Genomic DNA, 144,179 nt, shown 5'->3' with positions numbered 1-144,179 from the left:
ATATGGTATCTATAGTGAAAACAAAAACAAAACAAAACAAACAAAAATATAACAAACAGAAACAAAAACCTACCTAATAATGAAATCTAGCCAAATAAGAAATAAAGTTAACAAGAACAAAACAAAACTGTGGAGAGAAGTAAAAAGGAAAAGAACTAGGGTAAACTATAAATACCCTTACACATAGAACTAAGATTAAACAATTAGGAATTATCATTATTCTGCAGAAAGTAAATGCTACAAACTCTTGTTGGGAGACAATTCTCTATGGATCGTTCATGTTTCTTACAAGCAGTGGCACTGACTGTCTTTGTCTTGGACTATCTTTTCAAAGACGTTTGTACAACAAATAGCCTTGGAAGATAGACATAGTGAATCCCTGTGCAGCAGAGGGCAGCCATGCTTACTGCTCATTAGAAGAAATTAGGGATTCCTAAGTTCATGGTTCCTCTCTTGTAATGCAACTCATTGCATGTACAGGTATCTATCTGGGTCCATCTGAATTGCCTTCATGGGACTTGAGGGCAAGAGGAATTGTTGCAAATATGCTGACTCATGCTGCTTGTTTCATGAGTAATAAAGTCCTTCGTTTCTGACCCGGGAGTCTTGTGTCTTCTCTCAGCAATGGCAGCCTAACTTGTTAGTTTGCAAGTAGTAAAACCTTCGAACATTTAGAGATTTTGACATCTGTCAAAATGAAAATAATACAGTGAGTAATGAAAACCGGAATGGTGGGGAAGAGAGGTAGATGGAAGTATGAGTGTGAATCTCATTTTTCTTGGCAGAGTGACAATGAATACTATCTAAAATGGAAATATGTAGTTTAGAAAGGGAATAACTGTATTTTATTGATATTTTCATAATCTTGTTTCTTACCTTTTTAGAAAGAAATATATATATTTTTTACTGTTAGGTTTTTTCCTTTCAGTTTTGTGGAGATGTAATTGACATACAGCACTGTATAAGTTTAGGGTGTACAGCATAATGATTTGACTCACATGCATCATAAAGTGATTCTCACAGTAAGTTTAGTGAACATTCATCGTCTCATACAGATACAGAATTAAAGAAACAGAAAAAAAATTTTTCCTTGTGTTGAGAACTCTTAGGATTTATGCTCTTAACAACTCTCATATGTAACAAACAGCAGTGTTAATTATATTTATCATGTTATACATTACATCCTTAGTGCTTATCTATCTTATAACTGGAGTTTGGATCTATTGACTGCCTTCATCCAATTCCCCCTCCCCTCACACACACACCCCCCCCTCACCTCTGGTAACCACAAATCTGATCTCTTTTTCTATGATTTTGATGGTTTGTTTGTTTTTGAAGTATAATTGACCTACAACACTATGTTAGTTCCTGTTACACAACATAGTGATTTGATATTTCTATACATTTCAAAATGATCACCACAATAAGTCCATGTCATTTCCCTACTGATAAGTATTAGGAAAAGAGCAAGTCAAAGTAAGTATGGAGAGACCACCTGCTGAGTTTGTTTTTTGGTTTTTTTTGAGAGACTGATCCAGAAGACTCGTCTTCCAAAGCCATGCAGCTCATGATAATATACAAGCCTGGTTCTGTAAACAGAGTGAGTAGCAGAGCCAGGGCCACACTGTGGTCATCAGTTTTACTGGCTTCTGAGAAAATATAAGCTTCCAATGGAAGATTTTCCCAATTTAGAAGGCCATGGGAATCATGCCTTCTTCCTCAGACTTTGAATAGCCTCTTTCCAAGCTCATCTCTGTAGAGGCTACATAAAGATGCCCACAAGAGAAATGGCAGCTGCGGCACGTTCTACAGGAGCGCGCAGCCAGGAAATAAGGTCAGTTTTAGGAGGAGTCTCTTAATAGATTTAGCATTAAACCAGTAAACTATTCATTTCATTTAAGGTTGTGGGTTCAAAGGTGAGAAAACAAGAAAAGACCACTAGCGATCAGGGAACATTTGTCCCATCCACCTGTGGACTCTGTGGACCTGGAGAAAGCCAGATGGACAGTGAGAAATCTGCACACATGCCTCCCCTTTTCAACAAATGACTTGTATATCCCTTCCAGGTGCCGATCCATATCCGTATCCACACCTGGACTGACGTCATAAAGCATCTGAGGCAATAGTCTCCAAAATGGGGCATCTACTCCCTGGGAAATGTGCATGACAGAACAAGGAGGGGCAAGAAGAAAATATTAGATAAGTCATTTGTATTTGCTTTTATCATTTCCATTTTTGTGATATTTGTAAATTTAAAAATAAAACTATACTTTCACATAGTGTTGGGTGCTCAAAGGCTCTTTACTTGATAAAGATGAGTGATAACAAAGATTAGAGCTATGGACTCTAAGGACATTCAAGTTAATAATATGCATTTGCAGTTTCAAAAACCTGACCACATTCAACTCATTTATGAAATTGGACTCCCCCACTCTGGGGGTCCCTGGGCTGTCTGTGCCCTCCGCACGAACCCCTAGGAGCCCCTTCTCCCACTGAGATGCATCCAGTGCACAGCAGATGAGGCCCCAAGGATCAGAAACTGCTCCGAAGCTCTGACACAGCTCCATGGTTTCCGGATCATTAAGAAATCATTAGAAAGGAGGGATTGCTGGTTTAAATTAGAATGACATTGACAGGCTTATAATTAATAGAAATGAAAATTGGTAATTAAAATTATATCTTATTTCCCCCTGGTGTGATCTCTATTTGCTACTTGGTTTAGTAAAAATAAAACCTTTTGATAGAATTTCTCAACCCCAAACAAATGTTAAGAAAGTAGAAAAACATTTTAAAAGCTTTACTTTCTAAGGATGACAAACTACCTCACTCAGAGCTCATGTTTAAATTAGATTGTGTCTTGATTTAAAAAATATGTTCTTTAACTATTTTGTTGTCAGTTGTTATGGGCTGAATTATGTCCACTCAAAATCCATATGTTGACATCCTAATACCTCAGAATGTGACTTTTTTTGGAGATGGGTCTTTAAAGAGGTAACTGAGGTTAAATACTGTCATTGGGGTGAACCCTAATCCAGTCTGAGTGGCGTCCTTACAAGAAGAGAAGGTTAGGGCGTAGATAAGTACAGAGAGAAGACCATAGGAAAACACAGAGGAAGATGACCATCTACAAGCCAAGGAGAGATGTCTGGCATAGATCCTTCCTTCATGGCCCTCAGAGGAAACCAACCCTGTTGACACCTTGATCTCAGACTTCTAGCCTCCAGAAATGTGAGAAAATAAATTTCTGTTGTTTAAGCCACCTAGTCAATTTAGGAATATCCAGTAAATTTTAGGGACACTAATTTCACCTCTTACTGAATTAACTTTCAGAACTATCAGAATTCAATGGTCCATAGATTAATTCTGTCTGTAAAAAGTTCATCTCTACTATCAGCAGTTAACATATGACTTAAGATAGACTATTGAACATGTTAATAAATATGGAACATCTTGTTTGTTGAAAATTTTTATTCATCAAATTATCATCTGTGGTTCCAATAGTGTACATCTTCTCATAAATTTCATCTTCCTCTTAAAAATGATTCAGAATAATCTCTTTTTGCTCCAGTGAAAAACGTTCAAATATGAAAGGAAATTGCACACTATATATGCTGTATACTCCAAAGTAAAGCATTCTTCAAGAGGTCTGAGGGCTTTCACATATACATTCAGCGCTTTAGATGTAAATTCACTGACGAAATGAACTTTAAATAGTTCCTCATGACTACAAATATAACTTTTGAAATATGAAGTTATTAATTGCCCTCCACCACCTCTTGGAATCATAGAAGCTTTCCAAAAGTAGGTACAGATCACAATGAATTGTTGATGACGTTCACCATGAATGCACTGAGGATGGTATCTTTATAAGGGGGAAACCCACAGTACATGTGTTTGAACCACACTAGTTGTCTCCTGTTGTGTGCTGCATACTGATGGCTGAGCCTACATAGATGTTTCACTGTGACTCATGCTGTCACAACCAAGAGAAAAACAAGCACAAGAGCACTTGTTACAGACTTCAGGAATGACAAGCCCATTGTGCATAAGTCATATTCTAAAACCATCAAGGGTCAACTTGATGCCTTGATGAAGACTGAAATTAATTGGGTCACATAATTAGACATCCAGGCCTGGTATATACCACAGAGGTTGAATTAACCCAGTGGTCCCAGCTCCAAGATGCCATGATTTCCTTGGCTTTCTTCAGCTCCATGTATTGACCTCATTCCAGAGCTGGGAGCCAGATGACAGCAGTATCTCCCGGGCTCACATCTATTCACAAGCACACCCAGGGGCTTCAATAGGCTCTCTCCAGAAGAGTGAGGAAGAACTGTCCTAGTCCTAGAAAATACTTCATCACATCTCATTGGGTCATGCCCATCCCTGACCTACACACAGTGATGGGGAACGGACCATCCTTAGACTAATTAGTTCCATCCCAAAGGATGGAGTCAGTCTTCCCTGAGGAAACTGAATGTATGAGATGTAGTGAAAAGTCCAAGACAATTGAGGCCCTGTTAAGGAGGAAGAAATAGGGAATTCCCTGTGGTCCTGTGGTTAGGACTTGGAGCTTTCACTGCTGGGGCCAGGGTTCAATCCCTGGTCAGGGAATTAAGGTCCCGCAAGCTGTGCAGTGCAGCCAAAAAAAAAGGAAAAAAAAGAAATAGAGGAGTGTTGTTGGATTGGCAAATACTCTACACTACATGAGATCCCTTCTTTATAGAGGCAGCCCAGATTGGTAGTTAAGAGCTCCACCTTTGGAGCTGTACTGACTGGGTTATATCTCAACTCCTCTACTTACTAGCTCTATGACCTTTGGCAAGTCACTTAAACTGTGTATAGCTCAGTTTCTCATTTGTAAAACAAAAAGTAACAATAATGATGCTTCTTATAGGATTATTGGAGGACTACATTAGTTAATATACATGAAGTACTTAGAATAGAACTCAGCGCATAATAAGCAATTGGTTTCCAAGATACAACGTTCAAAATAAAGTTCAAATGTAATTATGTTCTTTTAAAAAACCAAACACATGAAAACACTTATGTCATCCAGGGATCACCAAAAGAGTTACTATTCAACTAATATTCTTGAAGAAATACTTAAATCCAAGTAAACTCATTTTCCCATCCAGTCATCTTATGAGTTGCGATTAGAAAAGGACAATCACATGAACAGAGCTGTAAAGACACCATTATAAAAATGATACAATTACCAGGAACCCTATAATGACAGTCTCCCAAACAGAAGTATTGGGAAAAAGACAATAGTGTTACTCAGTTATGCCTTCTTGGGGACTGTCCCTGATTGCCTCTAGCTGCAATTCCTGCCAAACTAGGTAGTAAGAAGGGTAGGAGTTGTCAGAAAGATGCCAACTGTCTCCACTGCATCTAACAACAGCATCCTTAAATTGGGCAGTGACAATTTTTTAAAAGCAAGGGAACACTTTGTTTCTAATATAAGACCCTACATAGAATGCCCAACACATGAAACAAATATGAATGAGTTTTTTCTGGTAAAATGAGGAGTGGGGGATTGCAGAGTACTTCTAACCATGTAACCCTGCACAGGGCCAGAGAAGTGGATCTAAAACATTTAGATAAACACAAACAAACAAAAAAACCCACAGCATCTTAATCCAGATGAACAAATTATTTTAATTAAGGTTTGGAGTTGTGTCTTGTGTGTGGTATGCTGGTATAATTTTGCTACGTTAGCCTACTGCTTTCCTGCTGTGTGTTTGAAATGTGAATGCTACTAAAAGTTGGGTGAGGGTTCTTATGAAGGCCTAAACTGTTTTCAAGTTGCTTTGGGGGATGGTGAAGTCTGATGTCACAGGAGCTAGAGACTTCCTTGAAAGAGTCATAAAGGGTCAGGGACCAGGAGTGAAAGGACCACAGTTGGGATAGGGAAAAATTCAGTGATTGCATTTACCACACCAGGCAGAGTAAACTCACAATTCCAATCTGACCTATCATTAAAGTGACCCATAATTTATTGCAAAATTGAGCACGCTTCTGAGACTGAAAGGAGTTCAATTGCTAATTGCTCCAGGAAACAGGTGTAACTTGTGGATATCCTATCCATCACCACCCCCTGCCCAAGCACACCCTCATATGTACCCACATCTCTTCATGACTATCTTGATCTTTTCACTTGATCTGGACACCTTTGCATCCTCTTATGTCAATGCTGAAATTGGACTCTGTACCACTAGAATGCTTTTTTTTCTGTAGTTAATACTATGGTCAATTATCAAGAGTTGTCTGAATGAATCATGGACCAAAAGCCTTTCTCTCAATAATAAAAATGCTGGTCAAGCAATATATTCAATGATAGCTGTAAAAAGCTTCATGAAATGAAGACATTCTGAGGTCAAATAGAATTTGTGTTCTCCAGAATAAGCACTTGGAAATCTCTGCACTCAGATTCAGGCTTTCAGAGAAGGGAGACTAAGATGTTGGACCATCTATTAAACTCATTAAATTATACCCAAGCCTCTTTGGCTCAGCGGACCCTGAATGCATGGCTTTGCTTGATTGCTTTACAGAAACTCTTGACACTTATTTAGTTATATAATAAGTGTGATTTGGGGTGGGGGGATGCCTTTGATATCGCTTCCATGAGAAATTTTCTATTCTTTTCCCCAAACAACAACAAAAGTCCATTTCTTGAGAATTTTTATTTTATTTACTCTATTGTTCACTGCCTAAAATCTCAGGTTTACATGGTGGTGCAAAACCCCCATAGTTTCCAAAACTTTGGGTTTCAAGTTGCAGTGTTCTTTTTGCCATACTTATGAGAAAATATAATCTAATTATTTTAGCTGGAGTAAATTGCAAATTACTTCGTAAAATTAAGGATTCCCTAACTTGGATAAGACAAATTTTATAATGGATTTTTGCATGTGTTATTTCAATTTTTACAACAAGCTCATAATACGGGTCACTTTTATGTCATTTTAGGGCTGAGAAAAATGAAGCTCCAATGGACTGAGCAGCTTGCCCCAGATTACATCGTCTGCAAATGTCAGAGCTAGACTTGCACCCAATGGATTTGTATCCACTTCACTCTCACAACACCACCATGGCCTCCTAACACTCAAGATAAATGACAACACCTGAATTCTGAATGAGCGGATCCACTTAGACTCATACAATGGAAGTCCCCCCTAATCTCTGGATTAGGCTCAAACTACAAACTATTATCCTCTCTCTAATTCTTCTGTCTCTTCTTTCCTTTGAATTATATCATTTTCTCTGGCATTTTCTTGACTACTCCACAGCAGTATAAAGGAGTCCCATCTGGATGTCATCAATTTGGGAAATTTCAGCCTACGATGCATATCTTCTAGCTTGGGGAAGCCCTCATAGACAATTAAACAAGTTCAAAAAAAAAATCTCTTTAGAGAGAAAACTCCTTTCACTGTGTAACCCTTTCCTCTGCAACATTTTTTCTAAAGGAACTTAGCACATTCAAAGTTCCTTGCATAAAAGTTTCTTTTGATTGTCTGTTTTTCTCCAAAACAAAGGACACAGTGCAATGATGTAGTGGCTCTTCAGCAATACATTAATTCAGTCAGTCTGTGGTATTATTAATCTTGATAGTTTAGTGTATTTCAAACAGATCATCTGCAACAGAATAACCTGGAAAGATTGCTTCAAGTGCAATTCTTGGGCTCAATTCAAGATTAACAAATCAAAATATCTGGCAGAGGAGCTGTGGAATCTGCATTTTAAACATAGACCCAGGGAGTTCCCTGGTGGCATAGTGGTTAGGATTCTGGGCTTTCACTGCCATGGCCCAGGTTCAGTCTCTGGTTGGGGAAGCGAGATCCCGCAAGCCGTGCTGCATGGCCAAAAAACCCCCAAAAAGCAACAACAAAAAATAGACCTGAGTGATTCTCAGGTCAAAGTCTGAGAACTGCTGTCTAAGGAGCCAAGGCCGTGCAGGTGCAAGGTGTAGCCGCCACAGACTTCTCCTAGAGCTTGGAAATCATGGCACTGAGACTCAGACCTTCTGAGGAAGGTGGCTGGGATGCTGGACCATGCATTAAACTCATTACAGCTGGTGAGCCTCAATGGGATTATAGTTCAAATCTAATGGGCAGATGAGGAAACTGAAGCCCACAGAGGATAAGTAATTAAGTAAAAGTGTTTTGCAATATTATTCACGGTGCCAAACAAAACAACGATTCAAGTGCCTGCTGCTTTTAAATCTCTGTGGGTCCTCGGCACTCCTCCCAGGCAGTCTCCCGCCACATCTCATATTACATATACTTGTATCTTACAAGTGTTGAGTTTAGATGCAGATGATTAGTTGACATAATTTTGTATTCTATAGATATTTCGTCAAACATTTGTTAAAATTTATTAATTTGATTCAGCAGTTTTCCTTCAAGATATGAAATCTCTCTTTTTAAAATCACAAACATTTCATGGTACCATGAAAAGGATATAGGCCCCAGGCACTGTGCTTATGGTGTCCAATAGATTAAAGAGCCCTGGCATCCTGTATGACCTCGCAGACCAGCCCTTTACTACAGTGTAACTGACTGGCAGGCTGCGTCTTACAGACCAGTTCTCAAATTTTCAGTTTCAGAAATGGCTTAATCAGTTCACGTAGAAGTGATCAGGCAAATGATACTGACAAGAGATGGAGCGGCAAACCAGAAACATGATGGGATAATTTACAATGAAAAACACAATAATCAATCATTTCCAATGTTCCTGTCATCACTGTGGCATATAATCATCTCTGGAGGGAAAATGACTTAAGTAACTTAAGTATGGACGTCAGACTATGAGTCATTCCTATACATCTGGGACTGAAGCAGATTTGTCTCTCTGGTTACCTCTCTCTCCTAAGGAGCATCTGGCTGTATTGGTCGTCGAGGATAACACTTGCCAACATTTTACTGGGTAATCCTGGGTTGTATAATGAGTGTACGGTTAGCTGTGTACAAACCTAAAAAACTCTTTTCCAAAGTGGGTGGACAAAGTGGGTGCACAAAGTGGGTGCACAACTTTGCATTTCTCTCAGTGGTGTATGACAGTTTCAGTTATTCCAAATCCTTGTCAGCCCTTGGTATTGTCAGTTTTTTAAAAAAATTGTAGCCATTCTAGTAGGTGTATGACAGAATCTCATTTTTATTTTAATTTGCATGTCACTAATGAGATTATCTTTTCATGTGCTTATCTGCCATTTGTATCTCTCCTATTGTGAACTCAAATCTTTTGCTCATATTTGCCCAGTATTTTGTGGTGTTGAACAAGCACATTCTGTAGTTTTGCTGTATCTATTCCTAAATTTTTCTTTTTTGAGTTTTGGAGCTATTGTAAATGGTACTTTAAAAAAAGTTTTCAGTACATTTCAGCTATATAGAAAGATGATTCAGTTATGTGTGTGTTGACCTGGTATCTTATCCTGTGACTTTCCATATGAGTACTAGAAATGTTTTTGTACATTCCTTGAGATTTTTGTTGCAGACAATCATGCCTTGTGCAAATAGGGACAGTTTTATTTCTTACTTTTCAATTGGTATGCTACCTTCCTATATCTATCTGTCTGTCTATCTATCTATATCTAATCTGTCCTGCCTTACTGTACCAGCTAAGACTTCCAGTACTATGGTCAATAGGAATGGTAAGAGTGGCCATCCCTGCCTTGCTCCTGATTACTTTATTTTTTCAGTTTTAAAATTTCAACTTGGTCCTTCTTTATATCTTTTATTTCCTTGCTGAGGTTATTTTTCCATTTGTTTCCAGAATGTTCACAATAGCTGGTTGGGATATTTGTATAGTAGCTGCTTTCAAGTCTTCCTCAGATCCTTCCAACATCTGTGTCATGTTAGCATTGGCATCTGTTGATTTTCCTTCCCTGTGAAAGTTGAAATTGTCTTGCTTCCTCACATATTGAGAAATTTTAGGTTATGTCCTGGATATTTTTAATATTATGTTACAAGACTCTATGTCTCATTTAAATCCTGTGGAGAATGTTGACATTTTTGTGTCAGTAGGCAGTTGACCTGGTTACGTTCAGGCTGCAGGGTCCATCCAACCTGCTTTCTGTGGATGGGCTCTAATGTCAGCTCTATTTTCAAAGTCTTTACAGTTCTATTCACATTATCCCATTTGTATGCCACCTGATTGTTATTTGGAGACATGAGCGTGATTGAATGAAGTGAAGGAAAAGAAATGGGTATTTCTGTACTCCTTCTGCTCCTTGAGGCAGAAGTAGAAGTTTTCTTCTGAAGATGTTCCATCTGGTCCTCAGTTCCCAATTCTGGATTTCATGCTGCATTGCCTTCAGGCTGGAAGATACCAGAGGAAAAATGGTGAATTAACTGCTTTTTTGGTGGTATCTAGAATTCTGGTCTTCTTCTCCAGTTTGCCTAGTACTATTTAGTTTTCAGAGTCCTCAAATAGATTTTCCATGCATTTTCCCAGTTTTTATAGTTGCATTTAGCAGAGGAGAGAGAGTGGCATGTACTTACTCTATTTTGCCTGGAACTGGAATCCTCTTTGCCTTTCTACATCCATTGACTTTTTTAAACAGCTTTATTGATATATAAGTTGCATACCATAAAATTCACCAATTTAAAGTGTACAATTCAATGATTTTTTGTATATTCGCAGAGTTGTGTAACCACCACCACAATCAATTTTAGGATATTTTCATCATTCCCCAAAGAAATCCCATATCCATTAGCAGTTATTTCCCATGTCCTCAATCTTTCCAGGCCTAGTCCTAGGCAATCTACATTCTGCTTCTATAAATTTTCCTATTCTGAATATTTCATATAAATGTAATAATTCAATATAGTCTTTTGTTATTGGCTTCTTTCACTTTCATAACATTTTCAAGAGTCATCCATGTTGTAGCATATATTGGTACATCATTTTTTTTATTGCTGGGTAATTTTCTATTGTAGGGATATAAGCCCTTTTATTTATGCATTCATCACTTCATGGATATTTTTGTTGTTTCTACTTATTCGTTATTACATATAATACTGCTATGAGCATTCCTGTACAACTTTTCAGGTAAACATATATTTTAATTTCTCTTGGGTATATACCTATATATAGGTATACCTATATATGTATATAGAGTGGAACTGCTGGATCATATGGTAATCCTATGTTAATATTTTGAAAAACTCCCAAACTCATTTCCAAAGCAAGTGCATTATTTGACAATCTCATTAGCGTTATGTAAGTGTGCCAGTTTCTGCACGTCCTCACCAACACTTGTTAGCATCTACCTTTTAAAAAAATTGTAGCCATAATTTTGGGTATAAAGTTGTATATCATTGTTGTTTTTATTCTCATTTCCCTGATGGCCAGTGGTTTCTTTTGTTGAGGATATTTTCATGTCATCATACACCTTAAGAAATTTCTCTTCAAATCTTTTGCTCATTGTCACTTGTCATTTTATTATTGTGAGCATTCTTTATATATTCTATATACAAATCCTTTACAGATAAGTGATTAGCAAATTTTTTTCCCATTCTATAGGTTGTATTTTCATTTTTGTGGTGTCCTTTGAAGCACAAAAAAATTTTAGTTTTGATGAACTTACCTATTTTTTCTCCAGTTGCTTGTACTTTTAATGTCATATCGAAGAAAACATTACCTAACCTAAGGTCGTGAAGCACTTACATCTATGTTTCATTCTAAGACTATAAAATTTTAGCTCTTACATTGAGGTCTTTGAACCATTTTGAGTTAATTTTTGTATATGTTATAAAGTAGGAGTCCAATTTTATTCATTTGCATATGATATCCAGTTGTTGCAGCACTATTTGTTGAAAAGATTATTTTCCCCCCCATTGAATGGTCTTGGCATCCTTGCCAAAGATCAGTTGACTGTAAATGTGAGGATTTATTTCTGTACCCTCAATTCTATTCCATTGACCTATTCTATCCTTCTGTGTCTACCCTTATGCTAGTACCACCCTGTCTTTATTACTGTAACTTTGTAATAAGTTTTGAAATCAGGAAATGAGAGTTCTCCAATGTTGTTCTTTTTCAATACTTTTTGGTCTATTTTAGGTCCCTTGAATTTACACACAAATTTTAGGATCATCTTGTTAATTCTGCAAAAAAAGCCAGCTGTAATTTTGTTTGCATTGAATCCACAGATCAATTTAGGGCATATTGCCACTTTAACAGCATTAAGTCTTCTGAACAAAGAACTTGGGATGTCTTTCCACTTATTTAGGTCTTCTTTAATTTCGTTAAGCAATGTTTTATAGTTTTCAGAGTTTTATAGTTTTGCATTTCTTTTGTTAAATTTATTCCTAAGTATTTTTTTATGCTATTGTATATGGGACTTTTCTTCTTGCTTTCATTTTTGCATGGTTCCATTGAATTTCAACTTCAAGCACTATATTTTTAATTCTTGAACGTCCTGTTTATATATTTTTTTTCATATTAATCTAATCATTCATGCTTTAATATCTTTTTTTTAACATAATAAAAGATCAGATCTGGAACCATCAGATACAGAACTTATTCTGTATCTAATTATTTCAATATCTGAAGTCACTTCAAGTATGTTTTTCTCACTTGTTTTCTTCTATGTCTCTCTTGTGGAGATTTCTTTCCTCCTTTGATTAGTTCCTTGGAACTTTAATTGCAGGAATGATGTAAGGCTTGGTTTGAAAGTGTTCAGAGAGCATGTGGTTTGCTTTGCTATATCCTTGGGGACACTGCCAACCCTTGATCACTTGGAAATAAATTTTACCACACAGGAAGTATGTATTCTTATACCACACTTACCTGAATATTAGGAATCTTCTGGGGAAACCTGTGTTTCCTCTGACACTCAGAGTCAGATTTGAGATAAGTGTGCTAGCTCTCTCCCTTCAAATGGTGATGGTTTTCTATTTTACCCTATTACTGAGGTTAACATCCTTTATAAGTTCTAGCTTTATGTGACCAAAAAGTATTGAAAAAGACTTGCCCAAATCCCCACTCTGCTCAAAGCTCCAGATTTTGTATGTGGCTCTTTAAATCCCAAGTTCTTGGCCCCCAGGGATTGGCAAATACCATGGACAAACACCCGATTCCAGCACTTACATGCCACTCTAAATTCACACTTTCTCATCATTTTTGCCATTCTTAATATTTGTACTTTTCTGCCAGCTCAACCATGCATTATAAAATACTTGAAACAAAATTATACAGCAATTTTCCTTTCTTCTGAACATTTAGTCTGCAGTATTGCCTGCAATGGAATTTAATTAATGTCTTTTTAATTTCACTCCAGTGAAGGTAGGGAATTTGATTCTGGTTCTAGCCGCGTGACCTTTGGTTAGTCTTTCATTCTCTCTGTGCCTCCATCTATGAAAAATGAAGAGGTTGGGCTAAATTATCTTTACGGACCCTTTCAGCTGTAAATGTCCATGACTCTTTAGATGCAATAATTCCTACTTGTACAGGAACTTCTATAGTTATTAATCACATTCAAGGAGTTATTTTACATCAGCAGGGGTGAGATTGTTCTACTCAAAAGTATAGTTTTTCTCTGACCTGAGTGGCTCATTCCTTTTCTCTCCGATAGTGGGAGTTCTTATACTGGGGCCTGCACACCTCATTGATGACTATTGTAATTCCACTTTAAAATATTAGAAGAGTAAAACAAAATACACCAAAGTAAAAAATTGGTTTTTTTCTTCCCTTGGATTTTAATAGTACCCAGAAGAGGTAAAATAACAATGTTTTATCCTTGAAAGTAAGACATTCCATAACTACTGTTCATGCCGTTAAAATTTTTTTAAGATATGGTTTGGATTTCTGTAAAAGTGTTGGCCCTAGAAATTCTCCTAAAATTTCAGAAAACATTCAGAGATAACTATATATTTAGCAGCTTCAACATTTTCAAAGCCCTTCAGAAAAACAAACCATAAATCGGCAGCAGGCATGGAAAAGGAAAAATCTTGAAGCAAACTGTTTACTACTAAAAAACCATGAATCATAGAGAACAATATAAACCAAAAGTGTGTTTTCCTTCTGCCATTTGAAGTTGCAGGAGCACCTCTGCGGCCTTCAGGAGATGAAATGCACTGAGACAGTATAAAATACATTATTCAGTTGCTTGCTACATAATGTGATTTAAATTGTTTTTCCTTCCATTATCCTCGGTTCGTGGGCACTTAAGTTGAGGCAGATTTATGAGTATTTCATAATTAACAAGTGTTCTTCTCTGGCAAAGAAAGCAGCCTAATTTGGGGGGAGGGTGGAGTCTTTCTGTCCCCACTGAGCTTCTCCATCAACACCTTTGCTTCCCTCCAGCCTGTGACTCCGTTAACTTTAAAAGCAAATTAGAATCTAGTCTCTTTAACTGTACTTACTTCATTCAAATCAAAAGACACTTAATTAGTTTGCTTCTAGGATATATTAGTGCAATAACAGCATCTAGTATAAACAGTATAACAGGATTGTCTAAGACGACGTGGGTTCAGAAACAGACTTTGAACCTGAATTATGGTGAATGCCTAAAGGACATTCCGGGCAAAGTCTATGAGTCTAACCTACATTCGTAAGACTGTCACCCATTTATAAAGCCTTAAAAGACCCATTTGGCCATGTTTGGCGTGGTAATGGTTCAGTCCCGTGACAAAAGTAAAAGTTTGAAAGTTCTCCTTCTCCAACGTGGTTTTGACAGAGTCTGTTTATTTTCAACAAATATGAGGAGCTCCTGAAGGAAGTGATTTATCTGCTTTTCCTACCCTGCTTCCAATTTGCCCACGCCTGGTACTCCAGGCCCCGAGGTCCCCTCGTTGTGCTGCCAGGGACACACCTGCAAAATGTGAGACTGAGATGGAGAGGACTTCTGACTGTCGTGATGTTGCTGTGCTCTGTTCCCACACCTCGTGGTCACTTGGGAGGAAGCCCATGGGCATTTCTTAAATTCTGTCTCTCTTTGCCCAGCTTTAGAAAGCATGATATACATCCTGCTGTGTGTTTCACGGGATGGTTTAGTGATGCAGAAACCAAGAAAAGAAAGTATTTCCAGAGAAGGGAGTGGGTAACTACATTGAATGCTGCTGAGAGAACAGAGAAGAGCCCTTTGGATTTGACAACATGGATGAAGTCACTGGTGACCTTTCAAGAGAGTAGAGGGGAAAAACATTTGACCAGTAGGAGCTAAGGAAAGATGGAAAGTGGAGACCACGTGTAAAGATAACTCTGGTAATTCTTCTGTAAAGAATAACAGGAACGAGTGATGTATCCAGAGAGGATCGCGGGGGTCAAGGAAGTGCTCCTAAGAAGGGAAATATCAGAGAAGTTTGTGTGCAGGTGAGAATAATCCAGTGGACATTAACAATGTATTTCCTTTTCTGGGAACTTAACCTAAGAATATAATCAGAAATGTGAACAAAGAGGAATGTATAAAAATGTTCATTTTATGTCTATTTAAATTAGTGAAAAAAATTGTATAAGTACATATAAAAGTGGGAAAGAAATGTGACAAAATGTCAACAGCAGTTATCCATGGTTGATGAAATTATGAATAGGTACTATTTTCTCCTTCATCACCTATTTTCTAAATTTTCAATGTGAGTACATATTTCTCTTAAAATAAGTTTAAGAAAAACATTTTCTTTTTAAACATGTGAATGTGTCAAAAGGCCCATTAGATATGTGCAGATATTATTCCTCATGATAACATCTCCTAAACACAGTCTGATTAATGAAAAGGAAATTCTTATTTGTGGATGAAAGCACAGAATAGCTAGAAATAAGAATTGGAATTCTTGGAAATAAGAATTCCAAATGTTTTTATAGTCTCCATTTTAAGACGAGAATATTTATTTCCAAGCCTAACATATAATTTTAAAGATGGAAAAATAAAACTTGCAGGTAATATTTATTTTTACAAAAAGGGGACTGGTTACCTTCTACTAGACCTGCAAGCATTCCATATGAATACACAATTCAATCAAATGGATTTATGTGCATTTACAAAAATTGCATTAAGTGTATAAATTGTGATCAAATAAAATGCCTCTTGGTAAGTTAAGTGTGTAAACCAAATGTTTAAGAAATACTTCTGTTAATATCTTAAGTGTAATAATTCTACCATTGGCAGGTTGTCCAGCTTAAAACTCATAATTAGAATCTAGTCAAGCAGATGACGAAACAGATGCCTAGAATACCAATGTGTAATTTATCCTTGTATAAAATTAATTTATGATACACTCTGCTTTGAAAATTTTGAAATAAGCCCATATATATTTCAAAAAGTCATCTCTATTGTAAGTGGTTTCACAAACAACACAATTTTATATTTAATTTAATTTTCATTATTATCTTCTGGAACAAATGTTTTTTTCCCTGAAACATTAAAGAAGAAAGATGTTACATTAGGTATATAATTTACAACAAGAGCAGGATCTGCTACTTTATTTTTTATAAGGTATTACTTATTTTCTTGTATTTTAAAAAATTCACAAGACATTGAATTCATTAGTGAAATATTTTTCCCGTCTTCAAAGCACTGACTTTATTTTTGAAATTCTGGTTATGTCCAAATTTATAACATGTATCCTTTATTTTTATGAGCATCAATTTCAAGTATGATAGCTAAAAACCAAACAAATACCTTTATAATGTAAAAACAAAATCTGAAACATTTCAAAAGACTGCTCTAAGGAAATAACACAATAGACTGTGACCTTATTAATACTGCTTGACTACCAACCACCCGGAAGCTCTCACTGAACTTTAAGCTCCTTCTTATATCTTTAATAATAATCACAATCATTTTTTGAATGTTAGGAGGTTCACTGTGATGGTACACGGAGAGGCCATTTATCTCCACAGTTACTACATTTCTTTCTTTCTGCGATGTCTCTAGTTTTTACTTTATTTTGACATGTCTTTCGATTTTGACACTGTCCATTGGTTTGCTCTGTGCATCTCAACCTCTTTCTTCAATTATGGAAGACCTACCCTTGGCAAGGTTTTATGCCATTGCTTTTACACAGATGCCTTTGGAAAGTTTTTAAAAATCAGATTATTTCAGGTGCTTTGATAATTTTTGATCAAGGATCGATTATATGTTAATGAAATGCAGTGAAAAGAACCTAAAATTTGGAACTGTGAGACGTGGGGTTGATAATCCTTTGTCTATAGCTTAATAGTTATGTGACTAGAAATAACCCACAGCCTTTCTGAGCTCTGGTTCCCACATCTTAAAGCGATAAAAATAGTTATTTCAAGGCATATAGTGAATGAGGTGCACAAAAGATAAAGTGCTTTGTACAGTGAAATACTAACGCTATTGTTATTTTAAGACTGTAATCGTTCTGACTTTGTCTTCCTTTACTCCTAGTTGTCTCCAAGGCTTTCCACATCTATAATTGAATCTGCTATTTTCTCTTTGTTAAAATTAAAGTTTATGCTAAAACCTAAATGCAGCCATGCTCTGGAGCCCACAAATTAGCACCTTATTCTTTCCCAGTTTATCTATAGGGCACAGGCACGGTTCTAGGCAGAGGAGCGTGCAATGCGGCATGCTTAACTTTAAACAATGGAATGACGGAGATAAATTAGAAAACCGTTAGGAAGAGCTAGTAAGAATGAGACCAATTTTCATTTTATTTCAAAGTTCTTTGAGGCTGCTCTAATCATTCTGCTACAAATCTGTAAACACAATAGACAATGAATGTTTCCAAATAAAATAATCCAAAGGAATAGGCCAAGAGAGTCAGATAACTTAGAGGCTTTAAAAGTCCTAACAGCTAAGTGTCTTGGCATTCTACTATTGTATATGTTTCCAAATGATTGGAGTAATATACGTTACTCCATTATGGGCATATAATGAAAGTATTCTCTTTACCAAGAAATTGCAGAAATTATGCAAGCTCTTTAACATAAGCTTGCTAGGTCTGGAAGTGCCTTATGGATTTTTCCACCATATATGTCTTTACTGATCTTTCTAAGAACATCTACCACTGCCCATCATTTCTGCATTCGTTCCAAAAATATTCATTAAACACCTATCATATGCCAAGCAGTGTTCCAGGCAATGAGTATGAACACACAAAACAGCCACTACCCTACCCCTAACCTCTGCTGTCATTGAACCTACAGTAAATATTATGTTAGATAATAATAAGTTCCAGGGAGAAAAATAAAATCAGGGTGGAGAGTAAACTGTGCATGAGAGGGAGAATTTTTGTTTGTTTATTTGCTTGTTTGTTTGGTACTTTAATTAGGGTGGCCAGAAAAAGTACACTTGAGAAAAGATGAAGGAGGTAGTGAGGGAGTAGGCAGCAGATCAAGTGGGGAAGAGTCTTCTAGATGGACGGAGCAGCAAGTGTTAAAGTTCTGAGGTCAAGTGTGTGCGCCTGGCACACTGGAGCATCGGCAAGGAGATGAGTGTCCTGGAGTGGAGTAAGTAAGTGGGAAGGTTGCTGGAGCCGTACATGTATCTTGTAGGGCTTTACAGAACATCGTAAGGTCATTGGTTTCTCTTCTGAGAGAAAAGATGAACAAACATGGAGGGCACCAAGCAGAGGAGTGACATGGCCTGACTTAATCTGAACAGGATCACTCTGGCTGCTGTGTGGGAATAGACGGGAGGAGAGCAGGGGCCGAAGCAAGGAGAACATTTAGAAGGCTATTGCAAGAAGTGATGAAAAGCCTGGACCAGGCTAGCGATTCTGAGATTACCTGAAAGTGTCATCACAATCATCCAAGATGGTGGACAGAGAGGACAGTAGACATTCAATTCAGAAACGCCTATATTTATAACATGAGAAGAAGAAGAGGAATTCGTGGAGAAAACCAGACATAGTCTCAGCGTTCCAAGAGGTCTGAGTCTCTGCTAGGATTCTAAAGCAGGAAGAAGGACCAAGAAGTTATTATATCCTCATGAGGCAGCAAGGCAAGAATATCTGCTCACATCACTTATGTTCAGTATTGTACTAGATGCCCTACCCAGAGTAATAACACTAGAAAAAGAAACAAAAGACATACCATTTGGAAAAGAAAAATAAAACTTTTTTTATTCTCAGATAACATGACCATTTATGTAAAAAATCCAAGGGAACCTACCACACACACACACACACACACACACACACAGAGATTACTAGAACTAATATGTGAGTTTAGCAAGGTTACAGGATACAAGATCAATATAAAAAAGTCATATTTCTTTATAATATTAATGAATGATTAGAAACTGAGATTTTAAAAAACATCTACAATAACAATGCAAATATGAAATATTTAGATACAATTTTACAAAAATTTGCAAAAGACCTGTACATTGAGAACTACAAAGACAGTGATGATGAAGATTTTTTTTAAATAGAAATAAATGGAGAGATACACCCTGCTCGTAAATTTAGACTCAATATTTGTAGAATGTCGAATTTTCCCAAGTTAATCTATACATTCAAGGAAATACAGCTGGCTTTAGGAGGAGGAGGACTAGAAACTGATAAACTCATTCTAGAATTTCAACAGAACTACAAGGACCTAGAATAACCATAACAACTTTGAAAAAGAAGAACAAAATCGGGGGATTTATACTACCTGATTTCAAGACTTGCTGTAAAGCAACAGTAAAGGCAGTTTGGTATTGGCATAGATCTAGACATATAAGTCAATGGAATAGACTAGATAGTTCAGAAATAGATTCACACATAATTGACCAACTGGTTTTCTTTTTCTTTTTAATATAAACATATCTTTATTTGCCCTCAATATTATTTTTATTGAGTTATAACTGACGTACAATATTATATCAGTTTCAGATGTACAACATGATGATTCAATATTTGTACATATTATGAAATGATCACTACAATAAATCTAGTTAACATCCATCAGCATACATAGTTGCAGAACATTTTCTTGTGTTGAGAACGTTTAAGATGTACCCTCTTAGCAACTTGTAAATATGCAATACAGTATTATCAGCTATAGTTGTCATGCTATGCATTACATCCCCAAGATTTATTTACTTATTTTATAACTGGAAGTTTGTACCTTTTGACCCCCTTTGCCCACTCCCCTGCCTCTCATCTCTGACAACCACTAATCTGTTCTCTGTATGTATGAGCTTGTTGGTTTTTGTATTTGTTCTTAGTTTTCACATAAAAGTAAGATCATATGGTATTTGTCTTACTCTGTCTGACTTACTTTGCATAATGCCCTCTAGGTGCCCAACTGATTTTCAACAAAGATGCCATGGAGAAAGGATAATCTTTTCAATAAATGGTATTGGCAAAGCTGATTATTTATATGTAAAAATGATGAACTTTGACCTTTACTTCAGACCACATACAAAAATTAACTTGAAATGGATCATAGATCCAAGTGACAACTACAAAACTTCTAGAAGAAAACGGAGGAGAAAACCTTAATGATCTTACATTTTGCAAAAATTTCTTAAAGAAAACACAGAAAGTATGAACCCTGAAAGAACAAATTGATAAACTGGACATAATTTAAGGATTTTGTCCTTCAAAAAACAATGTGAAGAAAATGAAAAGGCAAGCCACATCCTGAGAGAAATTATTTGCAAAGCATATATCTGATAAAAAAAAATCTATGCAGATTTCATGAAGAACCCTTGCTACTCAATATTAAAACAACTTTGATAACATAAAACAGGCAAAAAGTTGACACTTCACCAAAGATAAAATTACCAGATATAAGTACAAGAAAAAATGGTCAATGTCATTAGTTGTTAGAGAAATGCAAATTAAAGCCACAGTGAGATACCACTGCATATAAAATTGAATCTCTAAAATGAAAGGAACTGACAATGACAAACATCGTAGAACATGAGTAGCAAATCAGGCTCTCCTCCATTACCAGTGGGATGTAAAGGTATATGGTCACTTTAGAAGGCAGTTCCTTATAGTCACTATATGACCCAGCAATTCCCTTCCAGGTATTTATCCAAAAGAAATGACAGCATAGCATCAATCCACACAGAGATTTGTGCTCAAATGTTCATGGCAGCAATATTCATAAAAACCAAGAACTGGAAAGAACCCAAAACGTCCATCAATCGTTAAATGGACAAATGACAGTACATTCTTAATGATAAATTACTACTCAATAATAAAGAGGCACTAATTACAGGTTCACACCACATGGTTGAATCTCAACACATTTTGCTAAGTGAAAGAAGTCACACACAGAAGACCACATATTTTGAATTCCATTCATAAGAAATTTTACAAAAGGCAGAATCCATGATACAAAGCACATCAGTGGTTGCCTGGAGCTGGGATAGGAGTAGGGATTGACTGCAAAGGGGAAAGAGGAACTTCTGGGGGTGAGAGAAATCTTAATTGGGTTCTGTATCTTAATTGTTGTGCTGGTTCAGGGTGGTCTGTGTATGACAAAATTCACAGAACCATACAATTCGAATGAGTGAATGTCACTGGATGTAAATTGTACCTAATTAAAGCTAATTTAAAATTTTAAACAGAAAGGAAATCCCACAAATGTATAAAAGAAGGTGGCAAAAGTTGGACTAAACGATATTACTTATCACAATAAATCATCCTATCTTTCCCCCCTACTATGGCAATACTAAAAGCAGAATCTTAGCTTGGGTGAAGAAATTTAAACTGATTAATGTTTCCTCTATTCATTAAACAATTATTTGTTACAAGGTTTATTGAAAATTAATTGCTGACCAAGAAGGCAAGCCAGGACTTTGAGTTTGGGGCTCTCTTGATCAAAGAGGGGATATGGCAAAGGAAATGGTGGGAAGAGGTAGGATGGGAAACATATTTGTTTGGTGGCAGATTCTCGCAGTGGTAAAGACTCGCCACCCTCTGGAATGCCAGGAAGTGGTGGGGAAACCCATTTGGAGATTTTGTATTCAGCTGGGGCCTGAGCACACCCGGGCTGAGCTTGGCATTACAGATGTCACCTTCAGATGGCTCCCAGGAGCCTGGACTAGGACACGCAGCCAGAGTGGACTGAAGGCTGTAGCTTTTCTCCAGTTTCTTGGCGTGCAGAAGCCTCAGTGTTCTTGCACCTGGACTTGGGAGATGAGAGCATCGCAAAAAATGTTTTATCCTTCCTGCTACCTCTGGCTCATGGGGGTGGCCAGATTTGATTTGATTTTGAGAAACAAAGGAATGGATATTTCACGCTCTTGGAAATTGTGGAGCAATTCCTACCTGTTGTACATTTACAGATACCTACTGCATCCCTGGGATGCTGGATAAAGACTAAAAATGGATAATAATAAATAGCCCCCCACCTCCATCCTCAAGAAACTCAAAGCTGATGGGGAATACAGCTGCATAAATAGATAATGTACAGCACGGTGATAGAGATTTCTGTGGGGTACTGTGGGAACACAAAATAACAGGGGTTCCCTTCTGTGGCTACACTTTTTTTGGGGGGAATTTTATTTTATTTATTTTTTTATACAGCAGGTTCTTATTAGTTATCTATTTTATACATATTAGTGTATATATGTCAATCCCAATCTCCCAATTCATCCCCCCGACTTTCCCCCCTTTGTGTCCTTACATTTGTTCTCTACATCTGTGTCTCTATTTCTGCCCTGCAAACCAGTTCATCTGTACCATTTTTCTAGGTTCCACATATATGTGTTAATATACGATATTTGTTTTTCTCTTTCTGACTTACTTCAGTCTGTATGACAGTCTCTAGATCCATCCACATCTCTACAAATGACCCAATTTCGTTCCTTTTTATGGCTCAGTAATATTCCATTGTATATATGTACCACATCTTCTTTATCCATTCATCTGTTGATGGGCATTTAGGTTGCTTCCATGACCTGGCTATTGTAAATAGTGCTGCAGTGAACATTGGGGTACATGTGTCTTTTTGAATTATGGTTTTCTCTGGGTATATATGCCCAGTAGTGGGTGTGGCTACACTTTTAAAAAAATTACGCTTTGCTTTTAAAATTTGTATTTATTATTATTATTATCATTTTTGGCCCTGCGGCATGTGGGATCTCAGTTCCCCGACCAGAGATTGAACCCGTGCCCCCTGCAATGGGAGCTTGGCGTCTTAACACTGGACCTCCAGGGACGTCCCTGTGGCTAGTCTTTAAAAGCAGGAGGGACCCCGGCCTAAATTTTGGTTCAGATGTCAAGACTGATAATGCCACACACACCTTGAGAGGATATGAAAAAGTTTATTACTTACATAATTGAGCTCTCTGGGGAGGGGAGGGGAGGGGAGGCTCCTCTAGCAGATCGGAAATGGCTTGAGAGAGGAAGGAAAGGAAACTAACTCCGGGTTTTTATTGTGGCTGAGGGTCGGAGCCTCGGGCGGAATTCTTGGGAGCAGACGGGGTTTGTGTGGCCTGAATCTCTCTCTGGATCCAAAGGAAGGCGCACCAGCTCTTTCTTATCAACTGGCCCGGATGTGGCACACAAAGGAGAGCAGGGTGAGGCTCAAAAGCTGTCGCAGTCAAACATCAAAACTGGAGTCTGACTATTGTAGTCCCTCACCCAGTTTTAAAGGAACAGGGTCCTCTAAAGGTTAGGAAGTTTTCCTGGAGAAGGTAATGCCAGAGATAATATGAATATTAGGAAAGGAGTATTTACTGACTCACTATTTTTCTTTTGTGTCTGCTTGTAAATATATTGAAGTTGCAAACAAATGGAAAAATACAGTAAAGTATAAAACAGAAATAAAAATTCACTCATAAACTCATCATCCTAAAATAACCACAGTGACCATTTTTGTGCATTTCCTTCCCGTATGGATTAGTTTGATTATTAGAAAAAAAATTATAAAAAATTAATAACATATTTTTTCTGGTGTGTTTTCAGTGCATTTACCTTTTTCCTCAATGAAGTTGCGGTATAATTGTTACTCTCAAACTTCTTTATAGGAAAGTTAACACTTCTATTTAATTTTGCTTATGATCTCTGGTGGTGCTTTTAGCATATTCTGTTTTTTTAAACATGGCAGAAACTGAACCTACTGTATTTTTTTAAACGTTGGCAAACCTATGTTTCTTTGTTACAGAAGTGTTATCTTTACCACATGTATTTCCATTTTGTGGTCGAGAAACTGCTGGAATTCAAACTTGACCTTTTCTCTTCTATGCCTGTAGGATAGCTAATAATCACCACAGGACCAAACGGTTCTACACCACTCCACAAAAAATACATGTGTATTTGGAAATCCACAGTCTCTTAACACTTTCGTCTTTCAGATGCTTAAGGAACTTGTCAAATTCAAAGGCAGAACAACATGTTTAAAAGATTTCAAGGAGGTTTGGTGATGATGCTTCCGAAGACAGGTAGGTAGGCTCTACTAACCCTGGCAACTCTCACCTTTTCAAATTCCTTACTGTTCTACCTCAAAGTATTTTTCATTGCCACAACTTAGGGACAAATAAGAAAAAGAATTCTCTGTCATGTCTTGCTTGTCACCTGTTCTTTCTTGGTCATATTTATTTTGCCGTGTTCTCTTTAGTGAATATCAACCCACATAGTCAGTTCCATTACAAAATGAGTGAAGTTAGCTCTATCACAAGGCAAAGGCGGTCATGGCCTTGGGCTCTGCAAAAAAACCCTCAAATGTGCAAGGACCTTCAACAACCTTGGTCCTAAAGGTGGTCCCCAGCAAATCCCCTTATGGCTTGTCAAAAGAAGGCTGACTTTGAATCATGGAAATACATGGACATTTTTCCACTTCATTTACATCAGAGACATTTGTGTGAAGTATACAATATAAATGTACACAGGTGACGAGTTTTTTTAAAGGGGGCAATGCATTTTGGACTCTTTGTGGAATCATCGAGTAGAATGTTTTCTGATGTTTATGCAGAACACAACGACTAAAGCATTTACTATTGGGCCTTTGCAGCAAAAGTCTGTTGATACTTGCCCCAGTCATACATGTTCACACAGAAAGAACTGTTGATTTATGCCAAAATTTGTTAAAAATTAGTAGTTACTGTGGCATTATAAGTAAATAGATTAATTAAAAAGTAAATTATTGGTAGTCACTGACTCATAAAATAATGAGATTATACCCATTGCAAAATTGTCTAGAAATGGAGAATATCATTCCTGGGCAGAACACTGGAATCAGACGGTACAAAAAACAAAGAAGGTGACTTCGGAAGAAAGCATGTGGCCTGTTGTTTAACTTATTCTTCAGGCCTCATTAGTTCCTGCACTTGAACTGTATTGTGAGAAAAATAAGCGTAAGACCTACTTCAACTTCATCAACAGATATTAAGTGAACTTGGCTTGGTGCGAAATATACAAAGCTATAAAAGTCTAATTTTTCTCTCAAGAAGCTAATAGTAACACTATTATTATTAATAATAATTATACTAACAACAACAGCAGTGATAAGAATAATAATATTCACCAACATTTGTGGCACTCTTACTGTGTGCCAAAAACCATTCTAAGCACTTTATCTGACTTATCTAAATTAGTCCTCCCAGCAGCCCTATGAAGTAGGTACTGCAAGATCGTCTCATTTTAAAGAGGAAATCCCATGTCTTCAAGAGATTCGATAACTTGTCCAAGGCCACGCAGCTACAAAGATTCAGGGTCAGGACACTAAACCAGGCAGTGTAGCTAAAAGCTCAGATACTTTTGCATTCTGTACCCCACTTCCCCAAAGATTCCAGTCCTGCATAGTAGGTGCTCTGGTGAAGGGTCCATAATAAAACCCTGTGGGACACAGGGAACTCTACTTAATGTACTGTGGTGTCCTAAATGGGAGGAAAATCCAAAAGGGAGGGGATATATGTATATGTATGGCTGATTCATTTTGCTGTGCAGTAGAAGCTAACACAACATCGTAAAGCAACTATACTCCAATAAAAATTAATAAAAACAAACACACAAACCAAAAACAAAACCCTGTGGGAGACTGGGGTTACTGGAGAGGCCTCCCCAGAGAGCTGAGTCCAGAATGATAAGGAGATTTTGTGGTAGTGTGGGAAGATACATCGCAACCTTCCCAAGTAATTTTTAATTGCAGATACTAAAGCTCTTTGGGCCACAGGCTTATCTCTACTTAGTCTCTGCACAAGCCCTGTTCAATTTGGAGGGTAAATAGGAGGATAGCAGCCTCCCTCTTTCCACCCCTTCTGTCCTAAGCCCATGTTAAAACACCGAGCTGAAGTTTCCTCTCCTTCCCTTCAATTCCCCTGCGTTTCCAGAAGTATTCTGAAAAAGAGAGCTGCATCCTTAGATCCTTGTTTTGTCTCTCCATTATGTGCTCTGCACCCACCATGTTTTTAACCTTTCCACCCTCCCAGTGATGAATAACAGTTTGCCTCCAAGGCCCTGGCATCACAAATAACATTGCAATGAACATCCTTATAGACCTTTGTGAGAACTGGGGTGGAATACGTATGCTGAGGTGGAATTGCTAAATCTTTGAGCCAGTCTGTACCCTGCCTCCCAGGAATGCATGATATCTTCTGTATACCAATATATAAACCTAATACCGATATACAGTGTAGATATTATACCTGGCATTTTCCAGCTTGTGCTTCACTTTGCCATCAACATATCCAGTCTAAAACTACAAGTCAGATAGCTCATCACTACCTGTACCTGCAGGTCCAGCTGTTCAGGGTGGAGGCGGGTGGGCACCTGTAGCTCTTCATTCTTACAGCCAGCTGAGGACTTATTTCTGTGTTTAGGCCTCCGTGCTTCCCATCGTGCGCAGGGGCTCCGGGCAGTGAGTGAGTATCTTTTACGTCCAGAGGGCCTTTCACAGCCCCTGGCACAGGGGTACTGAGTACAGTGCTGTTGACTCAAAGAAACAGAGAACAGAACATGAAGAACCAGTTTGGGAGGAAAGATGATTCTACTGGGGGCAGATGGAATTACATGATCAGTTTGATTGGTAGTGAGACATTCATGTACATTTGTCCTTCAGGAAATCTAGAACTTTGGATTTAAAACACAACAGAGAGTGTGGGAGCCAAGCTGCAGCTGTAGCTGTTGAGTCATGACCAGTGCTTCAGGGAACTGCGCGTAGAGAAGTATATTGAGAGGACATGGAACACCGGTTTATTTAGCAGTCTGTGAAAGATGGTCGTCTGCCAAACTGGGGCCAGAGGATGAGGCTCAGTAAGACAAGTTTAGCAGCCGGAAGAAATCGGTGCAGTGTTAGCAAGGTCACGGGAAGTGTAGATGACAGGAAGGACCGGCATCCCATACTGCAAGGCACTAGGGTTAAAATGAGACTAAGCAGGGGCTGCTGGATCTGAAAATTCATATTTTACTGGGGTCTTTAAAGCCCATTATTCTGTACCGATATTAAGAAGCATAAGACATTTTTTCTTCTAATCTACAGAGCATAGTTTGAACTTCCTCTTGTCTTAACTTGATTATAGGATACTTGAAAAATTTATATGAAAGGGAAATTTAGAATGGGATATTATTACAGAAAAAGTGGAATTTTACTAAAAGAAGTCATGTTAAAATATTTTGCTTATAGATTACTCTGTACTGTATGGGATGCTTTTAAAAAAACCATTAGCTAATTCCTGTGGCTCGTAATACCACATAAGAATTCCCTTGAAAGTGTTGGAGCTCTGTGTATTTTTTAAAAAGGCACAACCCTGCGTCTTTCTACCACACACTAACATTGACACCATTTGCTTCAAAGAAATCTGCCCTTACCTAGAAATTCCATAAGGAACTAGAAGATACATAGACATAAGTCCCTGTAAAGTTACATAATTTATCATTTTGTTCTTACTTATCATCTAGTATTTTCTTCATGGAATTTTCATTTTAATGGACAACCTAAGTTTTTTGTCAAAAAAATTTAAACACTTTTTTCCCATTAATCTCACAGAACTTCTTGGAGAACATAGTTCTAAAGATCTTCTATTTGGATGTCTTCAGAAAAAGTCTACTTTATAGCTTTTATATTTTATAAATCTTTCATGGTGAGTTTTGTAAATTATTCCCACCTTCCTTCTACCAATCCAAAGCATAACCTTTCAGAATTTTCTGGAAAAAAAAAATTTGCCTTAAGTCATTTTCCATTATTTCTAGGTATAGAATTAAATTAATGCAATAAAATTTAAAGAAGAAACTCTTCCTTTCATGTAGCTTTTATGCTCATTTCTTTTATTTCCTTTGTACCTGAAATTTATGTCTTTTTGTGCTCACAGTGACTTGTAAATCGTCTTTTCCCATCTACACCACTGAACTCAGGCCCTGGAAAAAGATTTTTGAGTCCTGATTTCCTTTCCTGCAGCATTTTCAGGGCGGTAGGTTATGCTAAGGTAATTTCAATTAGAATGTAAATTGGGTAATCTGGAATTCTATCCAGTATAGTCATTCTTTCCTCTTCTCTCTAATATCAAGTTTAGTACTTCTTTCACTAGCACAGTAACTGACGCTCATCATTATAATCCCAAGGTACCACGCTGTCCTCTGAATCAAGAAGGTTTCCGGTATAGTTTTAGTAGGTGTACTCAACCTTTAAAAATGTATAATCTTATGTAACAAAGTTTTTTGTTAGTCAGATTATTTGATTAACTAGCTCAGTTCTTTCTTTGCTTTATGCAGGATAACAGAAAGACTGTCAAACTTCTAAGTTTGTTTGTTGGATTGTTTCAGGTTTCCATTTCCTATGTGTAAATACTCTCTTGCATTGTATTCTGGGTTCTTTTTTTCTAAGTCAAGGTTTGGTTAAAGTGAATCCTCTGCCAGCTCTGCACATGCGCTGGATCAGCTCGATGCTGCTGAAGCATAACATACAATCCTGCTGACTGGTCTCATTCAATTTATGACCATAAGCTGCAACTACGACCCCAGGGTTACCGGCATCCCTGCTATATGTCTCTAGTCGATTCAGTCTCCCACTCCCCAGGAGGACTGTTTCTACACCATCTCATATCTCCATTGCCTTCCTCCTCTTTCTCATCAGATGACCTTGCCTTCGGTCATCAATCAGAACAGAACTTCCACATCCTCCCATCCCCAAATCTGCTCATCTACCTGTGTCTGTCCCCACAGACTTGCTCTCCCACCTGTTAGAAACGAAACGAACCAGCTGGGCTCCTACCCGAGGCCAGAGCCTCCACGCATGCCCCCATTCCATCCCCTCCCAGCCACCCAGGGGCTCTGTCCCTGCATCACCTGTTCCCCCCTCTTCCTGCATCCTCCCCTAATGCAGCCCCACATACAGAAATTCCTCTTGTTACTAAAAAAGACCCTTCCTTTATCGCATACCATGCTCTAGCCCTCACCCCATTTTCCTGATCCCGTATGTTTACACTCCCTGTATTGTCACCTCCACTTTCTCCCCTCAGTCTCTCTTGAGCCCACCCCTGGGCTGAGACTGCTCTGGGCAAGGCCAGAAACTGACCTCCCTGCTCTAGATCCAAAGTCAGTCTGGATCCCTCGGCAGCAATGGACGCAGTTGCCTGTTGCCTTCTTGAAGCGGCTTTATTCACAGGTCCCATCCCCACCTCACTGCCTGGTCCTTCTGCTTCTCTCCTGTGGTTCCTCAGAGTCCTTTCCAGATTCTCCATGTCGGGGTGCCCTAAATTTTCATCGCTTGCCTTCTTTCATCTAATCTCACTTCATCCTGTGACTTTAAATACCAACTACATGCTGAAATGGCCAAGTTTATACTTCTGCCCTACTGTTCTCCCCTAGCTGCAGACGCCCCTTGACAACTCCACTTAGGTAACAGGCGTCTGAAACTTGATAAATCTGAATGAGGACTCTTGCTTCCTCTGTATCCCCACTCCCAAAATCACTCCTGTCTCTCCATTATAATAGAATATGGCGACTCCATCCCTCAGTTGCTCACGCCAAACATTTAGGAGTCAACCTTGGTTTCTCTCTTTTTCACAGTCCACACCCAGAAAGCTCTACTAGTGTAATGGCATTCTTTGGGGATACTGCAGGGTTGAGTTCCAGACCACCACAATAAAGCGAATATTGAAATAAAGAGAGTCACACGGATTTTTTGGTTTACCAGTGTATATAACAGTTATGTTTACACTACACTGTAGTCTGTTAAGTGTGCAATAGCATTATGTCTTTAAAAACAATGTACATATCTTAATTAAAAGATAATGCTGTTGGAGAAATGGTACTGATAGACTTACTCAGAGCAGGGTTGCCACAGACCTTCAATTTGTAAAAAACACAGTATCTGTGAAACTCAATAAACAAGACGAAGCACAATAAAAAGAGGTATGCCTGTATCAGACATTCTGAATGCTTCTCACCACGTTTGCCAGTATAGGTGCCAAGTCCAAGCCCTTGCTAGACCTACCAAAGTAGCTTTCTAAGTGGTCTCACTGCTTCTACGCTTGGTCCCTGTGGTCTCTCCTCCATGAAGCAGCCAGAATAGTCCTGTTAAATTACGAATTAGCTCACGTTCCCCTGTCAGGAATCTGAAGAGATGGTTTTCTATCACACTTGGAACAAGCTCCAACACCCTCAAGGTGATTCGGCCCTGCCCCCCTCTCTGATTCCGATTGTTCCAACTCTCCCTCACTCTTACTTTTCTCCACAGCACGGGCCTTCTTACTTCTCCCCAAATGCACCACGCTTGGTGCTGCCTCAGTACCTTTGCATTTGCAGTTCCCTCTACCCAGAACATTCCTTCCCCCAGGTATTTCATGACATTTCTTCTTCCTTTTAGACTTTATTTTTCTTAATATTTTTTAATCTTCATCTGAAATGATACAGTTTTTTATTTAAGCCCTATGAAGAGAGAAACTGTCTCTCTTGGGCACTGCTGTATCTCCACTCTTAGAACAGTCCTTGAAACATGACAGGCACTCAATAAATATTAAGTGACAAAGAACTAATCAATGACATACGGTATTTTCCAATTTTTTGGTTCTGGTTCCACCCTACTAATGCAATAGCCATTGACCATATTCTTTATATAGATATTTTTTTCACAGTTCTAGTTCTAGCCATCTGCAACTCCGGCCTCTACATAATCTCTCTGATCTCTGTCATTGGCAATCTCACCTCTTGTTCTAATTACGGTAGGCCACCTTGTGCCCATCTTCAGGGTTGCAAGTCATCCCACAGAACAATGTGGAGTTTGCATCGCCTATATATTTGTTTAACTTGTTATTACGAAAATTTGAAAACATGTAAAATAGTAAAGAAAATAATATAATGAACCCTATTTAATATCACCCAGCTTCAATAATTAACTCATGGTTAGGCTTGTTTCGTGTTTTACTACCTCTTACTTCTCCAAATTACTCTGAAGCAAATCCCAGGCATTATATCATTTCACCTGCAAAAATTGCATCTCTATAGAATTGCTACATTAAAAAAAAAAGAAAAAGAAAGAAAACACACATAACTACAATACTGGTATCACACCCCCCCAAATGATCAATTTCTTAATATCAACAAATATTTAGTCAGTATTTACATTTTTCTCATTTTCTTATAACAGTATTTAACAATGTCTGTTCAAATCAGGTTCCAGGAAAAGTCCATATTTTAAAATTGTTCGATCTGCCTTTTGTTTCTCTTGTCAAAGTCTCTGTCTCCCAATTCCTCTCCACACCCACACCCCGACTTTGCCATTTTTGTTCAAGAAAAATGGTGCTTTTTTTGTAATCTCCTTCAGTCTGGATTTTGCTGATTGTATCTCCCACATGTTCATCTGTTGTATTCCCTATAAACTGGTAGTTGCTCATAGAACTTTGTTCTGAGTCAGGTTCAATATAACTTTTAGCAAGACTTCTTCATAGGTAGTGTCTACTTCCAATGGAAGTAATAGTAATGTCTGGATGTCTCTCTTTTAGTGATGCTGTCAGCCATTGACATACTACTAAGATCAGCAGTTATCAAACTTTTTGCCTTATGAGTACATTACACTCTTAAAAATTATTGAGGATCTTGCAGAGCTTTTGCTTTTGTGGATTTTATCTACTGGTATTTACTATATTAAAAATTAAAACTGAGAAAATTTTAAAATACTTATTTGTTTAAAATAACAATAATAAAGCATTATATGTTAACATAAATAGCATATTTTATGGGAGAAACTATATTTTCCAAAATGAAAAATTCACAAGAAGAAGAACATTGTTTTACATTTTTACAAATCTCTTTACCGTCTGGTTTAATGGAATAGAAGAGCGCTGGATTTTTCTTTCTGCTTCTGTATTCAATCTGTCGCAATATGTTGCTTTAATTGAAGTGCATAAAAAATCCATCTTCACAAAGATGTGTTGTTAGAAGTGGAAGGATTATTTTAATACCCTTTTCAGATAACTGTAGATATTCTTCTTGGACACTATACAGAACCTTGATGGATGGTAGTTTTCTAAAGGTTAGTTGCAGTGTGAAATCTAAAACCATGTCAGTGGACTTTTCCTATTCAATTAAGAATAGGCTTATCTTCCTCTTTGAATGGATCTCTCACCAGGCATGATCTTGTGACAATATTTGGAAAATATACCGATATATGTAGAACTTCCAAATGTGGACATATTTCATTACTCAATATCAAAAAACCACATTTATTAATAACCATTGGTCATTTTTTTAAAATCTGTAAGTGTTGGGAAGCTGTCAAGCTCATGGTGGCAAACTCAAGTTTTCCCAAATTCAGATTTTTTTGGAAAATTTGAATTTTACCACTGGCAACAGATACTGTCAGTTGTTTACTTGACGTGTCAGTGTCACTTCATTCATTTTCAGGAAAATACCTGCCAAATACCCAAATCTGAATAACCATAATTTTTCTGTCAATCATTCCTTGAAGTAAAAATTATGTTCCATGGAAAAAGCAGTTAGTTCAGCTGGCAACTCAATCACACAAGTGGTTTTAAAGGAGATGACCACCAGAGGTCAGTAGTCAGCATAAGGGCTTTATGTGTATTTCTCCTTTATTTTTACATGGAAAAAAAATTTTTTTTTTTTTTTGTAATCAAGGGTCAAGATTTAATACAATTAATTACTTTTACTGCTTCATTAGGAAATTCTGAGGTGAAATTTGCTTGTTTTTGTCTTGCAGTGTGTGTTGGTAGAAATACAACGGCTGATAGTAAGGCAGTTTGTGCCGCTGCCTTGACAGGTATTGAAGCCCCAGCAGTTTGGCCCACCACTACTTTTGTACCATTATTGTAAAAGTTAACACGGGGGAAAAGGCCAATAATGTCTTCATAGTGCCATGAAGATAATATTGAACTTGTGGTCTCCCTAAAAGCTTCTTAGGGATTCCTATTTTGAAGTCTACTGGTAGATATATTACTTTAATAGGAGTCGCTTTAGTGACATTTTAATTTTCATAGCTGGGATGCTTCTATGAAGAAATTTCTCCTCATCAATGATTTTGTTTCCTGAGTTACAAATCATATAGGAAAAGCAGGAAAAGTGCTTGATTCATTCTCTTTAGGTACCAGTCTTTAAAATAATGAAGTGGTTCTCTAATATTCTCTAAAGGTTACCAATTAGGGTCTTATTAAAATATCATAGGAACTTATGAGTTTAAACATATTTGATCAGTTTTCATTCATTACACTTATGATCCTAATTGATAATGCTCAAATTATTCCATCTTTGTCTGGTGGGAAATTGTTCAGGTTGGTGCCTGAGCCCTTTGGCATGCCTAGTAGTCTTTGATAGATACCTTGTCTTCTGCTATGACAACATTTCCCAGACTAATCTTGTTCATTTCCTTCCCCAAACCTGGAACTGGGCATTTTTTAAAGGAAATAGTTCCCTTTAGTGGCAGTATTTGAGATCAGAATTTGGGTTCTAGAGGTCTCATTACTATTGGGTCAATCATTTTTTCTAAACCTTTTTGTAGACAAAGCTAAGAAAAGGTGTTTTTTTTTAAGGTAAAATATATTATGAGTTCATATTGACATTTCAAATTAAAATTTAGGACTACGGAGTTTTATTTTTAACTCATTGATCTTACAACTCTAGCTCCTTTTCAATCATGCCTTTCAAAAATTTTGGATCTCAACACCACCAACAATTATTATCTGATTTATACCACATTATACATGTAACAGTGTCTTCGTAATAATCCAAATACTATTAACAACAGTCTCATTAGTAAACAAATAGTTTACTATTTGTTGCTGATGTTCTTTTTTCCTTAGGGTGATCCCATTGGGTTTGTATGGTCAAATTGCCCTTTTAAGTCCCTTAGATAGCTCCTCTCTGTGAGGTTATGCCACTACAGGGCAAATAGGTTTCTTTGTTTTATTTCTAATTTGGGGAGGTTGATTTTAAAATTTAACTTAATTTTATGAGTATTTAAAACATTTTCATTGTTCCACAGCCAAATCTACAAAACAAAACACGTTTAAAAAAAAAAAGTCTAGGTCCTAGCCCCATCCCTTCCACCCTATGCCATCTATCTCTTTTTGAACAATCATTTCTCAAATTGTAGGACATATATTCACACCTCCTCCTCCTTAAATTAAGTATAGAATACTAAATGTAAGTATTGAATACTTTCCTCCATTTTGCTTTTTTTTTTTTCAAATAGTGGTATAGCCTGGAGCTCACTCCATGCTCATGTACAGAGGGAGTCCTCATTCCCTTTAACAGTTGCCAAGTACTTCACTGTGTCGTTTAACCATAGCTTATTCCATCAGTCCCTTATTGATGGACATCTGGGCTGATGCCAATATTTAGCTATTACAAAAAGAACTGTGATAAACAGTCTTATGCATACTTAAACAAGTTTTAAAAAAAATTTTGCTAGTATGTCTTTGGGATAGATTCACAGAAGTGGGAATGCGAAATTGAAGGATAAATGAACATGAAATTTGCTGGATATCACCAAATCCCCCTCCATAGGTGTTATGCTGATTATTTGTTCATTTTTTCTCATCTCTCTACCCACCATTTCATCCTCCACTTTGAGATGCAGGTGCTGGGACTCAGCCCTCCACCTTTCTGCTTTACCAGCTGGCTCCCTGCTAAGTTCTGGCAAAAGTGTGCTAGAGGTAGGCTGCAAAGCAGGAAAAAGAATGAGGGACTTGCTGCTTTCTGCTTTGTACCCTCTTCCTGTCAGAGTCACCCCTGCAATGGTTTTTCATCCAGTAGGGACAGGTTACGGTTTCCAGTTTTCTACACTCTCAGAACCCTCCCTAAGATTTCAGCCCCAGCTAGTAAGCAGCCTTCCTTAGAAACCTCAGCTCTGCAGGGGGACCTCCTTGGAGCCCCTGAGGTACCTCTACCAGCCAGATGGTGCTCCTTCCTCAGAACTCTGACCCCAGCTCCATGGGGTCCTTCCTCCTAACCAATCAGGCAGCACACCTTTCTCAGAATTCTGGGTCCCGGCTCAGCAGGGCTCCTCCTTGAAGTTTTTATATTCTAATAATTCCAACCTCTTTCCTTTGTTCCCTCAGTTTTTAAGGATAAATAGCTACTTCCTGTAGTTACTACATCTGGTATACTGCAGGGTTGACTTTTTGTCTTTTAGGTTCAATACTTGGTTAAATTCTCTTTCAATTAAATAGATACTGTGAGTTTTATTTTTCTGAGTCTGAGCAGCACAGAGGTTGTACCATTTTGCCTTTTTATTCTCAATTCTGAGAATGTTTGTTTCTCTCTTGCCAACTGAGTTTGTTGCTAAACTTTTGTTTTTTGCTAATCTGATAGGTAAGTGGTGGCCTCTCAGTATATTCTGAAAGTGCATTTCTTTTATCTTGAGGAAGGTAGAGAATGGTTTCAGATGAGTATCCATTTGCATTTTTACTGGGAACTCTGGCCAATTTTCCTTTAGGTCTATTGCCTTTTTCCTTTTCTATTTTGAGATGCTTTTTTTGGTATTAGCTTTTCCAATCCTTGATTGTCATATAAGTTCTAAATATTTTCCCAGAGGGTGTCATTTGCCTTTTTACTTTGCTAATGGCAGTTTAAATTTTAATTTTATTTGCTTGCCATGCAAAGGCTTTTTATATTTATGTAAGCAAAGGCATCAATCTTTTTTCCCATTGCATCTAGAAATGGATTCAAAATTAAGAAAGTCTCCCCTACTCCCAAGTTACAGAGGAATATACCCATGTTTTCTTTTAGTATGTATATTGTTTCACCTTTATCTTTAAATTGCTGATCCATCTGGAATTTATCCTGATGTACACTATAAGGAATGTATCATTTATATTTTTTCTGGGCAGGTCCCTGAAGACCCCTCTCTCCTTGTTCATGAAACCAGCAAGTCCTCGGCAGTCAGAATACATTGGCAGACAGCATGCTGCCAAGACCATGGCCATGGTCCAGGCTGTGAGGGTCTGGGCTCACTCAGACAAGACAGATGAACAACCCCAAGAGTCTGAAATTTGGTTTTGGTGAAACTGATAAGCTGAAAAGTTTTAAAGATGTATCCAAAACATCTACTATTCCCGGGTTTGTCAAACACACTTCTAGGAATAGGGCTTTGCTGGTTTAAGAATCTGGTGCTGCACTCAGATAGGATGTTAACACACCCATAAATGAGGTCTGAGTTTGCATATGTATATCCAAAGTGACCTCAAAGGTCACAGACAGTTTCAAAACTGCGGTGCAGTCCACCTGCCTCTATCTAAAGCTGGAAAAGGAACAAGGCCTAAGGTTTCCATAGGAGCCCCAATTACCTGCAGGTTTCCTATAAGTTAAGGGTTCAAGAGTTTTAGAGTGTATATTCCAATAGCAAATTTGAACCAAATAAGGAGGAAGAAAGATTTGAAAACAAACACATAAAATTACTTTGTCTCAAAAGAGACCATCTACAACCTCTCACTCATGGGGAGCCAAATAGATCTCAGGAAGTAGCCTCACCAAATCATTTGTCCTAACACCTGAATGGACATAGACTGTTAGATGGGAACAGCTAGTATTTGTTCAGTTTTGACACCTGGTCATAAATGGAGTGATTTCATTTTTGTGATTAGGTAGATAACTTACACTTGTCTGAAATAGTTTTTATCAATATCATTTCACTTGTATGAGATTATGTAACCTTTCAGGTGGTAAGTTAACTTTGCTGATTTAGATTTTTTTAAAAAAACCAGGTACTCCTAAGAGCTGCCTATCATTTAACAAAATACTTCACCTACCACCTTTATTTTAGGAAACACTGAACTAATCAATCCTTTCCTCCTCTTTTTGAGTGAATTTTAAAATACAGCATGTTTTGGGCTTATCAGAGATAAGAGCATAGATTTTTTTTTTTTTTTAATGGATCTCATTTTATTTTCTATCACTATTAGTCTGTTGCTTGGCTTTCTCTGTTAGTGATCTCCAGGTCTCTGACTTTCTGAACATTTTTTTTTTTTTACCCTTTGTTCCTTCCTTAAAGAAAGAAAGGCCTGTTATAATAGAAATGAATAATCTAATGGAATCCTGCTGCTACTCCCTACTGCTTCGTGTCTCTCCTTCTTTCATATACATGTTGTCACACACAAGTATAATGTATACAGCTCAGACATATTAACAAATGCCCCCACCCAGCCTGCCCCTAATTAAGTTGCCAACCCAACGCCTGGCTCCCAGCCACCAGAGAACACATTGCCTATTACATCATTCAAGTCCATTATTCTCCTTTCTCCCTATGGCATATGCTCCTCCTAGATGCTTTTTAGCTCATAGTTTAAACAGAGGCAAGACGTATTCTGCATTTTAAGATTAATATTATATATCCTTGACTTCTACAAGCCTAGACACACTGGGGACTGATGCTTAATAGATGTTAATGGATATTAATTTTTACACACCCTATGTGCGAACAACTTATTCCAGAAAAAAATGGTATGAAACCTTAAGTGGCACCAAGAAAAATTCAAAACAAATTGTTTTTCACTCTATATCCTTAGATCAGGTTACAGAGTCTGAGCAAAGTAGAAAAGCTGTCTTTTGAGATTTAGAATTTAAAACTTGAATATAATTATCATTAATTTATTACACTGAGTATCAACAGGCATTTTGCCATAGTTATTACCGTTACAGAACAGTTCTAAAAGAATGCCTACAAAGAAACGTTGTCTACAACCTATTTTCCCATTAATTTTCATCAGGCAAGGAGTCCTCTCTGCAAAAAAAAATTCTGGCTCCAAACATATTAAATAATAATCAGCATCATAAATGTTTTGAACATTTTTATAAAAAGAAAAAGATTCTAATAAAGCAATACCACTTGAAAATACTTGTAAAATTATAGGTACTCGACAATGTGTGTTGAGTAAATTAATTTGGTGTTCTAAGGCTGTGCCTAGAAGCATAATAGCCACTTGTTTTTTTAAAATACATTTTTGTCTGCATGTAAAATAGTTTAATTACAAATTTTGGCTAGTGTAAAGATTCATGGAATTTGAATAATTAATTAAAGATAGAAGAAAATATCACCTTTGTAATCTTCTTAATTCATGAACTCACATGCAAAAAACTATGGGTTTATTCTCTACATGTTTAGAATGCTGAAATCTCTCCAGCCAATTAATGAAGGAAAACTCATCTCTTTTTACTTCAGTGCCTGGCACTGAAATGCTTACTTAATAAACGTTTGATGAGTAAATGAATGTTTTTGACAGTAGCCAGGCGCTTACAGCAAAAATGAGGTAATGCAGTGCATTGTGAAGAACATAGGAGGAAACAGATCTGGGTTCCTGTCCTAGATCTGTCACAAACTAGCAGTGTGACCTTAGGTAAGTAATTTGACCTTCCTGAGCTTCAACTTCCTTCATGTAACTATGGATGTTTGAGATGACCTTGAATGGACTTCTAGCTCCAAAACACCACAGTTCTAAATCTTAAAACTGCCTGTTGTACTTTGGACTTTAGCCTTGTGTCTCTCCCTCCTGTTTAGCCTATAAAACTTTTGTATTTGCGATTATATGTAGTTGCCTCTGGAACTAAATCTATTAAGAGGTTCAATGTGCTAAGGCAAAGCAGAAGAAAGATAGTAGCCTTGAGGGCTCACAAATAAAAGAATTGAGCAAGTGTAGGAAATAAGAGAAGTAGAAGGGAAAAAGTGTCTCAGTAGTTCAGATTAGTGAAGTCTCCACATAGCAGGCTTTCTCTACAGGTAACAGTAAGTAAGTTTTATTTATGACTGATTAACAGCGACTGATTTATAAAAGGCTTCCCTTCCAAAGAGAGCACCAGGATGCTTTATTTCCTAATTGGATAGTGACTTTGCACATAAATAAAGGGAGAATCCCCGCCACTGGTTGGGAAGACACTTTGACATGGCAGGTTTCTTCTTGTCTCTGCCCTAATTTACTGTATGACCTTGGACAAGTAATTTATCTTCCCCCAAACAAGTTTCCCTAATTATAAAACGGAAATACAAATACTTGCTGCCATCACTGAGGATTAAGGAGCAAGGTGAGTGTCTTCAAGCTCCCAGAGCGGAAAAGGCTGTATATAACGAAGCAAAGAACCCCTCGGTAACACTGTTGGACTTTTCACACAACTGGGGAAAGAAAAAGCCCCACAGCACTAAAAAACCCTGCAGCTTTCAGTTTCACAGTCTAAAAACAAAAAGCGCTCCCCTCTTACAACCAGACCAATTTTTCCTGCACGTTACCCAGCACACGCTGGAGACGAGGAAGTTTCCTGGCTGGAAGACAGGCGCTGAATTTATTTCTCCAGGGTTCTGGCCCTTGCTCTACCATGAACAGTGACATCTTTAGGGTGGGGTGGGTGGGCAAATTGGTGTTTCGGTGCCTCCATTTCTTCTTCTGTAAAATGCTGGATAATAATACGGCTTGCCATATATAAGGAGATATGTGTAGGTGCCTGGCGTATGGTAAATTACAAATAAATAATCTGCTGTAACTTCTGTTCTTAGCAGCATAGTTCAAACTGCTGGAGTATTTTCCTCCTAAAAGTCAAAGGTCCTTATGAAACAGTGTCGGGGTACAAAGGTAAACCTGATGTAAACATTTGTATTTTAAAAGGGGGCCGGGGAACTAATATAAAGCCTTGAAGCTCACTTTTTTGAGGGGAGGGGTGCTTGAACAACTCGTTAAAATTCGGCCGCGCGATCGCTAGGGGGCACTGTGAGCCTGCTTTGGCGAGAGAGAGGCGGCGAGCTGCGCGGGGCGGAAGGGGCTTGGTGCTTTCAGCACCCAAGCGCGCAGGAGAAACGCAACCTAGCCGAGCCGGCGACCCTAGGTCGAGCTCCGTCAGGCGTGACCCGGGCGACCCAGCGCGGGTGGGGGACGGGCTACATGCAGCCCCACAGCTCTGCGCGCTCGACTCCCCACGCCCACCAGGCTCCTTTAGAACTGGCAACTGTTCTTAATGTGGTATCCGCGAGTCCGAAGGCTTGGGAACCCGGACCACCCTCTCCCCCTGCCCCCAACTATAGGCAATATTTTGGGTGCACCTAGGTGGGTTGTTTTGCCGGCCCAAAGGGCCAAAGCTGTCATTTGATTCTTTAAGGGGTCTACGTCCTCAAAGGGGTTCAGCTCTTTTGATTTAGGAAAGAGGACCCCCTCCCTGCCCTGAAGGCTAAATGAGCAGGTCTGGAAACAACACTGAAATCATCGTTGTCCACCTCCAGGGTCGGGGCTAGCGGCTGGCATGCCCCAAGGCGACTCCAGGAAAAGTGTCCAGTTCAGGTCCTGAAATGGCTCAGGTGCGAAGTTGAAACGCCCTTCCGCGAAAAGAGTGGAGGCAGTGAACCTGCCCCACTGAGTACCTAGACCAAAATTCCCTTAGCCCCAAGAAGAGGTCAAGACACTTAAGGAAACTCGGGCGAGGCACTCGGCGGTTCCACCTGCTCCTCGGGTCCCCACCCCAGGCGCCTGTTCAGGCGTTGGGCACGAAAGGGAAAATCGGTAGACTGCGTTCTTCCCTAGAGAGAAAGTGTGGCGGGCGGAGGTCCGTGCGTCTCCTCTAACGCGAGCTGGGTGGTGGTGTATCGATGTCCACGCGATCCCGGGGCGGGAGGCGTAAGCTCTGCTCCCCAGGATCCAGGACTGAACGCCTCGAAGTGTCGTCCCTGGGGGGCAGAGCACCCGGAGAGGTAGGGCAGAATGCTGGGGGGGGGGATGGGGAGGCACCGGAAAGAAAGCACAGTGGAGACGAGGGTGAGAGGACCCGGCAGAAAGTCGCGCGGGGAGGGGGGGGCGGGGCGGCAGGGAATGAACCAGCCGAGGGGAAAGTACAACCCATCCCAAACTTTCGCAGATCCGGGGGCCTAGGAAGGGAGAGCCAGGCCGAAGCACCAGCCTCTCCCGCCGCCCAGAGTGCCCAGCTGCAGCGAGGAGGGGGCGCACGCAGCGCCGGCTGAAAACGGGCGGTCCCCGCATCGCGCCCACCCGCCGAGCCAAGGCGCCGCGGCCGGGCGCCGAGCGGCCGTCCTTGGGAGAAGCCAGAACGCCGGGCTCCGGCCTGCGCGCGGGCTCCGAGCAAGGGGGATCCAACGCGGATCGGGAAAGGAGAAGGGAAAGTTGACCTCACAGCCTCGCCCAGCCTGGGGAAGTGCCCGTGGGCGGCCAGCGAGCGCGCAGGCTGCAGCCAGAGAGGTTCGGGAAGAAGTGAGCGCAGAGATTTCCACGAGCTAGAGAAAGCGGATTAAAAAGAAATGTGAAAAGCAATCCAAGTCATCCGCGGGAGCCCGGCAGTTTAGAAGACACCCCGTCCCCGCTAGGAGGACGACAGTGACTCGCACTCGCGAAGACGAGGCGCTCCTGGGCGGCCGCGGATCTGCGCCGAGGAGCTGCCTCCGCAGCGTGGGGCGCGCGTTCAGACGCCAACGGCGGCGGCCAGAAACTGAGATGCGGCGTGCAGCCCCAGGACGGTCCAGGCTGCGGAAAGTGCTGAGCGGCGCGACGCGCCGCTGACCCCGCGCGGTTCCGAGGGGTGTGCCCGGGCCCCGCCCGCCTCCGCCCCCTCGCGCGCCCGCCGCGCGCCCCTCCCCGCGGCGCCGGCGGCGGCGGCGGAGAATCTAGGGGCGGCGCGGAGCGGCTCCCCGAGCCGTCAGTGCCTGCGAGCTCCAGGCTGCTTGGGGAATTCACTTTGCCGCTTCTCCCTCTTGAGGCTTCTGATGGCTTTTTACCTCCGGCCCTGTCCTTTTCTTTAAAAGGAAAACTTCACTGAGATTTTTCTTTCCCCTTGGAGGAGAGGATTAAAAGTTGTCAGAACTGGTGCCGCCCGTGCCGCTCGGGCGCTGGGACGCCGTTTGCCGGCGGGGGTTCCAGTCCTACCATGTGCACCAACATAGTTTACGAGTGGCTGAAAGCGCTGCAGCTCCCGCAGTACGCAGAGTCCTTCGTGGATAACGGCTACGATGACCTGGAGGTGTGCAAGCAGATCGGGGACCCGGACCTGGACGCCATCGGGGTGCTGGCGCCCGCGCACCGGCGCCGCATCCTGGAGGCCGTGCGCCGGCTGCGGGAGCAGGACGCCGCCGCCGCCGGCCTCTACTTCACGCTGGAGCCGCAGCCGCCGCCCGCGCCACCCGGGCCGCCCGCGGTCGCCGTCCCCACCCGCCGCCGGGGGGAGCCTTGCGGCGGCCAGGCCCAGGGCCCCCGCGGGGACCCCCGCAGCCAGACGACCGCCCCTCGCGGCAGGGAGCTGGTGAGCTACCCGAAACTGAAGCTGAAGATCATGATCAGGGATAAGCTCGTCCGTGACGGCATCCACCTGAGCAAGCCCCCGTACTCCCGCAAGGTAAGGAGGCGGCGTGGGCGCGCGGCGGGAGGGATGCGGCCCGGCCGCTCCTGCCCAGGCTTGGCAGCCCGTTTTTCCCAGGAAACGACGGGAGACGAGGAGGCTTTGGGTATTTGGGATTCTCTTCTGGGTTCTTTCTGTGTTCGCTCTTTTATTCCTTGCTTCCCGGTGTCACCAACGGTTGATAAGACAGGATCCCTCACCCAGGTGTTACTTCTAAACTAGGGCCAAGTGTTCGCGTAGTCTCGGTCAGGAACTGGGCGCTCGGTGCTTCTCCAGGAGCACAGGACAGGTCATGGTACCCTCCATGGTAGTGTTTGGGTCTGAAGTACCAGAAGACTGGTTAAAACCCACATTGTTCTCGACCTTTCTTTTTCTCACCTTTTTGAGAAGCTCCCAAGGGAAATTGGCCGACTCTTTTCTTCAAAGAGTGAGAAATGATGCCCTGTTGCTCTCAATTCCAGAAAGTCGAATCCCAGCTGCAAATTTGAAAAGTGAACGACTGACATGAGCAGTCTAGGAGAGAAGTTAACAAAACACAAGTCAGTCCGCTTGGGATAAGTTCGTTCAGCTTAAGTATAGGGAGGTAATGGGTGCTAAGGACATTGGTGGTAATGGGGTCACGAGGGCGTGCTGCCGAGTTCTGTGCTGGGTCACCGGTTTGGTTGATTGTTAATCCAGATGAGATGAAGCAGGTACAGCTGTGACTTCTAGAAAGCCTGAGTGGATTCGCATGTAGGAAAGGAGGGCACAACACAAGGAAGTGAGATTTTCCGTCACCAGTGAGGACTTCCCTGGGGAGAAACTGGGAAAGTATGGCAGCTGATCTGTGAGGAAGGCTGAACTGTGGATTTGGGCTTTTAATAATTAACTACAGAAAGTCTTAATTTCTTACAAGAGCTCAGCCACCAGCTGAGTCTGTTCAGTTCAGGCTTCTGCAGCCATCCAGGTAGAGGGTCCTGACTTGAAAGGGAGAAGTAAACAGTACATGTAATCCTCAAGCTTGCCTGGAGTTGCCCAGGAAAAAGATGACCTCAGCGGGAAAGTCAAGACATAGAGAGAAGCCCAGCGGAAAATGATGGCAAGCATGCTGTAGCTGGAGGGGAGTAGACACAGCACCGCAGCAGAGACATGCGGATAATCCAAATGTTGTGTGCGGATAATCCAAATGTGTGCTTGTCTAGGACACTTGCGTTGCTTTATAGTCTTAAATTACGGTCATAATGTCTGGATTTAAGGAAGTTCAAGAGAAAACTTTGTAAAAAGTAGATAAAAATATCTAGGGTAGATGAGAATAGAAGGTTTAATATTATCCATATGTTATCTTGTAAGACTGGCAACTGAGATAACCTGCTTAAGAGTATAAATTTGTTTTATAAGAACTATATAAAGAGGGCAAGTCCGGAGGACAGTTTGCCTCAAATTAAACACATGTTCCAATTACCCACTCTGACTATGTTTCTGATATGTGCCCCAAACAGGGAGATGAAGGGGAGAACACAGTTTTCCCAGGCAGGTAGAGGTGGAGATATGTGTAGTGTGTATATAATGACTCTGACCATCACTGTAAAATAAAGGCTCGTTTCTGGAGATGGCAGGTCAAAGGAGTTCAAGGCCAGTCAGACTTTTGTGATTACATCCCGGGAAGTGAGGCGGGCTTAGGCTGAGAGAGTGTGAGCTCCTGGGCACATGGTGAGGGCAGAGGTCAAGTCCTGGCCAGAAAGGGATGCCGAGAACAAGTTAATATCACTAGGGCTTGCTTCTTCTTCAGGAGAAGAGCTGGGTACAGGGCTGGGAGGGCAGAGGAGAGTGTGGGCTGCAGGTGGGGATGATGTAACACATTTTGATTCTGATGCTTAAAAAGACAGGCCTCAATATCAAACTCAGAAGCTGAAAAGGATAAGTGGAAGAGGATTCTAAGGACATGAATAGTCTGGGCATTGGCTCTGGACTGTGCATTCCTGCCTAGATCAGTGTGTGAGATGGTAGTGCATTTGAGTAAGTGCAATTTATCGAAGAAAATTTCGACTTACATTGTAGTACTATTTACTTTTGTAAATAATAATTTCTGTCAACTTGTATATAAATCCCATAACAATAATGTTTGATAGTAAAAATATACCCTCATTCACTTTCTGTACATATGTAATTTGTCGAACTGATGAAGAATAAAATGGGGCCAGAAGTGTTTTTGTACCTCCTTCATTGATGCTCCAAGTGGGGATCAAAAAAATGGAGCTGACGAATTTAAGTGTAAAAAAAATTCTGTCACTTCATATATTTGTTACAAGAAAAACACACACTGAAATAGAAACTAAAATAAAATTAATGTACCCCAAACTGAGCATGCACGTGTATAGTGCCAAATCATGTTGGTTTTTCTGAATTTGTTGCTTTCGTGTGCATTGCTTCTTAAATTTTGGATTTTAAATTATCTAAGACGTTGTTTTCTGCAACAGTGTTAGGACTTTTTTTTAAATAAATAAATTTATTTATTTATTTATTTACTTTTGGCTGAGTTGGGTCTTTGTTGCTGAGCTCGGGCTTTCTCTAGTTGCAGTGAGTGGGGGCTACTCTTCGTTGCGGTGCGCGGGCTTCTTATTGCAGTGGCTTCTTTTGTTGCAGAGCACAGGCTCTAGGCCCGCGAGCTTAAGTAGTTGTGGCGCGCAGGCTCAGTAGTTGTGCCTCATGGGCTCTAGAGCACAGGCTCAGTAGTTGTGGCGCATGGGCTTAGTTGCTCCATGGCATGTGGGATCTTCCCGGACCAGGGCTTGAACCCGTGTCGCCTGCATTGGCAGGCGGATTCTTAACCACTGTGCCACCAGGGAAGCCCAGGACTCTTCTTTAAAGTGTGATCCACTTTTTAATTTCTCCAGATTCCTTGGCTCTGTCATGATCAGAACACAGTGTTCATTCTGTGCATTTGGAATTCTGCTTGTTAGAGAGGCCTCACGTCTCCTTTATAGTCTGCATGGCTGATCCTTGTAATTTTTTTGTACTTTGGTGAGAATATTAGATGGTTTGAAAGCGGATTTTACGTAGGGTGATCAAGGCAGGAATAGTGAATCTTTACAGAGGAAAGTAAGTTGAGGAATTTTCCCAAGAATTACTTGAAAAGACTGCAGGACTGTGGTATTTGCCCCAGTAACAGTTCATGTTACCAGGAACTGTGCTGCAGTGCTGTGTTCATTGTCTTATCAACAGTTGCCACTTTCCTCTTTTAGGTGAGTTAAAATGTAAGAAAAGTAAGTTTTTCTTTGTACCAAGGCAATCCACTTTGGAAAACCAGGAGCTTGGAAAGAGCACTACTTGAAATCTAAAAACATTGGATGAATCCCTCTTCTGCCCTGTCCTTAGCTTCTCCGACTGCTGTGACTTCTACCTTAATGAAGTGGGGATATGTTTTCACAAAGTAAGGATTAGGAAAAGCTTTGTGTACATGTTCTCAGTACTTTACCAAGCTTCTCTATGCTGAGGCTCTGCCAGGCTCCAGGTTACTATGATTGGCAGGATGCAGAAGCCCTGCCTTCAAGGGACTTGGGATCGAGCGGGGAAGACATAAAATGGAATGAACAACAGTGATGAAGTGTAGTGATTGCTTCCAACCTAGTTTGCGGGGAGGGGGGACCATGGCAGACTTTCTAGAACTGGCCTTTGGTCTGAGAACTGAAGTATGGAGGGTTTAGCCTGAAGGAGAGGAGGGTCCTAAGGGAACAAGTGTTCTAGGTATAGAGAACAGTGTGTGCAAAGGGCCAAAAAGGGAAGAAGTGCAGCAGGGCACCGGGAATTTAAAGGAATTCAGTCTGGCTGGAGCATAGAATGCTTGGAAGAAGTGGCAAGAGATGGTGAGACAGGCAGGGGCTGGTCCTGGATGGACTTGGAGTAATATGTACGAGTTGGAGTGTATCTCGAGAGGGGAGCTATTGATGGATCCTGACCAGAGATAGAGGAAATGATTAGGACGAGGTTGTAGTGTCAGGAGAGATTTGCTGGCAGCCTGGACTGCGTGGCGACAGGCTGGGAGGTGCCGTGGAGGTAACTGAGAGGTAGAATTTGCCAGAACTGGATGATTGGATGACAGGGATGAGAGGGGACAGAGGTTGAGATGACGTGTAGATTTCTGATTTAGGATTGCGATGCCCTTTCCTGAGCAGGGGACCCAGGAGAAGAGCAAGTTTGGAAACAAAGATGTTGCCTTCAGGTTTAAATATACTGAGTGTCTGATGCCAGAGGCATATTTGAACATATTTGTCTAGTTGGCAGTTGGAAATACAGTTGTGGAGCAGAGGAGAGATGCTGGGACAAAAGATACAGATTTGGGAGTAGTCTGCACATTGAAGCCACAAATATGAGTGATCTGTAGAGGGAGAAGGGAGAAGGGACCAGGACAGAACCTTGGGGAACACCAGGATTTGGGAGATGGGCAGAGGACGAAGAACCTTCGAAGGAGGCAGAAAGGGTGAGTCAGTGGAAGCAGTGACGCTTCGGGGAGGAGGGACTGGTCAGGAGGTCAGAGACCCGTCAAGCAGGACAAGAACTAAATGTATCCATGGGAAGTAGCAGCCATGCCAGCGGGGACCTCTGAAATAGCAGGTTCAAGTGAGGGACCAATGAGAGGACGTGGAAACAGGGAGCATAGACAACTTTTATTTTAAGATTTAATTTTTTTTAAAGAGCAGTTTTAGGTTTGCAGCAAAATTGAGAGGATGGTCCAGAGAGTTCCTATATACCCCTGCCCCACACATGCATAGTGTTCCTCACTCCCACCAGAGTGGTACATTTGTTACAATTGATGAACCTACCTTGATACATTATAACCACCTAAAGTTCATAGCTTACATTAGGGAGTCACTCTTGGTGATGTGCATTCTTGACTTTGAACAAATGTATAATGAATGACATGTAGCCATCATTACGGTATCATGCAGAGTACATTCATTGCCCTAAAAATCCTCTGTGCTCTGCCTATTCATTCTTCTTTTCTCCCAACTCCTGGCAAGCAATGATTATTTGTTCTCTCCACAGTATTGCCTTTTCTAGAATGTCACATATTTGGAAAGGCTACATAGTATATAACCTTTTCAGATTGGTTTCTTTCACTTGGTGATAGGCATTTATGGTTCCTTTGTGTCTTTTCATGGCTTGATAGCTCATTTGTTTTTAGCGCTGAGTAATATTCCATTGTCTGGATGTACTATAGGCAACTTTTTAATGAAGTCAGACTGAGAAGATAGAACTAAAGCTATAGCTGGAGGAAGAAGGGAGAATTTGAGTCAAGGGAAGAGTTTTGTGAATTTGTTTTTTTTTTTTTAAGGATGAGAGAAGCTACAGCATGTCTAAGTGTTGGTGGGAGGGAGCCAGAGAGAGGGAGTGGGTGAAGATGTGGGAGAAGGGAGACCACCCAAGAGATCAAGGAGGTGGGAGGGAATTGTGTCCAGAGCACTGGAAAAAAAAGGGGAACACACTTCCAGTGGGAGGGGATGCCTTCTCTATGACAGAGGGGCAGAGAGGAAGGGTGAATGAGGAGACTGGGAACTTTGTGGGGATGGCGTTGAAGAGCCCTCATTTCTCTGTCTGCTCACATGATACCAGTGAGGGGGGAGATGGAGAGATTAGAGGTTTATGGAGCGTATTGCGTTAATATACAAATACTAGGTATTATGCATCTGATGTTTATAGCTATGCCTAAATGTAAACATTGTACAATAATGCTTGTAGGATGGATAAAGCTAAACGTGAATAGAAAGTACCCTCACCATTCCTATGTTTGCGCTGCAGGTTACAAGCTATGTGTGATGTTGTATTGTGTCCTGTAAGTTTGGCAGTGCTTGTGCATGGGGGTTGTGGTAGATGTGGATTGTATGGGACTGTAAAAGTATCCTGTTTTCTAGCAGACTTGGAAAAGCGGAAGGCAGGCTCTAGGGTAGATGGTGGATGGGGAAGGTGTATAGACTTCTTCACTGAAAAATATCTCCTTGCCACACACTACCAAGTAGAGCTGAGTTAATATAATGTTATTTAGCAATGCTGTAGGAGTGTTAAGCTTCATTCACGCCTCAGTGTGAATTTAATTACTGTAAGTAACAAGACTCTCATGGTAATAGGGTTATTCATGGATTTGGGGGAGAGATGGCTTGGGATGGAGGTGTTTGGAGAGACAGGTGGCATGAGGGCTTTTGTTTTTGGGGGCCAGGGTGAAAGATATAGAAAAAATATTTAGAAAGGAAAGAGAGAGGTTGGCAGAGAATATGCTTGTGTCCTTTGGAGTTGTGCCTTGGGTCCTGGCAGAAGCTGAAATGACAGTAAATATTCCTTCTCCCAAGAATTCCTCTGCCTTCATGGTGCTATCATTGTTTATTTTCAATCTATTGTTTAACTTATTCACGTAGTACCATGGGAGACATGACAACTTTTACAAACTTATTTTAGAAAATGACTCTTATAACCGTTTGTGGATATTAGCAGGCATTGAGCAAACAACATTTGCCAGATGGATAGCCTGGCCCCTGTTACCCCGTAGCTGTCCTTGCTTGGACATTTCAGCCGCCATCATAGTGGTCATGTCTTGGCTGTGTACAGAAAAGCCTGTTGGCCCAGGTCTTACTCCTGATAATAGGGGAATTTGGTAATTAATCAGCAGTAAATTTTTAGTACAAGTGATACCCAGTCATTTCTGCAGGCCTGAGGATACAATAATGAAAATTATTTGTAAAAACTTCAAAAATTAGATTTTCAAAATTCGGTTGTAATGTTCAAAACTGTCACCTGGTAGTGAGAGATTGACATATATACTACTGATACTGTGTATAAAATAGATAACTAATGAGAACCTACTGTATAGCACAGGGAACTCTACTCAGTGCTCTGTGGTGACCTAAATGGGAAGGAAATCCAAAAAAGAGGGGATATATATACGTATAGCTGACTCACTTTGCTGTACAGTAGAAACTAACACAACATTGTAAAGCAAATATACTGCAATGAAAATTTTTTTTAAAAGGAAGATAAAAAAAGAGCAAAAAAAAGAGAGAGGTTAAGCAACCGGCCCAAGGTCATACAACTTGCCCAAGGTCACACTCTTAACTACTGTGGATGGGAAGAAAAATACAAATAGCTATTCCGTCTTGATACGTATTATTATTTTCATATTTTTATTAAAATTAAAAAGGTCAAAAAAAAAGAGAAAGCTCTTTTCTCTGCACTGGCATCTCCAGTCTTAAAGAGGTCTCAATTGTGCTTATTCTTCCTTCCTCACTGTTCAATGAGAAAAAGATGCTCGAGGCAGGGTTAGCAGTACTAAGGGTGGCCTCATGAACCTTGTCTGCCCTTAGGTAGTTGTCTAACACATGCCAAAAAAGAAGAAAGAAATTTTGATAAAAAAGCACATTTTTTCAGATTATGTAAGTAATTAGATTCCAGTTCACCAGAAATATGTTCTGAAATGGATTTTCTTGAAGTAAGGTAAGTCAGATGACACGGACTCAACCAACGCTGGTGCTTGAAATTAACAAGGGATATCCTAAGGTATTTGGAAGAACATTGCCCATGGTGAGGGAAAGTACACCCAGGACCATGATCGGTATAACTTTTCAAGGTTATAGTCTGTGTAGAGCTAGAAACAGCATCGAGTCCTTAGCTATAGCTAAGACTTATTATACTATTGCTAGCACTTGAGTTAAAAAGTTTTTAACAGTTATTTTCTAAGTTTTATGAAAAATGCTATTTCAGATCAACCGCTGATTTGGACTCGAGGACACCTGGGAGGAGTAGGAAGGGAATCCTTGTTTTCAGTCAATATAAAAAGTATTAAGGGCAGATAATTGTGGATCATGCCAAAAGGCATTAAGCATACAATCCGTCTTACATAGAGACTAAGTGACATCTAATAGTTTAAAGAGATTTAATTACTGCTTCTAATTGAAATAAATGGTCTGATGAGCTCTTAAAACCTTACTGTTATGTTTCCATAAAGTTATAAATACAAACAAAATAAGACCTACTTCATTTGGAACATGTCCGAAAGGTGAGGAAAACAATCAGCATGTATTCTTTACCAAAATCATAATGAACAGATTTTCCAAATTTTAAGATATTTTCCCTAGAGCATACCATAATTTTATAATAAGACTGGAAGTGTACCTGTTGTATTTGACACCCATATTTTTTTAACATCCTACCTCTATTTGACAAAACTATTTTAAGTAAAGTCATGGACTAATACACAGCAATTATTTTCTTGATTTCTTCTTTAGTTTTAAACAGTTAACAGTTAAAATAAGGAATATATTTCAGTTTTAAAGAATTCAAATTTAGTAAAAACATTTCAGCTATAAAATAGAATTTGCACTTAACCAAACTAACATATTGCACCTTGCAGTTTGTACTCTGTTTCACTGTTTTGAGTTTTCAACACATACAAAAACTCTAAGTGGTCATAAGAATAATGGAATTGAACTAACTCAAGTTACACGTTTTTCTGTTTTTTTACAAATCACGATGCTATCATTGTTTATTTTCAATCTACAGTTTAACTTATTCATGTAGTACCATGGGAGAGACATGACAACTTTTACAAACTTATTTTATTTATTTATTTTTAAGTGTTTTTTTTAAATTAATTAATTTATCTTTGGCTGTGTTAGGTCTTCGTTGCTGCACCTGGGCTTTGTTTAGTCGCAGCGAGCGGGGGCTACTCTTTGTTGCGGTGTGTCGGCTTCTCATTGCGGTGGCTTCTCGTTGTGGAGCATGGGCTGTAGGCGCACGGGCTTCAGTAGTTGTGGCACGTGGGCTCAGTAGTTGTGGCTCGCGGGCTCTAGAGCGCAGGCTCAGTAGTTGTGGCACACGGGCGTAGTTGCTCCACGGCATGTGGTATCTTCCTGGACCAGGGATTGAACCCGTGTCCCCTGCATTGGCAGGTGGATTCTTAACCACTGCGCCACCAGGGAAGTCCTACAAACTTATTTTAGAAAGGACTCTTATAACCAAGTTTGTGGGTTGGTGCCAACCATATAACCAGGAGTTCTGTGAATTAACTCCCAGGTAGAACACAATGCCTATAAAAGGACAGGTAATAAAAGATGCTAATTAGAAGCAAATGTAAATGCCATTGAAACTCGACAGTAACTGTGACAGCTAGAAGTTAGGCCAACAAAAGGTTTTTTTCAGGGAGAAGTGTTTTATCACTGACATTGTTTAGAGTTTCTATACGTCTTGTTCATAATTTAAAATTTCATTTTGTTTTAAGGGCCCCTTCTTTGCCTGCCCTTTCCTTGGAAGACATAAGGAAATATGATCTTTTTAGTTTAAGAAACGTTATTTCTTCTTTAAAATAATGCCAGTATTTATCTCAAAAGGTTGTAGTATGAATTAAATGGCATAATATTTATGAGGTTGTTTTGTAAATTCTAAAAGAACTTCACAAATTTGAAGTGTTCTTACTGATAGTGAATAAATCATTGTTTCTAATACAATTTTGAAAATATTTCTGATTGAAAAGTAAATATACTGAATTGAGAAAATTTGGAGAACACTGAAGCAGACTGAGAAGAAATTTAAAACGGTCTGTTTTACAGTTTCTAACACTACAGTGTATTTCTTTAAAAATCACCTATGAATTAGAATTTCTGTCTTGTACATATGCATAAATCTGGTATTGGATAAGAGGATACGGCTGGTCCTATGTTGGCAGATATCATTTGAAAAATGATTTTAATGCTAAGACGTATTCCATCTTAGTTTAGCACCATAATTAATTTAACCATTTTCTTATTGGGTTGAAACCTCACCCATGTTATTATTGATTATTTTAATTTCTTCATAATTTGAAAATGTCATGTTTGAGAAATAGTATTTCATCATTCTTTGAATGATATTTCTTAGATTATTGATTTACATAATTTCATGTTTGTGGCTTTTATAATTATGTATTGCTTGTTCACTGTGCTTGCCTGTTTTTTCTGTTGGTCTTAGACCACTTCCAGTTGCTTGGCAAGAGCTCTTTATATATTAAGGAAAATAATCATTGTTGCATAGAGGTTGCAGAGATTTTTCAGAGTGTGGTTTACGTTAGATTTTAATGATTCATTTTTGGATGTCCAAAATTTAAAAACTTTTATGTATTCCACCTTATCAATAATTTTAGTTGTTTCTTCCAGACTGGAGGAATATAGAGGGTACAGACTTAGATATAATTGAAGTTACATTCTTTTTTACCATTTACTTGGACAAATTATTTAATCTTTCTAAAACTAAGTTGCTTCATCTATAAAATGGGTATAATATTACCTACTTCTTAAGGGTGTTGAATCAGAGACACAGTATATGAAAAGTGCCTCAAAGAATAACTGACAGTAATTCCTCAAAACATCTGGCTAATCTTTGTCGTATAATACAAAATCTTGTGATTATGAAGTTATTCTCAATATGAAGACCTATCTTAAATTATTAGTTCATGTCCTTATGATTCTGTTGAGGCTAAATGTTCTTTCCATAATTTCAAAAAGCTCTTTAAATAACAACATACATAATTTGTTTGTCATAATAATTGAAAATATTTTACTCAATTTACCATCTGCCTTTTCGGTTTTCCTTTCTCTTTTTTTAAATTAATTTTTATTGGAGAATGGTTGCTTTATACTGTTGTGTTAGCCTCCACTGCACAACAAAATGAATCAGCCATACACATACAGATATCCCCTCCCTTTTGGACTTCCCTCCCATTTAGGTTACCGCAGTGCATTAGGTAGAGTTCCCTGTGCTATACAGTATGTTCCCATCAGCTCTCTATTTTATACATAGTACCAATAATGTATATGTGTCAATCCTAGTCTCCCAATTCCTCCCACCCCATCCCTTTCCCCCTTAGTATCCATACATTTGTTCTCTATGTCTGTGTCTCTATTTCTACTTCGCAAATAAGATCATCTATACCATTTTTCTAGATTCCACATATATGCTTTATTATATGATATTTGCTTTTTTCTTTCTGATTTACTTCACTGTGCATGACACTCTCTAGGTCCACCCACGTCTCTACAAATGACCCAATTTCATTCCTTTTTATGGCTGAGTAATACTCCATTTTATATATGTACCACATCTTTATCCATTCATCTGTGGATGGACACTTAGGTTGCTTCCATGTCCTGGCTATTGTAAATAGAGCTGCAATGAACATTGTGGTACATGACTCTTTCTGAATTGTGGTTTTCTCTGGGTATATGCCGAGTAGTGGGATTGCTGGGCTGTATGGTAGTTCTATTTTTAGTTTTTTAAGGAACCTCCATACTGTTCTCCATAGTGGCTGTATCAATTTACATTCCTACCAACAGTGCAAGAGGGTTCCCTTTTCTCCACACGCTCTCCAGCATTTATTGTTTGTAGATTTTTTGAGGATGGCCATTCTGACTGGTATGAGGTGATGCCTCATTGTAGTTTTGATTTGCATTTCTCTAATAATTAGTGATGTTGAGCATCTTTTCATGTGTTTTTTGGCCATCTGTATGTCTTCTTTGGAGAAATGTCTAAGTCTTCCGCCCATTTTTTGATTGGATTGTTTGTTTTTTAGGTATTGTGCTGTATGAGCTGTTTGTATATTTTGGAGATTAATCCTTTGTCAGTTGCTTCATTCGCAAATATTTTCTCCCATTCTGAGGGTTGTCTTTTCATCTTGTTTATGGTTTCCTTTGCTGTGCAAAAGCTTTTAAGTTTAATTAGGTCCCATTTGTTTATTTTTGTTTTTATTTCCATTTCTGTAGGAGGTGGGTCAAAAAGGATCTTGCTGTGATTAATGTCAAAGAGTGTTCTGCCTATGTTTTCCTCTAAGAATTTTATAGTGTCTGGCCTTACATTTAGGTCTTTAATCCATTTTGAGTTTATTTTTGTGTCTGGTGTTAGGGAGTGTTCTAATTTCATTCTTTTACATGTAGCTGCCCAGTTTTCCCAGCACCACTTATTGAAGAGACTGTCTTTTCTCCCTTGTATATTTTTGCCTCCTTTGTCATAGCCTAGGTGACCACAGGTGCGTGGGTTTATCTCTGGGCTTTCTATCCTGTACCACTGACCTATATTTCTGTTTTTGTGCCAGTACTATACTGTCTTGATTACTGTAGCTTTGTAGTATAGTATGAAGTCAGGGAGCCTGGTTCCTCCAGCTCTGTTTTTCTTTCTCAAGATTGCTTTGGGGACTTCCCTGGTGGCACAGTGGTTAAGAATCCACCTGCCAATGCAGGGGACACAGGTTCGATCCCTGGTCCGAGAAGGTCCCACATGCCGCGGAGCAACTAAGCCCGTGCGCCACAACTACTGAGCTTGTGCTCTAGAGCCTATGAGCCACAACTACTGAGCCCGCATGCCACAACTACTGAAGCCCGCACACCTAGAGCCTGTGCTGGGCAACAAGAGAAGGCACCATGATGAGAAGCCCGCGCACTGCAATGAAGAGTAGCCCCTGCTCGCCATAACTGGAGAAAGCCTGTGAGCAGTAATGAAGACCCAACGCAGCCATAAACAAATAATTTAATTTAAAAATTTAAACAACCTAACCTCACACCTAAAGCAACTAGAGAAAGAAGAACAAACAAAACCCAAAGTTAGTAGAAGGAAAGAAATCATAAAGATCGGAGCAGAAATAAATGAAATAGAAACAAAGAAAACAATAGCAAAGATCAATAAAACTAAAAGCTTGTTCTTTGAGAAGATAAACAAAATTGATAAACCTTTAGCCAGACTCATCAAGAAAAAAAAGGAGAGGACTCAAATCAATCAAAAAAAAAAGCAAAAAAAAAAGATTGCTTTAGCTATTCGGGGTCTTTTGGGTTTCCATACAAATTGTAAAATTTTTTGTTCTAGTTCTGTGAAAAATGCCATTGGTAATTTGATAGGGATCGTATTGAACCTTTTTTTTTTTAATGGAGAAGTATAATCAATCTATTTTTGTGATTACTTTTATTCTTATAATAAATCCTTTCTTTAGTCCAGGATTAGTTAATATTTACCTATATCTCCAATTAATTTATTTGGTTTTAGGTTTACATTTAACTCTAATTCATCCAAAATTTATTTTGGGACATGATATAAGATAGAGTTCTAATGTTATATGTAATCATACACAGGTGATAATTTTATCACCTACGTTACAGGAATTATAGCTTTTATTTCTGTGTTCTGGTCCTATTGCATTGGCTAGAATTTATGTAGCATTGTTAAATGATAGTGATAATTAGATGTTCTTGTCTTATTCCAAATTTTAATGGACATGCAACAAGTATTTTGTTATTATTCTGACATTGGCTCTCAGCTTAAGATACTCTTCATGATGTTGAAAAGCATCTTTGTTTTCCTAATTTTGTAGGCATTTTTATTGGGAATGGATATTTGATTCTATTAAATATCTTTGTAGCAACTTAAAAATAATTGAAAGTCTTTTTCTTCCTGGGCCTAATGTTGTGATGTATTGCATGAACAAATTTCCTAATATGAAACCATCCGTAAGTGTTCTCTTTTGAAGCAACCTGAGTGTGAGAGGAGGAATTTTGTGATCTTACTCCCAGATTATTGTGACATTCTTTTACATTACATAGCTTTTCTTTCATGAATGATGTTTGACATTTACCTTCAGTTTGGTAACTACTATGGCAGTTATTGTCATGATATTATTACAGTTGACTTCCTGCCAATAGCTTTTTGGAAGTTGCCGTCTCTGTCTAGACAAGCAAGAGAGGCAGTGACAGCAGTGAGACGTGGGGACCAGCCCCGCACCCCTCTTGCTCAAAAGACAACAGCCACATAGTCGTGGGTAACGATTTAATTTTCTGGTTTTGCAGACATTTTGTTTTTGAACCAGAGGGCAGAGACTCTGAGGGGGGTGAGGGGTTAACTTGAATCTTTATTGATTTTACTGTTTTCACAGCCAAAATGGGCTTTTTTCCCCCCTAAGTATAGTTCGGGAAATTGCTCCCAGATTCTAGAATTATATTCTTCTCCTTCATCCTCCCACTCTTCCACTCCCCCCACTCCCTTGTACTCCCCCATCAACTAGTCTGCTCCCTTCCTGCCCTCACCCTACCCAAGGCCTGTTGGTGGAAAATACAGATGGGGGCTGCTTGCCAGATGCCATGTTAAACTGAAAATCCTTATAAAAGAAATTGAAGTGGCGTTCATTTTAATTTGAATGTTTGGCTTTGCATAGAAACAATAGCCCAATTGTAACAAAGATGAAGTTGGAAGACTCTGTAAGAAATATTGTTATAACAAATCCTTGATTTACATTTAAACATCTGTTGACAGGTCAAAAAGAATTACTTTTTTAAAAGGTAGTTGAAGCAAGGATTAAAGATGGGGTACAGGAATGGTATGTTTCTGGAAGAAATACCTACCTCAGGTGCTGAATTCAGCTCAGTGTGTAGAAATGGATGCACCCAACGCTTTCCAAGCTGACCATCAATCATGCAATAAATATATAGCCACTTTAAAGTAACCATATATCAAAGCAGAATGGAACACTGCTGGATTAGGAAGTGCTCCTTTGGGAAACTCTTGATTGACAAAAGTAGTACTGCATTAAGTAGCAGCAATATTTTCATGGCCAGAAGGTAATAAAGCAATAGATAATCTTTATGAAGAGGAAATTTTTTTTTTAAAATATTTATTTATTTATTTATTTATTTATTTATTTATGGCTGTGTTGGGTCTTCATTTCTGTGCGAGGGCTTTCTCTAGTTGTGGCAAGCGGGGGCCACTCTTCATCGCGGTGCGCGGGCCTCTCACTATCGTGGCCTCTCTTGTTGCGGAGCACAGGCTCCAGATGCGCAGGCTCAGTAATTGTGGCTCACGGGCCTATTTGCTCCGTGGCATGTGGGATCCTCCCAGACCAGGGCTCGAACCCGTGTCCCCTGCATTGGCAGGCGGATTCTCAACCACTGCGCCACCAGGGAAGCCCGAAGAGGAAAATATTTTACATAAAAAACCGTTGAGCAATTCTTAGGACTTGCTAACTACAGGATCCAGTTAAGGTGAAAAATAGCTCTACCTAAAGAAAAAAATGATAGTTCAGTGAATTGTTAATTGCATCCAAGTTCAGTGCTCTAGTCACTGTCATTGATAAGGCATCTAAAGAAAAGAGGGGATTCGTTGCTATCTGGGATTGCACGAACCCTCTGTATCTCTGGCTTGCACAGTAGGAGAAAAATTCAGGATATGCGTATTGCATCCATTATAGATTAGAGTGGAGCCAGAGGGTATGCAAAATAATTTACTCTTTTGAGACCTACTTCGTTATGGAGAGGTGGTGGAGAGTTGGAGTTAGGTTGGTGACATTAACTTTGAGTTTTATTGTTGTGTCATTTTATTTTATTTATTTTTATTTTTGGCTGCACTGGGTCTTTGTTGCTGCGTGCGGGCTTTCTCTAGTTGCGGCGAGCAGCGGCTACTCTTCATTGCGGTGCGCGGGCTTCTCATTGCGGTGGCTTCTCTTGTTGCAGAGCACAGGCTCTAGGAGCGTGGGCTTCAGTAGTTGTGGCACGCGGGCTCAGTAGTTGTGGCGCACGGACTTAGTTGCTCCACGGCATGTGGGATCTTCCCAGACCAGGGCTCGAACCTGTGTCCCCTGCATTGGCAGGCGGACTCTTAACCACTGCGCCACCAGGGAAGCCCCTTGCTGTGTCATTTTAAATCAGAGTTTTCACCGCCACTTCTTGGCACAGCAGTTTGGGCCATATGTTTATTCTGTTAATATGGTTCCTTGTATTGATATACTTACCTTGAAAATGGTGGTGAATTGAATCTTCTGATCGTTTATGAAAACATTGTGACAGTGACATGCTTGACCTGCTGAGGCATATTAGTCCTGCTCCCTGACAGGAAGCATGATCTTCTTTGTTATCCCCAAGATTGCTGTTTTGGGATGCACATGCTAAATTATATTAAAAGTGATTTGTAGGGAAACGGGGAGAGGGTTGGTGTTCTTTTGAAAGCAGGCAAATTGAAAAAGCAAGAGCTTCCTAGAGTAGGGAACTCACCCTGTAGTCTGAACACCTTTCACTGTGCTTTGATTTCATTCACTGTAAAATTTAGACTTATTCTTGATTCAACCTTATATGAATTATTTATGGATATGTCTGATTTTCCTCTTCACATCAGGGGAGGACTTCTCTTTTTCCTTGTACCACCTCCCTCGTGCAGGATAATAATAGTGATAACAGTCTATATTATTTGTTAAGAGTGCTTTATCACATTATTTCATTCAATCCTCATCACAGGTCTCTGAGGAAGATGCTATTTTTGCTATCCTTGTTTTATAGGTGGGAAAAATGAGGCATAGTTGTGGGGTAGGGAGTGAACATGTCCTAAAGATTTTTACTTTATTTTAAAAATTTAATAGCATACTAATTAGTGTAAATTTCACAGACTTACGGTAGAATGAATCCATATTTCGTGTTTGATTTAAGATAAGGAGAATTCCTTCATTCTTTCCACATGCATTACAAATACTGATTGGCAAAAGGAGACTGGAAAGAAAGTCATATATAAATTAAATCACACCAGTTTGGTGACAAAAGTCCCTGTTAATCTTGAGCATCCACTGATGAAGTGAGTAGCCATCATTAACTATGTATGATTGTTACTGTGGTACATACTCTGCAAAGGAAATATTGGTTTCCTTTGGTTCTGCTTTTCAGGAGTTTTTACTGAATTAATGTCTTTGCTAATAAATACATAACCTGTGATTTTAGTTTAAGATAAGTTCTTAAGATCAGGACTTTTCTTCTTTTAGACAAAGTGGAGAATAGTACTGGAAGCAGGCATTTAATCAAATGATTCTTTTCTTTCTTGGAACACTTCTTGAAGTTAATTTGAGTTGCTTTCTTAGCCTCCAGCACAGTTTTTGAATATCCATAATGGCATATTTGGTGTTTGAGGTGGGATTTGGAAACAGTTGAAAGTCATTTTGGTAAACAAGTTAGTTAGCAGGTAGTCCTATTTTAGTCCCAAATACCAAACAATCAAATAAAAAACAAAACAAAAATGTTGACTATTACGAGACAAGTCTGATTTTCTTAGAACTGTGCATTTCTCAGGAGAAATGATTTATTAATATCTTGATCATGTACATAGCTCTACTGTTGTAATAAGCATTGTCTCCCAACAAAAATTATTTTTAAAAAATTTCTTATTTTAAAATTTTTTAAAAAATTTAATTTTATTGGGTTATAGTTGATTTACAATGTTGTGTTAGTTTCAGGTGTACAGCAAAGTGATTCAGTTATACATATATATATATATATATATATATATATATATTCATTCTTTTTTAGATATTTTTCTCATATAGGTTATCACAGAATATTGAGTAGAGGTCCCTGTGCTATACAGTAGCTCCTTGTTGGTTATCTATCTTATATATAGTAGTGTGTGTATGTTCATCTCAAGCTCCTGATTTATCCCTCCCCCTACGTTTCCCCTTTGGTAACTCTAAGTTTGTTTTCGATATCTGTAAGTCTGCTTCTGTTTTGTAAATAAGTTCATCTGTATCATTTTTTTAAATTAGATTCCACATATGAGTGATATCATATGCTATTTGTCTTCCTCTGTTTGACTTCATTTAGTATGATAATCTCTAGGTCCATCCATGTTGCTACAAATGGCATTATTTCATTCTTTTTTATGGCTAATATTCCACTGTATATATGTGCCGCATCTTCTTTATTCAGCCCTCTGTTGACGGGCATTTAGGTTGCTTCCATGTCTTGGCTATTGTAAATAGTCCGAAAGGATACATGCACCCCAATGTTCATTGCAGCACTATTTACAAAAATTACTTTTTTTTTTTTTAAAGAAATGTTTCTTTTTCCTTTTGCTTTTATTTATTTATTTATTTATTTTTTATATTTATTTTTGGCTGTGTTGGGTCTTCGTTTCTGTGTGAGGGCTTTCTCCAGGTGCGGCAAGCGGGGGCCACTCTTCATCGCGGTGCGCGGGCCTCTCACTGTCGCGGCCTCTCTTGTTGCGGAGCACGGGCTCCAGACGCGCAGGCTCAGTAGTTGTGGCTCACGGGCCCAGTTGCTCCACGGCATGTGGGATCCTCCCAGACCAGGGCTTGAACACGTGTACCCTGCATCAGCAGGCAGACTCTCAACCACTGCGCCACCAGGGAAGCCCCACAAAAATTACTTTTAAAGATACCTTTTTGGGTCATCTGTAAGTCTTGATTTGTTTGCTTAAAAAATCTATTTAATCATTTGTAATAAGTATCCCCTTTGCTTAGGTTCATGTGTTTTAATGGTCTTATTTTGCAATTAAAATTAAGAATAGATATTTGAAATTGAGTAGCAATTATAAACTTGGAGAAACAGGCTGTCTTCTAGGCCTTAATTATAAAAGAGGGAATTAACCTCTTCTGAAGAATTAGCTGACATATTATTCAATTCCAGTAAGACTCAGCCCATGTTACATCTGTGAACACTGTGTGTGTCTTAATGGGAATATTCCTAGGATACCTTCAGATCATTTGAGTCTGAAAAAAGACTCACATACTGAATATATGAGGCTTAATTTTGTTGGAAAGAAGGAAAGGAAAGTTTCAAAATAATGAGAAAGCCTTTGGTTCTACTGTAAAGTCCTATAGGATCATTAACTTGTTTTAAATAATATTTAACTCTAGAGTTCTGCTTTCATTTAAGGTGTAGAAAACCACAAGAAGATACTGCTCCCACATTAACCGTGAGAAAAAGGTGGATAATGTACAGTATCTTGCCTATTTTTGGTCCCATCAGAGACCTGAGTTCTAAAGGTAGTCAGATGATCTAAATTCCAAGGAGCGAAGAGACATCATTGTTTTGTCTTTAGCAGGGCCCGAGAAGGAGCCATCAAAGCAGATGTGAAGACAACAAGTAAAATTTTTGTGAATATTTAAAAGCTACTATGGGCTAGCATGAAAATTTTACTATGGGCTAGCATGACAATTTTAAATTGTCAGGAACCCCAGATACAAAGAGGATCTGTATCTATCAGTACTTACCACTTTTTACCATAGGGCTTCAACTCAATACTCATGAGAAAGAATGAGTGGGGCAGGAAACCAGAGGAAGCTTGTCAGTGGTGCAGGCATGTAGGTGATGACCAACTCTACCCCTCAGAGACAGGCACAAAATCCACCAGTGTCCCAGGACTTCTGTCATAGGACACAAAAGCTGTCATAGGCAGGGGATGGGCAAGAAACCTGCCCAAACCTGGATCCAGGCAAAGTTTGGCACATTGTTGGAATAGGGATAGAAAATATACTGTCTCAGCCCTGCACTGATACTGGATAAATCCCATCAGCTGGGGAGGAGCAGGCTTGGATTCATGATCCACTGATCCACCAGTGGTGCAAGGTAGAGACTGGCTGTCATTCATAGGTAGCAGAGGAAGGGATACTGAGAAAACCTCACTTCTGAAGCTCAGGTGCACAAGGTCTGTCAAAGACAGAGGCTGCAGCAGGAGAATAAAGAAAACTCCTTTGACCCCACCATGTATCGGTGTGGAACAGGAACACTAAGAAAAACCCTCTGTTACCCCAGATCTCACATTAAACATAAGGTGGCTGGAATCCACTGCTAGAAGAATTCATAGTTTTCGCTGTACCGAAAGTTACTATAGCATCAACAAAACACACACCCACCTCAGTACTCTTAGATTAACTCAAGCACTCACAATAATAGCCTGACAACAGAAGAGATATGCCCATTCCAGAAGTAAATTCATTTACCTCAGTCTCAACTGCTCTTCTGTATACAGTGTTTTGTATTTAATCAAAATCTATAAGATATGCAGAATAAAAAGGGAAAAGAAAATTAACCTACCAAGAGAAAAAGCAGTCAATAGAACCAGACCCAGGAATGACCAGGATGTTGCAACTATCAGATAGAAACTTAAAAAATGGATATTAATTATAAAAAATATACCACAGTAATGTAAGATGTTAAAAACGGGGAAGCGGGTATGGGGTTATATGGGAACTCTTTGTACTATCTTCTCCATTTTTCTGTAAATCTGAAACTGTTCTAAAAATAAAGTTTATTAAAAACTATATTGTTAAGGAATATATTTAAAATATATTATTAAGGAAATAAAAGTTCAAGCCAGAGACTGAGAGAAAGAATTTGCAAAGTGCCTGTCTGATTAAAGAAAGAACTCTTTAACAACTCACTAATAAGAAAATCATTTCAACAGGAAAATGGACAAACATTTTGACTTTCACCAAACAAGATTTATGGATTGCAATTATGCACATGAATAGATGCTCAACATCATTAGTCATTAGAGAAATGCAGATTAAAACCACAGTGAGATGCCATTAGAATGGCTAGAATTAAAAAGCCTGTCAAAACCAAGCGCTGTTTAGAATATAAAGCAAGTAGAACTCGCATACGTTTCTGTTGAGAATGCAGGATGGTCCAACCTCTTTGGAAAACAGTTCGGCAGTTTCTTATGAAGGTGTGTGTTAGCTTACCATACAAACAAGCAGCCCCACTCATAGCTCTCTACCCAAGAGACATTAAACGTATGTCCATACAAAGACCTATGCATGAATATACATGGAAGCTTTACTTAAAATAGCCCCAAACTGGAAACAACCCAAATCTTCATCTACTTGTGAATGGATAAACAGATTGTCATATATCCATACTATGAGATACTACCAAGCAAGAAAAAGGAACAAATTACTGATACTTGGCAATAACATGGATGAACCTCAGAAGACTTATGCGAGGTGAAAGAAGCCAGACACAGAAGACTATATAGTGTATGATTCCATTTGTATGATATTCTAGAAAAGACAAAACTCTAGTGACAGAAAAAAGATCAGTGATTGCTGTGGGCTGGGCTGGAGGGATGGGAATGACTGCAAAAGGGCACGTGGAAAATTTTTGAGATGATGAAAATGTTATATATTTTATTGTGGTTGTGATTTCATGACTGTGTACATCTGTCAAAACTCATTGAGCCCAATAGATAAGAAGGGTAAATTATTGTACGCAAATTATATTTCAACAAACTTGTCCAAAGACACGATTAAACCATAGATGAACAAATAGTAAGTTCTCAGAAAATAATTTAAAATGTAATTTTAAGAACTTTTGGTACTTTCTGTCTACAGTAATGCTGTGCTATGTGAGGGGCCTTGAACAAGTTACTTCACTTCTTGGGTCCTTATTTTCCTTATCTATAAAACGGGATAGCAGTCCTACATAACTGATATGAATTTTTTGTGAGCATTTAAATAATACTCATAAAGGACTTAGAAAAATTCCCAGAACATAGTAAGTACTCAAATAATGTTATTTCTGTGCTGCTTTAGCTTCTGTGTATAATAGGGGACTGAAAACTTAGATGTCCATGTGTTGTTGATAACCTGAAGTAAGGATTTAGAGAAACATTACTATTGTTAACTGAAAAAAATGCGCAACCTAAAAGTTGAGGGTTATGTTTTATTTGATGGACTTACTGAGGACTTAAACCCCCGATATAGCCTCTCAGATAGCTCTGAGGGACTCTTCCAAAGAGGTAAGAGAGGAGCCAGGATATATAGGAGTTTTTGCAAAAAAAAACCCAAAAACCCCAAGACCCACGTAGTCGGAACATCAAAAGATTACTGTTAACTAAAGAAAAAAGAGACATCTCAAGTTAATGAGTTTAATGCTTTTCTATGTATGGGAAGATGCAAGAGTCTGAGCTTACTGAAATTATTCCTTTGATGTGCACCTTAACTATCTAGGGCCAGTATCCTGTTTTTCTCCACCCTGAGTTCCCCTCAGGTGCACCATCAGGGGTGGCTGCAGTGGCTGACGACTTGATGGCTGCAACATCCTTTGTTTACTGAAGTGGCAGGTGACATTCTTTGTCCACACAATTTTTCTTCAAAATTGATGTTTGCTTGTGCTATTGCATAGACTCATTTCTGCATTCATTTGAAAGTTTTTAACTGGGCACTTCTCTCTCTGTTAGACATTGTTTGTCTTGAAGAATAAGACTCAGTCTGTGTCCTCAAGAACTTACTGTGAAACAGACCACTCAGTAGGGGATTACAGTGCTTTGACTGTGATAAGTACTGTTGAGTAGGCATGGGAGCCTGTTATGGGGGTCTGTGGAGTGGGTATCTGATCGGGGAAGCGGGAGGGCTTTATGGAGGAGGTGATGACATGGCTGACCCCTGATGCAAGCTGGTCATCAGTTGGCCTGTTTGGGAGTGGAAACACATTTTTAAAGGTCCATGGAACACTGATACAGAAGGAAAAGAAACTTAAAAAGCAGAACTGGATCTGTATAAATAGTATTCGATCTTTTAGTAAAATCAGTTGATATCCAAAGTTTAGGTAGCTAGAGGTTACAAGGGTTCGGATTCTAACTTTTCCCATTTGTGACATGGCATTGTTGTCAGTCACAATGGAAATGTCAAATTTAAACCACAACCATCAGATTCCTGAAAAGAGCAGTCAAGGTTTTTAAACTGAGGCGTGAACCATGGTGGTAGGTTCCTGCATGGGGAAAATCCTCTGAAGCCTGTGTCTCAAAGCCTGATGGCGAGAGAAACATCTGTCAGCCTGTGTTAGAGAAGCACTGGTTATTGTTAACGTCCCTGAATATGCTTTAGAAGGATCAGTCTGTTGATACGCTTACCTACAGGTAGAAAAACACAACTAAGAAAGCCAGTATGCCATCTGAAAAGCTAGACGGTTTATGATAGTGATAAGCATCAATTTCTAAACCGATCTTAGGTTCCAGCAAGCAGGTACAGGTCCAACCTTTGGACCATTATCCTTGGATATACCACAGAGACCATATCTGGCTGGCTTTTGTCATTTTGTTAGTGTCACCTACACACCACACTCTAGATGGCCTGCTAGAGGTGAATTCCTGGGGCAGAGTCCAGGCATCATGAAGTGGGCTGTGGCAGCTCAGCTGAAAAAAAGTACGAACATTTGAAGAGGGAATGGGCAACAGTGTTTTGCAGAGAAAACATTGTAAACCTAGAAATTTGGGGGCCTAGATTTGCTGAGTTTCATATTTTTGTTTAGTTCTGTACCTTAGCATATTACTGATTACTGTTCATTAATATTTTAAAATTAATTGACGTTCAGCAAATATTTTTTGAACACCAAGAATGTGCAAAGTACTGTTAGGTGTTATGCGGGGAATTCAAAGGTAACTAAAGTATAAATTATGCTCTAATGGAATTTAAAATCTAGAGGAGGATCTATATGGATATATCTATATCTGTATTGATATCTATGTACACCCACAAATCCATACATAGTAAATATGTATATATGTAAGTATACGTAATATTTCAGTATGATATGAATGCCAAAATGAAATATGAACAGAATTTTGGGGGGTACCAAAGAGAAAGCTGTCCATTTTGATTGGAGGTTGGGAGGATCTTTTGAGAGTAAATGGTAGGTTTCACTAGGCAGAGCTACAGTGGGGACTAGGGACTGGAAACTGAGGGAAATAGACTGTCTGTTTTATAACTTGTCCATTTTATAAACTTTTGAATATTCAGCACCTTGCTGCACAACATTTGTTGAATGAATGCATGCATGAAACATCATCACCAACATTTCAGAGTAAAGAGGGGCATAATGTAAATTGGTGAGTGGTCCACCATGGGCGGTGCTCAGCTAGGGGCCAGTGTTTATATGGTATAGGGTGCAGCTTAGCGCTGGGCTGGGTTTTTGAGGGACTTTGCTATAGTGATAAGGAGTTCAGAATTTATTCCGCTGCCTGGGACCTGTCAGATATGTTTGACCTGGAGAGTTACCTAAACTTATTTATTTTACAGAGCTCCTTCATGCTTTCACCATTCTTTGTTTTCTTTCCTGTTATCTCCTCAGGAGTTCTGAATCTCTTTATCCACAAGCACCCAGTTTATTGGGCTCCACCCTACCCCCATCTTTGGGGCTTTGTTTTAAAAGACTGTCTCCTACATTGCTCTAATGGTAATCAATTAATTTTCCTATTTTATTGGTCAGAAGCATGTAATTCAGGAACAAGGTATTTCTGCAGAGGTTGAACATGGATTTAATTGCTGACTGTATTAGTTGGCTGGGACCGCCATAACCAAATGCCACAGGCTGGGTAGTTTAAGCGACAGAAATTTATTTTCTCACAGTTCTGGAGGCTGGAAGTCCAAGATTAAGGTGTGGTCAGGGCTGGATTCATTCTGAGGACTCTCTCCTTGGCTTGCAGATGGCCATCTTCTCACTGGGTCCTCACATGGTCTCCTCTCTGTTTGTTGTTTGTGTCCTAATCTTCTAATCTCCTCTTCTTATAAGGACACCAGTCAGTCATATTGGATGAAGGCCCACCCATATGACCTTATTATACCGTAATTACCTCTTAAAGGCCCTATCTCCAGTACAGTCACATTCTGGAATACCGGGGGTTAGGACTACAACATGTGAATTTTGGACGGGACACAGTTCAACCCATAACACTGACCTAAGAAGTTACATCCGTGTTCTACCACCTGACAGGAAGTCATACTGTTGGGGTTTAAGGCAATCTGTGTCACATGTGGTTGGGATCTAAGCTTGAATCTAAGACTAAGTGACTAGTTGCTCAGAAGCTGATGGAACTCGATTGTTGCCTAGTGAAAGTGATCCCTTCCGAAGTGCTCAGTCTCTACCAAATCCAGAAGCAGTCCATATTATAATAGTTTTAAGTAAGTTTGGACAGGATGAACATAAATCCAAAGCATAGTTGTATGACATTTACTAGAGAATCACTAATTAAGCAAGTGCTAAACAGTATAGTTGATGAGATGAGTCAAGTCAGGTGTACTGGACACCATCATTTTTGATCTGTGTGACCTCAGGCAGATCTTTCTCTGCCACTCTTTCCTTATCTATAAATCAAAGATAATGCTTCCTACCTCATAGGATTGTTCTGAAAGGTTAAAGGAGAAAATGTAGGTCAAGCATTTAGCACAGTGCTTGGTACATAGCACTCAGAAAGTTAACTAATCTAATATATATTCAATGTTAGCTGCTATTAAAGATGAAAATGGTAGATCTATTCATAGGCATGTTAGCAATAGAACTATAGGAAAATATTAGTCTTTGTAGCCATATTTATATAAATAACAGAAATAATTTTTTACATGTTTTATATATATATATATTTTTAATTAATTAATTAATTAATTTATTTATTTTTGGCTGTGTTGGGTCTTCGTTTCTGTGCGAGGGCTTTCTCTAGTTGCGGCGAGCGGGGGCCACTCTTCATCCCCGTGCGCGGGCCTCTCACTATCGCGGCCTCTCTTGTTGCGGAGCACAGGCTCTAGACGTGCAGGCTCAGTAGTTGTGGCTCACGGGCCCAGTTGCTCCGTGGCATGTGGGATCTTCCCAGACCAGGGCTCGAACCCGTGTCCCCTGCATTGGCAGGCAGATTCTCAACCACTGCGCCACCAGGGAAGCCCCATGTTTTATATATTTTAAAAATACCATAAATATTGTTCTGATACCCTTATTAAATAAATGTCCTTCTTATTCTTGTGTACACTATAGTATTATTGAAAAATAAGTTTCCTTGGCCTTAATCCAACAATTTGAGGAATACCAATTTAGATGTAACTTAGGTGGATTTATCTTCTAGAATTGAACATTGGATTCTGTTAATAGTATAAACTTTAATTGTCTTACGGGGTATAGATACAAATAAGTTATTTCTTTGTGTTGTTAAGATACACAAAACAGTTGGACGCCATTATTATTTCATTACAGATAATCTCATAGAAAGCCTTCCAGGAGGTTTGCATAAAGGAAGGGTGGCACTCGTAGAAAATGCTGAATAAACTCATCAGTAATGATTTTCTTGGACCTTTTGTACTTTCTGCCTACTTCTTCCCACCTTGAGTAAAGCAGTTTATTATTAATGCTTTTCATACCACTTATTTTGCTAGTCCTATACTTGTTTTAGAACATTTTGAAATTCCAATAAAAATGAGTCAGGCGAGTTACAGAAAGACAGAGAAGATGAAAAGGCAGAGGGCTATGTACCAGATGAAGGAACAAGAAAAAACCCCAGAAAAACAACTAAATGAAGTGGAGATAGGCAACCTTGCAGAAAAAGAATTCAGAATAATGATAGTGAAGATGATCCAGGACCTCGGAATAAGAATGGAGGCAAAGATTGAGAAGATGCAAGAAATGATTAACAAAGACCTAGAAGAATTAAAGAACAAACAAACAGAGATGACCAATACAATAACTGAAATGAAAACTACACTAGAAGGAATCAATAGCAGAATAACTGAGGCAGAAGAACGGATAAGTGACCTGGAAGACAGAATGGTGGAATTCACTGCTGCAGAACAAACTAAAGAAAAAAGAATGAAAAGAAATGAAGACAGCCTAAGAGACCTCTGGGACAACATTAAACGCAACAACATTCGCATTATAGGGGTCCCAGAAGGAGAAGAGAGAGAGAAAGGACCAGAGAAAATATTTGAAGAGATTATAGTTGAAAACTTCCCTAACATGGGAAAGGAAATAGCCACCCAAGTCCAGGAAGCACAGAGAGTCCCATACAGAATAAACCCAAGGAGAAACATGCCGAGACACATAGTTATCAAAGTGGCAAAAATTAAAGACAAAGAAAAATTACTGAAAGCAGCAAGAGAAAAACGACAAATAACATACAAGGGAACTCCCATAAGGTTAACAGCTGATTTTTCAGCAGAAACTCTGCAAGCCAGAAGGGAGTGGCATGATATCTTTAAAGTGATGAAAGGGAAGAACCTACAACCAAGATTACTCTACCCAGCAAGGATCTCATTTAGATTTGATGGAGAAACCAAAAGCTTTACAGACAAGCAAAAGCTAAGAGAATTCAGCACCACCAAACCAGCTCTACAACAAATGCTAAAGGAACTTCTCTAAGTGGGAAACACAAGAGAAGAAAAGGACCTACAAAAGCAAACCCAAAACAATTAAGAAAATGGTCATAGGAACATACATATCGATAATTACCTTAAACGTGAATGGATTAAATGCTTCAACCAAAAGACACAGGCTTGCTGAATGGATACAAAAACAAGACCCATCTATATGCTGTCTACAAGAGACCCACTTCAGACCTGGGGACACATACAGACTGAAAGTGAGGGGATGGAAAAAGATATTCCATGCAAATGGAAATCAAAAGAAAGCTGGAGTAGCTATACTCATATCAGATAAAATAGACTTTAAAATAAAGAATGTTACAAGAGACAAGGAAGGACACTACATAATGATCCAGGGATCAATCCAAGAAGAAGATATAACAATTATAAATATATATGCACCCAACATCGGAGCACCTCAATACATAAGGCAACTGCTAACAGCTGTAAAAGAGGAAATCGACAGTAACACAATAATAGTGGGGGACTTTAACACCTCACTTACACCAATGGACAGATCATCCAAAATGAAAATAAATAAGGAAACAGAAGCTTTAAATGACACAATAGACCAGATAGATTTAATTGATATATATAGGACATTCCATCCAAAAACGGCAGATTACACGTTCTTCTCAAGTGCACACGGAACATTCTCCAGGATAGATCACATCTTGGGTCACAAATCAAGCCTCAGTAAATTTAAGAAAATTGAAATCATATCAAGCATCTTTTCTGACCACAACGCTATGAGATTAGAAATGAATTACAGGGAAAAAAACGTAAAAAAGACAAACACATGGAGGCTAAACAATACGTTACTAAATAACCAAGAGATCACTGAAGAAATCAAACAGGAAATAAAAAAATACCTAGAGACAAATGACAATGAAAACACGACGACCCAAAACCTATGGGATGCAGCAAAAGCGGTTCTAAGAGGGAAGTTTATAGCTATACAGGCCTACCTAAAGAAACAAGAAAAATCTGAAGTAAACAATCTAACCTTACACCTAAAGAAACTAGAGAAAGAAGAACAAACAAAACCCAAAGTTAGCAGAAGGAAAGAAATCATAAAGATCAGAGCAGAAATAAATGAAATAGAAACAAAGAAAACAATAGCAAAGATCAATAAAACTAAAAGTTGGTTCTTTGAGAAGATAAACAAAATTGATAAGCCATTAGCCAGACTCATCAAGAAAAAGAGGGAGAGGACTCAAATCAATAAAATCAGAAATGAAAAAGGAGAAGTTACAACAGACACCGCAGAAATACAAAACATCCTAAGAGACTACTACAAGTAACTTTATGCCAATAAAATGGACAACCTGGAAGAAATGGACAAATTCTTAGAAAGGTATAACCTTCCAAGACTGAATCAGGAAGAAACAGAAAATATGAACAGACCAATCACAAGTAATGAAATTGAAACTGTGATTAAAAATCTTCCAACAAACAAAAGTCCAGGACCAGATGGCTTCACAGGTGAATTCTATCAAACATTTAGAGAAGAGCTAACACCCATCCTTCTCAAACTCTTCCAAAAAATTGCAGAGGAAGGAACTCTCCCAAACTCATTCTATGAGGCCACCATCACCCTGATACCAAAACCAGACAAAGACACTACAAAAAAAGAAAATTACAGACCAATATCACTGATGAATATAGATGCAAAAATCCTCAACAAAATACTAGCAAACAGAATCCAACAACACATTAAAAGGATCATACACCACGATCAAGTGGGATTTATCCCAGGGATGCAAGGATTCTTCAATATACGCAAATCAATCAATGTGATACACCATATTAACAAATTGAAGAAGAAAAACCATATGATCATCTCAATAGATGCAGAAAAAGCTTTTGACAAAATTCAACACCCATTTATGATAAAAACTCTCCAGAAAGTGGGCATAGAGGGAACCTACCTCAACATAATAAAGGCCATATATGACAAACCCACAGCAAACATCATTCTCAATGGTGAAAAACTGAAAGCATTTCCTCTAAGATCAGGAACGAGACAAGGATGTCCACTCTCACCACTATTATTCAACATAGTTCTGGAAGTCCTAGCCACGGCAATCAGAGAAGAAAAAGAAATAAAAGGAATACAAATTGGAAAAGAAGAAGTAAAACTGTCACTGTTTGCGGATGACATGATAATATACATAGAGAATCCTAAAACTGCCACCAGAAAACTGCTAGAGCTAATTAATGAATATGGTAAAGTTGCAGGTTACAAAATTAATGCACAGAAATCTCTTGCATTCCTATACACTAATGATGAAAAATCTGAAAGAGAAATTATGGAAACACTCCCATTTACCATTGCAACAAAAAGAATAAAATACCTAGGAATAAACCTACCTAGGGAGACAAAAGACCTGTAAAAAAAAAAAAAAAAAATGAGTCAGGCACTTATAAATACTTTGTAATATATGGCTGTTTTGAATATTATCATAAAATAATTCTTTCAGAGGTTGCCCAGTTTATACAATACAAATGATAACTGAGATACTTAAGATTTGTATTGCATGGTTAAAAGAATAAAGTTAGTGGGAAAGGTTTGTTAGTTGAGACGGGTTGAAAGGACATTTAAAAATATTGTCAACAGTTGGGATGCTTCAGCATCTTTTCTTTTGGTGACCTTTCTTTTTTCTTTAAAGTGGATTAGTCTTTACTACATATGGTGACGGTACTTTTCTAATATTTAGGTTCTGCTTTAAAAAAAGAAACAAAACTACAAGCAGAACTATCCAGCAAACACATTAAGAGGTTCTGCCACAGGAACGGAAATATTTGTTGTTTGTGTTTGGGATTTCTCTTTAGTAATAATTAACCTTCGCTTTTTTTTTTTTTTTTTTAAATAGAGAGAAAGTCTTTTTTATATATATATATTTATTTATGGCTGTGTTGGGTCTTCGTTTCTGTACGAGGGCTTTCTCTAGTTGTGGCAAGCAGGGACCACTCTTCATCATGGTGCACGGGCCTCTCACTATCGCGGCCTCTCTTGCTGCGGAGCACAGGCTCCAGACGTGCAGGCTCAGTATAACCTTCACTTTTATACTATAAACAGATGGGACCTGGACAGGAATCACTTCAATATTAGTGGGGGAATGTTTTTTGGCGATATGGTTAGTTACTACCATGTTGTAGCCACGTGTGTGCACACACGTGCACATTTTTCTTGTTGGCATTTACCTTGGAGCAGGGCCTGTGGGCAGTGCGCAGGAGACAGGTGCAGAGAGCTTTTTATGAGTGATAGGGCATGTCAGTTCTCATTTCCTTCTGCAGAGAAGTGCAAAGTGAAGCAGCCCACGGTGCCCTCTGGGGCCAGCCCACTCCTTCCTTTAGCTGGCATCCTGGAGACATGCCATCCAGCCCCTACCCCCGCCTTCTCAACCACAGCTGGCTTGTAGTTTTTATTTTTGCTTTGTTTTGTGTTTTAAATCTTTGTGGTGATTGTTGAGGATTGTGAAATTAATTTAATAAGCAGAACAACCAGTGAGAAGCAAACTTTACAGAGGTTTGGCTGTAAATGCTAAGAATCAGCAACTAAAAGGCAGAGAGCTGGGGTGCAGAGTGGCTTGGGGTGGAGTTAAGGAACTAGTGAGATGCATGGCCAGGCCACTATTTCCCAAACACTGGGAGAAAAGTCCTGGGTTCTGAGCCCTGGGCGTTTTGCATAATCAGGCTTCTTTGCAATTTCTGTCATCGGATGTCTTAATCTGTTATTCTTAGAACTACCAAATTGTGTTACAGAGATCCAGGTTAATCCAAGTTACCCTCTGAACTTGACCTACTTTCACTTAGAATTAGCCTTATTTAAAATCGTAAACTTCTGTCATGACTATGGCACGTTAAACAGTGTTCTGTTTATAAAACATATGCCTTTTTTCCTACTGTAGATCCCTTCTGGCTTGAGAAATCTCTATAACAAAACCAGAATATGTATTTCAATTACCCCAGGACATTTGAACTTTCAAGGATTTAAAAATAATAGTTTTTTTTTCCTTTTCACTTTTGGAGATCAAAGAGGTTCTTGAGGCTCTAAAACTCTCAATTAATTTTTGTTCTAATGTTTTAGAAAAAACACTTTAATCTTGTTTATGTGAATAAAGTCCAGTCCACATGAAATCTACACTCAAGTCATAATAGTCAGTTATGATTATGTAAATTGTAGAAGTGAATTTGGCTCAGCATTTAAAATATTCTGCCTGAAATTACAGTATTTAATTGTAATCTTAGATGATTAGCAGGATAATTGCTGTTTTAAGTCTTTTTCGTTCCGTAAGATGTGAAGGCAGGCCCATGTCTTATTTACTTCTTCAGCCCCAAGGCCGGACACCATGCCTAGTGCTTGGCACTCAATGGAACGTGCACCAAGAGGACACTTGCTGCCATTTTCATCTTGCTCATTAATTTAAACAAACATAGCAACCAACATTCATGTCAGAACTATACTCTTATACTATGGGTTGGCTTCCAGTACAAGAGTTCAGCCCAAATCAACAGAAGCATTCTGTGAGAATCAATTGGGTATGATGGAATTACAATAAGGGGTATTACAGAGTTTATCTTTTTGTAAATTGTGTGCTACACATCATTTATATCAGTAAAATTTATAATATATTTATGAACGTGTATGTATGTATACATTTTTTCCCCCTGGGGAGCCGGTTATTAAATATTAACAGCACTCCACTGAGGAGGCCTTATTATTAGAGTTACTTCGAAGATTTTGGATAGTCAAGGTTAACTTAAGTTCTTCTGAGCTGAGATTCTACACACCTGCCATGCAGCCTAGTCCCAGGAATGGTCAGGCCTTGGGCAGGGTAGGAGTCCCGCAGCACTGCCAGAGGCGAGGCAGGCAAGTTCAGAGCTCAGACTCCAACATAGGGACCCAGGCCCACACAGCCATGGAACCCAGGGGCGGAGCCAGGTCTTTTGGAGATGAGGTTTATCAAATTGAGAGGACCCTTTTTAAGAAACCAAATACACAATTAGGTAAAAGGCCTGGGAAAAGCCCAAGTAAGAAGCCTCGAGGCTTCTACTTCATGGTATACCTGCCTTTGATCAAGCAAAGGGAACATTTTAGAGATCAGGCAAAGCTTTCAGGCTGAGATCAGGAAGATAGACAACAGGATTGCAAGACAGGATACACAGGAAGCTCAGTGGTGGCAGAAGACAGTGAGAGACTTACTGCAAATCCAGCAGGGTGAGTATCCTGTATTAGAGGATCAGAATCGATAGGGTGTGTGCGTGTGGGGGGTGTGTGTGTGTGTGTGTGTGTGTGTGTGTGTGTGTGTGTGTGGAGAGAGAGAGAGAGAAGGAGGGAGTGAGAATGATTTATTTTAAGAAATTGGCTCATGTGATTGTGGGCACTGGTGTGTCGAAATCTGCAGGGCAGGCTGGAGACTCAGGGAAGAATTGATGTTATGGTCTTGAGTCCAAAGTCAGTCTGAAGGCAGAATTTCTTCGTTCTTGGGGGCTTCAGGCTTTTCTCTTAAGGCTTTCACCTGATTGGATGAGACCCACCGACATTGTACAAGAAAAGCTGCTTTACTCTATTGTCTAGTGTTAAACACATCTAAGAAATATCTTCACAGCAACATCTAGACTGTTTTGGGGCACCATTGCCAAGCCACACTGACACAGAAAATTAACCATCACAAGCCCCAGTGCAAGTTCTCAACCTGGACCACAACAAGGGGTGGGGGAGGGCAGGTCACCTCCTGCCACAGTGTGGAGATGGCCTGCTACACCTAGAATGCAGCAGAATGACCACAAGTGGAATATGGGGGTCCAATTCCTGCTCTGCCATTGGCTACTTTAGTTTGGGGTCCTGAGGGAGGTGAGCCCTTTAGCCTTTCCAGCCTGCGTTTTCTTCTATATTAAATGAAAGCATTTGTAGAGACATGCCACGTCAGAGTTGAAAGGACTGGGGTTTTCAATTTTTTTTTCTTATAGTACTTTTAAAAAATAATTTATTTATTTATTTATTTTTGTCTGCGTTGGGTCTTCATTGCTGCGTGCGGGCTTTCTCTAGTTGTGGCGAGTGGGGGCTACTGTTCACTGCGGTGCACGGGCTTCTCACTGCGGTGGTTTCTTTTGTTGCAGAGCACGGGCTCTAGGCGCACAGACTCAGTAGTTGTAGCTCGTGGGTTTCAGTAGTTGTGGCTCATGACCTTAGTTGCTCCGCAGCATGTGGAATCTTCCCAGACCAGGGCTTGAACACATGTCCCCTGCATTGGCAGGTGGATTCTTAACCACTGCCCCACCAGGGAAGCCCTGTAGTGCCTTTTTTGAAGCAAAAATCTCATAAGGAATTCCCAAACAGAGTTAAAAGGAGCTTGTCTGAATGAACAGTTAGGGCAAGGACTAAGTGTCAGATAACAGACACACAGCAGGCTCGGTAATTCAGTGGTTTGAGAATCACTGATCCATGTCATTCTAACACTACTTTCCCATCCCGGTTTTCTAAACCACTGAATCAACGTCCCAAGCTTGTGGAATGACAAAATCAAGATTTGAAGTCACATTCCTTCTGGCTGCAAAATTATTTTCTCTGTTTGAAAGCTGTGTCATTTGGCCTGACTTGCATTGATTTGCTTAAACACATGTATACATTTTGACATCTAGAAACATTTTTATGGTTTCAAATGAGAACATCCTCTGTCCTCTGGAGAAAGTTCTAGTGAGAGCAAGGTCAGAATTATAGAACTTAGTTGAACTTATCTAGAAGTGAGAAAAAAAAATTTTTTTTAAATTATTATTAATTACTTATTTATTTTTGGCTGTGTTGGGTCTTCGCTTCTGTGCGTGGGCTCTCTCAAGTTGCGGCAAGTGGGGGCCACTCTTCATCGCGGTGCGCGGGCCTCTCACTGTCGCGGCCTCTCTTGTTGCGGAGCACAAGCTCCAGACGCGCAGGCTCAGCAGCTGTGGCTCACGGGCCCAGTTGCTCCGCGGCATGTGGGATCTTCCCAGACCAGGGCTCGAACCCGTGTCCCCTGCATTGGCAGGCAGATTCTCAACCACTGCGCCACCAGGGAAGCCCGAGAAAATTTTAATTAAAAATCATTTTTTTGCCATTTGTTTTGCCATTTGTGTGTTTGATTTGCTTGGAGCCAAATCGGATATAATGACCAGAATATACAATATTTAGGTCTAAATAACTTGAGAAAGAACATCTAGTCCTAAAATTATGGAACTCTTGAGTGTTGGGAATTATGGACAATTTTTAAAAATACTTCAGCACTAAGGCATAGTTTCTGTTGATGAACTTATAGTTGATAAGAAAAGACAGAAATTAGTGAAATGTTAAATGCGTAGCTTAAGGCAGCAAAGATGGGAAAGCAGGATGGCTGCTAAATGAATGCAAGAGTTTAGAATAAGGAGAATGAATTCTTCAGGATGGGGTGATCTGGGAACTTATAACATAAAGGATGGAATTTGAGTCAGGTTTAGATATGAGTCGGGAGGAGGAGCGGAGGCATTCCAGGAGAATGTAATAAAATATAAGCGAACACATATAAGCAGTGGGAAAGGACTGTTCAAGGGAGAGCAAGATCCTCTCTTTTGAAAGGTAGTGGAAAAGTATATTCAAAAATAAGATGCTCAAAGGAGATTAAGGCCCTTGAGATGCCAGTACACCGTGAGTAGAAAATTATAACGCATATAATTTATAAAAAGGCTTTCAATGGTGGCACAACCTCACTGAAAGAAAATCGTTGGTCTTTCAGGGCTGTAACGTCTATTGTGGACATCAGGCAAATTAGTAGGAGTTAGTATATAGGAAATTCAATGTTAATAGAATGATTACACTGCATACTCAGCCATGTGATGTAAATAGTAAATACTGTATCTACACAGATACATACATTCATGTGAACTCCAGCATTTACGGCATATATTTAAGGGGGAGTTAATTAGATCATTAGCTATTAAACTTAAAGTTATATTCATAGTATCACCATCCCTCCCAGTGGCTTGGTGGCCGATCCTGTGTTCCTTGCTCATATGCACGCAAATAACAGTGTTGACGTTATCACCTTTTTGTAAATGTCCTGACACCCCCTGGTCATTTGTAGTAAGGAGATTGATGCTGGTGTTGCCGGGTCTCTTGTAGCCCCCATCACATCCCATTGGGCAGGGTGGGGGGGGCTATGGAAGTGATTTGGGAAGGGATGCACCATTTAATATCCTTTGGTGGATGGTAGATTCTATTTGATTTTTCTGTTCTGTTTTTCTTTTTGCATATTATGGTTTGCTTTAGAAATGTAAAATCCTGAGTGCTTAAGAAACCATCCACATAGTTTTGCTCCGAAATCAACTCCCCCAATTTGGCAGTGTAAAATGCTCTTACTTATTGCTCTAGACAAAGCAAACGCTTTCAAAGTTATTTCTGAATAGCTGAAATTCTTTGGCAACAAAATAATTCTGAATACTAGCAGAAAATTTATGGATTTCAATTCGAGTTTGTAGGGTATCATAATTCCAATTTTATATTCCATGCAGTTCAGTGTTCTGGATTTTTAATGGGGCCAGTGCAGTAATAATAAAAGTGATTCAAAATGCACCCAGTAATTACACAGATTTGCTGTTGCCTTTGCATTAAAAATGATGATGATTTATGCTCAGTGAAATTGCGGTCTGTGGCTCTATTTAGGGTATTCTTGCTATTAAGCTGCTTATTAGTTATGGTCAGTGATTTAAAGCTTAAGAGCTGTATTAGAGGGCTGTAAAATTATTTACTCTTTAATAGATAACAGTAAATTTGAAACAGACTTTGGGTTAATTATAATCTCGTACATTAAAGGAATACGTGTTAGCCCTTTGTCTCTTCTTAGGTCTTTTGAAATTCATTTCAAGTAAATGGCAAAATGGGTGATTGGGTTAGAGGCCTGGTATATTCACTTCTGCCTCCTGGTTTATAAGTGGTTAACACCTTTTCTGAATGTTCAGGAAAAATAATTTGACTTCTCATTGTGAGTCCTTCTGCCTGCTAAACAAATGCTAGTTTTCACTTTAAACTTGTCTTTGTTCCAGGCTGACATTGATTGCTTAAATTAGGCTGAAAAGATCAGAGCGCTGGGCCCATCTTCTGAGGCGGGGGTGGGGGTAGTGGGGGATGGAGATGTGGTTAAGGTTAAGTGTACTTTTTTTTTTATTATTACACTAGTTTTATTTTAAAAGTCTTGTTATTGCATAAATAAGTCTCCACAAAGTTAAGTATACTTTAAACTGGCATTGCAGGAAGGAGTTTGTCATTATTCCTATTATTAATAATTACATGTATATGTATAAATTTGCATGTATACGTGTGCTCCTCATTGTAGTTTTATGTAAGACAGAAATTATCCAGTGTAAATATCAGATGTGTCGGAATGTGAGTGTCTTGTAACAGTAATTAAATTTGATATTCAAATTCCTGTGTTAATGTCCTTGTGTAATGCTTGGGTGTTACACTAAATCAAGAAGAAGCCTAAGATAAAGAGATTCTGTCTAAACCTGTTAAATTAAATCCAAGGAGAAAATATATTTGTATTATTTAGGATAAGTGAATATTATTAAGCTGTGCTGTAATAAGAATATTACCCTCCCCCCCCCCCCACCAAATCTGAAAACCTTAACAGATACTTATTTCTGGCTCCAACAAAGTCCAGTGTACCTTGGTGGAGGCTCTCTTCCATGCAGTGACTCAGAGATCCAGGCTCCCTCAACAGGTGGCCTCTTCAGGGACAAGAGAACTTCAGATTGGTTCACGATATTTTTGAAGAAGGTGGCCTGGAAATGACTTCTGTTATTTCTACTTACATCCCATTTGCCAGAACTCCATTGTGTTCCCAACATATTTGTAGGGTAGCCTGAAATGGTAGCCTTCCTTTGTGCCAAGGAAAAGGAAAGGACATCAGGTGAATACACAGTGTTTCCTCTGCTGCAATATGTAAATACTTCTTTTTTTTTTTTTTTTTTTAAAGGATTTTTTTTTTCTTTTTTATTTATTTATTTATTTATTTATTTATTTATTTATTTATTTATCTATTTTTGGCTGTGTTGGGTCTTCGGTTCGTGCGAGGGCTTTCTCCAGTTGCGGCAAGTGGGGGCCACTCTTCATCGCGGTGCGGGGACCGCTCTTCATCGCGGTGCGCGGGCCTTTCTCTATCGCGGCCCCTCCCGTCGCGGGGCACAGGCTCCAGACGCGCAGGCTCAGCAATTGTGGCTCACGGGCCCAGCTGCTCCGTGGCATGTGGGATCTTCCCAGACCAGGGCTCGAACCCGTGTCCCCTGCATTAGCAGGCAGATTCTCAACCACTGCGCCACCAGGGAAGCCCCAATATGTAAATACTTCTGAACTCTGCATATAATCATGTGAATTTATAATTGGAAAAATGCCAGAAAGGCATGACATCGTTTAAGCAATTTCATCATCTCCCCTCTCTCCCCCACCCCATGTACTAAGAATTGACAAGAAAATCAGTTGGTTGTACCCAGTTTCCTGTCACTTCGTGCCGTGGCACATTTTAGTTTATCCTAGCTGTTCTGCCTCTTTCCTTCCTTTAGAGTACTGTAGTTGGTGGCCCAGCACATGTGACACTGCAACCGGGCAGGGTAAATGATACAGTGTTTGCCATTAGTCTGTCCCACATTGGGTCCTACTTTTCCATCACTGACCCTCCTCACCCTTTTCTCCCAGACAGTTCCCCTCATTTCATTAGAATTAATGGTGCATATTCTGAAGGTGGGAAAGAGTCGTTATTTAGCTGTTTAACAATAGAACACTCAGTTGATAAATCTGGTTACATGTTGTATTAGTTTTCTCTTGCTGCATGACAAATTCCTACCAACCTAATGGCTAAAAATAATACCCATTGGTTATCTCACAGTTCTGTAAGTCAACACTCTGGGCAAGTTGGCTGGGTTCTCTGCTCAGGGTCTTATAAGGCCAAAGTCAAGGTATCAGCCAGCTTGGGCTCTTATCTGGAGGATTTGGGGGAGAATCTGCTACTAAGGTGGTAAGTTGTTGGGAGAATCCAATTCCTTGCAGGAAATTCCCTGGCCCTCCAGTGGTTAGGACTCCACTCACAGCTGTAGATTCGAGGTTCCCAAATCTTTGCTGGCTGTTAGCGGTGGGTGTCTGGAGACTGACTGCATTCCTTCTCCTGTAGCCCTTCCATCTTTAAACCAGCAGTGGTGAGCCAAGTCCTTCTCATGCTCCCAATTTCTCTGTCTTCCTGTCTTCTAGCCAGAGAAGCACTATGCTTTTAAATGACTAGGATTAGATTAAGCCAACCTGAAGAATCTGCCTTTTGTCATACAGTGTAACCTAATCATGGGAGTGACATCGTGTATTCATGGGTTTCACCCTTACTCAAAGGACAGGGACTTGGACAAAGGCAAGAGTCACTGGGGCCATTCTTAGAATTCTGCCTCTTGTATGTGTTTCTGCCCAGGACAGGTAAGAAAGGAAGTTTTTGTTTAGCAGAACCTGTATTTTTGCCCAAATACAGACTTGAAAGGTAAGAAATCTTTCTACAGCAAGAATGAAATGCAGGTAGGAGAGGAGGGGGTAACTGAGGGTGGTGAGGAGGGAGGATGAGTTTTCTTTCAAAGGCTTCATGATGTATAGAAAATACTTAAAAGGCAACTTAATTTGGGTAATGGGGATATAAAATAGCTTCATTTTTAAATTGTCTGTAATCATAAAAGTGTATTTAATAAATAAAACAAGAAAAAATGTAGTAATGGGCAATTAAAAGAGAGATTTAGTGGGGAATGGGAAGTGGAGGGAAAGTACAGGGGGTAAAATCCATTCAAAGATCTTACTAGAGTAACAGTAGCCCTTAAAGGATAATGTTGCTGATTGTTACTAACAACCGGGTTGTGATTTTACATAAATAGTGTCATTATTTTCTTACATGATGCCTGCTCAGAGAGACCACCACTTACAGATCGACATCCCACCTCTCACCATCAAACCACTGTTTTATTGTCTTTAAAGACCTACCCTAATGTGAAGTTATCTTGGTTATTTACATGTCTAATTGTTTATTCTCTGCACTCCCCCACCCCCTCCCCAAAGTGTACACTCCGTGAGGGGAGGGACATTGCTGCCTTGCTCTTTACTGTCATCTCAGTGCCTAGAACTGCGCTGTGCACAGGATGGGCGCTCAGTAAAAACGGATTCAATGGGTAAACGGATGGAATAGTTTGCCACGCTTTCATCATTGGCCTCGAAGGCAGATCAAATTAGGTAAAGGCTTGGAGGTTACAGTTTCCTTTCCCAAATAGGGACTCCCTTTATTTAAATGAGGCTCATCTAACCTCTTCCCTCTTCCCTCTTGGTTGTTTCATCTGACAAAATTCTGATGGTTCTTAAGTTTGTACAAAGAACTCGATATCTCTGGTCAGCAGGCTGGTAAATCAAATGCTCTAACTGTAACATGTTTCCTTTAATTTATTAACAAATTAAATTGACTTTTGTCTCGTCAGTGTAGTGCTCACCTCACTATTTTAAATTGTTTCATTGTTACATTAGGTTGTTAACTTTATAAAAGAAACAGATATTTTCTGTAAAATGTATGTACTTTTTAGGTAATTTGAACGATGACTAATGTTTTCTATCAACTCTGTCCTGGAATGGGAATACAGAGAATTGAAGCCTAGTCCCAGGTCTGTCATTAACTTCCTCAGGAGTCACTTCATTTGGGATTTCTTAAAATCATTTGAACATCTATAAAATGAAGAAATTCACAAAACAGGAAGTAGATGGTTTCTTAACCTTCCCCATGAGGTATCCCCCATGCTTTCTTTTTCTCACTGGAAAAAGATTTGCCTTCTTTGATTGAGACTTAATATTCCTAAATATTGGTTGCCATGTGCCCAAAGAAAAATGGTGCTATGAAAGAATTTTCACAGGATTCCTTAAAGTTAATTGTTCCTCCTACCCTTGGCTTTTCTCCCATGAAAATGAAAGTATAGAGTAACAGGCTGTATTACTGTACTCCAAATCACTCTTCCTACATTACCCCTCCCTGTAGGAGGATTATATATTCCAGCCCTTCGAACTAAGAATAGGCAGATGGCATGTTTTGGTCAATGAAAGGTGAGTAGAAGTGATGTGGACCTCTTCCAGGCAGAAGCTTTATAAAACTGTGCATAGTTCGCAAATTTAGTATTTTCCCTCAAGTCACAGTGACTGGCTATGTTTTTTGATGGAGACTGATGTGTCAGCTTTGGTCCTGGAGTGAAGAAAATGGCCCAGAACCATAGCAGACCCACCTTGGATTTGTAGCATGAGTAAAAAATAAACCTTTGTTGTTGTAAGCCATTGAAATCGTGGGGTCATTTGTTACTGCGGCATAACTGGCCCATCCTGACTCATACACATGCCTGATGCTTGTGTGCACCAGTTCAAATCACCTTAGCCTTGTTTCTTATTCCACCCACTGCTGAGTGAACACTTCTGCACAGGCTTAAACAGGTAGCACATAAGTGTAGCCTAACGGCTCATTGGCTCAAGCCTGCGCTTCTTGCTCTACAGCCAGGAGCTTCTTTGATTTTGTAATTCACTTCTATGGGAGCTGACTAGGCTCTCACCGTGTGAAAATACAAAGTGCAGAAAAATTGCCACCCACCAGGAAAACCTTGACAAGTGGGTAATAGAAGATGAGGTCTAAATGTTCCTCCTTTCTTCTTTCACATGCATGGTTCTGAGATGCATTTCCTAAGGTTCCCCTGAAGGTCTTACAGAATTGAACAGCACGTCACTGAGTGGCCAACTCCAGATACATCCTTGTGTTGGCTTTCCCTTCTTTATTTCACTCTCCCTGGCCCCTACTTCTGCTCTCTGGGATCACATTCTCAAATAAACGACCTGCACCTACGCTTTTGTCTCAGTCTCTGTTTGGGGGAACCAGTAAGACCTTCATTTAATTGAACCAATCAGAACATTATCCACCACCAGAGTGAATTATTTAAGTAATTCAGCGGTGTAAAGGATTATGCTATGCATTTATAGAAACTTGCAAAGCATAAACACTTTGTTACTCAACCTGGAAGTTATTGTTAGATTTGCTGATCCAAAAATAAGACTTTCCCCTTACCCCCTACAGAGATTAATTTCCTGTCATTAGTTCTCTGTCCATTCTGATGGTGTGACACAGACCTTAGTTGGGAGGAATCCATGTTTTTTCTTTTTTTCTTTTTTTTTTTTTTTTGAGGTTCAGTGATTTGTTGAATAGCATATTGTTAGGCAAATGTTTATTTGTTTCGTTTTTATTTATTTGTTTTAAAAGCCAATACTCAGTTGAATATTTTGTTTTTTAACAGGTGTCATAGGGATCCTTGCATTAACAATAGAATGGATTAAATAAAGTGTGTAGGCAGATGTTTAAATGTTAATGTGGAGTTGAGGTTTTGGTGAAACTGCTGTTCTGTGGTAGCTTCAAGTTGCCAGTCCACTGACAGTGCCCAGTGGAATGTGTGTCTGCATCATGGGAAATACTGCCTTGTTTAGGAACTGAATTGGCCAAGTTCCCATAGCATCTTGGCTCTGTTTCCCCTTTGCCTCCTCATCAGACTATTCCCTAGAAATCTTAAAATCACGGCATGATAGAACCAGAGGGTATCTTAAGATCATCTAATCACACTCGTTATTTCCTAGGTCAGAAAGCAAGCCCATAAAGGTTAAGAAGAATGACCCGCTTTGGTGGCGGGGGAGGAGAGAAGTTGAGGGGGATGCACTTCTGGTTGTTAAAAAGATACCGTTCTTTTTTTTGACATAATTAAATTCTTGGTTGTGATGCTCTTAAATGAACCATGAAATTATAAGTGCTTCCAATGCAAGTGTGCTTTTTAACTAAGGCTTTTCTTCCCCCCTATCTGAATGTTAAGGTGGCAGATGCATAACTAATCTTAGCTGAATCTATATTAAGAAATCAGCAAGGTGTCTTTATTTAGCTTGCATGATCTGTGAATATAATGTAGTGTCAAATAACATGATTTTGCACATTATGTCCTAAAATAAAAACAACTCTGCCTTTAAAGTGATAGCAAAATGCAATTATGTGAGAGGTTGTTTTACATTTGCTCTCAAAGGGAATGAGAAGCACAGAAGAAAATAACTGAAGGACTTGTTCCTAAACGTAATTTCAGCAGACGTTTATACCTATTTTAAATACTATTTTGTCTGAGGGACAAAAAGTCAGCTCTTAGGATTGCGTTCCATGTCATACAGAGGAAAGTCCTATCAACAGTAGGGAGTTTCTAAAATCTCTTGTTATCCTAGTTTTGAATTGTCTGAAAAATGTCCAGTCCACTGAGCTTCTCTGTTTTTGCCTGGGGATGTTTCCATGGATCTGTATTAGTTCCAGGAAATTTGGGTCCTTTCTATTATCTCTGGAACCAGGCATGTTTCCTGTAGAAACTGCATGGGATTATCTGTTTCTCTGTTTGACATCTTTGCTGCAGAGGGTCAGATTCCTGAAGGAGTAAACAGTGAAAAATTGTGAGGCTCAACTGTGAAAGATTGTGTGGAGAGGAAAGCAAGCTATTCTGATTTAAGTCATAAAAAATGTTGGCCTTTAGCTTCTTGGAATACTGCTGTATTCAGATGTACTGAAATACTTCTTGCCTGCCATATGCTAACCAATGCAAGCCTGGAGTGACCACTCGGTGTTAGATTAAAGTCGGGATCCTGGGGTTTGACTTTCACTTGGTTAATCAACTTTTATTTTAATATATTTGAATTTCTTCAAGAACACGATCGTAGCTTCTGATGATTCCATTACTCTGTGAAAGCGACTTCTAATCTGAGAAACCCAGACCCCTGAGGAATTAATACAGGAGTCTTGGAACCAAGTTCCCTGGTGGCCTACTGGTTAGGATTCTGTGCTTTCACAGCCGTGGAATCCCTGGTTCAATCCCTGGTTGGGGAACTGAGATCCCGCAAGCTGCACGGTGCAGCCAAATAAAAACAGTTGGAACCTACTTGGGTACCAACTATCCTCAGTGGATCTGTACATAAATAATATGTTTCATATACATTTATTTGAAGGTATTCTTACATTCTTGGTCACTTTTAAAGCAACAATTTTTCTCAAAGAGTGGTAGGAAAGTAAGAAGAATTTAATAGTGAAGTTACTCTCTTTTGTGCGTGTGTGTGTGTGGGTGTGGGTGCATGCACTCACACACATGCCCTGTGGCGGGGGGTGTGACTTACGTTTTAAAACAATTAAAGGGGTCTTTATGCTTGAACAAGCTGAGAATGACTGCTATGGCAGTTATGTTCTATAGGGCATGCTTCACAAAGCTAAATGAAATTTTTCAAACTTAATGGCTAGACAGTGCTTAAAGCATACACATTATTCATGATTTATTCTAATAACATTTGTGGATGACTAACTTAATAATGTTGCCGCACATCCATTATGTTTTTGTTCTGAAGATGTGCTTAAGTATCTGTGCCTCCTTAAGGGTGGGTTTATATCACTCGGTGATTGAATGAAGAAATAGAATTCCATGCCTTTTATGGGGTACGTGTTAGAAGAAACATCCACTTATATAGGCTTACACCGTGCCAGATACTGTTCTAAACAGTCTTGCAAATATTAGCTCGTTTAATCCTCATAACAGCTCTCTGAAATGGTACCACTGTTGTTCCCATTTCAGATGGGAAACTGAAGCACAGAGCAGTTAGGTTAAGTAATGTGCCCAAGGCCACCCATCCAGGAAGTAGTAAACCTGGGGTTTCCTTCCAGAGTCTGAGCATGGGTCTCTAGCCCTGCACTGCTTCCCCCCAGGGGCTTTCACTTCTGTCCTGGCAGGAAGGGATGTGCTGACTGCTGAGGAATACCTGGAGGTTAGGCTGGTTTGGTTTGAGGAGGTAGACCCAGGTGTTCTCCATTCCCCACCCCAACCCTCAGTGTCTCTCTGTCTCTCTCTCTCTCACACACACACACACACACACACACACACACACAAAGAGCCACCTTGGGCTCACTCTGGACACAGTGACATTAGGCTACCTTGAACTGTAACCGTGTGAAGGCCTGCGATTTGGGTTTTGCTCCCAAACCTTCTAGAAGTGTCACTTCACAACAGCAAGTGTGTGTGTGGTAAGGACCTTCAGTGTATGATGGAACTCAGTCCTATTTACATATTTTGCTGCTTCAAGTAACCCATTTACATGTCTTCAGAGTTTATTTGGACAAGGCCAGCATCTTGAGGATTATTCAGATGACTTCATAAGTACTGTTTCTTTCTTTTTTTAATTTAATTTAATTTTTTTTTGTTTTTGGCTGCATTGGGTCTTCGTTGCTGTGCGCGGGCTTTCTCTAGTTGCGGCGAGCGGGGGCTACTCTTCCTTGCGGTGCACGGGCTTCTCATTGCGGTGGCTTCTCTTGTTGCGGAGCACGGGCTCTAGGCGCATGGGCTTCAGTAGTTGTGGCACATGGGCTCAGTAGTTGTGGCTCGCGGGCTCTAGAGCGCAGGCTCAGTAGTTGTGGCACACTGGCTTAGTTTCTCGGTGGCATGTGGGATCTTCCTGGGCCAGGGGTCAAACCCGTGTCCCCTGCATTGGCAGGCGGATTCTTAACCACTGCACCACCAGGGAAGCCCAGTATTGTTTCTTTAAAGCAATTAGCTGATGGTCCTTAAGACCCAGAATGATGGCATCAGAGCTTGTGGCTTTCTTGAGACATTTAAAAATGTCCCTCTTTTCCCCTGCCAAAACCAGAGAAGAGGTAGAGTGATGGAAAACAGCACAGATCCCTTGGGTAGTGCTTCACTCTGGCTGCCACTATACATGCAAATGTGCTTTCCAAGGAATTGCTAAAAAGGATTATGACAGTTGTCTTGCTTCCCTGCCCATTCCAATTTGGCAGGTGAGGTTAAGGCCCAGTGGAGGCCACGCTTCAGTGTTCAGGGGTCTGGGACTGGACGCCAAGAGACCACGGGTTACTTTTGATCAGAATTGCCTAAGTCACATGAAAAGCTCTTGCTTTTGTCAAAGCTGGCAAGCACTGTCCCTCCGAGAAGCGTTTCCCCCCGCAGCCAGCCCAGCTACCTTTGCAAACCCTCTCCCCACAGGAGGAAAGTCAACTCACCCTCATGGCAGGAAGGCTACAGACTTTCTAGTTTCATGGGGCTGAGGCAGGTGGGGAGCCAGGAGGGTAAATACAGAGCAATTGTTAGGAAGGAGTTATCATTTCAAAGGGCAGAATTATATTCCAGACTGATGAGTTGGTCTGAGATCTACTGGTGCTGATTTTGTGGCCTGTACCATCTAGAAGTGGTTTAGACAGTGGTTCTCAAAGTGTGGTCCACAGATCCTTGGGGGTCCTAGGGGTCTTTGAGAATAATTATTTCATAACAATACTATAACATTATTTGCCTTTTTCACGTTGTGGACATTTGCATTGGTAGCACAAAAGCCACAGTGGGTAAAAATGCTGGCCCATTAGTGCCAATCAAGACAGTGGCATCAAACTGCATCAGTGCTTGTGGCATTCATCACCTGCACACATGCCAAAAAATAGCTGTTTTCCTTAAAATATCCTTGATGAAACAGTAGAAATTAGTAACTTTATTAAATTCTCAACCTTTGAGTACATTTTTTTTTAATATTCTGTGTGACAAAATGAGAACTACTCACAAAGACTTCTGTTGCAAATGGAAGTGCATGTGAACCTTGTCTCGTCACCAACCACTTCTGCTGTTAAGTTACTAGCTGAACTAGCTGCTTTAGTCATGGAACCAGCATTTTGCTTTAGAAGAACAACTGAGGAACAAACTGTGGTTACTTACTGGGTATTTGGCAGCTAAATTTCTTTCTTTTTTAATATTTATTTTATTTTATTTTTGCCCACGCTGCGTGGTATGTGGGATCTCAGTTCCCCAACCAGAGATCGAACCCACACCCACTGCATTAGAAGCCCAGAGTCTTAACCACTGGACTGCCAGGGAAGTCCCGGCAGCTAAATTTCTTGAAAGTGAGTAAAGTGAACCTAATATTTCAAGAAAAGTAATGGATAATATTTGTTAATGATAAAATTTGAATATTCAAGTAAAAATTACATTAAAAAAAAAACTTGTGTCTGCCACAGTGAGCTTGACAGTTTCCCAAGACTTGAAGGCTTTTTGGATGAGCTGGGTGGTGATAGTAACAAATGTTAATTTTTTGATATTGAATGATGATACGTGTTAACATTTAGAAGATCTGCATAACTCAGGAACCTAATATTTTCCAAATGATTAATGCATGATGTTGTCAAATCACGTTTGACAAGAGATCTGTTAATAGTAGAAGACAGACCAAAGATTTTCATGTAGTTGATGGAGTGCAAAAAGTTCATTGATATGGTTTCAGATTTCACATGGTAACTGACTTAAGAATCTATATGTTGTCAAATTTTGGCATGGTAGCAAAAGAATATCTACAATTATCTATCTTAAAAAGCTATTAAAATATTTTCCTTTTTCTAATGGCACAGATTTTCTTCATCTATTTCAAATAAAACAACATGTTGTCACAGTTCAAGTGTGGAAGATATGAGAACTCAGTAGCCTATAAAACTAGCCATTAAAGAGATATGCAAAAATGCAAAACAACATCATGCTTATTATTAATTTGGGGGGAAATATATTTATTTTTAATAAAAATGTTATGTTAACGTGATACATGTACTATTTTAATTTTTAAATGAATTAAATAAATATTTTAAACATTTCTCAGTTGCAGTTTCAAATATGGTAAGTGTTGATAATTATAACACATATAAACAAAAGCTCTTTGGAATCTTCAGTGTTTTTTAAAAATGCAGTTTGCTCCTGGAAACAAATGTTTGAGAACTGCTAATATAGAAACTGCCATGTTATCTAGCTGGAGGTTTCTGAGCTGTCAAAAGAGTCAAGAAAGTTTTCCAGGTTGGGAATAGTAACTGTTTCATTATGTATCTTTAAGTATATCAATGAAAATTATTTAAATATTTTCCTCTGTAAAATGAGAGCTTCATTAGAGTTCAGATATGCTTACATTGCACATTAAACTCACATTCTTCAATAACTGATATCAAAACAGAAAAATTCTGGTGTTTACATTCAATTTTAACTTATTGGAAATAAAAATGTCCACATATATAGCATGTTATTTGTAGAGAAATGCTTACAAATAGTCACTGTAACCTTCCCTCTGGTCTTGCAACTTAAAGCAAATCATAAATATTCAACTAAATAAACTAGTGGATATCAAGCAAAATGAAAACAATCATCCCAACTGCTGATTATTTTCTATTTTTGATGCTGTAGGAAGTAGTTAAATCTCAGTCTGCATCTTAATATACATGGAGGATGCATAAACACAGCATATAGTTTTTAATGTATTTTTTACAAATCATATAACAGTTTGCATCATTTATTTAATAGGACGAAGTTAAAATTTTCTTATATATTATGAATGACATTAAATATAATATCTAAGTAAGCATTATGCGCAACATTTTGTATCCTGAATAAAAATAAAATACCTTTTGCCTAAAATCACATTTGCATGTATTGCTAAAAACGATGGAGTGATTAAAAATACTCCCAAGAGCATTTGAGAAATTAAGTATTTCTGTGAAAGGATTCCATATTAGTTTATGAGAGCTGCTGTACAAAGTACCACAAATTGAGTGGCTTCAAGCAACAGACGTTTACTCTCTCACATTTCTGGAGTCCGGAAATATGAAATCACAGTTTGGGGGGGCCATGCTCCCTCTAAGGGCCCGAAGGGAAAATCTTCCTTGCCCCTCCCAGTTTCTGGTGGTTCCTGGCATTACTGGGCTTGTAGCTGCATCACTCCGCTCTTGGCCTCTGTCTTCACGTGGCCTTCTTCTCAGTGTGTGTCTGTGTCTTCTCCTCTTCTTAAAAGAACACCAGTGACTGTATCTAGGGCCCACCTTAAATCCAGGATGATTTCATCTCCAGAGTTTAAACCATCTGCAAAGGCTGTATTTCCAAATTCACATTCTGAGGTTTCAGGTGGATGTGAATTTTGGAGGATGCTGTTTAACTACTATACATTCACAGTCAAAAATGATGGGGGGAATTCCCTGGCAGTCCAGTGGTTAGGACTCTGCGTTTCCACTGAAGGGCGCACAAGTTCCATCCCTGGTCAAGGAAGTCCCGCATGCTGCACGGACCAAAATAAATAAATAAATAAAAACAAAAATGATGGGGAGTGCAGACATACTTTTACAAGGTTGGGCATTGCTGTGGGACAGGACTGCTCTGCCACTGATTAGCTCTTTGACCCTCTCAGGGTATCTACACTTTAAAGCCTCAGATTCCCCATGTGTAAAACTGAGTCCATGATAGCCATCACGCTGGCTTGTGGTAAGAAGTAAAGGAGATTATGTTTAAATATACTGTGTCCTTAGCACAGTGCCTGGCACAGAAGAAGGTCGCTCAGTTACTGTTCGTAGCTGTTTACTGTTGGCGGGGTAGGCAGGTAGTAATAATTGTAATATGTACTATAAACCTACAGTTGATGGCAATTACATTGGTGATAATTGTAATCAGAGTTGGCAGGTTAGTGTTAATGGCGGTTTCAAGCACCATTAGTACATAATAAAGGATGATTTTACTGTGAGTAGGTAGATGAGAGAGAAGAAGAGAGGGAGGGACAGAGAGGTGAGAAACCCTTAAATGGGTAGCCAGGGAGCCTGGTTAGAGACAGATGTTGCTATAGACTGAATGTCTATGTCTTCTCAAAATTCATATGTTGAAACCTAATCCCCAATGTGATGGTATTTGGGGGCGGGGCCTTTGGGAGGTGATTAGATTATGAGAGTAAAGCCCTCAGGAAGGGATTGATGCCCTTATAAAGAGGCCTAAGAGCTCTCTTGCCCCTTCTTCCTTGTGAGAACCCAGTGAGAAGATGGTGTCTGTGAACCAGGAAGACGGGCTCACCAGACACTGACCCTGTGGGCACCTTGACCTTGGACTTCCCAGCTTCCAGAAGTGTGAGAAATAATTCTGTTGTTTATAATCCACCCCGTCTGTGGTATTGTGTTATAGCAGCCCAAACAGACCAAGCTAGTCCTCAACGGCACTGTTTCATTCAAAGGCATATCAAATATGCCTTAAAGAGCTTTACTGGAAGACAGAACACTCATATACAACATACTGTAGCATTTATCATTATTTCTATTCTGGACTTCCATTGCGCATTTCCAGGCCTGTGTCTTGATCACGATTTTGGGTGGTATTTGGAGACTTTGAAGCATAATACAGAAAAACTCTAAAAGGTCATTTCACTATAATTCTATGCAGTCCAGCCCAGCTGAATCTGCCCTCTTGCAGCTGTCAAACTGATTTCATGTCCCAGTTCAGGCCCCCCTTAACCGCCTCTGGGCGCCTTAAAACTGTACCCTTGCTCCTCTCACCTCCCCTTCTGCAGATGACCTTGGCTAGGTCGTTCCTGAGAACTGCAAGTCCGTTGCACACGAGCTACCTCCCTCGCTCTCTCCTTCATCTCAAAGTGTGTTGACATCTTTGCCCATCTGTTCTTCTTTCCCTGTTTCTGATGAGGAATTGCCCCTCTCCCCTCTAAGACTAATCCCTCCTCTGGGTATCTACTCTTGGCCCTAGTCATAATTATGGTCCATAATTATGCCTTTATTTTCTTGCATTTGGTCTCTCTCCATGGATTCCTTCCACTCCATCTGTAAACATTCTCAGAATCCCTCTTTGTTCTTAAAAGCACTGTCCCCTCCAGCTACTATTTTACCTCCTTAACAGTACTATTAAACTTCTTGAAAGTGTGGTGACCTGGTCCCAGTTTCATGTTGTGACCAGCTGTTAATTATTATAAAATTGTTGAAAGAAGAATTCAGAATTCCCAACGGTTAAACTCCTGATCATTTCTTCCTGGTAGAGATAAGACATGACCCAACTCTGGGCAGTGAGGAGGTCCCAGGCCTCTGAAGCGTGGTCTCCTGGCGTTTGCTGCCACTTGCCGACCACAGCCCTGTGGGCTGTCCTCCGTGTGGGGGGAATTTAGCATATTCAGAATATGTCAACGATGACTATAACAAAGTGCTTTTAAGAAATCGGGAATTTACATAGCTATTCAGTTGGAAAAATTATAAAATCGGTGAATGCCCTGAGGAGAGCATAAATAAAGACGCTTTTGTCTTTTAACCTCTGAATTTGTTCCTGAGAGTTTTCTGAATAATAAGGGGTAGGCAAATTTCCATCCTCTCCCGTATACTTTCCATTTGCTTAAAACCTGCAGATTCAGTCCTGAGTGAAGCTTAGAACTCTTGTGGGTCCAGAGTAGGTGGCAAGAAGCCGCGCAGTTTATTATAACCTGTTTAATTTGTTTCAGGAGTTAGATAGTAAATCAGTACTTACCAAGTACACACCATAGATGGAGGCAGGATAGTTGTACAGAATGGTTTATAATGCGTCTGGGTATTTGTGTTTAAAGTCAGAAAAAGAAAATATACGTGGATCATTCTGGAGCAGGCCAAACATTTTTCTAGTCTATAGAATCCCTGGAAACCTACCCTGTAAGACTCCTGTAGAAAAAAGGACATATATGCCCGCTCATTGTGTAACATAACATTGCATCCTCCAGCCTATTGGGGGCTGGGAGGCAGCCTGAGGCGTCCCCCGAGAGGCCTTCCGAGGAACTGAAAGATGACTGTGAAGATACAGATGGGTTTAGTGAACATATTGCTATTTTATTCTCTGCTGTGTAGGCAAAGGAAACTGTACTCCTATCTATCTAATATTCCTGAGGCAGACAGAAAGAAGTGTAAAATGTGGTTTCTGCCTTTGGAGAAATTTACAGCTAAAATGAGGTTGTATTTACACCCGCCCACCTCCCCTGGTCTCTTATCAAATTACCAACTTTCCTTGGTTCCATAACGATAAGTAGTGTGACATGGCTGAATGTTGAGAAACTTATGCGGCAAAAAAAATCTTGTCTTATCACCAGCCACCCAAAGGTTCAGATTCATGTGCCTTGTGCCATCCAGGGGAGAGAAGGCAACATTTGCACCATTGTGCTTTATTAATTTTTTCCTATGAGAGAGTTGTCCCTCTCCCCCCGCCATAAGGAAATTGCATGGCCTATTATTGTACAGTCACCAGTTTTATTTTTTTTATCTCAGCCACCACATGTGGAGAATTTATTGGTTCTACATCTGCAATGGAGCTACATCCTTTAAACTAATATCGCAATAGAGAAATAACTTCTAAATGGTTTAGCCTGCATATAACTCTGATTGCCTTTTAATTAGGGGGAAAATCACAAGCTGAAAAGAGCAACAGACTGGAAGCCAGTTACAAATCAGAATAATCAACTGAGAAAAAAAAAAACCATAATCTCGTAACACTTAATTTTTAACCACAGGATAATAGTTTCTTTATTCCTTAAATAACTTTTTCTGCACCCCTGCCCACCCCCTCTGTTTCTCAGATTGGAACTCTAACACAGATTAGAATTGCCAGATATCTGTGAAATGAAAGACTGTCCCTGTACCCATCCCATCCCCCATAAGAGCTTAGAGCAAATAAAACTGAGAAAGTCACAGTTCAGCCCAAGAATTAGGTTTGTATGGCCCTGATGTAGGAACTGAGAGTGGGCTCAAAGGCAGGTCGGGGAAGAATTAGGCCAAACCAGAGTATAAACCTTTTAGTAATGTTTCCTTAGACATAGATAATAATTTGGCATATTACAAACCGCTGGCATTCAATTTTTACAAACTTTAAAAACAGGAAAACTTCAGGAGCATTAGTAGAACCAAAAATATAACTTGCTATTTATTGGTCCAGGGGTTGACTTTCATGAATTTTGAGAAAGGACCAGATTTGAGGCAATGCCTTTCATGATTTGTTAAGTCAGCCTAGTCATATCCAAAGAAGGCTGTAAACGCATATAAACAGATTGTTATTTTTCTTGGTGGAGTGAAGAAAGGGCTTTTTTCTTCGTAGGAGTATGCTGGATTATTTAGGGGGGAAAATGAAAGGAAAAAATGTGAGGTGGTAGGAGCAGCTCTGTGAAATGAGGCTGGACTGGCATCGCTTGTTTGCCCCAAAGACGTATTTCTAGCAGTTATCTCCTTAAAGCTGGTCAGAGTTGTAAACATCTGTTCATTTCTGTTCGGCTTGACGACTGCGGTCTGTAAGGAACAGGATCTGGGATGTCACAATGCATACCAGGCGCCAGAGCTCCAAGGAGCCTTCCTAGCATGGAAATTACTCACGTTTCCTATGATCATGAAGCAACATGTGCTCGGCTAATTACTGTTCTCTGCGACTGCTCTCACATCTTGAAACTCTCCATGACCCAACTGTGGAAATCCTGTTTGCCTCCCACCCCCTCCCCACAAAGAATGAAAAGTAGCAAATTGCAGGGCTGGGCTTGTTTAATGAATGCGATTTGTTTTTGTTGAACCAAAGGCAAAAGAGGTTTCCGAGGCTGTTAGGTTGATGCTAGATTTGTGAATGACTTCGTGGTCCACATCTTTAGATAAGTTTAAGGTGGAGGGTGTCTGCCCGTTTACTAGATGATAGTCTGTACAAAGGCATTTTCTTTATTTGCACAGGTTCCTGGAATAAAATGACCTTTAACAGTAGACAAGGTCATCTTGCTGACTTCAGGCAGAGCCTATCAGTTGCGGTGCAGACATCTGAGAATCATTTTAATAAGAATGTCCTCAGTATGCTGCCTTCTTCCTTTGTGACCCCTTCAGAATTCAGCTGTAGTCTTCCTGAGGTCTTAGTAACCCTAATGCTGCAACCTGAGGCTCTTTCTGGTTTTTCAGATAGAAATAGCAAGTTATCTTGCACTCTAAAGCAAATACAATTTCTGTTGCAATGCTTTTTCATTCATTCATTCGTTAGAGCATTAAAAATGAAACAGTTTTGCCTTCTTCGTGTTAAGGTAACTTTGATCACTCCCCCCTAAAAAAAAAAAAAAAAGCTTAGTTTGTCAAGACAGATCGAACATTACTTTTACATAGTTTATAACAGGAGTTTGGTTTTCATAGAGGCATTGATTGGCTTGGGTATGAGTTTATCTGAGTGACTGTGAATATATTAGTGAGTAGTAAGATATTATTACTTGGTCTTACAGTGGCGAAAAAGGCCTGAAAACAGATTGATTTTCTGGAGAAAGAAACTTCCTGAGCATGGCTAGTAATACTTCCTATACATTTAGATGCAACTGCCAGATGATATTACCCAAAGTAATTAATGATGACATATTAGTTAACATATTGCCATCGGCAGGTTTGAGCAAGGGTGAAGATGGCATGTGCTAAAACAAATTATTATGCCCTAGAGAAATATGCAGAATTGTTTCTTAAAAGTCTTAATAATGCCTGCAATATGATTTTTTTTTGCAAGAGATAAAACTGGGGGTACCACTGGAGAGATATAGACTAGAAAAACAAAACAAAACAAAAACAAAAGAGAGCAAAATTGATTCAACCTTTTCCAAAAGCTTTTCCAGTTAAAAAACAACAAGACAATCGTTGAATCCAAGCAGCACAGCCTGCCTGTCATATCAAAAATCATAGGAGAGACCCAGGCATCCTTATTCTTCCTTTGCACTCTTTTTTTTTTCCTTCTTCTCCTTTGTCCATTCTCGTTCTGTCAAGGGATTCTAGGCCCAGGGCATAACTATGACAGATGGGCAGGAAACTGTAATCTGTTGCTGTCTTTCAATTTTGGAGGAATCATGGTGACCACGAAGGGGTTAAAACTGTCAACACCGATCAGAGCTTGGAGATAATTAGTGTAATATCAATCCCAGAACACTAGTGCAGATGACCACACAATAGCAGATGAATTCAACTAGGTTACTGCTTTGTAAGAAATCCTTTTTCATCTCTTTCCATCTCATGCACAACTATGCTTTTTAAATGCCTATGTGAAAAAGTTATGTGCATACAAATCATGATTAAAGATGATTGTGAGTCTTTTTTTATTTTGGAAGGTACATTTTGAATTAGCACTTGCACAGACAAGCTGGATAGATATGTACCCTCTGAGCATGAGCTAGGTAGCCTTTGAAATGTTTTGCAGCATGTTGACTGTTACCTATGACTAAGGCTGACAGAATGTAGAATTCAGTGATGTGATTTAGGAAGGCAAACTATTACAAGATATACTTTTATTTATTTATTGTTTTTTAACTTTCCTTTTCTTATAAGAAATATGAAAGGAAAGGGAAGTAGACCTTTTTTTTTTTAAACAAAACAGAGGCTTGAGAAGAATAAAATACATTTTTCTCTTATTAGCTTCAAAGAGAAAATTGATAGATAAAAAGCAGAGACTGAAAGCTAGTTTTCAAAAGTCCATGTGGTAACCAGAAAGAGACAAGTATGACTTAAAAATTGGAGCAGGAATCCATGATGGACTAGGGGAAGAATGGGTAAAGGAGAACTTAAATAACCCCGATATGTTCAAATCCACAGGTCCCAATGGCTGGCATCCTAGAGTTCTTAATGAATTGGCCGAAGTCATCACAGAACCGCTAGATATCATTTTTGAGAACTCGTGGAGGACTGATGAGGTGCCTGAAGACTGGAAAAGGGCATATTTAGAACCTTCTTTCAAAAAGGGAAATGGATGATGACCCTGGAAATACTCATCAGCCTAACTTTTTGCTTGGAAAAATTCTGGAATAATCAACTTAGTACACTGGGTAACAAACTTATAATAGCTAGACAAAAGGCAGTGAAATATCACACATAAAGAAGTACTGAGTTCATTTTTTAAAGACATACCATTGTGAGATACAGTCTTCTACATATTTTGGGATTCCGCCCTCGGTACTAAGAATTCTTGCTGAAAATAAGTGAGGTTGGCTAAGGCATTTGGGTACTGACTAATTTTAAGTGGTAATACAAGACAAAAAGATTTCTGGCAATAGCTAGAAATTACATCATTTCCAAATTAGCCTTTAACTTGAGAATAGTCATTTTAATTTTGTATTTTAACATACTTTTTCACTTTATGTAGGGCTGCTTTCATAGGTTAAGTATTTTATATAATTCTCTATTGAATAGTTTGGTGAAGGAATTCTTATTTTAAAGTGCTTTATATAGTTATTTCATATGTAGGTACAATGATAAAGGTGACAAATTCAGGAACATCTGCAAAGGAAGAAACATTTTTGTAACTTCTCTTTTTAAGTTTCATCTGGCTGAAGTTGAGTGTTAGGACCTGTGTCTTACTCTGATGTACATTGAGCAAGGGCCAGCTGTGTGACTGGATGGCCAGTTTTCCTCAGCCCAGGACACTGCCATGGCCCAGATTCCCTTCCCAGATTCTGATTTCAGGCCTTTTGGGGGGGGGGGGGCAGAGAGGTGGGCCGTGGCAGTGGACATTAAGAGCACTGTATAACCACAGCCAAAAAGGAGAGTAGAAGGAGGTGGGAGGAAGGAATTAAGATGAATCCGGAGTTCTTCTAATTCCTATTGTTTATGCCTTTGGATGTTGGCAGTTTTCTTTTCTGCTTAGAAAATGCAGTCATGTTGACCGGACCCAAAACTTAGTTAAAAGGAGATCATCAAAAGAGATCTAAACATGCAGCAAGCTCCACGGTCAGACAGCTTCTGAGAGCAGCTAGGCAGTACTGTATTCCAGAATCTTCCCTGCACTACTTAGAAGTACAAAAGAGATTGAAGTTTACATCACATTGTAATGCTCAAGAGTAGGGAACCCTCGGAGAAAAAGAGATAGATGTACATTCATTTCTTCCTGGTGCGTAGGGGAATGGGTAGGCAATTAAGGTCTCCAAGGGCTATTTTAATCACAATACTGCTTTAAAAATCTGAGGTTGACATAGTTTAGCTACTTCTAGAGATTAATTTAGACACCGGGTAAAGTCAGTCTCATTCTTAAGTACAAATGCAAGGAAATTAAGCTCTAAAAGCATGTATACGTTGTCTTTTAAACTACACGTTTAAAAAAAAAAACTGCTTGCAGTTTTGTAAGAATTATACGCCAAGCAACCTTTCATCATTTTTTTTTCCAAGTGAGTTTTTAAAATTTCCAAGTTATGTTTTGTTTTTGTTTTTGTTTTTTTTAAGGAGTGGGTGTCTCTGTAGATTATAGATATAATTTATTGTGATAATAAATGGCTTCCTGTTCGAGACCTCATTTCCAGGTGCAGGATCTGTGGCAGATTTATTTCACAGATGTACATTTACATGCATTTGTTGAATTGTTGCTAGAGAGGACCCGATTTCTGAAAAATCTAGTATTTTTCACTGTGGGCATTATGATGCAATCTGCTGCAACCAAAAAGGGGGCTCTTTGGTCATTGCAAGTTTTATTTTCTATTTATATAATGTCTAGCTTCAATTATTTTGCCAAATTTAAATCTTCTCTTTGTGTTTACTATTGGAATTTGAAAATAACAATCCTCTATCACAATGTAGAATGGTGAAATAGCCCATGGATTTTAAAGACTTCTTACCTAAAGCTAGAGGAAGAAAGCTTTAAAATAAGCAGAGAAATATTCAAGGAAGCCCATTAATTCTTTTGCATTAAATGAAGATGAGTTAAGAGTTAGAGTATAAGACATAAGAGAAAGGAAGTAATCTTACCATGAATTATATCTGGAGATAATTATGCTTAAGAAGAGTAATTTTTTCATAGTGTTTTTTTCTTTTATCTAATATTCATGATATCCTTAATTTTTTAAGGTAAAGGAAATAGCAAAGGGACAAATAAATATATTATCAAAACTAGAGGATTATCTTGATTTGTATTTCCTAGAACATGAAGAGAAGTTAATTACAGACTTTTACTTCATAAATTGAGGAAATGAGAGGATTATAGCAACACTTTCTTCATTTCATCTTAAAACAAAATTTTTAAGGTGAGGAAAGAAAGATTTTACGCACATATTCTTGGCATAGGGAATGCATGATTTTAAGGGCTCTTTCCTCACAAAGGAATTTACAGTAACATACAATAGCTGTACTCAAGCAGTTTTTCAATCCAGAGAAATTTACAGCATCTTGGTGTTGTGAAATTAATAACAGAGACAGTAAGCACTGAGTTTTTATTTTGGAGTTCCTCAGATCTGAGTTCAAATTCTAGAATCATGTTGATAGCTTTTTCCTGTCATGAATCTGTTAAGAACATAAGCTAAGAATGTAGCATGAGAAATGATCTTGACCAATTATTAAACTCATCAAAGCTTTTTATCCTTGTCCATAAAATGGGAAGAATACATACCCTCCCTTAGTTCTTAAGAGGCTTAAGAATTCTACAACATACACCCACACAGTTCTTGGCTCAGTGTTGACACATTATTAAACTCATCAAAGCTTTTTATCCTTGTCCATAAAATGGGAAGAATACATACCCTCCCTTAGTTCTTAAGAGGCTTAAGAATTCTGCAACATACACCCACACAGTTCTTGGCTCGGTGTTGACACATAGTAGGTGCGCAGTGCCTCGCTCCCTTCCCTTCTTTTTTTCCTCTTCTATGAAAGAGATTACCTTAAAACTGACTAGAACACTCAAGAATAAATTGACTCAAGCATAAATTGTCCTTATTGATGCCTTAAACCCACTGAATAAGGCCCTTTGCTTTCTTTTAGGAAGGATAAAGGAGAGCTACAGTGCCTGCCCATAGTAGGAGTTGAGTAAATGTTTATTGATCGAATGAAAAGAATGTGATTTTTAAAAACAATGAGCGAATAGCTAAGGCCAACATTTTTCAAGTCTGGGGAAATTGTCACGTAGACATATAAAGGTATTCTTTAAGTTGCCCCTTTTTAAAACAGCTTTAGATTTATAAATTTAGAGTGCAAATTAGAGAGTGGCAGATATGCATTTCCTCTGATGTTAATGACTGTGATTTACAAATTAAGAGTGCAAATGGGCATTCCCCCATAGCCTTTTCTGGGATAAATCCAGCCAAGACATGAAGCAGATGATGGTGGATCGGCAGGCAAACTCTTCTATGCAAAGAGAAACCAGATGCGCAAGTGGCTGGAATGCACCTGCCAGCAAACTGAGATAAGCCTGTCTGGATTGTCCTCTGTGAAGAATCTGGGTGTTGTAAACAGGTCCTTTGCATGGGCATTGAACAGTAACAAAAAGGAAGGTGGAAGAAAATTAAATTCTTCAACAAAATGGTTAATTTTTACATGTCATTTAATTACGTGTCAAAATATCATGTTCAGACAGGTGGAGGATTTCTGCATTTCAAAGTGAATAAGGAATAAAGAGTAGAAAATTACATCCAGAGACATATGCAAGAAATGAGCAAGAGCTACACCTCCAAAATGGCCAGTTCACCATTCAGACCAAGGGCAGAGGAACAGAATTCTTAGAAGAGACCAGCTGGCATCTTATGCTTAGAATAAAACCATCATAGTTGCTGTATTAAATTAAACCAGATAAGTTGTGCAGAGCAAAGTGAATCAGCTAGGCTTTCTCTTCTAGAATTTTCTAATTGGCAGTCTCAGTGGTCATCAATTAAGTATTCCTACATCAGATGTTTTATACTATCAGATTCTTTGATTAGAAAATCCTCTTCAGTTTTCTATTATTAATCTCTAAGGAGATAAAAATCTAATAACTTTCTACTCCATGATCACTATTTTAGATATTTCCATAAAAGGCAAAAAAAAAAAAGGTAGAATGGTAGTTCAGAAAATTGAACAACATAACTTTTTTTACTTATAAAAATAGATATTTTGTTTTAAATTGTTTAAGTTCCTGGAAATTAAGTTTAAAAAAAAATTTTTGTTGTTAAAAGATAACTTTTAGAGGAAAATTGGAGGTTAAAGTCTACCTCAAGAGCCTGGTGGTAATTTTTTTGACAATTTGACCAAAATTTCTTCCACTGGAACAAAAGGAAAGAAGTCGACTCTTAAACATTGTTTGAGATGAGAAATACCTTTTATAGGTGTATTCCGTATCATGTCCTTTGTCAGATGAATTTTCCCTTGTTATTCCAAAAATGAAGTGCTGTGTTGAATTTCTTGAGGGCAAAGTAGGATATTGATTGGGGCAAATGTTAGAAATTCTGTTGTTCACTGAAGTTGTTGCCCTGCTTGCTAAACTCGACACTATTCTGAGATACTCTATGGGTTACGAAAGCATTATTCTTTGAAAAGTTCTGACCATACAAAAACGTGTGCATGGACCTGAAAAATCACCTTGTGTCCATCTAAGTAGTAGAGCAGAGATTCATTCTAAATGAAAGTTGCCATGTGGTTTTGTGCATGTAACTGCAATTGACACCTTTTTCCTTTCAGTTACTGTTTTAAAAAGGGACTGTGTGAGAAGGCCCTTTGGAGAGCCGAATTGGAACAGCATTATGAACCCTGGACTGCGTGCTCGTGCAACGCTGTAATTTGCAAACATATGTCCTCTGTTCAATAAACGTTAACAGCTTTCACCACGGTTCCCGCCTTGACTCTTTTGTGATCGTTTACATTTCGATGAATGGGACAGAGTATGTGCGTTATTTAAATGGACAATATATAAATGTTTAGGGTACTGGAGCATTATGGTTAGCGTGGGAAATCAGAGTGCGATCTCAAAAGAAGAAAGGAGAAAGCCAGACTTCCCACACTGCCTGCAAAATGCAAATAAATCCTTAATGATGTTTGCTTGGATGCTTTTGTGTGATGGTTATATACATGTATGTTGTGGCTTTCTCCCTTCTCCCCCCACCCCGCTTCTGACTAAAAAAATACTTCTCAGGATGATAGCATGCGATTCTGTGCCAGTAATTGTGCCCCCCGCCCCAGTGGGAGGTGGGGTGGTGGTGTATATTAGGTGGTAGGCAGGGTCATATGTGGAGTTTCTCCGTATGGGATCCTGCTGTGGCTGCCAGAGTCCCTGAATCTCCCCCCAAAGGTTGTTGTGATTCAACCATAGATAAGCAGCATCTCCGGGGTCCTGAGACCTAAAGATTTGAATCCCAGCCTTACTACTTTCTTCCTTCAGGACCTTGAGCAAATGGAGTAATGCTTGTAAATGCTTAACACGATAATTAGCACATGATAAGCAGCCCCGAACACTAATTCAAAGAAGTTTTGTAATAGTGTTTTGGGTTCTGTATAAATGGCATCATGTGATATGTGTTGATGATGTTGAATAGCTGTTTTTATTCACGCTGAATAGAAGATGTAAATTTGAAGCAAGGAAGATGTGGAGTAAATATTAGGAAGCAATAGCTACAGTTTTGATTTTTAGAAATGAAAAGGGACCTGAGGATGTCCTAGACGGATTCAGAAATTGCGTAGTTAAGACACTGAGGAGCCTAGAGAGCGTGGCACACCCGCCGTGACACTGGGCTGGTGATACACAGTTGAGGTTATTCCCAGGTCCTCTAATCCCAGCTTTTTGTCTGATGTCAGATCCTAGAAAGTATACCTAAGATATGTGGCATCTTCAAAAAAAAAGACCCATCTTTCTATACTGTCCTAAATTTCAACTTAGATTCATGGTTTTCAAGACATAGCCTCAGAATACTTTTGTTCATAAACTAAAGCTCCAACCAGCCCCAGGGTTCTGCAGGGGCCAGCATTATGGTATGAAAACCTGATCTGTCAGCTCTAAAATCGTATGCTTCAAGACTTCGTTGATCTGTCAGCGAAAAAGTCAATAATAGAAAAGTCAGTAATATTGGTGAACAGCACTAAAATGTATTTTTAAAAAAGGGAAAATGCGAGCAGGCAGTAGAAATCCCGAGTAAGGAGCGTTTGATAAAGAGTAGGATGGTTTATATCATAAATAAAATCACTTGACCTAAGGCAGCCTTTAAAGTCTGTCAACTGAATCTGGAAAATGAATACCTTTTAGTCTCATTCCAGGTCATACGCTGTCCCACTGAGGACTTTTTAATTTAAAAGAGGAATCTTGAACAATTTTAAGTGAAAAACTTACTTCCCTCCCTCCCCTACCCTAGAATTACTCTGAGGACAGAGTGCCTTCATGTAATTATGGACACTTTTTTGGCCCACCTTCTCTACTTTATTATATCCATATACCATTAACAGGATGTCTGTAGAATCTCATCTGTCTCTTGGTTGAAAAATGAGCACCAGTCATGAACTGTATATATTCCGTGTGCATTCTTTTACATCCTCTGAGCTCCATCAATTTAACTTCAACTTCATTTTGGAAATTAATCAATCTACATAATAGCATTTGCAAAAATAGCCATTTTGAGTGAAGAATATACATTTAATTTCTTTCTAAATCCTGACTGATAAATCAGAAGCACTGAATCCGATCCAGTTTTGGTTTTCTTGGTGAGTAGCTATCTAACCACTTCTTTTTACCCCTTTGCTGCTCTCACGTCTGTAAAAGAGTCCAGTGAACAGTGTTACCTAAATACACCCTGTGAAAGGTCTGGGAAACAGATGGTATCTGTGAATACCATAATGCCCTTTAGAAGAAAGTCACAGAGCAGTATGGTCTGGTTTTTTACTATGACCTCCCCGAGGCTGTGAGCACATCTGGTTCGCCCCCAATAGAGTTGTTCCCGGCTTAGTACTTCTGTAGTTCTGGTGTGTTTTCTGGCACATTTTAGGTGTTCAATAATATTGTTGAATGAATGAAGAACCAAGTGAACTTTCTCACGTGCCTAAGGAAACTGAACACTGAAGTTGTATCAGTTGGTTCTACCAGGGCATTTCCTGGTCTCAGGGAATTTGCAGGAACTCCATGCCCTTTGTGTTTGAAGGAGAACATGCCTTTCACACCAAGAAGCGGGAAACCAGAGTTCTTTTTATCAGAAGTTCACCTTGGGGTGTGGTTTTGTTGTTATTCAAGTCCTCTGGCTTTCCTGTTTCCTTTTATATAAAACTATAAATGCAAATATTTTATAAAATAAAAATTTACATGCTCATTTAGGTTTTCTTTTGCAGAAATGAATTAAATATTATAATTTGTGAAGGCATCTGGAAGTATTAAAATGACACAGTATTTGAATTATGATTTTCTTTTGGCTGTATTTTCCTAATCTGAATTGTGGAGGAATATCACCTATTCCTGCAATTAAAGCTTACAAAATATCAGTCTATTCTTGCGATTAAAGCTAATCAAACTATCATGAATATACTTATCATATGCATGCTAGTGTATGGTGTGCTACTAGACAACATACAAAGATATTTTGATTAACCTATCCTACAAATAATAACTTCCCTCTTTGTTGCATTTTGGACACACTGCCTTTTAGATATATTTAATATAAATATATGACCCATGGTTTTGTCCTTGGAAATGATTATTTCTTCCCTAAAGATTACGTTTACCTTCTACCATTAGAAAGGCAAAAAAAGAGTGGATTATTTAAGAATAGTCATTCCACGAGTGATATAAACAGGTCGGGGGAGGGATAGATTGGGAGTCTGGGATTGACATGTACACACTGCTATATTTAAAATAGATCACCAATAAGGACCTACTGTATAACACAGGAAACTCTACTCAATATTCTGTAATAACCTAAATGGGAAGAGAATTTGAAAAAGAATAGATATATGTATATGCATAACTAAATCACTTTGTTGTACACCTGAAACTAATGCAACATTGTTAATCAACTATGCTCCAATTTAAAATAAAAATTTTTTAAAAACAGTCATTCCAGGGTTGTTCCAACTGGATTTGAATCCCAGAGAGCACTGAGAATTACAGTCACTTGATCTAGAAGGAAACTTGTGACTCTACAATGGTCACATGTCTTTCTTCTGTTCTGTTGATATGTGTGGATCACGTGGAAGGAAGGGAAGAACATTAAGGCTTTGGAATCACAAAGACCTGGATGCAAATCCCAGTTCCCCACGCCGGGCTCAGTGACCGTAGGCAGGTCACTGAACTCTTTCAGGCCTGTTTTGCCATCTGAAACGTGAGGTTAATAAAACCCCCTCAAAGAGGTCTTGTGGTAATTGAACAAACTAACCTGTAGCCAATAGAAGGTCTTGTGTTGAAGGAACACGAGTCCTTACCACAGATCCGGTGGGCAATATTGGCAGGTAGGAAGTAGAGATGCAGGACATAGAAGAACAATTTGTGACTCATGAACTAAAATTGTATTCCAGATCTGTTAGAAAAAAGCTTACCGCCTTGACTTGATTACAGACAACAACATTAAAATGTATAGTTGTCAACACTTTAAAGGATATTTAATATGGTACCCAGGACAGTTCAAAGTGCTTTGCATGTATGTTCTCTTTTAATCTTCCCGACAACCGCATGAGGTAGATGTTATCATTATTTGCCCTCTACAGCTCAGGAAACTTAAGTAAAGGAGGGTTTTTGATAATTTCCCCGAGGCCACACAGCGAGCAACCAGGAAAACCAGAATTTGAATCTCAGTCGTGTAACTTTAAGTCTCTCCCCTTAACGTTTATTTACGGTTTATGGGGCCAAATTATTATGAGACCAAACATAAGGGCCATAAATTAAGAAGTAGGAGAGGGCAGGAGGATGAGAGTAGGGTTTATTTTGAAAGAGGGAGTGCTTGAGGGGTCAGGAGACAAGGTGAGGAAGGTGTGAAATATATTGCAAGTCTTAGGTGCCGTAAAGGGTAAGACCGCTAGTAAGTGCCACTGAGAAAGAAGAAATGTTCAGCTGGTACACGATCCTGCTTTTCCATTAAGATTTTTATTTTCAACTTATTGACAGAGCTGTCTTAGACTTATTTATACATAGATGTTTATGACTTATCACTCAGACATACATACCTATAAAAGTAAAGTTAAGCAAGTATGAGGTAATCCTTCAGCATTTTTCTAGGCAGACTCTTCTGAGTCACTTTTGGACTCGGGTCCATCCTCACAGTGTCATGGTCGGCAGGAGGATGGCTAATGCAGCCTGTCTGAGAGCACTTCTGTCATCTCTGGATTTCATCCAAACCCTTCTACGAGTTTAGATGCTGGTACTATCTTGATCTTACTTGACTGCAGAAGGTTTCCAGACAGCGTCTCATTCTTTTTTCAAATGGTCATTAAGTGGTTTGTAAGCTGAAATGTGGGCTTGCAGCTCTGCAGTTGTGCCACCAGGAATGGCATCCGCGTTTGCATACATGCACCTAGGGGCAACTGCATCGCTAGCCGCGGGTCAACATCAGCTGTAGCTCCCCCTCCATTGTTCTCAGCCCTGGTGTCGTTGAAATGTGACAAAGTGTGCATTCAAATCCACAAAATATACTTGTGTGTTAAGTTATGAGGAAAATTAGACCACCTATCTCATTTTACTTTATGTTCCTCTACTTTGTTGATAATTATATATTAGTAATTTTGTCTGTAACTACCTTAGACTCAATAAGAATTTCTTTCAACTTTTTTGTAGTTGAGCCTGTGCTAGTATTATTCTCCAGTGGCTCTCTGACATGATTTACCCCATAGTCACATAATACATATTGGTAAATTTGGCTTGCTGTATTCTGTATCTCATGGGGATCTCTGGCTCATGGAGAGTCTGTAAACAATGATTTAAATATTATTTTATAGAATTTATCACCTTCACCCATGGAATGATAATTTTTATTTGAGTCCTTTAATAATGATGCCCCATTATAGAGTTAACCATCATAGCACCAATGTACCTGCCCACTGTTGGAAGCAGGAGTTTGTTCTCACTAAGGCTTCAGGGTAAGAAATACTCTCTACTGTAGTTAGAATTCCAAGTGGCAGCTCATAATTTACCATCTGACCTTTAAAAATTAGGACGCTGTTAAAATATTTGAAGTTTCTAAATGTCTTCAGGAGCTATTAGGCTTCCATTCCTTGTGCTCAGAGTATTATGGGTGGTGTGGCAGAAAGAGGGTGGGGCCTTGGGACCAGGAAGAAAGGAATACCAAACTCCCTACTGAGTGGCCTTGGTAAAAAAAACACCAAGTGCTTTCACTGGTCAGAGCAAGGTATATACAAATTCCATTTAATTCTTACAATAACCCAATAAAGTAATTGCTGCTACTACTCCATTTTACAGATGAGGAAACTAAGACTCAGAGAGTTTTTAAATCCCTTAGGAAATTTATGTCACCTCTTTCATTCTAGGTGTCCTTAGATTTATAAAAGTGATTATTTGTGAGTACTAGTCATATCCTGAAAACACACTGCATATATCAGGTGCTTGAAATGGAAACTAATTTTATTACACTGGTTTTTAATTGCTTTTCTCCTCCTCCATGCATGCCCTAAGGTGTAATAATTTGCCATTTGAAATCGCCTTATACATTCTGAGAGGAAAAATAAACATTTTGGAATTTTTGATCCCCCCAAACCGTTTTCTGTTACACATATTGATTTTTCATGTTTTGTCTTAAGTGATTGATAACCTTTAATTTTTTTAAACTTTTTATTTTATGTTGGAGTATAGTTGGTTAATAATGTTGTGTTTGTTTCAGGTATACAACAAAGTGATTCAGTTATACATATACATGTATCTATTCTTTTTCAAGTTCTTTTCCCATTTAGGTTATTCCAGAATATTGAGCAGAGTTCCCTGTGCTATACAGTAGGTCCTTGCTGGTTATACATTTTAAATATAGCAGTGTGTACATGTCAATCCTTTTTTTTACTCAGAAAACCCAGTAGGCAGCTTCATACCAAAGTCCAAACATTTCTAAATGTTTGTGAATATTCTCCATGATGCCTAAACTGAAGGAATTTAGTGACCAAATATTTTTTAATTGGACCTTTGGGTGACAAAACCTAATATCTTCTGTACTTTTAATGAACCAATGATCATCCAGTTAGATACATAACGAACTATAACTTCCAATAGTTCCTATCTTGATAAAATCCCAGTGTTAGCATTAGAAATATTCCTTTTAGAAAATTACTTCAATGCCCCAACAAAATACAAAACAGTGTAGTATTTATATACATATTAAGACAAAGAAGTCCATTCAAGAATTTGATAGATATAATTGATTAAGGCATAGTTTTAGGAAACATTAAAATCATTGCGTTAAGTTTTTGAGCCTGTCTTCTTTCCTTCCTTCTTTATCTCTCTTTCTGGGAAGTGACAACAAAATGAACCAAATATATCTCTTTCAGCCCACAAGTCCTATTCATCTGCTTTTATTTTTCTATGCTTTAATCTCCTTCCAAGTACATTCAAAGAATAAGTAAATATATTTTCTGAAAATCTTGGCACATTTCCTAGATTTTGGAGGGAGGAAAGTGTTGGTTAAAAAAGTGATTTTTGAATGAAAAATTAAATCTCTTTTAGGTTTAAAATCTCCAGAGACATCATTGATGTAAACCAAAATAGCTATTGGTAGTAAGGAAAATAGCTAGGTTGTATGTGATTTTGATGAATGAGTTTTAAAACATGTAGCAACTAAATATATATATAAATCTAGTGTTTAGTGTTTTTATAACACAAACCATAGTGTCATCTCAACCAATAATTGGAAAAGAATAAACCAATGAGGCCTATATTCTAACATTGAGTATACTATTTAAAAAGTCCAGTCTATCAACATAATAGGTCTGTTAAATGCAATGTTAGGAATAAGGCAAAGCATCTGTGTCATACAATGAGGAGAAGTTGGAAGACATTTACAAAGCCTACTTCAAGGAGTTACATACAACTGACAGAATAAGGAAGGACAAGAAAGTGCTGTGAATTAAGTTTACTGCCCATCGGAAGAAGTTTATTGCCCTTCTGCTTTATAAGGTTTTTGAATCTTGCCTTTAGATTTTTTGACTCTAATTAATAGTTGCTTAAGGTTTAATCATTTTGATACTCTGCTGCTTAGTTGTGGTGTTAGTAGAATGTTTAGGGTCTACTTATGTATAATTTACCTGGCTTCATAAACAGCAAATATGTTCAGCAGCTAAAATGCTATGCCCATTTTCATTCCCACCTCCCAAAAGAAGAGTGACCTTAAGTTAGGAGGGTAACCTGCACTGGGTAATGCACCTCTCTGCTCACCTTGGAGATATTGAGGGAGGTTTTAACTCACATCAGTTATTAAAAAACTGCATGAGAGGGACTTCTCTGGTGGTCCAGTGATTAAGACTCCACACGTCCACTGCAGGGGACATGGATTTGATTCCTGATCGGGGAACTAAGATCCTGTGTGCCGTGTGATGCAGCAAAAAACAAACAAACAAACAAACAAAAACTGCATGAGAATAAATATTTCTTCACAATAAAGGATGAGTTTATTTTTTGCATGATTCAAAAATAATTCTGAGGCATTATCTAGTCACAGAAAAAGTTAAGCATGAGTTTCCCCTTGATGGTAAAGGTTACAGTAGACATAGAGAGTGATAAATATTAATAGGCTGTAGTCCACATCCTGTAGTTAAAAATGCTTTCAAGGGCTTCCCTGGTGGCGCAGTGGTTGAGAATCTGCCTGCTAATGCAGGGGACACGGGTTCGAGCCCTGGTCTGGGAAGATCCCACATGCCACGGAGCAGCTCGGCCCGTGAGCCACAATTGCTGAGCCTGCGCGTCTGGAGCCTGTGCCCCGCGACGGGAGGGGCCGCGATAGAGAAAGGCCCGCGCACCGCGATGAAGAGCGGTCCCCGCACCGCGATGAAGAGTGGCCCCCGCTTGCCGCAACTGGAGAAAGCCCTCGCACGAACCGAAGACCCAACACAGCCAAAAATAAATAAATAAATAAATAAATAAGAAAATCCTTTAAAAAAAAAAAAATGCTTTCAAACGTTTTGGAGTTAATGTCCACAGGAAAAACATATGGCAGAGGTTGAAAGTCGTTTGTGGGTAATAATCATTCATATTTTATAGATAGCATCAAGAGTAGTATCTTCAAAGTGAAAAAATCCAACCTATCCACACTTATTACAGATGATAAAACACAGTGCAAAGAAAAGAAAACACAAAAATCAGTGGAAAGAAAAGAGTTAGATGCGGGTTTGAATTCCTTTCTGTCACCGAAATCCATGTGGCCTTGGGCAAGTTACCTCACCTATGTCAGGATTATATGAACTATTTGTGTAGTTCTATTCATATAGTAAGTGCCCAGTAAATGTTAGTTAGCAGTTGTCATCAGAATTCATTTTCATATTTGACAGCTATACTGTTACGATTGTGTGATGAACCAAGGCCCATTTCCTAAACGATGCTGTTTAAGGAGAAATTATTGAGCAGTATGCCCACAGGTACCACATTGGGCTCTGAGGGGACCACAGGGAAGAATGAACAAAGGATTTACTGTGTATAGGAGGAGGTGGTGTGCAGAGGATTCAAACTCCATCAAAACAAAATGGCACTAGTGCCAAGTAAATTCCTAGGACATGATGAGAAGTAAAGAGATGTGTATGATTTAGATGAACAGTCTTAACAGGTGGATAGGATTTTGATTATTGGGGGGTTGGAAGAAGAGTGAAGTGGGGAGGGATTCCCAGATGGGGGAGCTGCATGAACAGAGGACTAAAGGGATGAAAGTGTGTGGTGTTTGTGGAGGAAAGGATGTTGACCAGTGGCTCTGGAGCCTAGGAACCTAGGACAGATAGGTGAATAAGAGGAAGATATGTCTGTCATAGCTTGGAAGCAGGTCTCAGATCCTTAAATATTATACTAAGAGGACATGTTTTATTTTGTAGGCTGAGTCTTTTCAAGCTTTTCTTTCTCGAGGTGTACGGCTGGATGGCATTCACACGCACAATGTATTTTCATGCGACAAATATGTATTGATTCCTTACTCATGCCAGGCACTGTTCTAAGTGCTAGGGAAAACTAGACATAATCCTGCCATCATGGAGAGTGTATTTCTAGAGAAATATAGGTGTGGGTCATTTAGTGGCTATTCCTTTCATCTTTAACTCAAGAAGGCATATTAGAATGCAAATCCATGATAATGTGGTTATGATAGGAAGAGCCTAGTGCATAAAATTGCTAATTATGCACAAACTGCTGCTTTATATATACTTGTCAGCAGATTACTGGTACACTTAAAATCCATGCCAGCTCTTCTGAGCGTCTGACAACTGCCGCTCAGGAGGGAAGAGATGTGATCTGAGAAGAAACCAGAGGATGCTAATATTAAGGCTAGTCTTGACTTCCCTGGCAGTCCAGTGGTTAAGACTCCACGCTTCCACTGCAGGGGGCACGGGTTCAATTCCTGGTCAGGGAACTAAGATCCTGCATGCTGCATGGTGTGAAAAACAAACAAACAAAAGGCTAGTCTTGTGAGCACCATCATTCCATGAATCCACGGGCAGCCCTTCCCTGGGCTTCCCCTGAGACTTGCTCCTACTTGTTTGTCGGCACCACCTTTATACCATACAGGCTAAAGGCGCAGCTCCTGACAGAGCAGATCCGCCACTGGCCTTTTCCTCTCATTCAATCTTACCTCCCTTTGTTTTAGTTACCGTTCTCATTTCTGTAATTATATTTTTCTGGGTCAGCACTGTCAGATAGCACTCTCTGCAATGATGGAAATGTTTTATTCTGCACCGTTCAGTATAGTAGCCACTAGCCATACGTGACTGCTGAGCGTTCGGATTATGGCTCGTGCTACTGAGGAATGCAACTTTAAATTAAATTAAATTAAATTAACTTACATTTAAATAGCCTTAGGTGGCTAACAGTAACATATTAGACAGTGTAGATCTAGACGTTCGTAAAAAATGTCCAATGCCGTGTTCTACTTCCTTGACAATCATGTATCTGGCAAATTTTTCTAGTTTTCAAGTACCTGGAATTCTTTTTTGCAGCCAATCTATGATTTTTTTTTTTTTAATTTAAAATTCTCAGCTAGATCGAGGAGCAGGAGAGTGACATTGCTGTTTGCTCTTTGTCTATACGTGGTCCTCCGACCATAGTAGCAGGCAGGAAAGAGATGCCAGCTCAGGGGTACAGCGCTGCTGTGGCTTTTTATTTTAATCTACCTCTTGCCAGTCTCTAGCCAAGGAAAAGAACGTTTTTTTTTCTTCTACTCTTTTCTAAACAAGCTACCTCAGGGTAAGAATTGCAAGAGAGAAGAGGTAGTTCTGTTTAGACAAAATGGTACCCTGCAAAGTGATATGGTTCCTCTTCACTGGCTCCTGGTTTTTAAGGGATGTGGGGTGAAGGAGAGGGAGGGGTCACGTATGACTGACAGGCAACTCCATGTGTGGTGTCATTCATTCACGAAGGGTGCACAAGAGAAGAAATCCATTAGCAGGGCCAGGGAGGTGATGCGCTCCAGTTTGGACATGTTGAGTTCGAGGTCTTTGTGGTGAGATGTGCAGTTGGATGGGGGATGTATATCTGCACCTCTGGAGAGTGATCTGTTCTGGAGATAAATGTCTGGGGGTCATTGGCATATGCTAATTAAAGCCACAGGAAAGATAAGATGGCCCAGACACCGTGAGAAAAGGAAAGGACGAGAGACAGCACATAGCCACAGCATCAGTATTTACGTGATTGATGAAGAATAGCAGCTTTGAACGAGGTAGGAGGAAACAACCAAGAGAAGACAGTCACCAAAGACAAAAAGAGAGACAGTTTCAAGAAAAAGAACATTTGACAGTGTCATGTGCCGTGGAAAGGTCCAGTTAAGGAGGGACTGAAAAGTAGCCATTCGATGAAGCCACATGACATGGAAAGTAGAGACTCCAGTGAGAACGGGTGACACAGCTTTGAGGGATGGGTAGGAGGTGAGAAAACAAGGACAGCAAGTATGTTCCACTACTCAGGAAAAGTTTGGTTGTGATGGGGAGAGAGCTGGAATGGCTGTAGCTGAGGGAAAGTGAGACGGGTGGAGAGGTCTTTGGATTTGGTTTTGTTTAGTTCTAAAGGTAGATTAGAGTTGGCTCAAGCTGAGGGGTCCATAGAGAGGGGTTGAAGGTGTGATATGGGAAAGGGAGTGAGCAGATCATCCAGGGAGGGGGCTCATGAGAAGGGGGGATGTTTGGGGTCCAGGAACAGGTGGAGGGGGAGACATCAACCTTAGGCAGAGAGAGGGGTGACTTTCAGTCTAAGATGGAAAGGACCAGTGTGGCCACGGGTAAGTTAATAGGCTCAGTAGATGGTGAGAAAGTCCTGTCTGAGCGCTGGCTTTGCCAAAACTAGTTTTATGTCTAAGATTCTCCGTATCCCTAAAGTGACCTTTATATTTACCCTAATAGAAGTATGCTCATAAAGAGTCCCCATCCAAATCAGCTGAGCTTCTGAAGTTGGTCTAGGGTTTATGAAAGAGACGGGTTCACTGTCATCTGCAGGACTCAGCAGCAAGCAGTCCTGAGGCTCTAAAATCAAGAGGAGCTCGGACTTCCCTGGTGGCGAAGTGGTTAAGAATCCACCTGCCAGTGCAGGAGACATGGGTTCGAGCCCTAGTCTGGGAAGATCCCACATGCTGCAGAGCATCTAAGCCCGTGAGCCACAACTACTGAGCCTGTGCTCTGGAACCCGCGAACCACAACTACTGAGCCTGCGAGCCACAACTACTGAAACCCACGTGCCTAGAGCCTGTGCTCCACAACAAGAGAAGCCACCGCAATGAGAAGCCCGCGCACCGCAACAAAGAGTAACCCCTGCTCGCCGCAACTAGAGAAAGCCCGCGCGCAACAATGAAGACCCAACGCAACCAAAAATAAATATCAAATAATAAATAAATTTAAAAAATAAAATAAAATCAAGAGGAGCTCTAGGTATCCCCCTTGAGTAAGTTAAAAGCTGGAAGCGAGCACAATAATTGTTTTGGGTTTTCCTCTCTGCAGTTTGTATTGCAAATGTGTGGTTTTAATTTTAAAAACTCTACAAATACGCATCCTTGAGTTTCTAAGGTGCAGAGCCCTAAAAGCTGTGAGCTATGCTTCGGATTGGATCAGCTCTGCAGCCAGAGGCCCAGTGTTAGAAGCGCCTGTTGGTGTGAGACAGGGGTCTGTGGTGCCTGGCTGGCTGGCTGCTTTGGTGCACAGCCAAAGCCGTCATTGTCTTCCCAGGTGCTAGAAAACACAGTTGCTTCAGGCGGATGGGGCGGGTTGGGATCTGGGTGGCATCAGCTTCTGAGAAAGTCTTATTATGCAAAATGAAAATATGACTAAACATTAAAATACTTAATGATTTCTTAAAATAACATACCCTTTTCATTACATAAAAACTGTATGTAAAATATCCATATCTAGTTTTAAACATAAACATTTCATCACGTGACTATTTCTCCAGTGTGAGACAGAGCAGCTGTTTCTCCAGATGCCGCATCAGGGCTCTGGAGGGAACAGTTACTCAGTCCAACACCACAGTTAGTCAGATATTGAAAGAAATACTACAAGATATATCTGGTCTAATCAGTAAGCCTCAGTGAACCAAAATTTAAACACACAGCATGGAGTTAATGTGAGAATTTGGGTTACATTCTAAACAAGGGAAATGTAATTGCTCTGCTTCTGTGCTTATCACGTTGTCATTTTTATTATTTAAAACCTATTAAGGATCCATCACAAGGAACCCTCTTTGTTTTTCCTACAATCAGTTGTCATTGTGGCAGCCAATTGTTTTGAGAGAGACAGTATAACATTATTATTTATGAGAGAGCTGACACATACGATCCACATATTTAGCTGACTCTGATATTCCTGGGCCAGCATATTAAATCATATGCGTAGCTACTTGAAAGATAGATCCAGAAGGTTATAGGTAATTTTTATGCAGGAACCATCAGCCCTATACTGAAGTGAAAAACTACTCATAAAGTAGTCTGTAACCTATTGCCATTCCGCGAGGAGTGGTAAAATGAAGAGCAAGAGAAATTTATGGAAGGATTCCATTGCTCTAGAATGAGTTACCTGATAATTATGTAAGACAGTGGATTTTAAAAAACCCTGCAAAAATTGGCAAGTTACCTGGAAGAAGTTTATTAGAAAAAAACTAGTTGATTTTTTTTTTTTTTTTACAAATGAAAACTATGTCTCTGGACTATTCTTCTGTTTCTAAAATGTATAAAGATAAAATGTTCAATTGTACTGCCAAGTTAAAAAAAAGTCCTTAAAATGCTCTAACATACTCTGAAGCATATAGGATTTCAGTAAAAATTTATATAGTCTATCCATGTAGGAAAAATACTGGAAGGTCAAATGGCAGTATGTAATAATTTTTATCTCTGATTGGTATGATTATAGGCATTGTTATGATTTTTCCTTTATTAATGAATATTAGCTCTGAGCATGTATTACTTCCATGATTACTAAAACACAACCCACCAAAAAAAACCCCTAAGTGTTTCACACACTTTTATAGAGAGTTCATGAACACCATTCAGATGTTCTTGACTAAGGACTTCCTTTCGTTTCTCAAAGAACTGTCATTTGTCTTTACATTATATTGGATTTATAACGGAATTCTTTAATCTCTGTAATTTGATACACTGCTTCTTTAACTCTTTGCCACTCATGTTCCTTATCCTAAGATACCAAAGACCACAGCACTGGTTTCAAGCAGGGCTCACTTAGCCTGAAGCTGCCCAGAGCCCAAGTCTTCCACCTGCTTTTCCAGCCCAGCCAGAGCTGATCTGGCCTCACAGCTGCTGCTCTGGCCAGTTCCTGGCCCACACCCCTCTCCTTATTACTGCATGAGAAGCCCAGGGGCCATGCCAGGCGGTGTGGGAACATAGCTTTGGATGACATTTGTTCCCCTGATTCTACACAGTGTCTTATCACTGATGAATTATTATATAAATTACAATTATATACATATTTTGTTAGTGTAACATACCTTGTTAGAGTAAGTAAATGAGGACACATATTTATTGTTAAGTGTTTCAAGCAACTAATTAGATTAGCCCTGTGAGTGCCTGGCAAAATGTAACTTGTGTGTTATCTTTGGCAGCATCAGTTATAAAACCCTTATTAGAAAATGTGACAGAAAGGAGAAAAAGAGCATGAGAGAAAATCGTTGACTTCACAAAAAGTAGCTTGCTGGTAGAAATAGATGTAGTAAATCAATGGTTCTTTATATCATCAAGGATGTATAAATGTATGGTTATATTAAAAGTATTTGTGGGGGGACTTCCCTGGTGGCAGAGTGGTTAAAAATCCGCCTGCCAATGCAGGGGACGTGGGTTCAATCCCTGGTCTGGGAAGATTCCACATGCCGCGGAGCAACTAAGCCCGTGAGCTGCAGCTGCTGAGCCTGCGCTCTAGAGCCCGCGAGCCACAACTGCTGAGCCCGCACGCCCTGGAGCCCATGCTCCACAACAAGAGAAGCCACTGCAATGAGAAGCCTGCACACTGCTACGAAGAGTAGCCCCCGCTCGCCACAACTAGAGAAAGCCTGCACACAGCAACGAAGACCCAACGCAGCCCAAAAAAAAAAAATTTGGGGGGTGGGGTTCTAAAAATTGCACCCATCCACATTGACTCTATATGCTTTGCCGCCAACCTCTGATGCCCCAGCCACTTGAGTGAGCCTTTCTTATTTATGGGAGTTGTGTTGGTACAAAAGGTTGAGAACCATTGATAGTGATATAAGAATCTGGAGAATATCATGGCAACTAGATGAGGATCTGTTAATGGAGAGGGATGGAGGCCAGTGGAGGATTTTTAAACATTGAAAGTTTCAAATGAAAAGTTACAGAGATAACTCCAAATGCAGCTGTAAATATTATGAGACGGAATGGAGGAAGGAAAGGATGAGGCTGATGGAGTTATAGCATGAACCCTTCTTCCAGTGATTGTTAAGTCAGAAAACTTGCCCCCAAAGTCAATAATCAATCTCACCAAAGAGAATAAGATTTTGCTCTTAAGAGCTGTGATGGGCTAACTGCTGCCTCTTATGAACTTTATGTACTAGGCAAGAACTATTAATGAGAAGGCAGCAAAGTACTCCTGTTAGTAGGTGCATTAAGTCTCTCAGACCACTAGGAATTCATTTAATAAATTACTACTCTAGCATAAGAGATCTCTCCTTAATAGCCTGAAAAAGTGTTCCAAAGGAGTAGCTATTTACTTCCTTCTTTTCAGGAGGAACAAACCCCATTATACAGTATGAAGAACCTGCCATTTCTTTGTCATTTCAAGGATTCTTATTTTTGGTTTTTAATTATGAATTTCGAAAGAACTTTGATTTTCTTAAGTCATAACGCCATCTCAGTTTGAGAGAGAAAATATATGCATATCTTTACACCGCGAATGCAGAAAACAGCTAGCGAAAAGTGAAAATTCATTGTTGACATAAATTCTGCAGAAAGGACCACAAAAGAGATGAGTTGTAATTTAAATGAAATTTTCTTGGTGTCTCAGTTCTGAACAATGTGGTCATGACAAAAAGAAATGGGTCACGTCAAAGAATGGGGTGGGAAATGAATATTAACTCGGAGCTGAGATAGCAGTCATCCTTAAGGATGGCCATCACAAGGAGCCATGATTAATTAAGGTATCTGCCAGTCATATGGGCTTGAATCATTGCTTCGAAAAGGGCAGAAAGCCTGGGTATTTACATAGGGATCATACACTCATATTCAGAGCGCTGTCACCACTTCTCTTGGCAGCCTGTGACTTGTTGGCAAAATGTCTTCAATTATGGGCAAGCTGCCTAGTCTCATATCATCACAAACCAATTTGTTAGGATGTGTGTATTTGGAAAGCTTTGGAAACAGAAATATTTAACTTATTTTAAAAGGGTGGGGAAAAATCCTTGTGTACGTATATTCAGAAACACCCAATCTTATGAAATTTCACTCATATATTTAATAAAAATGTTTATGCCTTTCACAAGGGGAACAAACTAGAGAAGAAATATCTGTGTTAATGTTGATGATAATAGCTCTTTGGGTGTTTACAGAGAGATTGCTGAGTGGAGAGACTAGAATATTTCTGCCTGACCTCCACATTTAAACTAATCAACAATACCATGGTCTTTCTTAAATAAGTCCACATTGCCTAGATTTTTTTTAAAATCATCATTTCCTCCATACTCTGTGAGAATAATGGGGGTTAAAGTATTAGCTATTTAATTTATATTGCAATAATATAAAGATATAAATGATATAAAGATAAACAAAGATACAGAGTATGGAAAAGAGCCTATGGCAGCAAAAATAAAGGCCAATTAGTAAAAGAAAAGCCGAAATGAAGAAATACATTAGCATTCTTCCATTTTTCTTGCTTCTCGTCTTTCTCTTTCCAATACGCTGAAAGAAAAAAGGTTATGGGAACTAACAAACAATTATTAGTACATAAATTATGTATTCCGTTGCTCCTCGTCTACGGTTTTATGTTACTTTAAGCTTTGAAGAAAATAGCTGCTTTTCTGCAATGTTTCTTGTAACGTGAATGCCAGCAAAATGAATGTTATTTTCCCATTAGATTTAGTGATGGAGTTTGAGTCTTTATTTATTTGTGTGTCCACTTGTTTACTTCTTGTCTTCCCCGCTAGATTGTAAGCTTCTAAAGGGTAAGGCTTATGTCTTTTTCATCACTGTATTCCCACTACCTGCAACAACTATTATAATTCTTGCTAAAAATATTTTTTTCAATGCCTCTTGAAGACATGCTGTTCTGGAAAAGTATCATCCAGTATAATAAATCTAAAATCTTGTAAAATAAATAAATATAGACGGTTAAGAGTCTACATTCATGTCGTAATGAATATACTAGCACAGCAGCAGGGATACACCTGCAGGCCATGGAGTTTACCCTGTGATTACTTTTTCTATTGCAGCTTTTTCAAGACTTGGTGGGACTTCTCCTCTTTTACAGTTTTCCCTTCTACAGTCTGACATAGTTTGCCCCTCCCAGCCTGCCAGAGTAAGGACTTACTTTGTTCCTTAAGCTCCTAGGAGTTAGCCCCTCTTCTCTGTTTCACCTTTGAGTTTCCAGTAACAGAGTTGAGCTGTGAGGATTCATTTCCCTGAAGGATATTCTACAACCTGGAAACTTTCCATGTTTGAAGCTTTGCATTTTGCAAAACGAATGAGGATCTGTTTCCACTTTTAAAGTTTTAACTTCTCTCTAGAGACTTCTTACAATGGTAGGTACTTGCCGTTACAGGATTTATAAAATGGAAGCAAAGAAATTAAGGTGAAACAAGCCATCATGTGAGGCAATAGAAGGATGAGGAGCAAAGACCAGGGTAAAGTTGCTTTAAATTTCCCTCATTTATTATTGAGAGAAATTATTATATGCTAATTAACAAATCTTTGTAGGAGTCTGAAACATCTAATTTGTTTTCAAGTATTTTAGACAAATATATGATGTGAATAATATTAACTGGTTTCAGACAATCATTTCAGTTCCCTGAATAAAATTTGTTTTCTTACTCTGTGATGTGATTTTGTTGTTTTTTTTAAGATTTTTATTTATTTATTTATTTATTTATTTATTTTTGGCTGTGTCGGGTCTTCGTTTCTGTGCGAGGGCTTTCTCTAGTTGCGGCAAGCGGGGGCCACTCTTCATCGCGGTGCGCGGGCCTCTCACTATCGCGGCCTCTCTTGTTGCGAAGCACAGGCTCCAGACGCGCAGGCTCAGTAGTTGTGGCTCACGGGCCTAGTTGCTCCGCGACATGTGGGATCTTCCCAGACCAGGGCTCGAACCCGTGTCCCCTGCATTGGCAGGCAGATTCTCAACCGCTGCGCCACCAGGGAAGCCCTGTGATGTGACTTTGAAATAGATTTTAGAGGACTACTAAAAAAACATCGTTTGCTTATCAAGATGATTTATACTTTTGTTACTTGTAAGGATCCCCTAACCTAGAAAAAGTGGTATGTGGGTTATTTTCCCCCATGCATCTTTTTACTCACTTCAACTAATAAGGTGATTCATGGAGATATGGGCATGATTTTATCAGAGTTCTGGTGGTGACCATACCTCTTGGTTTACGCCTGTTGTCCTGGCATTATTATTAACAGCACCCATTTCACTTTCAAAACTTTAGACAGTAACTTATGTGGTTAGTCAATCTATAAGGACTTTCAGAACAACCTCTTCATACTTTAAACATTTCCCACTTTTCTCCACCTCTGCTTCTCAAACACCAAGCTTTCCTTTCTCACATATGCTACAGAGATAAATCTAGCATGGCCATTATACCATGAGGACATAAAGGATTGGGAGCTGGAGACAGATGACCTAGTTTGAGAGCCCAGCTTGACCATTTGCAGGCTGTGTGACCTTGGGCCAGCTAGCCAGCCCTCCAAGCCCCAGTGTCCTCATTTGCACATGGGGTTGCAGTAGCACTTCACTGGGAGGCAGTTACAGGCCTAGACTCTGGTGCCCAGCTGCCTGAGTGTGAATCCCAGCTCTGCCACAACTTAAGGCTATGAGAGTGTTAAACAAGCTGACATATATACACGCTCTTAAAATAAAGCCTGGCGAATAGAAAGTGCTCGGTAAATGTTAGCAATTATTGTTAGTGCTCTGAGAATTAAATATGGTATAAATGCAAGTGCCTAAGACATAGTCAGCACTCATTAAATGAGATCTAGTGGTGTTACTGGATACTGACCTGGCATGTCTCTGGTTTTTTCCCTCCTCATCCCAGCAAAAATATATTCATCATAGATATCCTGAATATGTGCATTCATATGTGTGTATATGTGGACCCAGAATTAGGAACTCTGAGCAGATACTGCTTTGTATCCCCAAACAGGCAGTTCAGTGCTGCCCAACTACAGTTAAAAAATCTAGTGAAATGCCAGCACATTTGGAATAAGATGCAAATGTGAAATTCACTTGCTCTTAGAGGGTGTATAAAGGCTTTGCTAAATTAGAAATGCAGAGAAAGAAGGGTTTATTTGTCCTGTTTATTTGAAGTCAGAGCCAGAATTGTGATGCTTTAATGGTCCTAAATATTTCTTTGGGTTTTTCCAGGAGAGAGAGATTGTATTTATCTCTTAAATGGCCCATAGCTATTTCCACATAAGAACTGGGAGAAATTTTATTTCTTTTTTTTAAATTTATTTATTTATTTTTGGCTGTGTTGGGTCTTCGTTTCTGTGCGAGGGCTTTCTCTAGTTGTGGCAAGCGGGGGCCACTCTTCATCGCGGTGTGCGGGCCTCTCACTATCGTGGCCTCTCTTGTTGCGGAGCACAGGCTTCAGACGCGCAGGCTCAGTAGTTGTGGCGCACGGGCCCAGTTGCTCCGCGGCATGTGGGATCTTCCTAGACCAGGGCTCGAACCCGTGTCCCCTGCATTGGCAGGCGGATTCTCAACCGCTGCGCCACCAGGGAAGCCCCGAAATTTTATTTCTTTAGCATTCTTCAAAGAAGGTGTAACTCCAGGGGAATACAAGCTTCTTCAGTGAATGATGTATCTCGTATCCCTCACGTACCTGGCATGATACCCTGTACCCGTCAGAAACTAGTGAGCGTTTGCTGAAGTGAAGGGGGTTGCACCCCACAGGGGGGTGTCAGCCACTGCTTGATTTCACGGTCTTTTTTTCTTTCCACTTCTTGTTTACCAGGAACAAAGTTCAGTAATAAGAAGTCTACTTGACCTCACTGAGTGACATCTGAATGCAAAGTTTTGAACATTTCTTTGTGACCAGCTTACATTTTACAGCTTGCAACATGAGGATCAGCGTTCTAGCAACATTTCATTCAGTCATGTATCTGGGTAATGTGTTGCTCCATTGAAATGGGGATATTTGTTTGGTAGAAATAGGAGATTTTCACTAATTTGACTTACTGTGCTTAGAATAAGGATATAAGGATCACTGTGACATTTTTGGAAAACGATGAACTGTGACAAGCATGGAGCACCCACATTTATAGGTTCCGGAGCACGAAGCTCAGAATCCCTGAGCCACTGCTAAGGAGGGCTCTGGGGACATAGCCCCTCAGCAAGCAGCTCTTCTGTCTCCAAAGGTCTCCCCAGTTTCTCCCAGCCTCGGGGGAGGGCAGCCATAGGGAAAAGCAGGTCAGATCAGTACTGGAAAACAGGAGAGTCTCGCTCTCTCTTTAGGCCCTGGAGTGCCTCACCTTCTGTATTCAAGGAGATGCCCAGCTATTTCTTAAACAAAGCCCTCCCTTGGCTGGTATGAACTGTTCCACTCCCCCAGTGGCTTCGCTTAGCTCTTGTTAAAAGGGAGAATGTTTTCCTCTCACCACACAAATGAAGAGGCAGGTATAATAGGGTATAGTCAGTGCTAGGAAAGGGGTGAGCACAGGTTGCCCATGCGAACACAGGCGAGGCACCTGGTCTCAGGTGTTCAGGGAAGGCTCCTAGATGAGGAGGTATGCGAGTTAAACTACCAGCACATCCAAAACCAGGACTTTGGTTCCTGATGATTTAAAGAATGAAGTCCAGGGCTTCCCTGGTGGCGCAGTGGTTAAGAATCTGCCTGCGAATGCAGGAGACACGGGTTCGAGCCCTGGTCTGGGAAGATCCCACATGCCGTGGAGCAACTGGGCCCGTGAGCCACAACTACTGAGGCTGCGCTCTAGAGTCCGCGAGCCACAACTACTGAAACCCACACGCCTAGAGCCCGTGCTGCGCAACAAGAGAAGCCACCGCAATGAGAAGCCCGCGCACCTCAACGAAGAGTAGCCCCCACTCACCACAACTAGAGAAAGCCCGCCTGCAGCAACAAAGACCCAATTCAGCCAAAGAAAAATAAATAAAATAAATTTATTAAAAAAAAAAAAAAGAATGAAGTCCAGATATTTAAAGTTCTACTCAATCCGTTTTTCATCCACATTTCTTGACTTCTTTCTTACTCTGCCGCTTCTCAACCTTCCACACCCATCAACACTCTCCTTGGTCCCCGAACACTTTTGGGTCCCATTGATATCTGCCTTCTGCTCTTCTCTGACTCATAAGTCCTTGCCTCACTCAGGTCCAAGATCACTCATCTATGTTCTTCTCACAATGAGTAGAGAAAGCACAAGTTTTCTCTTTTGTTCTTTTCTCCAAGAGACTCCAAGCTCCTAGGAGACTGGGTCCGTGTGCTGATAATACCCAGCATGGTGGGTACTCAGTGATGTTGATGACTATGAACTTTAGGTAGCTGTGAAGCAGTGGGCAAGATGTTTAACGTTTCTGCACGTCAACCTGCAAATCTGCAAAACAGAGTTAAGAATGTCCATACTGCAGGGTTGCTTGAGGAGTGAGTGAGAGAACACATGTAAAATGCCCAGCCTGGTACCTGGCATAGAGCAGGCCTTCATAGATGTCTGTAACAGCTGTTCCCACTACTTGGTTTCTCATGCTGTATTCAGGATCTGTAACATCTATCCAACGTTGAGATCTTGAACCTCCTTCAAGCAGAGGTAGAATCATAGTCTCTTACAGTCAGATGAGACCTTTAATATCATGTGGTCTGGAGAGATGATTTTTTAAAAAGTATGAAGTCCCATCCTGGGATACCGCAGAGGAAATTAAGGCTGTGTAGAGGGAAAAGAACTTGATGTAGAGGGGAGTGACTTCACTAGGTCACATCAGAAGTTAGTAGCCAGGACTGAATTCCAGCACCCATGCATTTGCCCATTCATTCTTTCACTCATTTTATTGAATATTGAGAGCCTATTCTGTATCATGCTGGAAAATATCTGAATTTGTAATGGCAAACAAAACAGACTTGGTTCCCTGTCTTAACAGTGCTTACAGTCTAGTGGAGAGGCAGACAATGTACAAATAAATATTCAAATAAATACATGATCAGTGCATTGAAGCAAAAGGACAGGAGACTAAGGAGGAGGAGTGGGGGACCTACTTTATTTTTTTATTATTATTATTTTTTTACATATATTTTTTTATTTTTCAGATTCGTTCCCATTACACTTTTACAAGACATTGAATATAGTTCCATGTGCTATACAGTGAGTCCTTGTTGTTCATCTATTTTATTTTTTTTAGTCCTAATCTTATTTTATTTTTTTATTATTATTTTTTAAATTTTATTTATTTTTTATACAGCAGGTTCTTATTAGTCATCAATTTTATACACATCAGTGTATACATGTCAATCCCAATCTCCCAACTCATCCCATCCCCCCACTCCCCCCCACCGCTTTCCTCCCTTGGTGTCCATACGTTTGTTCTCTACATCTGTGTCACTATTTCTGCCCTGCAAACCGGTTCATCTGTACCATTTTTCTAGGTTCCACATATATGCGTTAATATATGATATTTGTTTTTCTCTTTCTGACTTACTTCACTCTGTATGACAGTCTCTAGATCCATCCACATCTCAACAAATGACCCAATTTCGTTCCTTTTTATGGCTGAGTAATATTCCATTGTATATATGTGCCACATCTTCTTTATCCATTCATCTGTCGATGGGCATTTAGGTTGCTTCCATGACCTGGCTATTGTGAACAGTGCTTCAATGAACATTGGGGTGCATGTGTCTTTTTGAATTATGGTTTTCTCTGGGTACATGCCCAGTAGTGGGATTGCTGGATCATATGGTAATTCTATTTTTAGTTTTTTAAGGAACCTCCATACTGTTCTCCATAGTGGCTGTATCAATTTACATTCCCACCAACAGTGCAAGAGGGTTCCCTTTTCTCCACACCCTCTCTAGCATTTGTTGTTTGTAGATTTTCTGATGATGCCCATTCTAACTGGTGTGAGGTGATACCTCATTGTAGTTTTGATTTGCATTTCTCTAATAATTAGTGATAATTATAGAGCTTTTCATGTGCTTCTTGGCCATCTGTATGTCTTCTTTGGAGAAATGTCTATTTAGGTCTTCTGCCCATTTTTGGATTGGGTTTTTTTTTTTTAATATTGAGCTGCATGAGCTGCTGATATATTTTGGAAATTAATCCTTTGTCCGTTGATTCATTTGCAAATATTTTCTCCCATTCTGAGGGTTGTCTTTTCGTCTTGTTTATGGTTTCCTTTGCTGTGCAAAAGCTTTGAAGTTTCATTAGGTCCCATTTGTTTATTTTTGTTTTTATTTCCAGTACTCTAGGAGGTGGATCAAAAGAGACCTTGCTGTGATTTATGTCAAAGAGTGTTCTTCCTATGTTTTCCTCTAAGAGTTTTATAGTGTCTGGTCTTACATTTAGGTCTCTAATCCATTTTGAGTTTATTCTTCTGTACGGTGTTAGGGAGTGTTCTAATTTCATTCTTTTACATGTAGCTGTCCAGTTTTCCCAGCACCACTTATTGAAGAGACTGTCTTTTCCCCATTGTATATCCTTGCCTCCTTTGTCATAGATTAGTTGACCATAGGTGTGTGGGTTTACCTCTGGGCTTTCTATCCTGTTCCATTGATCTATATTTCTGTTTTTGTGCCAGGACCATATTCTCTTGATTACTGTAGCTTTGTAGTATAGTCTGAAGTCAGGGAGTCTGATTCCTCTAGCTCTGCTTTTTTCCCTCAAGGCTGCTTTGGCTATTCGGGGTCTTTTGTGTTTCCATACAATTGTGAAATTTTTGGTTCTAGTTCTGTAAAAAATGCCATTGGTAGTTTGATAGGGATTGCATTGAATCTGTAGATTGCTTTGGGTAGTATAGTCATTTTCACAATGTTGATTCTTCCAATCCAATACCATGGTATATCTCTCCATCTGTTTGTATCATCTTTAATTTCTTTCAGCAGTGTCTTACAGTTTTCTGCCTACAGGTCTTTTGTCTCCCTAGGTAGGTTTATTCCTAGGTATTTTATTCTTTTTGTTGCAATGGTAAATGGGAGTGTTCCCTTAATTTCTTTCAGATTTTTCATCATTAGTTTATAGGAATACAAGATATTTCTTTGCGTTAATTTTGTATCCTGCAACTTTACCAAATTCATTGATTAGCTCTAGCAGTTTTCTGGTGGCATCTTTAGGATTCTCTATGTATATAGTATCATGTCATCTGCAAACAGTGACAGTTTTACTTCTTTTCCAATTTGTATTCCTGTTATTTCTTTTTCTTCTCTGATTGCCGTGGCTAGGACTTCCAAAACTATGTTGAATAATAGTGGTGAGAGTGGACATCCTTGTCTTGTTCCTGATCTTAGAGGAAATGCTTTCAGGTTTTCACCATTGAGAATGATGTTTGCTGTGGGTCTGTTATATATGGCCTTTATTATGTTGAGGTAGGTTCCCTCTATGCCCACTTTCTGGAGAGTTTTTGTCATAAGTGGGTGTTGAATTTTGTCAAAAGCTTTTTCTGCATCTATTGAGATGATCATATGGTTTTTATTCTTCAATTTGTTAATATGGTGTATCACATTGATTGATTTGCGTATATTGAAGAATCCTTGCATCCCTGGGGAAAATCCCACTTGATCATGGTGTATGATCCTTTTAATGTGTTGCTACATTCTGTTTGCTAGTATTTTGTTGAGGATTTTTGCATCTATATTCATCAGTGATATTGGTCTGTAATTTTCTTTTTTTGTAGTATCTTTGTCTGGATTTGGTATCAGGATGAAGGTGGCCTCATAGGATGGGTTTGGGAGTGTTCCTTCCTCTGCAATTTTTTGGAAGAGTTTGAGAAGGATGGGTGTTAGCTCTGCTCTAAATGTTTGATAGAATTCACCTGTGAAGCCATCTGGTCCTGGACTTTTGTTTGTTGGAAGATATTTAATCACAGGTTCAATTTCATGACTTGTGATTGGTCTGTTCATATTTTCTATTTCTTCCTGGTTCAGTCTTGGAAGGTTATAACTTTCTAAGAATTTGTCCATTTCTTCCAGGTTGTCCATTTTATTGGCATAGAGTTGCTTGTAGTAGCCTCTTAGGATGCTCTGTATTTCTGCAGTGTCTGTTGTAACTTCTCCTTTTTCATTTCTAATTTTATTGATCTGAGTCCTCTCCTTCTTTTTCTTGATGAGTCTGGCTAATGGTTTATCAATTTTGTTTATCTTCTCAAAGAACCAGCTTTTAGTTTTATTGATCTTTGCTATTATTTTCTTTCTTTCTATTTCATTTATTTCTTCTCTGATCTTTATGATTTCTTTCCTTCTGCTAACTTTGGGTTTTGTTTGTTCTTCTTTCTCTAGTTCCTTTAGGTGTAAGGTTAGATTGTTTATTTGAGATGTTTCTTGTTTCTTTTTTTTTTTTAAAGGAATTCCTTTATTTTTTAAAAAATTATTTATTTATTTATTTATTTATTTATTTTTGGCTGTGTTGCGTCTTCGTTTCTGTGCGAGGGCTTTCTCTAGTTGCGGCGAGCGGGGGCCACTCTTCATCGCGGTGCGTGGGCCTCTCATTATCACGCTCTCTCTTGTTGCTGAGCACAGGCTCCAGACGCCCAGGCTCAGTAGTTGTGGCTCATGGGCCTAGTTGCTCCGTGGCATGTGGGATCTTCCCAGTCCAGGGCTCGAACCCGTATCCCCTGCATTGGCAGGTAGACTCTCAACCACTGCGCCACCAGGGAAGCCCCGTTTCTTGTTTCTTGAGGTAGGCTTGTATAGCTATAAACTTCCCTCTTAGAACTGTTTTTGCTACATCCCATAGGTTTTGGATCGTCGTGTTTTCTTTGTCATTTGTCTCTAGGTATTTTTTGATTTCCTCTTTGATTTCTTCAGTGATCTCTTGGTTATTTAGTAATGTATTGTTTAGCCTCCATGTGTTTGTGTTTTTTACATTTTTTTCCCTGTAATTCATTTCTAATCTCATAGCGTTGTAGTCAGAAAAGATGCTTGATATGATTTCAGTTTTCTCAAATTTACTGAGGCTTGATTTGTGACCCAAGATGTGATCTGTCTTGGAGAATGTTCCATGTGCACTTGAGAAGAAAGTGTAATCTGCTGTGTTTGGATGGAATGTCCTATAAATATCAGTTAAATCTCTCTGGTCTATTGTGTTATTTAAATCTTCTGTTTCCTTATTTATTTTCATTTTGGATGATCTGTCCATTGGTGTAAGCGAGGTGTTAAGTCCCCCACTATTATTGTGTTACTGTCGATTTCCTCTTTTATAGCTGTTAGCAGTTGCCTTATGTATTGAGGTGCATATGTATTTATAATTGTTATTTCTTCTTCTTGGATCCCTTGATCATTATGTAGTTTCCTTCCTTGTCTCTTGTAACATTCTTTAACGTCTATTTTATCTGATATGAGTATAGCTACTCCAGCTTTCTTTTGATTTCCATTTGCATAGAATATCTTTTTCCATCCCCTCACTTTCAGTCTGTATGTGTCCCTAGGTCTGATGTGGGTCTCTTGCAGACAGCATGTATATGGGTCTTGTTTTTGTATCCATTCAGCAAGCCTGTGTCTTTTGGTTGGAGCATTTAATCCATTCACGTTTAAGGTAATTATCGATATGTATGTTCCTATGACCATTTTCTTAATTGTTTTGGGTTTGTTTCTGTAGGTCCTTTTCTTCTCTTGTGTTTCCCACTTAGAGAAGTTCCTTTAGCATTTGTTGTGGAGCTGGTTTGGTGGTGCTGAATTCTCTTAGCTTTTGCTTGTCTGTAAAGGTTTTGATTTCTCCATCGAATCTGAATGATATCCTTGCTGGGTAGAGTAATCTTGGTTGTAGGTTCTTCCCTTTCATCACTTTAAATACATCGTGCCACTCCCTTCTGGCTTGTAGAGTTTCTGCTGAGAAATCAGCTGTTAACCTTATGGGAGTTCCCTTGTATATTATTTTTTGTTTTTCCCTTGTTGCTTTTAATAACTTTTCTTTGTCCTTAATTTTTGTCAATTTGATTACTATGTGTCTCGGCGTGTTTCTCCTTGCATTTATCCTGCCTGGAACTCTCTGCGCTTCCTAGACTTGGGTGGCTATTTCCTTTCCCATGTTAGGGAAGTTTTCGAGTATAATCTTTTAACATATTTTCTTGGGTCCTTTCTCTCTGTCTTCTCCTTCTGGGACCCCTATAATGCGAATGTTGTTGCGTTTAATGTTGTCCCAGAGGTCTCTTAGGCTGTCTTCATTTCTTTTCATTCTTTTTTCTTTATTCTGTTCTGCAGCAGTGAATTCCACCCTTCTGTCTTCCAGGTCACTTATCCGTTCTTCTGCCTCAGATATTCTGCTAGTGATTCCTTCTACTGTAGTTTTCATTTCAGTTATTGTATTGCTCATCTCTGTTTGTTCTTTCATTCTTCTTCTAGGTGTTTGTTAAACATTTCTTGCATCTTCTCAATCTTTGCCTCCATTCTTTTTCCAAGGTCCTGGGCCATCTTCACCATCATTATTCTTAATTCTTTTTCTGGAAGGTTGCCTATCTCCACTTCATTTAGTTGTTTTTCTTTGGTTTTATCTTGTTCCTTCATCTGGTACGTAGCCCTCTGCCTTTTCATCTTGTCTATCTTTCTGTGAATGTGGTTTTTGTTCCACAGGCTGCAGGATTGTAGTTCTTCTTGCTTCTGCTGTCTGCCCTCTGGTGGATGAGGCTATTTGAGAGTCTTGTGCAAGTTTCCTGATGCGAGCGACTGGTGGTGGGTAGAGCTGGCTGTTGCTCTGGTGGGCAGAGCTCAGTAAAACTTTAATCTGCTTGACTGCTGATGGGTGGGGCTGGGTTCCCTCGCTGTTGGTTGTTTGGCCTGAGGCAACCCAACAGTGGAGCCTCTCCGGGCTCTTTGGTGGGGCTAATGGGGGACTCTGGGAGGGCTCACGCCAAGGAGTACTTTCCAGAACTTCTGCTGCCAGTGTCCTTGTCCTCACGGTGAGACACAGCCACCCCCCGCCTCTGCAGGAGACCCTCCAACACTAGCAGGTAGGTCTGGTTCAGTCTCCTATGGGATCACTGCTCCTTCCCCTGGGTCCCAATGCGCACACTACTATGTGTGTGCCCTCCAAGAGTGGAGTCTCTGTTTCCCCCAGTCCTGTCAGCATCCTGCAGTCAAATCCCGCTAGCCTTCAAAGTCTGATTCTCTAGGAATTCCTCCTCCTGTCACTGGATCCCCAGGTTCAGAAGCCTGACGTGGGGCTCAGAACCTTCACTCCAGTGAGTGGACTTCTGTGGTATAAGTGTTCTCCAGCTTGTGAGTCACACACCCAGTGGTTATGGGATTTGATTTTATTGTGATTGAACCCCTCCTACCATCTCATTATGGCTTCTCCTTTGTCTTTGGATGTAGGGTATCTTTTTTGGTGAGTTCCAGTGTCTTCCTGTCGATGACTGTTCAGCAGTTAGTTGTGATTCTGGTGTTCTTGCAAGAGAGAGTGAGAGCATGTCCTTCTCCTCTGCCATCTTGGTTCAGGGCTCCTTTATCTATTTTATATATAGTAGCGTGTATCTTTTGCTCTATCTTTTGAATGTAGGTATTCAGACTGTGATCTTCTGATATATCCTGACATTTTTTTAAAGGCAGTACATCTGAAATATCTCCTGGATCTCTGCACACAGCTTTCCTCTTAGGTCTCTTTTGTATATGATGGGCTCTCAGAAGAAACATCTCTTTGGTCTTTCTCTTATATGGGGCGGGACCTACTTTAGACTGAGGGACCAAGAAAGGCTTTCTATACAAAAAGTTACTAATTTAATAGAGCTGATATCAGTACTATAAAATATTTGGTCAATACATTTGGTGGGTTCTTTTTTTTTTATTGGAGTATAATTGCTTTACAACGTTGTGCTAGTTTCTGCTGTACAGCGAAGTGAATCAGCTGTATGTATACATATATCTTGTCCCTCTTGGACCTCCCTCCTCTTCCCATCCCACCCATCTAGGTCATCACAGAGCACTGAGCTGAGCTCCCTGTGCTATATAGCAGGTTCCCACTAGCTAACTACTTTTATAGTCATTTGTATTTGGAATTGTAGCTAATGCCCCAGCTTTGTATAGCGGTGTTGGGTACCAGGTATTTGCAGTTGGCTGAATGCAGCACTTTTCAGGCTGCCTGTATCTGAAGGGTTGTCCCAGATACTGACATGACTTGAACATGAATTTCAGAAGAATTGAAACTGTAAAACCATTCATCAAGGACTTCCCTGGTGGCACAGCAGTTAAGAATATGCCTGCCAATGCAGGGGGCATGGGTTCAATCCCTGGTCTGGGAAGATCCCACATGCCACGGAGCAACTAAGCCCGTACACCACGACTACTGAGCCTGCTCTGTAGATCCCGTGAGCCACAACTACTGAGCCTGTGCTCTAGAGCCCATGAGCCTCAGCTACTGAAGCCCGTGCGCCTAGAGCCCGTGCTCCAAAACGAGAGAAGCCACCGCAATGACAAGCCCACACACCACAAAAGAGTAGCCCCGGCTCGCCGCAACTAGAGAAAGCCTGAGCGCAGCAACAAAGACCCAACTCAGCCAAAAATAAATAAATAAATTTATTAAAAAAAAAAAATTCATCAACATCGGACACCATTGTGCCTTTTCCCCAAAATCATTTCTTGTACGTAGTTTCCTTCTCCATGTCCTGAGGCTTAGAGAACATATCCATTGTAGGAGGTGTACTTAGTCTTTGTGCAAACTCATTCCCATGAAAGTAAAATAAAAAGTACCAGGAGCCAAAGAGGAAAGTGCAACCAAGAGCACTTCCATTTCCCAGCTTTAATTAACCCGTTTGGTATTACCTGAGCACTTTGATCTTTTTTGCTCCCCTCTCTTGCTCATCTTTCTCTCATTTCTTTGCTTGTTGAGACTGGATCAGAGGTTATGTAAGAGCAGAAAGAGGAGAATGCAGTAGTCTCTTTTCCTTTTTATTAATAGCTCTTGTAAAAGGTTTTGGTGGCTGGGAAGATTGAAGGTAAAATAAGATTATAATGATGTTTACAGATAATGTCATTGACTTTAATTATTCCAAGTTCTGAGCAGCGGAGATAATTGAGACTGAGTGTATTTTACAAGTTTTCATCTAATCCATTATGTTACAAGGGCAGGTATTGGTAAATAGCTGTTTACACTTTAAGGTATGTAATTAAACAGATTTCAGAGAGTTATTATTATGGCTGATTCTTTCCAATAGTGAAAGGAGAAAGATACTAGGCAGGAGTATGGAGCAGGGGGGAGTTCAGAGCTCATCCAAACTAGAGCCATATCATCAGAAAGAAAACTCTAAACACTCCTCACTAACAATCAGTTAATCAGAAATTGTCACCAACTGGCATGTCTCTGAATTCTGGCCATGTGAGGAAAACTGAGGTTCAACCTGATGGTCTTCTGGTAATTCAAGAGCTCGAAGCATCTTCTGAAGACGTATAAAAAACTGAAGTACCTTTGGTGTCATTTAAAAATATTTGTGTATGCTTTCCTTAGAAGTTGGTGATGTGTGCACCTTGAAATGTGACTCTTCTGTTACCAGAATATTTATTCAGTTAAACATCCCTCCACCAGTCCCAGCTGGAGAACAGAATTTAGTCTGCTTGCCTGAAGCTACAGAAGAAAACCTTGGTAAAGCTATTAATTCAATTTTATATGGTAGAATAATTTTCATAAACTGCCTTAGAACTTGCTCTACCTGTTAACACCACTGCATAATATGTCATTCTGAGAACTGATCTAGCTCTGAGACTCATTGCTTCTTGAGCAGCCCCTTAAAAAGTTCCCGCTATGTTTGAAATGCTTACACAGACTGTGAAATCTTTTTTTTTTTCATACTAATGACAATAAGCATTACCATTTTAACACAGTGCAAAAAGCTTTATATACAATAAATAACTTAATGCTCACATCAACCTTATGAGGTAGAGCTATTATTCTTCCCATTTAATAGTTTGCAGCTTAGAATAACATTCCCAGGAGTTAGTCAGTGGAGTCCAGATTCTAACTCACGTCTTCAGCGCAGCCCTTATCCCCTTGCTCTTCGGCCTCCCTGAGAGTCAGCGTGCTGTGGGCTACATGCCCCTCACTTCCTACCCCATCTCATAGTGGTTGTACTACTGCATTTTAAAAAAAATTTTATTGCCATATAGTTGATTTACAATGTTGTGTTAGTTTCAGGTGTACAGCAAAGTGATTCATATATATATATATATACATATATATGTATATATATATATACACTTTTTTAGATTCTTTTACATTATAGGTTATTACAAGATATTGAATATAGTTCACTGTACTATACAATAGGTCCTTGTTGGTTATCTATGTTATATATAGTAATATGTATATTTTAATCCCAAACTCCTAATTAATCCCTCTCCCACCTTTTCCCTTTGGTAACCATAGGTTTGTTTTCTATGTCTGTGAGTCTATTTCTGTTTTGTAATAAGTTCATTTGTATCCTTTTTTAAGATTCCACATATAAGTGATATCATATGATATTTGTCTTTCTCTCTCTTACTTCACTTAGTATAATAATCTCTAGGTCCTTCCATGTTTCTGCAGATGGCATTATTTCATTCTTTTTTATGGCTGAGTAGTATTCCATCATATATATATGTACCACATCTTCTTTATCCATTCATCTTTCGATGGACATTTAGTTGCTTCCATGTCTTGGCTGTTGTAAATAGCCAATGAACTTTGGGGTGCGTGTATCTTTTCGAATTATAGTTTTCTCTGGATATATGCCCAGGAGTAGGATCACTGGATCATATGGTAACTCTATTTTTAGTTTTTTAAGGAACCTCCATACTGTTCTCCATAGTGGCTGCACCAATTTACGTTCCCACCAACAGTGTAGGAGGGTTCCTTTTTCTCCACACCCTCTTCAGCATTTACCTAAATTTTAATTTGTAGGCAAATCATCCATACTCTTCATGACTCTGTTTTCTTATCTGGAAAATAATGATAACAACTGTCCTTTATACAGCTCAGTGTTACTATTTTATTATTATGACACAAATGAATGTGATATAGACTTATGCAGCTAGATTTTGCTGGCCAGGGGTATCGAAGGAAAATATATTTAGGATACATCCTGTTTACATGATGTGTTTAGCTGTAACGCCTTCTGTATTTGCCAGGTTCCCAGTTAAGTAAGATACTCAAGGCCATGTGAAAGTAACTAAAATTTTTCTAGAAAACCAGATTATTTTAGTATTTCTTTTATCTTCATTACCTTTTTCCTCCTAGCCAGGATTATGTATTTGTTGTTGTTGTTTTTCTCTGTAGGGTTTTTTTTTTCTTAGTGACTCCTCTACATTTGTCAAACAATATGTCATAATGTAGATGGACTTTTTGGTTCATGACTGTGTCTTTATCTCAGTACATTCATTACTATAACCTTTCTTATAAAATATTCTCAAGTTGTTAAACTTAATATGATTTGAAAAAAATTGATTACAAAGTGTATTTCTGGTTGCCTATTTATTAAACTTACTAGTGTTTAATTATGGCCATAATTGCTACTCTGGCAAAATTTTGGTTTGTGTGTATATGCAGGTGATACTTGGAGACTAATGTCCATTCTCTAAACACACATTTTCCAGAGAAATGGCATTATCTTTTGCTCTAAGAATGTCACTTGAAAAAATTCTATTTGAATAGTGAGTTATCAAACACTCTAATGTATCTCTGTCCCCAATTATTAATAAGCTGCTACCCCAAAATTTGTTTTTTTCCTCCTTACTTGACAAACATGACCATTTATTAATATTTGTACATTCCCACTTTATCTGTTAGATAGGTGCTATGGAAGAAGGGTCTGCCTGCTTTTATTTCATCTTGAAAAATGTCATGTGAACCCATTATGCCAGCTGGTGGTGATCTTTCTTTAAATTTATTCAGAGCCTTATTTCTAGGAAATGACATACTTTTTTGGTGCCACATGCTTCAAGTTTCAAACAGACACCATCTAAGGACTGTTCCCTTCCTGCCATAAGGGCTTGTGGGGTTATGATGGTGGGGGGAAGGGGGGAAGAGTGTTGACCCAGCTGAAAAATCACCCAGATTCTTGATGGCACTGAGCATCCTGGGGTGCTGTTGTCCAGTTAGCCAGTGAGGGTTTGAGAAGGATATTTATCATACAGATAGGTCTTTAGACAATCAGCAATTTCTCAACTGTAAGGTTGTTGATTTTTAGGATTAATTAGTAGGGTTATTAATCTAAACAATTAAATTCTCTCCTAAGAGTACAGCTGTCTGATTAATTAATCTGTTAATTAATCAGTGGTTTCTCCAGATGTCTGTTGAGATACTGTCCCTTGAGCACTGCTGGGATCTGCTTTCAGACCATGGATTAATCCCTTTCACTTACTCAACTTTACAGTAAAAGGAGACTATTTATAACAGAGCTTGTTGTGGGTTTGCTATGAGCAAAAATCTATTTGTAATTATTTCAGGATATCCTTCTCACTCTCATATGTGACATACTTCTGTGTCATGAATTGATAACATTTGATAAAATCTTAATAGCTTTTCAGATGTATTTCCCCTTACCTTACTGGAAAGCGTATTTACAAAATTAAACATTCCTGCTGAAAAGAGAAGAGTCATCACATTCTAAAACATGATTTATTTATTTCAATAAAGCAAGGAAATTATACTGATATTTCTAGTCATCTAAATTTCATGACTTCTTCAAGAGCTACTGTTTTCTAAGGTAAAACATTTTGTGGCAAACTGTACTTTCCTGAGTCTTGCTTTAAGCTCATGAGGGACTCCAGGTCCCAGGAATAGCCCTTCTGGGAAAATACCTGGGAATCCCCAGGGAGTCATTGTCTAGTAGGTAAAGGAATGACTTCCTCCTTCCTGCCTTTCTCCTCCAGGGCATGGCTGAACTGCTCTGTCCCTTTGTCATGCGTCTACTGCAGAGATAGAACCACCTTTCTCCGCTGAAGGCCACCCAGCACCTCAGCTCTGCCTGGCCCGTCCTGCTGTGTAGCTGTCTCCTTCCTGGAGTTACGTTACTTTGGCTGGATTATGCCAGGCTGTCCAGCGCAGCCTCACTGACCCACTGATGCAGTGGAGTCCATGAGGTGACAAAGCTGCAGGGTATTCTTTTTAAAAGTGGGAAAGAATGGTCCTCCCCTCTTTTATTGTGGGTCAGTATAATATAGCAAAAAACAACATCAGTTTTAGAACCAGAAAGACCTAGATTTGAACATATATTAAACAGAGGGTAATGATGATGATACTGACTTTACAGGGTAGCTCTGAGCTATTGAAAGGCTGAATGTAATCCAGGCTCCTCTTTGGAAACCCAGCCCTCGGAAGAACGTTCTGTACATCAGACGTATGCATTCATTCATTCATTCATTCATTCCTCAGCCGGTACTTATGGTACTAAGTGTGCATCCATTATGTGTCCAACATTGTGTTGATTTATGTCTTGAAGGTGTGTCCCAGGTGCATAAGGGTAGAGAAGAGGAGCAGAGGGAAGAAAAAGTTCTGGGCAGTAGTTGAGGCTGTGGACCCATCTGAAGTCACCAGCATGAATGTATGCAAATTAAAACAAAAACAAAGGCTGAGGATGGACCTCTGGGGAACAGAGACATTTAGAGGGAGAGCAGAAGAGGGGTCAGTAATGAACAGTAAGGAGGTGTGATGGTGGAGTGGGAGGAGAACAAGGAGGGGGATGAGAGCCACGGTGGGTGGTGTCACAGAAGACAAAGGAAGACTTCCAAGGAGCAAGTGGGCGACTGCACAAATTCTAAGTGTCCCTTGGATTGGGCAAGGCCAAGATACTGGTGACCTTATGCAGTCATGACAAAGAATGCCAAACTGTCATAGTTTTAGAAGTGAATAGGAAGGTAGAAATATAGATTTCTCAAAAGAAGCATGGCTTTGTAGGAAAGAAGGGAATAAAAGAGGCAAGAAGAGTTAAGACAGATTTGTTTCTTAAGATGAAGGAGACTGAGCATGTTGTGGTACGTTCCAGACAGTTTTGCTTGCCAAAAAAATGTAAACTTTGCAATGAAGTAAGGTTTCTATAATGATAAAAATGGAAATTGATATATCACCTCCATTTTAATGATTGAAGTAAGATATAAATTCTAATCTAATATAGCTATAGCATTTGTCAGAGTTGGAGGGGAAATGCATTATTTTAAATTTTTTATTCTCTTTTTCCAGATTAAACCCGATATTTTGACTAGTGAAATACTTTGGGGGAAAAAGAACCAATCCAAACAGTTTTTCGTGAACATCTTTGACACCTCAGCATTCAACTCAGATGTTTCCTTCCTGAGTTAGAATTAGAAGCAATGAGAACCAGACCCATTGTCAGGTCATATTTCAGTCAGTTCCTTGTCATAAGAGATTTGTGAAATAAAGCACATCTTTGCCTGACTTCTTGGTCAAACTAAAGATCCCTCCACATCAAACTGATCCTGGGCTCTTTCTTTCAGTCGTTACATGTATTTTATTGGATGAGCCTGACCTGTGAGGCAGCAACAGCTGCTAAACTCAAAGTTTTGCTGGGGCTCAGGGAGAGCCTTAGAGCAGGAGCTTAGGGTCCTCCCCATCCTTCTCCCCTGCCTGTCTTCCCCTGGAGTCTTTTGTTTTTAGGAGGGAGAGTCACTCCTATTAGCAGAGAGGGGAAGGAAAGTGACAAGCAGCTATGGCCAGAACTGCTACATATTCAGCCTCTGGGTCCTTGAGAAACTCCCTTAGAGGGGGAAGAGCTTGGGGCAAGGGCCCCTCTTGGATGCTCTGTGTAGCAGGGGATGGTAATGATTTTTGCAGCGGTTCTCCCTGGTCCCTCCTCTTCCAGCCAACTCTGCTTCAGGGAGTTTAGGGAGGAGTCATCCTGTTCCTGCAGAAGAACTAACCGAGTGTCTGCAGATTGAGATGCCAAACTCTTCTTTTCTTTCCTTTCCTTTCTTCTTTTCTTTTCCTTCCCTTTCTTTTCTTTTCCTTCCCTCCCTCCCTTCCTTCCTTCCTTGGATTCAGACAAATTCTCTATCCCTTGATAGGTAAAAGAGGTAACTAAACGGGACTGAGAAATGACTAGCCCCCCCCCATCTTTTCCCTTTTGGGGAGTTTCATTTGCAATTCTTCCTCCTCACTTCTCCCTGCCCCCCCCCCATCCCAATCTAGCTCAAAGTGCCCCCTACCCTCTTGGGTTTATCTTTCTTTCTCTTTAATTTCAAAATTAGATGAATAAACGCATCTATTCTTGGAGTACATTCCTTTCCCTCACTTTCTCTCTCCTCATTTAGAATCCTATGTTTTGACAGAATTTATCATGGGTTGTCACCCTTGATGATTAAAAAAGGCACTAATGAGATGAAGCTTGTCAAGACTTGATCACAGGGTCTCTATGTTCTGTCAGATGGTAATAGGACACCTTCAAGAGACTTGGAGAAAGTGGGAAGTGTGAGAACAAATTATGGATTCTTGCGGTTGAGGGCAGAGGTGAGGCGAGGCGACACCAAATCCGAATTCCTTAAGGGAATCAAACAGCACGAGAGCAGTTCTGTTCTTGACTGTGTGACTAGTTCATTGAGCAATGGGGATTGAATGCTAAAACTTAGAACGAGCTCTCCACAAGAGTAGACTTTTCAAAAATAGATGTGGGTTTTTCTTGCCGTGATTGGGACTGGACTCTGATGATTGTGCGACAAACATAACGTGAAAGACCAGCAGATTGATTAGCTTGTCATAGGTTTTACATGGAACTCACAAACTGACCCTGAGACAGACCAGACCGAGCTTATGTGCTTCTCCAGTGGGATTTCTTGTGTGAGATCCGTCTTTTACTCTGGATCAGTGCAGCATAGCTAACAAGTTGGCAGTGGTTCATTAGGAAAGGAGTATCCAAAAATAAACAAATCATGAAATCCATCAGGTCTCTGCCACATGAATTTATAGATTATAAGTTAATAATCTTGCATACACACTGAACACCAACAATTAGAATTTTTCTGCTGATCTGCATGCAACTATTTCACTCAGGTATTTGGAGAATCAGGTTACTTTTATATCCAGAACAACTTCTTTAACTCGTGTAAGAGTTTATTTTAGCTTAAGATTTGTATTTAACTGTAACTTGTGATTTAGTATTTTTTAAAAATACCATTGTGTGTGTGTCAGCTTAAAATTGTTTCAGAGACTTGAAACTTCAGAACATCTTGAGAACACCCTCTTTTCAAACCTTCACAAATGAACACATATACGCATTGCACGAACATAAGTGTACCTTGGATTACAATCCTCAGTCCTAGTCATGAATCGGAAAACTTGTTAAGAAGATATAAAGTAAGACAAAAATTAAATAATTACATTAAAGCGTTAGTTTTCACGTTATATTACTGTTATTCTCATCCCATATGGCACAAAAGAATTAATCATGGTATGTTGGCCAACCCACAGACTTGACACAGCTAACTTCACCGTGAATGTGATTATGCATGTCAGAATTTTCATGAAGAAGCAGCTGCCAGAAGGAACGTGCGTGCTGGGGAGTGTTCATATTTTATGAAAACTATCTTGGTCCATTGCCCCCTTCCCTTGTATTAGCATTCAGTTATCCTTAAGGAAGGGGCTGAAGACTCAGCAGAGCTGGAAAGATAACCTCCAATCTCGTTAGCACAGCAGCAGCTGCCTGAATTTGCTCACACCAAACTGCAGCAACTTGTTTCATTTCATTTGTGCTGTCTTACTCTGTAAAAGACAGAAATGTAGTTTACATTTTTGAAATTTCTTAGCATGGATTGAGAGCGCCATAACAGCCTGAAAACTGGTAAAATCTCTCACTTATGAAATATCTTTCATTCTCATTTGAGATCGGATAGGCTGAAAACTTCATGCTCTTTTTTTTTTTTTTTTGGCTATGAAAGTGCATCATTTTCAACGTAACATTTTGAATTCAGAACAGAACTTCTGGATTGGAAAGGATGGCAGTGCTGAGTCAGTGTCATTAATTCTGCAGTTTTTTATTATACTAACCTATGTTTAAAATTACATATGGAAATAGTATATTAGGTCATATTTCAGAAGTGTGCCTTTACTCTGTTTGAAGGGATCATTGTGGAAACATAGTCACAAAAATTTCTCACTGCTATGGTATAAGTATAGTTCCAGAATAAGGAAAATTGTTAGGTAATTAAAAATAGAATAGGGAGGGCTTCCCTGGTGGCGCAGTGGTTGAGAATCTGCCTGCCAATGCAGGGGACACGGGTTCCAGCCCTGGTCTGGGAGGATCCCACATGCCGCGGAGCAACTGGGCCCGTGAGCCACAACTACTGAGCCTGAGCGTCTGGAGCCTCTGCTCCGCAACAAGAGAGGCCACGATAGTGAGAGGCCCACGCACCGCGATGAAGAGTGGCCCCCGCTTGCCGCAGCTAGAGGAAGCCCTCGCACAGAAACGAAGACCCAACACAGCTAAAAAATAAACATAATAAATAAATAATAAATAAAAATTAAAAAAAAAATAGAATAGGGAAATATTTGGTCAGGAATACTGAAACAAAGGGTGTGGGATGGGAAAGATGGGGGACTCTGAAAGCGTACAATTCGCTGGAACTAGTGTAAAAACAGCTACATTATTTCAAGTTGATAAGCATCAACTAGAATGGATGTAATGGAAATACATTTTCTAAGTATGAAGCAAATAACCATGCTATAATTTTAAAGCCATGTAAAGGTAAAGATGAAATTGAAGAGATAAGACTTTAAGTTCAAGATTCAAGTTCTTTAAAAAACAAACTGATCTTATGTTTCTTCCTAAGGAATTACATCAGATATGTTAACTGAAGTTATTTCTCGGTGATTACAACAGAAATTAAATTGAGTGTTAGGGAGGAAAAGATCTCAGGTTATTAATAAAACAGAGTCTATTGTCAGCATATTTTAGACCCACTGATATAATATTACCCAAGCAAGTATAATATTTTTAGTGCTTTATACAATAATTATTTTGTGTGCGGAGGTCTATATAGATGTTAATCTGGGTTTATATTGACAAAATGAGAGAGATTGTTTATCAGACTTCCAGTTTTATTCTGTCTTTTTTATTAGAGTCAGGTATTCCCTGAGGCAGCCCTTACTTTCAAACTACAAGAATCAAAATCAAGAACACCAGGCAGTATTTGCGCCCCCATGTTCATTGCAGCGTTATTCATAATAGCCAGGGTGTGGAAACAACTTAAATGTCCATCGAGAGTTGAATGGATAAACAAAATATGGTATGTGTTTTTGATGGAATATTATTCAACCTTAAAGAAGAAGGAACGCCTACAATATGTGATGACTTGGGTGAACCTGGAGGACATTATGCTAAGTGAGATAAGCCAGCCACAGCAGGACAAACACTGCATGATTTCACTTACATGAGGTAACTTAAATAGTCAAACTCATAGAAGCAGAGAGTAGAATGGTGGTTCTGGAGCTGGAGGAGGGGGAAATGGGAGTTGCTATTCAAAGGATAGAAAGTTTCAGTTATGCAAGATGAATAAGTTTCAGAGAGCTGCTGTACAACAGTGTAACTATAGTTAACAATACTGCCTTGTGCTCTTTAAAAAATTGTTAAAAAGGTAGGTCTCATGTTAAATGTTCCGACTGCAAGGAAAAAAAGAAAAAACTATGGGGAAACAGTGTTTCAAGTTTGCTCCTGTTAGAAACTGACAATAGTAAGTAGATTGAGTTGGGGGGAGTCATGAGCAAGGGGCACCCTCTCTCAGAACCCCAGGGCCTGTGTCTTCACTGCTGTCTGCTCTGTAGCTTTTTTCAGTGTCCAGTGAGGGCGGGTGACTTGCTGTGTCACAGAACTAGTTCTCTGTAAAGCCAGGTTTCCCAATTTCCTGACCGATATCCACAAAGTTGGTGCACAAAGATTTCAGGTAAATTGACATTTTAGCATATCTTTGAATGGAGCAAACTCATTTGATACAAAGAACTACCTTTGCTGGGAGATAGAGGTTTTTTTAGATTTTCCCGTATTTGTGCAGGAATTGAAAGCTGGGCAGGATGGACTTAGTTCCTGTGTGCTTCTAGCTTTCGTAGATACTATTCTCTAATAATTTTTCTAAAAGGCATTCTGTGTTAGTTTACGGGGCCACATGTATATTTTTAGGCCTTATTTTTCCATAGTGGCTGGATTAAAAATACATAGTTTTAAATTTAATAATTGAGTTTTAATCTGGGATATAAGCTTAATATTATTAGAAAATAATGTTTTGTTTCTAACATGAAGACTGACAATTGGAGAAATTTTAGATTTAATGAAAGCACCAAAAGTGAGTTATGCCAGACTGACAAGATTGCTTTTTATGTAATATGTACTAACTGTTGTTTTTTTAAAACTATATGATGCATAAATATTAGCATCTCAAACTTAAGGCTTGAGTTAGTGCTTAGATCAGTGAAAAACATCTCATTTTTAATACTACCCTTAATTTTTCCTGCTATAAAGACCAGGCAGTTCTTGATGAATATAATTTAAGAAGACAGCAAAAGTGTTTTGCATTTGGTATGAGACTGTGAGGAAATTATGCCCTTTTCCCTCCGACCATGTAAATCTGAGCCAGGAGATAGTTTCCCTGTTAGGTTAAGTGCTATGTAATTACAAAGTCATTTTCAGGAGGGGGGGGAAACAGTTGGCAGATTTGGGGAGTTTTGAAACACACAAGCCTGTGCCAGCAGTGTTAGATGGGAATCCAATTTCAATTCTGGTTTTTGAGAAGGGAACTAGTGTTGGCTTATCTTTCCTTGAAGTACCACAGATCCTTTGCTCAGCTTGGTTGGAAGAATTCTTTTGATCCTCTGCCCCACTGACTTAAGCTTCAGCATCATGGAATTTGTGAACCAAGGCTGGCAAATTTACCGAATGAATTCACCTAGTTCGTAATTGCCTTACTGACAGCAACCCATGTACGTCACCTAGAAACATTCTTTCCACGAGTGCTGTTAGGAGAACTCCAGGCTGTACCTTGTTGGATAACTGGAGGATGGAGAGTAGGAAAGTTATTTTAAAAAAAGACAGTGGGGAACAAAAATATTTGCCATAAGAACTTCTGAAGCTCTAAACTGTGGCCGCTGATTGATATCTTGTGTGGGACAATCAGAGACTTGACCACTAAAATATGGTCTGGTTGTGTTTCCACATCTAAGATTTCTCTGACGCTATCTGGTGTGTCACTTTTAGCTCTAGGTTAACGTTGTGCTCATGTTGCTGTTTTTAGCAGCATTTTTAATTTTATAAAATTTAATTTGATAAAATGTATTGGTAGGAATGGATGGTGAAGAATCTGTAAGTAATCTTTGTGGCTTTAGTCTTAATCTGGAAACCAAAGAATCAAGTAAGATGCTTGAAATAAATATAAATATTTTTCAAGTTTTTAAATTTTTTTAAATTAATTTATTTATTCATTTATTATTTTTGGCTGCGTTGGTTCTTTGTTGCCGCACGCAGGCTTTCTCTAGTTGCGGCGAGCGGGGGCTACTCTTCGTTGCGGTGCATGGGCTTCTCTTGTTACGGAGCACGGGCTCTAGGTGCACGGGCTTCAATAGTTGTGGCACGCGGGCTCGGTAGTTGTGGCTTGCAGGCTCTAGAGCACAGGCTCAGTAGTTGTGGCACATGGGCTTAGTTGCTCTGCGGCATGTGGGATCTTCCCGGACCAGGGCTTGAACCCGTGTCCCCTGCATTGGCAGGCAGATTCTTAACCACTGTGCCACCAGGGAAGTCCCAAGTTTTTTTAAATAAACAAAACAACTTACAGAAAATGTGGAGGATAGGAGGGATGTTTTTAAAAATATTAACCCATTAAAAAAATCTATTGAAATTCCGTAAGAAGGAACCATTTACCTCTTTATGTTTTCTTCAATTCAACGGAATTTACACTAATTAGTTTGCAACATTTTGCAAATTTATCATGAAGTAATTCAAGATGGAGTGACCAGTTGAACCTAAAAGATAAACAAATTAACCATTAGGACTGTATCTGGTTCTGGGCAATATACTTTAAAAGGAGAAAAATTCCTCTTTTGAGCAGAAAACCCAGAATGGTAAAGGGAACAGAACTGTTTCCAATGAGGGACGTTTGAGGCACAAGAGTGTTTACCATGGAGAAGA

The 144,179-nt window shown here is 39.5% G+C and overlaps 1 protein-coding gene across 2 annotated transcripts; it reads left to right on the top strand.

The window, feature by feature from the left end:
- Positions 1 to 41,936: 41,936 nt before the first annotated feature.
- SAMD5 (sterile alpha motif domain containing 5) lies at positions 41,937 to 121,972 on the top strand. Of its 2 annotated transcripts, none has more exons than XM_057527564.1 (2): positions 41,937 to 42,614; positions 121,900 to 121,972. In XM_057527564.1, exons 1-2 carry the CDS (start codon positions 42,150 to 42,152, stop codon positions 121,942 to 121,944), a joined length of 510 nt encoding a protein of 169 aa, XP_057383547.1. In that variant the 5' UTR covers positions 41,937 to 42,149; the 3' UTR covers positions 121,945 to 121,972. The 2 variants fall into 2 exon arrangements, with proteins under 2 accessions (XP_057383547.1, XP_057383546.1); XM_057527563.1 differs by lacking the exon at positions 121,900 to 121,972 and adding an exon at positions 97,017 to 97,523.
- Positions 121,973 to 144,179: the final 22,207 nt, after the last annotated feature.

This window comes from Balaenoptera acutorostrata, chromosome 14 (genome assembly GCF_949987535.1).
Source record: "Balaenoptera acutorostrata chromosome 14, mBalAcu1.1, whole genome shotgun sequence".
NCBI lineage: Eukaryota > Metazoa > Chordata > Mammalia > Artiodactyla > Balaenopteridae > Balaenoptera > Balaenoptera acutorostrata.
Note: the sequence above shows the minus strand (reverse complement) of the source record. Positions and strands in the feature narration are given on the sequence as shown.

Bases quoted from the DNA above. Each gene is read 5' to 3' on its own strand.
- SAMD5 (XM_057527563.1), top strand. From the start codon at position 42,150: ATGTGCACCAACATAGTTTACGAGTGGCTGAAAGCGCTGCAGCTCCCG. The intron at 42,615-97,016 runs GTAAGGAGGCGG...TCAAATCCACAG, and splicing joins AGCCCCCGTACTCCCGCAAG to GTCCCAATGGCTGGCATCCT.